The sequence below is a fragment of the Zalophus californianus genome, chromosome 4, assembly GCF_009762305.2.
Source record: "Zalophus californianus isolate mZalCal1 chromosome 4, mZalCal1.pri.v2, whole genome shotgun sequence".
Classification (NCBI taxonomy): Eukaryota; Metazoa; Chordata; class Mammalia; order Carnivora; family Otariidae; genus Zalophus; species Zalophus californianus.
In genome coordinates this window covers 12354936-12474517 of record NC_045598.1, presented here as the reverse complement: position 1 = coordinate 12474517, position 119582 = coordinate 12354936, and the positions used below count along the sequence as shown (strand labels likewise).

The 119582-nt window shown below is 53.1% G+C and overlaps 4 protein-coding genes and 1 pseudogene across 6 annotated transcripts; 1 reads left to right on the top strand and 4 right to left on the bottom strand.

Annotated features, from left to right (window-relative positions):
* Positions 1 to 17025: 17025 nt before the first annotated feature.
* Positions 17026 to 17862, bottom strand: LOC118356914 (coiled-coil-helix-coiled-coil-helix domain-containing protein 2-like). Its single transcript, XM_035727243.1, has one exon. It carries the CDS (start codon positions 17803 to 17805, stop codon positions 17338 to 17340), a length of 468 nt encoding a protein of 155 aa, XP_035583136.1. The 5' UTR covers positions 17806 to 17862; the 3' UTR covers positions 17026 to 17337.
* Positions 17863 to 25817: 7955 nt separating this feature from the next.
* On the top strand, positions 25818 to 51216 carry RCC2 (regulator of chromosome condensation 2). Of its 3 annotated transcripts, none has more exons than XM_027613886.1 (13): positions 25818 to 25919; positions 27078 to 27366; positions 32661 to 32754; positions 36068 to 36211; positions 38960 to 39091; positions 39497 to 39585; positions 40820 to 40934; positions 42896 to 43062; positions 44928 to 45108; positions 45362 to 45467; positions 46351 to 46423; positions 48019 to 48096; positions 48819 to 51216. In XM_027613886.1, the coding sequence occupies exons 2-13, from the start codon at positions 27085 to 27087 to the stop codon at positions 48921 to 48923; spliced, it is 1566 nt and encodes a 521-aa protein (XP_027469687.1). In that variant the 5' UTR covers positions 25818 to 25919; positions 27078 to 27084; the 3' UTR covers positions 48924 to 51216. The 3 variants fall into 3 exon arrangements, with proteins under 3 accessions (XP_027469687.1, XP_027469693.1, XP_027469701.1); XM_027613892.1 differs by lacking the exon at positions 25818 to 25919 and adding an exon at positions 25925 to 26035; XM_027613900.2 differs by lacking the exon at positions 25818 to 25919 and adding an exon at positions 26193 to 26517.
* Positions 51217 to 52423: 1207 nt separating this feature from the next.
* Positions 52424 to 71344, bottom strand: PADI6 (peptidyl arginine deiminase 6). Its single transcript, XM_027624229.1, has 16 exons — positions 71183 to 71344; positions 70230 to 70413; positions 68409 to 68481; positions 65946 to 66013; positions 65377 to 65491; positions 64475 to 64600; positions 61251 to 61429; positions 60886 to 60989; positions 58563 to 58674; positions 57183 to 57290; positions 56817 to 56971; positions 56122 to 56278; positions 55891 to 56014; positions 54741 to 54811; positions 53692 to 53853; positions 52424 to 52879 (listed from the first exon to the last, which is right to left on the bottom strand). Exons 1-16 carry the CDS (start codon positions 71272 to 71274, stop codon positions 52634 to 52636), a joined length of 2076 nt encoding a protein of 691 aa, XP_027480030.1. The 5' UTR covers positions 71275 to 71344; the 3' UTR covers positions 52424 to 52633.
* A 5662-nt stretch (positions 71345 to 77006) lies between these two features.
* PADI4 (peptidyl arginine deiminase 4) lies at positions 77007 to 114530 on the bottom strand. Its single transcript, XM_027583505.2, is given in 18 exon segments — positions 77007 to 77359; positions 79303 to 79446; positions 80062 to 80129; positions 82045 to 82147; positions 82376 to 82517; positions 83575 to 83729; positions 89030 to 89137; positions 90195 to 90306; positions 91239 to 91342; positions 91488 to 91535; positions 91537 to 91596; positions 91598 to 91668; positions 93130 to 93252; positions 94672 to 94789; positions 96194 to 96261; positions 97813 to 97879; positions 99986 to 100166; positions 114432 to 114530. Coding segments are annotated over 18 exon segments (1998 nt in total). The 5' UTR covers positions 114524 to 114530; the 3' UTR covers positions 77007 to 77125.
* LOC113916717 lies at positions 85721 to 86598 on the bottom strand (annotated as a pseudogene).
* Positions 114531 to 119582: the final 5052 nt, after the last annotated feature.

The window sequence follows — 119582 nt, the reverse complement described above, 5'->3', positions numbered from 1 at the left end:
CCACAAGAAGAGGCTCAAATCCCGACCCTCACACCCACACCTTGGCCTTGGGGTTGGGGAAAACCAGCGCACATTGCCCCCTTTACCTTCAGCTACAGCTGTGGCATGGCCAACACAAGAATGTGTGGCATGAGATCTGACAGGTCGGGGCCATCCACCTGTCACCTTCCAAATCCTCCTGGGTCACTTGCACGTCCCTGGTGTTGGGCTCCGCCTGGCACCATCGACAGAAATGGCAAAGCTCATTCGTCCAGCCCCCGAGGGGGTTTCTCCCGTAAAAGAAAAAAATTATTCGCAACATTTGTCAAAGAGCAGCAAGGCAGACTTTATTCGGGGCACTACTGCTGGGAATGGAACGGGGGGCTCTGCCGTGGGGGACAGAGATGGGCTCAACTCTGACACAGCAAGGGAAGGTAGACAGGCATCGACAGGGCGCAGGGTGGGTGTGGACGGATGGAGAATTTCCAAGTGGAAACATGGAGGGGGGGCGGATTCTGGCTAAAGCCGCTGTGAAGAAAGAGCACACAATTGTTTTCCCTTACACACAATACCCTGAACACTTCTGTGCTCTGGGCACCAAATGTGTGGGGTTTTCCCCACACCAAGCCAGTCTGTGACGCTGGCTCTATGTCCTGCCACGTAACTGGGTTCTGACGCTGTCGACCTGGCTGGCAAGGCCTCCACCTCAGAAGCCAACAGCGGGGGAGGTTGTCACCTGTGCTCTGACCGGACTGGCTGCAGATCGGAGGTGCCCACCGCCCCCTCCTTGGGTTGGGTTCGTCGGCTGGAGGGCTCACAGGACTCACAGAACGTGACCTACTTGACCACGGAGTTCTTGTAACAGGATGCATCTCAGAAGAGCCAGATGGGCGGGAGGCACAGGTGTGTGGGAAGGGGTCCCTCTCCCCGCGGGTCTCCCTCCCAGCACCAAGCCCACTGACCCAGAAGTTCTCCAAACACCCTGAGCCCTGAACCCTGTCCTTTGGGGGTTCATTACATGAGCAGGAATGCCAGTGACGACTGAACTCCCGCTCCTGTCCTTCTCCCTGCCCTGAGGCTGTGGGGGCGGGGCTGAAAGTGCCAACTTTCCGATCTTGGTTGGCTCCCCGGGCAACCAGCCCCCTCTCAGGGGCTTTCCAAAAGTCACCTCATTAACAAAAGTTCAGGTGTGGCTGGAAGAGCCCATTTCACCTGTATGGCTCTGAAGCCACCTCAGGAACCAAGGACAAAAGTCAATTATCACAACAACAAAAAAGATGCCCCTATGGCTCTTATATAAGAAAATGCAAGGGTTTCGGGGTCTCTGAGCCTGAACCAGAGGAAAACCAAATACATTTCTTTTTTTTTTTTAATATTTATTTATTTAAGTAATCTCTACACCCAACGTGGGGCTCGAACTCACAACCCCGAGATCAAGAGCCACATGCTCTTTGAACCGAGCCAGCCAGGCGCCCCAACACTTCTTATTCTATGTCGCACTATCACACTCACCAAGAAGGAGTCCCAATGAAGGCAGGCCAGGGTGACCAGACATCACCTGGGTGGTGGTGGGGGATGAGGAGCCCCCACCAGGGGACATCGGGGGTTGGGGGGGCAATCAGATATGGGGTATGGGGGCTCCTGGCTGAGCCAGCTCAGCGGGGTTCTTGCAGAGAATGTGGGACAGTATAGAGAGCAACATGGGCGAGCCCAGAGGTCAGGGCCTGGTGGAGAAAAGAGTTCAGAGGAACCTGAGTAGAGTCTGGGCAAGGCGAGATTCTTTGTCACCGCCAGGGGCTGACCTCTGGGCGGTGGGACACAAAGTAGCAAAGACCCAGAGCCCAGAGTCTGGTGAGAGGGGCAGAAGACAAATGAAGGGCCGGGTGGGCCAGGCGTGAGAGACTGGCTTCCCGGAGGAGGCGGCACAGACAGGACTGGGGAACAAAGAGCAGAAGTCCTGATGCCTTCACTGGTCATGTGGCTGGGGGCAGACCATCCCAGCTCTCCGGTGACCCCGTGCGCTTGCCAAGGGGGTCAGATGACAAAGTGTTAGAGACCCGAGAGCCTTGTTCGTCATAAGAAGACACTAAGAAGCTGGATGCAGGAAAGGATGCTGATCTTGGCAACCAGGGAATCGAGGTCTTAGTCCTAATTTTGCCACCAGCTGGCTGTGCGACCTTGGAGCAAAAACCTCCCCTCTCTGGACCTCACTTTTTCTCCTGTGAGATGCGAGCCCTGAATGGGCGGAGCAGCAAGCGGCTGTCCAGTGCCACTGTCCGAGATGCTCTTCCCTGGGACAGCCTATGTGGTTTTGAGGCTCTAATAACACGTCTGCCCTGAAGCGGCTGACTCCCATAATTCTATCTCCAAGCCAGCCCTCTTCCCAACTCCAGACTCAAAGCCAGCTGCCTGCTCCCCATCTCCACGTGGATGTCCAGTGGCATCTCATGTCCACGTGTCCCAGACTGAGCTCCCAAGTGCTCCAGCCCCTCTTCTCATCTATTCCCTGCCCCCACCACGCCAACCTGCTTCAACCCAGCAGGCCTCCCCTGTCCTCTGATGACAGTGACTCCAAGCTACCAGTCGCTTAGGCTGAAAATTAGAGTCAGCTTTTTGTTTTTCCTCCACACCCCTCGATCGATGAATCCAGGGGCCCTGCCTTCAAAATTTACCTGAATGCAATCATTTCTCACCACCTGCCCTATGCTCATGTCTCATTTGGATTGTCACATTGGAATCCTAACTGATCTCCCTGCTGCCTCCCTTGGCCCTTTCTCAACAGAGTTGAGCAAAGTGATCCATTTTTATTTTTATTTATTTATTTTTTTAAAGAATTTATGTATTTATTTGACAGAGACAGACACAGCGAGAGCAGGAACACAAGCAGGGGGAGTGGGAGAGGGAGAAGCAGGCTTCCCGCGGAGCAGGGAGCCGGATGTGGGACTCGATGCCAGGATCCTGGGATCGTGACCTGAGCGGAAGTCAGACGCTTAATGACTGAGCCCCCCAGGCGCCCCAAAGTGATCCATTTTTAAAAAGTAAGAAGAATCATGTCCCTCCTCTACTCAGTGCCCTCAGGGTTCCAGCTGAAGCCCTATATGACCTCCCCTATACCCCTTACCCGTCCCACCTCATTTCCTCACCTCTCTCCCTCTGCGCCGGCCACACCAGCCTCTCTGCCTGTGGATCCTTAATACAGTAGGCATTTACCTACCGCAGGGCCTTTGCACCTGCTTTTCTTACTGCCCAGGGTTCCCTCCCCCGCTCCTCACCCAGGTATCCTCCTGTCGTCTCCCAGCTAGCTCCCTGGCCAGATTGCCTCCTTCCCAGCTAAACCTTTCTTGACCACCCCCCCCCCCCGTTAGCAACCGCAAACCTTCCAGCTGGTACACTGTCTCCTCTCCCCTGCTATGGCACCCCTTCCCTAACAGATGTCACAATTCACCTCCATGTCTGGTTTAATGTGTGTCTCCCTTCAATAGAATGGAAGCCCCAGAAGGGCAGGATCTGAGTCTGAATTGGTCCCTGCTGTATCCCTAGTGCCAGGAACAAACAGTCCCTGGTTCAGTCAATGCTCAGTAAATACCTGTAGAAGGGAAACTTCCAAAAGGTGGCTCTTTGGAAGAATGTAACGCCAGGGCAGGTGTCTGAAGGAAAGCAAGATCCACTTAATTCTGAGATAGACAACCTCACCCTGAAGGAGAACCTCTGGGTTTTGCCCTCTCCTTTCCCCTCCCCCTATCGTTGCCTCCCAGCCTCCCCTCAAAAAAACAATTTACAGGGCGCCTGGGTGGCTCAGATGGTTAAGCGTCTGCCTTCGGCTCAGGTCATGATCCCAGGGTCCTGGGATCGAGTCCCGCATCGGGCTCCCTGCTCCTTGGGAGCCTGCTTCTCCCTCTGCCATTCTCTCTCTCTCTCTCTCTCTCTCTCTCTCTGTCTCTCATGAATAAATAAATAAAATTTAAAAAAAAAAACAATTTACAAATGGGGTCACCCCCACCCCCATTTGTAAAAAAAATGCTAGATCGGTCTCCCCCATCTGGCCTTGGGCAAATAAACGGGCAAATAAACGTCAGGAATAAATCAGGTGAGCCACTGCCTCCTAACCAAGCAATGCCAATCATCCCCCTCACGCCCCAGGCTCTGCTTCTCCGCTGTAAATCCCCACCTGCCCGCGGTGTGTTGGGAGCTCAGCTGCTTCTCTCCCTTCTAGTGCAACAATCTCTCCCCGATGGCAGTCGTCTTGAATAACCTACCTTGCAACTTTTAACAAGTGTCCCGCGCCATCCTTTTATCGTTCTTTAACAGCTCATGTCGTCATGGTTGGGATTTACAAAGACAGACACACACACCCTGGAGTAGCTGGACTCGGGTGCCGCTCGACCACATCTCCCCCGTAGCAGGGAAGGTCCTGCGCTGGCTACTTCCATCTCTCAGAGCGGCCTGTCTCATGACCCAGGTCCCCACCCGGCTCTGCCCTCAGCTGACTGACTCCATGAAGGCCAAGACGGGGTGTCCCTCCCCCCACGATGGGGAGGTGGGCCGGAGAAACGGTGCCCACCCCAGGACCAGGCACCGAGCTGTAGGGCTGAGCTGAAGGGCTGATTTAGGGCCAGGCATTCTGTGAGTTTCATTGTATGCAAATTACACCTCAATGAAAAGAGACTTAAAAATATTTGGGGGTGGGGAGGGGACAAAAGATTTCATTTTAAGAGGGATGCGTAGAGGGGCGCCTGGGTGGCTCAGTTGGTTAAGCAGCTGCCTTTGGCTCAAGTCGTCATCCCAGGGTCCTGAGATCGAGTGCCGCATCGAGCTTCTTGCTCAATAGGGAGCCTGCTTCTCCCTCTGTCTCTGCCCCTTCCCACTGCTTGTGCGTGCTCTCTCTTAAAAAAAAAAAAAAGAGAGAGAGAGAGAGGGAGAGAGAGGGATGGGTAGAACAAAGGGTTAACTTCACAGCCAGCCTGAAGGAACGGGAAGGTAGAAAAAGCTCTTTCCCAAAAGAGCTAAAACTTCTCTTAATGAGAAAAAATGAGAAAATTCACATATGGGGGCCTGTATTTTCACCAGTCCTGAACAGAGATTGTGGCCAAACTTGCAAATGCCTGTGAACTAAGCACACACAATCCCTCAGACTCTGCCAAAAGATAACGAGTCCCCCAGAGGAGGGGAGGGGAGGGGCGGGGGCCAGTGCTATTCTCAGGAGAGGTGGCGTGGTCCGCAGGGATCGAAGATGGATCCTAAAGGCCTCCTGTCCCAGCCCCTGCCTGAGATCAGATGGGATCATTTCAAACCCCAGCCCCCAAGTCTGTGTGCAATGAAATTGCTCATGTCATCCATGTACAGAGCAGCTGTGAATCAGCAAGCTGGTCGGAGGTCAGGAGTCAGGGGTCAGGGTGAGCTAAAGGTTAAAGACAGGTGGCATGGAAGACCTGGGTTCAAGTCCTGACTCCCCCACGGACTGGCTAGGCTGCCAGTGAGAGAGAATGTTCCTCAGTTTCATCATCTGTAGAATGGGGATGATCATGAAAGTCGCCCTGAACTCATAGCGCTATAATGAGAATTATATAAAATTGTATATACCTAGAGTTCATAAATCTTCGCCAGCACCTACGAAGTGCTCAGTACATGCTAGCTATGATAATAGTTAATAATAATAATAGTAATAAACTAGCATTATCTGGGCTTTACCACATACCAACTGCAGGAGCTAAAGCTAATCCATTCACCTCTCTGAGCTTCTCACCAGGGAGGTAACAATGCCCATTCCCGAGAAGGAATAAAATAATGTGTGTTAAGTACCCAATTGTCCCTAGAAAAATCACAAGAAATGGTAGCTCTCATTATGATGATTTCTCCAAGCTGGTCTTTGTATGCCAGCTTTCTCTCTGGCCAAAAACACCCATGTTTAGCTTCTAGATTCCTCGGGGCAGGGACTAAATTGTTTGCCAAGGGCCCAGCCCCAGGCCTAAGGTAATGCCCAGTTTAGCAGCTGCTCCATGATCTGCTCCTAAAGTTCCCCAACTAAGCGGAAACTGCCAGAACCGTAACTGGTTCTGTTAAAAATAAATAAATAAAGGCTACCCAAGAAAAAACATTGCCTGGCTGAGTGACTAGCTGGGGAGGTCAGGGAAGGCAGGGCCACGGAGAAACACACCTGGGGGGGGGGGGTTTCCCCGATCACGACAGAGTCGGGGGGGTTCGGTGCCGGAAAGGGATTCTGGAAAACCAGCACCCTGGAGAGGCACGCGGGAGGCTCTAGGTCTGAGCTCTGACCTTCAGACAAACCCCGCTGTCGACTGGTCAGGAACATGGCTTTGGTTAAGTCTCATCAGCACCTGGGTCCTGGCTGTCCGAGTGCCGGATGATCGTTTATCAGCCTCAGCTAGCTAGAGCCCCTGGCAGAGAAACAAACCCAGCAGTTGGCTTTGGAGACTCTCAGAAAGTTCTGCTATAAATGGGAAAAAAATTTTTTTACAAAGTGATGCGTCATTGGACGTTCTTTCCCCTCCTTTCCTGAATTTCTCTGCTTTTCCTTCAGTGACCCTCTGTGTTGTTTCCATATCTTCACAAGACGTTCAGGAAACAAGCCCATGCCCGCTTCTAGAAGGTGCTTAGAGCAGGCCAACTCACAGAAAGGAGCCGGGTGGCCGCCAGAGGTGGGGGAGCGGGAGGCCGTGTTCACGGGTTCTGAGTTTCCCTGCGGGCATCTGACAAAGTTCTAGAGGAGGACGGTGGCCGTGGCTGCCACTGAACTGTACAGCTAAAAACAGTTTGAGTGATGGGCTCGTGGGTGGCTCCGTGGGATAAGCGTCCAGCTCTCGATTTGGGCTCAGGTCATAATTTCAGGGCCGTGGGATCGAGCCCCACCTTGGGCTCCACACTCAGCGGGGTGTCTGCTTGGGATTCTCTCTTTCCCTCTGCCTTCTGCCTCTCCCGAGGCTCGCACTCTCTGTCTCTAAATAAGTAAATTAATTTAATTTAATTTAAATGGTTTAAGTGGTATATTTTTTAAATTTTGTATTGTTATGTTAATCACCATACATTACATCATTAGTTTTAAGTGGTATATTTTGTGTTATGTATATTTCACTGCAATTTAAAACTTTTGATGAAAAAAAAAAAAACCATCAGCCAGCAAAGCAGAGTAATTGGTACCATGGTTCAAGCCCCCAACATAAACAACCATAAAATTGGACAAAATACCCAAAAGCCATGGTTTTCAGGCATTGAACGACAGGCAGCACAAGCCTGTGGTCCCCGAGACCCCGGGGAGGGATGTGCACAGGGTGAACCCTGCCCTTTGCCACCCCCCCCACACCTTCTCCCTGGGGACAGCTCCCCAAACACCAAAGGGCAGGAATGGTTTTGAGGCTGTGGACACAAACTGTACGTCAGAAGAACAGAGGTGCTGTGGACCCTGCCGGAAGCATGCATGCCACGACTCTACTCACTTCCTGGCTTTGGCAGATGCGTTTCAGATTCCTAACCCCAAACACCCCTCGTCCGACCACACTCGGCACATCTTTATGGATCACGTGGCTGGAAGCCGGTCAAAGTCCAGAAGTCCTGCCCCTTTGGGGGCAGCAGAAATGGTTGGATGTGGTGGGGCATCATGCCACAGAGGCACTCTCCTTGACCAAGCTTCTCAGCGCCTGTGCCTCAGTTTCCTGATCTGTAAATGGGGACAACAACAGTACCCACCTCCTGTAAGTTAAAATATGCAAAGCGTCAAAACCTGTATACGGCACATGCCGAGGGTCACAGAGCTCCCCTCCACGTGATCCATAAAGATGTGCTGAGTGTAGTCAGACGAGGGGTGTTTGGGGTTAGGAATCTGAAACGCATCTGCCAAAGCCAGGAAGTGAGTAGAGTCGTGGCGTGCATGCTTCCGGCAGGGTCCACAGCACCTTTGTTCTTCTGATGTACAGTTTGTGTCCACAGCCTCAAAACTATTCCTGCCCTTTGCCCCGGTCATTCTACCAAGGGGAAATAGCCTGAGATTCTAAATAGTGAATAAAATATTCCTAAAGAGAAAAGGTTCCATGATTTGTTTAGTCCTTGCTTCAGAAAACGTTTTTAATACGTGCATGAAATGGTTTGGACTGGAGCCGTTCTCTGACGCAAGGTGAAGTAAGGATTCTTGGCCAGGTTGAAGGACGTCCACATTTCAGGTTGAGGTTCGTGTTTCAAGACGAACACGATGACAGAGAGATCTTCCAGGCTTCTCTGAGCAGAGCTGGTGCCTGAAGAAGAGCCCTCAGCTGTCCACTCCTCTGGGGCACACCTTTCACAAGCTCAGCTCCCTCTTGCAGGGGTTTTGCCTGAAGCATCCTCCTTGGCCCCTGGCATGGCCAGGCTGGCCGCTGGGAAGCCCGGGCCACCCATGGAGGGTCATGCCAGGCAAAGCAGGTTTGAACTTGGTGCTTCTCCAAAGGCCCCTCCCTTTCACTCTCAAAGCCGCGGCCCACGCAACTCTCAGGGGCCAGGACCCAAAGTGTGCTGGGCTGAGCTGGGCAGGAGGAAGGCGCGGCTCCAGGGAAACTGAATGGCTGCAGAGGATGTGGTAACCCCGGGAGCCGTCTTGTGGATGGTGGAGGGCTCTGTGGGGCACATTACACTGGAGAACTCTCCCCGGGAGGTTTCACGGGGTCCCCAGAAGCAGCTGTGACATCTGGGATCTGGGGTTGATCCAGCTCTGCTGCCTACCAGAGTGATTTCTGAGCATCTTGCTCACCTCTCCGCACGCCAATAAAATTGCAAGGGTAATAGTAATAAGACCTGCCCCTTGTATGAAGATTACATGACAGGTAATTCGTGAAGCATCTGGTGTGGATTTGGAACTTTTGAACCCAGAGGCGGGAAAAGGATTCAATCTTACTCTGGAAGCAGTAGAGATTATTGACTCTGGAATCACCGGGAACTATGCTTGAATCCTGCATTACTAGCTGTTCAACCTTGGACTACTTACTTAACCTCTCTGGGCTTCAGTTTCCTCATCTGTAAACTGAGGTTGGTAACAACAGTGCCTGGTCAAAAGGGCCGTTGTGGGCGTTAAATGCACAAATACACGGAAAACACAAGGCCTGCTTCATCACCACTACCACCATTGGCATCATCACTGGTACACCAGAGAATGCTTTTGGAAAGATGTGACCTTGGAAAAGGCTTTGAAGGGTGAATAAGAGTTTGAAGGACTCAAAATAATCCTGAGCACAGGGTGGGCACCTAAGAAGTATTTGTGGTTGCAAAACAGAAAAGAGCAGGTTCTGCAGGACTTGGGGTGTTGGGGAAGGGGGGACAGCCCCACCTTCTAGAGACAGCCTGGTGTCCAGGAGAGAGATGATCTTGGTTGTTGGTCAGCCTTGGGTTACAATCTGTATGAGGTTCTCCAGAGAAACAGAACCAATAGGCTATATATAGATAAACAGAAAGATTTATTTTGAAGGGTTGGTTCACTTGATCATGGAGGCTGAGAAGCATGGTGATCTGCTGTCTGCAGGCTGGAAAAACCGGTATACTGTCCAAACCCAAAGGCCAAAAACAAGGGGACCAACTGTGTAAGTCCCGGTTCAAAGGCCTGAGAACCAGGAGCGCTGATCACTGAAGGTGGGAGAAGGCGGGTGTCCCAGCTCAAATAGAGAGAGAATTCGCCCCTCTTCTGCCTTTCATTGGATCCGTGCCCTGTAGGGTTTGGATGATGCCCAACCGCACTGGTAAGGGTCCCCTTCTTTACTCAGTTTATCTACTCAAATGTTAATCTTCCCCAGAACTGTGCTCACAGAAACAGCTAGAAATAATGTTTAACCAGCTATCTGGACATGCCTCAGGCCAGTCAAGTTGACACATAAAATGGACCATCACAGAGTCCTAATGGCCGAGAGAACGTTCTCGGCCTCGGTTTCTTGATAGGAAAGCAGGGTATGGACGACACTTTCATCGCCAGGCAGGTGTCTGTAGAAAGCCCCTGGCATGTGGTGGGCGCTTTGTAAATGTCAGTCACCACGTAGGGTCTTTGGGGACGTGGCAGTGTCTTCCCTCGCTGCGGTCGCTGCTCGCCTCCTCCTGGCCACACCATCCTCCCCTGCCCGGGGACACAAGACCTGCCCCCAGAGTCCTTATTGCTTTGTCGGGCTGCCCCTCCATCACCCGCAACACCTGCACTGAGCTCCGATTTCCCTCCTTCTAGAGCTGGGGACCGCAAACCTTCTCTGTAAAGGCCCAGACAGTAAATATTTCAGGCTCGGCGAGCCAAGAGGCACACTTGCAGGTACCATGCGGCTACTTACCTAACAAGGGATAAAATGAATTTTCATAAATTCTTCCATTTGTAGTCAAACCCTACATTTATAATCGAGGAGAATTTTTTTGTACCACAGGTCTACCAGAGAGCAGAATGAAGTTCCTCCAGGGAGGGCATAGCGTTTTTGCTTAACTGAGGTTCAAATGTAAAAACCATTCCTTTTTTTATTTATTTGAGAGAGAGAGAGAGAGAGAGAGAGAGAGAGAGCGCAGGGGGGAGGGGCAGAAGGAGAGGGAGAAGCAGACTCCCTCCCCACTGAGAAGAGAGCCCGATGTAGAACTCCAGGATCCAGGACTCCAGGGTCATGACCTGAGCCAAAGGCAGACGCGTAACCGACTGAGCCACCCAGGCGGCCTTATTTTTTTTTTTTTTAAGATTTTATTTATTTGTTTGACAGAGAAAGACACAGCAAGAGAGGGAACACAAGCAGGGGGAGTGGGAGAGGGAGAAGCACGCTTCCCGCCGAGCAGGGAGCCCCGCAGGGAGCCCAATGCGGGGCTCAATCCCAGGACCCTGGGATCATGACCTGAGCTGAAGGCAGATGCTTAACGACTAAGCCACCCAGGCGCCCCCCCCCCCAGGCGCCCTTATAAAGATCATTATTAACTCACAGGCTGGATCTGGCCTCTGGGTGCCTCTTTCTTTTTCAGAAAGTCTTGGACCATTCATTGAACACACACTCCTTCTGTCGTTGGTTGTGATCTGCTAGATCTTGTTGCAAAAAAGAATTGCGGGGACCCTTTGCCTAAGCTCTGCTGCCCGTTTGTGTGCTAACCTACAGAGCATTTACTGAGCAACTACTAGGTCTGGAAGCTGTGCAGAGAGCTGGGGAGGCAGCTGTAAGCAAGCCAAACCTAAGGCATCCCTCTAAGCTCTTGGCCCTGGTGGAGGGAGACAGAAAAGTGAACAGGCAAGTCATGACCCTTCTGAGCCTCAGGCTCCCCCTGCTATACTAGGGGCATAATTGTCTGTGACCCATGGCCTCCCCAGGGGGTTGGGAGGCCCAAGACAGAAGACAAACATGCTTTGCTCACTTAAAGCCCCAGACTGATGAGAGAAGGAACCTTCCGCATACTACTATTTTTAGCTGCTTTTTCTTGTTTAAAACAAAAGATTTTGGGCGCCTGGGTGGCTCAGTCGGTTAAGTGACTGCCTTTAGCTCAGGTCATGATCCTGGAGTCCCAGGATCGAGTCCCGCATTGGGGTCCCTGCTGGGCAGGGAGTCTGCTTCTCCCTCTGACCCTCCCTCCTCTCATGTGCTCTCTATCTTGCATTCTCTCTCTCTCTCAAATAAATAAATAAAACCTTAAAAAAAAAAGATTTTGACAAGCGACCTTCAGGTCTCATTGCAGTGGGTAGGGATGGCAGGGGGTGGAGAGAGACATCAGTTCATCAAGGAGTCTGGGCGGTTACTGAGAGGCACTTAATCCTGGTGCAGAGACGTGCTGGGGGTGGGGGTGCAGGGGGCACGTTCCCCACGCCCCTGTAGCCTCTGCAGCTTCTCCTGCAACATCTGGGGGAATTCTGTCCCAGCATCAGAGCCCCGGGTGGGGAGAGGCAAGTATTTAAATTTACATTGTGAAGCCACCCCTCCAAGTCCTCAAGGTAGGTCTGCCCTTGTGCATTCTTCCCCCTTGATGTTCACCCCCTCATCCCCATCCCCATTGCCAACTCATAATTGCTCCTCACACGGGGGCTGCCTGCCTCCCTGCAGGCCCATGCCCCCTGGCCAGGGATGCCATTTGTCCCACTAACGAGCCTCCAGGCAGAGGACCTCTCTCTGTGGTAAGAGGCCCCATCTGGGGAGGAGAGCCCAGATGGTGAAAGAGGGCCCTGGGGGGTGGGTGCTGGCCGCTGAGGCCGGAACCCGGGAGTCCCTTCTCTGGGGGGCTCTCAAGCCAGCTGCTGAGCTCCATGCATCGCCCCCAGGGCTTAGAACTAATAAGATATTAGAGCCAGGAGAACGTCTGCATCTTCTCGTTCCACAGTTTTCAAACTATTTTAGCAGCGACATTTTTTTCTTCAAACAAAATCCTGCAGGGAACACGGATACATGAAACCTTGTGGTAGCCAAGTGGCCTGGTTACAAGTCCGTGTCTGAAAGAGGAAGGATGGCCTTTTGAACAAATGGCGCTGGAGTGATTGGTTAGCCACAGGCCAAAGCATGAACTTGACTTAAACCTCCTATCTCACATAAAAATTAACTCCAAGTGGATCGCAGACTTAAAAGTAAAACATAAAGCTATCAAACATTTAGAAGAAAATGGAGATGAATGTCTTTGGACCCTAGGGCTAGGGTTGTTTTCTTTCCTCCCCCCCTTCCCCTCCTGCTTCCCTTCCTCCTTCCTATTCTTATTCTTCCTCTTCTTCTTCCCCCCTTCCCCCCTCCCCTCCTCCCCCCTCCCCCCTCCCCTCCCCCCCCTCCCCCCTCCCCCCTCCCCCCTCCCCCCTCCCCTCCTCCCCCTCCCCCCTTCCCCCTCCCCCCTTCCCCCTCCCCCTCCCCCTCCCCTCCCCCCTCCCCCCTCCCCCTTCCCCCTCCCCCCTCCCCCCTCCCCTCCCCCTCTTCCCCTCCTCCCCCCTCCGCTCCCCAACCCCTCCCCCTCCTCCTCCTCCTTTTTCTTCATCTTCTTCCTCCTCTTCCCAGATCACTGGTTGATTACAAAAGGATGTAACTCAGGGGAAAAAAAAAAAAAGGATATAACTCAGAAACAGCCGGATGGAAGAGATGCGCAGGGCAAGGGATGTGGGAAGAACACAGGGCTCTCCCGGCCTCTCTCAGACCTCCCGTTCTCCCCATATCTCCACCTTTTCACCCCCTGGAAGCTCCAGGCTGGGACATAATGCCAAAGCACAATCCACGAAAGAAGAAAATCGATAAACTGGACTTCATCAAAATTGGGAAATTTTGCCCTGTGAAAAAATCCTGTTAGGAGGACGGAAAGATGAGCTACAGACCGGGAGACAAGATTTTTAACCCACACACCTGACAAAGGACTCACATCTAAAATATATAAAGAACTCTCAAACCTCAGCAGTATAAAAGAAAGAAAGAAAACGCAATCAGAAAATGAGCCAAAGACACGAGCCGTTTCGGTGAAGAGGGCCTACAGATGCCAAACAGGTCCACGGAAGATGTTCAACATCACCAGTCATAAGGGAAATGCAAATCAAGACCCCAGTGAGACACCACGACATACCTGTTAGAACAGTTAATATGAAAAGGACAGTGGCCGTGCCAGATGCTGGCGAGCCTGTGGAGAAAATGGATGGCTCGTACACGGCTGGCAGAAACATAAAATGCTACAGCCACTCTCAAAAATAGTTTGGCAGTTTCTTTAACAAAACTAAACACATACTTACCCTTTGACCCAGCGATTACACACTTGGGCATTTATCCCAGAGAAACAAAAACTTACATCCACACAAAAACCAATCTACGAATATTCATAGCAACTTTACTTGTAATAGCCCAAACCTGGAAACAACCAAAATGTCCTCTAATTGGATGAAGGGTTAAGGGAAGCTGTGACAGGTCACACCACGGAACACAATGCAAGAAGAAGGAACAAACCACTGATAACCACAACAGTGTGCACAAATCACAAGGGATTAGGCTGAGTGAAAAAGTCAACCTTAGAAGTGTACGATTCCATTTACAAAACGATTCTTGAAATGACACAATTCTAGAGATGGAGAACAGACTGGTGGTTGCCAAGAGTTAGGGATGGCAGGTAGGAGGGATGGGGGGTGGGGGGGTGACTATGAAGGACAGCCCCGGGGAGATCTTTACGATGAGGGAGCAGCTGGGGGTCTTCATTGTGGCCGCGGTCACACAGCTCTGCACAAACGACATAAAATGGCAGAGGACGATACGATACATTGTACCCATGTCAATTTCCTGATTTTGATATTGTACCGTAGTTGTGTAAATGTAACTATTGTGGGAAACCGGGTGAAAGGTAGGGTACGTGGAAGAAGGGCTCTGTACTATATATGCACTCACCTAGGAATCTATAATGATTTCAAAATTAAAGGCTAAATAAATAAATAAATGTCCAGGCTCAGAAGTTACTCAGCATGGGCTTCAAATCCCAGCTCCACAGTTAGCTTGCTGTGTGTCCTTATGCAAATTGCATCACCTCTCTGTGCTTCCTGTCCCCTTCTGTAACATGCACCGCCCCCCCTCAGGAGTTTGTAAGGGTTGACTGAGATAATGCACACATGCATAGAAAGTACCTTGGTAGGTGATTAAGGGCCCAACAGAGGTGTGTTATTATTATTTTAAAAATCTGATTGAAGTGGGTTGGGGGAGCTTAGGCGCGGGCACCTCCAAGGAAGCCTCACTGGAAGACGACTTATGAGATTCCGCTCCTCTCTCTACGTTTGCTGCAGCTGAGGCTCCGGAAGCTGGAGGGACCGGGAGACTCAGACCCAGTGCTCCTGGCTCCTCACCCTGGGGCTTTCCCACTCTGCTCTTCTGCTGCCCCCTCCCCGCCCACTCGGTCATGGGCATTCACTCCCGTGGGTCTATCCTGAGCACTCTTCGCATGAGGTCCACAGGATCCCCATGATAGGTGGACAGGCATCTTAGCTAACGCAAGTTCCTCTTTCTCGAGGGCCCCTTCTGGGCCAGGCTGTGGGTTCATGTCCTAGACGGCTCTTAAGTCCCGCCAAGTAACTGCCATATCGCCCTGATTTCACACCCGAGGTAACTAAGGGCCAGAGGAACAGGAAGTGGCCCAAGGTCCCGGCCTGAATACAATAGCAGCTGTGGTCTGACCGGAGGGTCTGTGGATCCAGAAGCTGCCCTCCCAAGATCCAGGATATTAGCAACCCTACTTACTACATGCTGGGCACCATTCTAAGACCAGCCCACTTGGGCCGCAGAATGAGGCTCTACGGTAGATTGTATTCTTCAAATTCCCACTTTCAGTGGAGGGAAGTGAAGCCCGGAGAGGCTCTTTAACTTGTCCAAGATCACATGGCAAGCAACAGAGCTGGGATGCAAACCTGGGCAGGCCAGTTCCAGAGTCGGTGCTCCCCACCTCCCTCCCTCGCTGTCTCTCACTGGGGTCCACTCTTTTCTGCCTCCCCAGAAGGGCCCTGCCTGCATTCCTGGGGTCACCCGTGCTCACTGCTCTCCCATGAGTCATCTGGAATCCCCCTCCCTGTCTGACTGGGTGCCCAGAGATCCTTAGCACCCTGTTTTGGACACAGAGCCTTAGGTAATGGTGTGGGAGGAGAATGCTTCTGGGTCCAGCCAAATTCCTTCCCTCCCTCCAAGGCAGGGAGGGGAAACTAGCCCAAGACCCAGGCAATTTAATGAGGTTTGGTCATAAACACACTCTTTTGAAAAAACGTGTGCATAATAATAGTTATTCAAACCATCCAGAAGATAAAAAATAATGAGCGGTTTCGTTGTCAAGGTGGCTCCTGGCCATGTGGTGGGGGAGGGCCCTGCTTCTTTCGGCTCAGACTGGGAGACAGCTCACCTTCTCTGGCTTTCCGTTTTCTCATCCCTCAAAGGAGGGGACTGGATTCCAGCTAGAAAATGGTGCTTTCCAATGTCCACAATAGCCAAACTGTGGAAAGAGCCAAGATGTCCATCGACAGATGAATGGATAAAGAAGATGTGGTATATATACACAACGGAATATTATGCAGCCATCAAAAGGAACGAGATCTTGCCATTTGCAACGACATGGATGGAACCGGAGGGTGTTATGCTCAGTGAAATAAGTCAATCAGAGAAAGACATGTATCCTATGACCTCACTGATATGAGGAATTCTTAATCTCAGGAAACAAACTGAGGGTTGCTGGAGTGGTGGGGGGTGGGAGGGAGGGGGTGGCTGGGTGATAGACATTGGGGAGGGTATGTGCTACGGTGAGCGCTGTGAATTGTGCAAGACTGATGAATCACAGATCTGTACCTCTGAAACAAATAATGCAACATATGTTAAGAAAAAAGAAAAAGAAGATAGCAGGAGGGGAAGAATGAAGGGGAGTAAGTCGGAGGGGGAGACGAACCATGAGAGATGATGGACTCTGAAAAACAAGCTGAGGGTTCTAGAGGGGAGGGGGGTGCGGGGATGGGTTAGCCTGGTGATGGGTATTAAAGAGGGCACGTTCTGCGTGGGGCACTGGGTGTTATGCACAAACAATGAATCCTGGAACACTACATCAAAAACTAATGATGTAATGTATGCTGATTAACATAACAATAAAAATTTAAAAAATAGAAAATGGTGCCTTCCAGAGCAACCTAATAGACATAGAAATGACTATATTTCACACATACACACTAGACACGACACGCCAAGATCAGGTTTCCACCCACAAGGCTCATCCTCCTTGGGTGCCAGCTTCCTGCTTCCTAAGCCCCAGAATCAGGCCAGTGTTTGATGATGGGTTGCACACCTGGTCACACATGCAAAGCCAAGAAGTATTCCATGGATCAGGTCCAGACCTGTGTGATTCAGTGTGTACATTTAAATAGGTTTGCTTTCTCTGCCACTACCCAATCTTTCCAGATTGTCGGAGTCCGTGGTTCATCACAAACTGAAGAACACCAGAGGTGGGAGGGGAGTGGGAGAGCAGAGAATCCTGAACTCTCAAGACAAAGGTGTTTGTGAACCACTTGCCTCAAGATCTACGTAGCACCTGCTTGAGTATCTTGCTTGAAATCAACACCTATTTTAAACTGAAATGAATCTTTTTTAAAAGGAAACTCCATAGCATTCATTATTTTTTTTTTTTTTTTCTGGGAGAAAATCACTTTATTCTAATTCACAAATGAGAACATCACAAAAGGTGATTTAAGGAGGCACACAAATATCTGCCCAATCCCAAATTCAAACCATCTCAATGAACTTCTATACAGTAAGAACAACCTTTTTTATTCCAATTCTGAAGAAAGCTGTATTTAATGATGAAGGAGAAGCTTAACTGGTGGTTTTACACTTTATATATTCACCATTCACCATCAATTATATTTTTATGCTAAATTAACTTGGTTATGAGAGATGATTTTCCTTATCTTCAATTTGAACTTCTTGATTAGGCTAATCCATTTGCAAATCTGCACTGTTTCAGCACCTCGCTGAAACCTTCACAAAGCTTCAGGTCACCCTGGTTCTGGGCACACTCCAGAAACTGTTTCATCTCATAGTGGCATGGGCCAAACTGCTGCTGCTCCTGGTATGCTGGCTGGGTTTCCTGAGGCTCCTGGTAAGTGATGTCAGGCCTTGAAGGCTCAGCATTGCCTCCTCCACTGAAGCCCCCAGTGATGGCATGACCTATCGTGTGCCCGACAGCAGAGCCCACAGCCACGCCAGCTGCAGTGGTTGCCATCTGGGCCATGAGCCCTGGCTGCCGGGGCACAGCAGCAGGTGAGCCAACAGCAGCTGGTGGAGCCGCTGCTGGAGGCTGAGCTGCTGGCGCTGGTCTAGGTGCCACTCTCATCTGAGGTGCCCGGCTGGCCGGAGGGGCCACGCGGGAGGTGCGGCTCCGACTTCCACGCGGCATGGTGACTTGCAGAGCAGCTCAGGGTCTAGAAATCCGAGATTCGGCCGAGACCCCAGCGCCTTCATAGCATTCATTATTGAAAGCATGGATTTGATTGCTCATTATACACACATACACGTATTTCTAACTTGTACGGAAATAAATTTGTAGCAATTGGAATTTAAAAAAAAAAAATGTTCATCTGTGTACCAGCCACAACCACCTCCAGGTGCATCGCCACGGTGCCTGCCCACAAGGCACATCAATAGTGTATATCCCCAGAGCACATCCATGAAGTATGCCAATGGTGCATGTCCGCAGTGCACATCCGTGGTACCCATCTATGGCGTGCATCCACAGAGCACATCCATGAGGCATGCCGATGGCGTGTGTCTATGTTGCACACCTGCAGGGCCTGTCGGTGTTGCGCATCCACAGAGCACGTTCAAGGACATGTCCGAGGGGCACATCCGTGGAGCACAGACCCATCCCCTTCATACTGCAGTGAGGATGCCCGGGGTCAGGCTTCCAGCCTAAGCCTAATGTCATTGAGGCATATTCTAAGAAGGGGCCCAGGTCTCAGGGTGGAGGAGCAGTGACGTGTGGCAAAAAGAGTGTGGGTTTCCAAACCACAGAGTCTCAATAATCACCTTGGAACATACCGGTTGAGCAACCTTGACCCTCAGAACCTCTCCAAGCCACTGTTTTTCCCTGTTCATGACGAAGTTAACTGACACAGAACACCGCTCACCGGGCTGGCACCTTCCTAGCACTTGGGTCTATAGTCATTCTCTTCCTCTTTCTCCACTTCGCCCAGGGGAACAGAATGCATTCTCACCTTGGGGTCTTTGCATATGCTGTTGCTACTGCCTGATCTGCTGAACGAAGAGAGGAAGCTGAGACTTGCAGATGCCTCGCCTCCGTGTTGTTTGGGTCAAGGGGCCTAATCTAAGGCCATGATAAGGTGGCTGACAGGCCTGGCCTTGAGAGGGTTCTGCGCACAGCAGGGCCTCAGCCCATACCGCACACTTGCCAGCCCACACGGTCCACACCCCAAACAGCACGGACCTGGAGTAGACGTGGGGCCCCGGCACTATTGGGCTCCATGCCCGGCACCACCGTTGCCCACAGCGGAGATTGTATTTTCAGTTGGCCCCTCTTCTTGAGACTCAAAGCCTGAAGAACCCCGTGAACTATTGCTGCCATCCACCTGCCTTTCCCAGGGACAGCGAGATAAGGCATAAAAAAAGAAGGGGCCCTAGGAAGAGAGGGGATTTAAGAAAATGAAGGCGCACACAGGGTGGGGTCAGAGCAAAGAAAGGGCTAGGGGGTGATGGTGAAGGGAGTACAGGAATGGCTTGGGTGGAGCCCCTGAAGTCAGCAACAATTCATTTTCGTTTCTGAAAATAGGCAAAAGTTCTGTAAATGCTGTATCGTTATTCCTTACAGGATTATATCTTATCGTCACACTGTTAAGTCTCATGTGGAGCGCTAGGGAGCAATAAGACATCATGTCACTGTCCAGGCACTCACAGGTACTGAGTTAAGGTGTGCCAATGATTGCACAACAGGGAAACTGAGGCACGAACAGGTACACTCGGCCAGCCTCCGTGGACACGGTGGAGGGGATGTCTTTCTTGCCGAGTCTCCCCAGAGAGGGTCGAGGAGGAGACGCAGAGGTGCAGCATTGACCTAAAGCCACACACCCCACCCCCACCCTCTCCTCTCTCTCTCTCTCTCTCTCTCTCTCTCTCTCTCTCTCTCTGGAACAGCGCTTCACAGTTGAGGGAACATTTCAATGTGTCAGCCATGGGATCAGGCAGGCAGGAAGCGCTAGCTCCTAAGAGCGGAGGACCCCATGCCCTACAGAGGGCAGTCGGGGTGGGGGGCTGAAGTGAACCGCACTGCACCCTTTCTGTGCGCCAGGGAGTATGCTGCCTACTGAGCCACAGCCCTGTGTGGGGCTCCATCTCCTTCTGCCAGGTGGCCGTGCCTGCCTCTGTTGTACATTGGTGGGGTCTGGGGTTCACAGAAGTTGCCCCGCCTGAGACCCCATGCTGAGTCTGTCCCACACACAAGAGGGAACGGGTTGGGAGTCAGCTGCTTAGGGTAAATCTCGGCTTCACCACGTCCCCCTGTGAGACCTTGCCCAATTCACAGAACCTCTTTTTGCTTGAGTTTCTCCATCTGTAAAATGGGACCGTTGCCGGATGAATGGTGTCTCCCCTCCCTTCCCAATCAAATGCTGCAATCCTAACCCCAAGCACCTCAGAATGGATCCTTAGGGTCTTTCAGGAAGGAAGGAAGTCAGAATGGGATCACTAGGTTGGTCCACAATCCGACGTGACTGGTGTCCTTGTGAGAGGAGATCAGGATGCTGACTTATACAGAGGGAAGCCCAGGTGACACCAAAGTGAGTGGACAGCCGTCCACAAGCCAAGCAAAGACATGACATAGCTAACCTAATGAAGAAACCAACCCTGCTGACATCTTGACGTTGGACCTCCAGCCTCTGGAATTGGAAGAAAATAAATGTCTGCTGTTTAGCAACCCCCGCCCCCAGTCTGTGGTACTTTGTCGTGCAGCCCCGAGCAGACTAACGCAGGGACCGACAACAGTATCCACGTTGTATGGATGTTCTAAAGATTAAATAGGTGTTTCTGTGAGAGCATATGGCCCAGTGGCTGGCGCACAGTATTTACTGTGTGCTCAATAAATGCCAAAGCGTCTTGGTTCAGTTTAAGAGCTCCTCTGCTTCATGTGGCTGACTCTGTTCCTTCAGTGAAGATGAATATCAGGGAGTCCAGGGATTTGGTGCTATGGGGGCTCACGCTGGTTTGGTTTATTCGTGTTCCCAAGAGTTGTTACAGTTTTGCATGACATGAAGTGGCCTGAAATGCAGTGGTCCCCAGCCACCAGTGCCACCTGACACACAAAACAGACTCCTCTCCCTGCCTTCTCACTAGCCCCCCAGGGAAATGACCCATTCTGTCCCTGAGCCCAAAGCTGGGGTTGTTCTTGTCCATTCAGACTCTGTCTTGACCTCACCAGAAAGCTCCCTGGCTTCTTGGCTCCATTACACAGTTGATGCTGGACGAACATCTCCAAGACCTGCGATTCATTCGTCCTTCTAGCTTTTTCTCTGCCTCGAATCCATGCATCCAGACTGCCCACTGCTGCGGGGAATGGTATCTCTGCAGAATGTGGCCTTCATTGGCAAGCATGGATGAGGGATACTCTTCAAAAAATGACTGGAGAGATATTGATTAGAGACCGATTCTATAAAGTGTGGTTCTATCACAGTTCTAAACAACATGAAAGCAAGCACCCGGCTCGGAATGGAGGGACTGGTGATCACAAACTCATGTGCAGACATTCACAAAACCGATTTCGATCCTGTTTGTCCTGGGTCTGAAAAGCCAAACTCCCAAGGCATTTCACATTTCTGCTGGATTCCTATATAAAAGTAGGAACACTGGGACCAGTGGGGGGAAATTCGTGAAGGGGGTAGTCCTTGGTGTTCATCTTGGTCCTTGGTCTTCATCAGCTAGCATGTGAGGCTTTGTGTCCAGCATCCTGTGTCTTCTACCCCTAAAACGAGGCTGGGAATGACTCCCACGGGGCACAGACAGTGAGGCTTCCCTTGAGAAAAGGGGTATGAGTTTTCATACTTTAAGACACATAAGGGGCGCCTGGGTGGCTCAGTTGGTTAAGCATCTGCCTTCGGCTCAGGTCATGATCTTGGGGTCCTAGGATTGAGTCCCACGTCAGGGTTCCTGCTCAGGGGAGAGAGTCTGCTTCTCCCTCTCCTTCTGCTTCTCCCCAACCCCCTGCTCGTGCGCGCTCTCGCTCTCTCTAATAAATAAATAAATAAATAAATATCTGTATAAAAATAACACACATAAAAATCACCTGTGGGATCTTGATAAAAATGCAGATTCAGACTCAATAGATCTGGGGCCCAGCCTGAGATTCTGTGTTTTTAACAAACACCCAAATGATGCAGCTGCTGCTGGTCCAAGGACCACACCAAGGTGGTGAACGAGCTAACCTAACAGCCACTGTGTGGCCTTAGGTAGTCTCAGAGCCTCTCTGGGCTTCAATTCTTCATCTGGGTATTACATAGGTCAACAAACGTAAATTGACAACATAGTCCTGTCAGGCAGCCCTGGTGCTTGCTGGAAAAACAAAGGTGAATAAACCACAAGCCAGAGAGGGCCCTGCAGCCTGGGTGGCTTAAAAGTCCAACAATCATATTTAAAGATCCTTTGGATTCTAAAACTTCATGGCTCACTGGCAGAAATAGAATTAGAGGAATTTCCTCTCCCAGAAAACACCTTTCCAGACACCATGGCAAGGATCCCTCCCCCAGCAATTACTGTTCTCAGAATCAGGGAATATTCTTCCAGAAGTAACCCCAAAAGAAATTTAGTACAAACTCTATCTTGCCATTTAACAGGTGGGAAAACTCAAGAACAGAGGCAGAAAGTGTTGGGTCCAGAGCAAATTACCCGTTTTCTAGATATGCTTTCAAAGGCAGTGCTGTCCAATAGAAATAACATGTGAACTGCAAAATTTTAAGGAAGTAATTTAAAATTTTGTGGTAGCCACATTGGAAAGAGTAGAAAGAAACAGGTGATGTTAATTTTAATATTCCATTGACCTAATGCCAAAAATATGATCATTTCAACATGTGATCAGGATGATAAAATTATTAATGAGATATTTCAAATTCTTTTTTATGGTACTAAGATTTTGAAATTCGGTGTCAGTATGCCTGCAGCATACCATAATTTGCATGATGCCACATTTCTAGTGCTCAGTATAGTCCATAGCTACCATGTTGGACGGTGAAGGTAGAGATACAAGTTAGAGCATCCTACCCTAACCCAACTGTACAAACACAGACCATCGGGACCAATTTTCCATTGGTCATTAGCATTCTTCTCATGCTCCGTGATCATTTTTTTTTTTAATAGACCCTGGAGTTGCAGCTTTATGTGGCCAAGGTGAATGGCATTCTGCTTCTGAGAGGGACCTTCAATGCCACCTAATCTCACTTGACATACGACTTCATCGAACACCAGAAGAGGCCAAACAGCCCGTCGTGGGGCTCGGTGATGGCAGGCTGGCGGCTGGAACCCATATTTCCACAGTTCCTCGTGTGAAGTGCTTGTAACACAGGGCTAGCCACCTAGAAGTGCCTGAGAAATCTCGGCCACCTTCTTTGTTTCTCCTCTTCCAGTTTTGCACCGAACCGGTCTGTCCCCAGAGACGTGGTGCTCAATGAAAGTGAGATACAACTCAGAGCGAGTTTCGGAGAAGGAAGTGTCATTTCCAGTCGGCCTGGTGGGTGCGCCTCCCTAGGTAACGTTCATTACCTAAGCGGCAGCGGGACACGCCTACTTGATCAGTGTCTTCGGGACGCCCCTTTCAGCCAGGAAAGCCACACCGCCTCTCCCTAGGAGGATAGTGGTGTGGAACCCAGGCATGTACATGCAAAAATTACTTCTGCCATCTGACGAGTAGGGCCAGTTCTTGGGTGTTATCCCCAAAGTGCTTTTCTCCTGCAGCACCACCTCAAGAAAAACCAGTTTCAGGAGCACCACACCTAGGATCACATGATGCAATCTGATATTAGCGTCTCATTGCATCAGTGTTCCTGACGCATGTGCTTTCTGCACTGGCAAAAAGACTTATAATGGGGAAGGAGGGGGAAAAAAGGAAAGCGATTCACGGGCTGAAATCTAAAAGTACTATCAGTACTTCTCCTAATTGGCCACACAGAGTGTTTGGAGGATAAACACCCAACCAACCACGGAGACCTGGCAGGCGTCAGCATGCCGTTTCCTGAAGGGGACTTGATGGCATATTTAGGCAAAATTCTTTTCTGGTTGGTTCTACTTAGGTTTTATATGAAAGCATCAAGGTTTAATCTCCTAAATCTTTTTTAATGCAGGTCTGTTAAGAAGAAGCTTTCAAAGGATTTTTTTATTCTCTGTCTTGACGTATCTGAAAATCTCTGGAAAGTACCAGTTGATTTCTCATTTCTAAAGTTCTCTTACATAAGCGCTCTTGGCTCCCTGGACACACAGACTTGGGACTGATCAAATACCTTAGATTTGGTACCCCTGGTGTCTCTGTCTTCCTTTAGATTTTTGTTGCCTCCTGAATCATGCTTCTTGCTATAACGATTAAGGAATGAATTAATTGTGAAAAGCCTGGAACCCTACCCCTACCCATCTTCCAGAAGTTGTCTAAAGAAGGAACTTCTGTGTGGCAGTCTAAGACAAAAGGGAGCAGGTAAAAATTTTTAGTAGGAGATCATATGCTATTCAGATCATAACGCTGGAGGGGAGACCAGTAAGTCATCCACCTCCCAGGATGAGTAAACAGACTTTCTAAGAAAAATCAATCCTTTAATGTGGTTCACTAGGCACTACATGATCCAGCTCTTGCCTACTTACCCAGTTCTGGGCACATTGCTCTTCTCGCCCAGCCCCATGGGACACTTATCCTCAACACGGCATGTCTCTCAAGGTCCTGGGACTTTTGTATGTACTGTTCCTCCACATGCCCTGGAATAGTCTTCTTTATCGCTCTCCATCTGGTGGGTCTCACCCATCCTGAAAGTCACTCAGTTTAACTTTCTTAAAGGAGGCCTTCCCTGAACCCGGAACAGGATGAGTGCCATTGTTGTAAAGGTCCCACACAGGTATTACTTTGCAATGCTTCCGTAGGACAGGAGAAAACTTTCCTCCTCAACCCTCTTTAGGGTCGCTGGCTGAGTCTGAAAATCATGCCAACGAAGACAGTTTAACAGGAGAAAAGCGTATGACTTTATTTTAATGTAAGTTTTATGTGACATGGGAGCCCTCATAAGGAAATGAAGACCAAAAGGCACAGACCCATGCATTTTTCTGTTGTGTCTGATGGAGCGTGGAGGGTGCTGGAGGACTAGTGTAGGTCAGAGGTAGGTGTAGGACACTGGGGACATACAGCAAGGGTCGTTTATTAGGATTCTTCTTGGTGTTCCTTTGTCTTCAGAGAGAAGGATGTTCCTTTCCTCCTGGGATGAGGCGAGCACCTCTCATCTGAGGGTTTTATGACCTGTTTTGGGGAAGAAGGGTTGGGAGGGAAGGAGCGTAAGGTGGTGTTGGGGGAGGTTGGGAGATGGGAGGCAGTGGGTATGAGTGATCTTAAACCGGCTTCTGCAGGTTTTCTGGAAACTCCTTCAGCTTACAATATTCAATTCACCAAGGTGCCATGTTTTGGAGTAGCGTGTTCTGAACCCCATCACTTATCACGCTTGTGATTACTTACTTGCTTAATGATCTATGTCTCCCGTTAGACAGTGTGTTTCATTAGGACAGGAATCTCGTGCTCTAGCTTTGGATACCCAGCACCTAACACTGTGTGTCTCGCAGGTACTGGGGGCTCAGTAAATATTTATGAAAAATTTCCATCAAAACTAGCTTCTAGTGCATCCTAGGCCAGCATATTAATTAGTAGCCAGTTCACTAATCGAGCAAATCTTTATGTAACTCTACCATGTAACAGCACCTTGCTACATTCTGGGGACACAGAGTCAAATAAAACTCAGCTTCCCTTAGCACAAGAGAAAATTTTATTCAAACTGTATTCATCTTTCATTCCAATCACTCAATTAGGGCACGTCCCTTGTTGGCGGATGCGTGAGCAAAGTAACTATTTCCCGGCGAGTGTCCTCAGGTGACCTGTCTAGACCTGCCCGGGGGGGAAAAACAATCTAACATTCTCCTAAACCCCAAAGAAATCCCTGGCGCGGGACGCGCTGCGCAGAGGGCCCGGGGCGCGGGGCGCAGCCTGCGGAACGCGCAGGACCGGAGCGCGTGGAGTCTGGCCGCGTGGCGCCCGGTGCAGGCTCCGGTGGGCCGGCCGTCCGGCTGGCTCCCGGCGCGGGCGGGGGCGCGGGCGCGGGCGGGGGCGGGGCCGGGCCGCCGCGGGGTCCGCCTGCCGGCAGGGGGCGCGCGCTCCCCGGGCCCCCAGCCGCCCGCTCCGTCGCGCGCTCGCTTGCCGCCCGGCAGCACATGTGTTTCTGTTTTGTGTTGTAGCATTTGTTCTGGAAGCTCGTATTTACATTTTAAGTGTATCTGGTGAGTGGGCTGGAGCCCTGGTCTGGGCCGGGGGGGAGGGGGGGAAAAAGCCCTCCGGTTCATCTTTTAGTTGCTCCTCTTCCGTTTTCTGTCCGGTTTCTCATCACTCCAACCAGGTAGGGACTGAAAATGAAAATCGACAATGTTCAGTTTGCGGGATCTGGGAAAGTTTTTTTTTCCCCCCCTCCTTTTTTTTTTTTTTAAAGGAGAAAAGGTAAAAAAAAAAAAACAAACCCTAAGGAAGGGGGGTTGGGGGATTGAATGAATAAAAAGGGGAAGGAAGGCGGATCCACGTGGTTTAATCGGAGACAGACAGAGATCCCATTGTTCAAAATCAATAAAAAAAAAAAAAGGCAGACAGGGCGAAAGCGCAGGGACGCTGGGGGAAAGTAGCGGCGGAGCGGGGCACTTCGCAGCCAGGATCGGAGGGACCGGCTGGGCCGCACGTTCGGGGAGGGGCCGGGAGAGTTGGGCACCATTAAAGTTTTTATTTTTCGTGTCTGTGCGAGCAGGTGTTTGGGGCTGGGGGCCGGCTTCATTCGCCCCCCTCTCGCCGGGGGCAGCCCACCCCAAGGGATTAGGCTAATTAGAGCCAGAGGTCGGAACCCCCAGGCTGGCGCGGAATTGGGGGCTCGGGCGGGGGAGGGGGGCGACGGAGAGAAATGCATTTAATTGAGGGGGCTCCGGGAGGGGGGCGCGGAGACAAAAGCAGCAGGTGGGGCGGCCAGGGAGGAGGGAAGCTCTTTCAAAGGGGGATCTTTGAAGTATCCCGGAGCCTTCTCTAATTAGAAGCTAGGGGATCGCAGGCTCCTTTTTCTTTCCCTTTACTTTCTTGGGGACCAGGCGGCGATGGTGATGCCATGTAGGCAAACCTAACTTGAGGATGGCCCGGGGGGGGGGTGTCTCCATTTTTTTTCTTTCCTTAAGCGGATTGCAGTCGGAGACCTGGGCTCCCGTGCGGGATTCCCCGGAGGAGGCGCGCCGGGGCCCGGGAGGGGCGCGATTTCCTCCCGGCTCGCCCCCTCTCCGCCCACCCCGCGGCCGCCACTTTGGGGAGGGCAGGGGAGGAAGTGGAGGCCGGTGGCTCGGCTGCACTCCCCTCCCCCCGCGCAGTTTATAACCCGTCCATTGTGCGCCGCTGCCCCGTGTCTCCTCCAGCGCGACCATGCCCAGGAAGAAGGCGGCGGCGGCGGCCTGGGAGGAGCCGAGCTCGGGCAACGGCACGGCCCGCGCCGGGCCCAGGAAGCGCGGCGGCCCGGCCGGCAGGAAGCGCGAGCGGCCCGAGCGCTGCAGCAGCAGCAGCGGCGGCGGCAGCAGCGGCGATGAGGACGGCCTGGAGCTCGACGGGGCCCCCGGCGGGGGCAAGCGCGCGGCGCGGCCGGCGGCGGCCAAGGCGGGCGGCGCGGCCGTGATCATCACCGAGCCCGAGCACACCAAGGAGCGCGTCGTGAGTGCGGGGCCGGGGGGATCGGGGGGGGGCGAGGGCCGCGGCGCGTCACTGCGCTTCCTGGCCGGGGGCGGCGGGGCCGGCGCAGGCCGCGGGCTGAATCATCGCCGCCGCCGCCGCCGCACAACAAAAGGGCGCGGGCCGGGGGCGGGCGTGGGCCGCGGCCTAGCCGACCCCGTCGCCCCCGCCCGCGCGGCCGTTGGCCGTTGGGGCGCGCGCCCCGGGCCCCGCCGGGGGAGGGGCGGCCGGAGCCCGCGCCCGCCCGCGCGAGGGGTCATGGCCCCGCCCCCGGCGCCGCGCGAGCCGACTCCCTCCGCCTCCCCTCCCCCTCCCGCCCCGGGAAGGGAGACTTTTGCAAGTTGTCTCGGGCCGGAGGAGGGGACGCGCGCGCGCCGGGTGCGGGCCGCAGCGCCCGGTGCCCTCGCCGCTCCCGGCTCCCCTCCCCCTCCCCACGGCCGCTGTTCCGCCGGGGCGCCGCCGGGGGAGGGGGCCGCCGGGGCGCTGCGGGGAGCGGCGGTTTGCGCCGGGGCTTTGAGGTTCCCGCCGCCTCGGCTCCGGCTCTCCGGGGGGGCGGGGCCTGGCGGCCGCCGCGCATGCCTCATGCAGCCCTGCGCTGTCTCGCGCCGCCGGGGAGGCGGGGGCGGCCGGCGCCGGGGCGGGGTGCGAGGGCGCATGCTCCGGAGAGCCCTCCCCCTGAGGTCGGGAAGCCCCCGGGGCTGAAAGGTGTTGGGGCTTTGTTCAACGTTTGCGGTCGGAGGGCGCGGGTGGTCGGTGCGGGCTCCGTGTACACCCCCCCTCCCTCCCCGGGGGAAGAAGCATCTCCCGTCCCTTGAGTGGGCTTCAGTTCTCTCGTTGGAGTTGGGCCTGCAGATCTTAATTGAGGTCGTGACCAGCTCCTGGTGCCTGCAAAACCCTGCACGTAGCCAGAGATCTTAGTCTGGGGTCTGCGATCCTCGAAACCCACGGGCTTCTTGTGGGTCTTGTGTTCAGGAGAGGATCAGAGCATTGGCCAGATTTCAGATAGCCCCAGAAGAGTAAGAACTTCCATTTGGGGTGTAGGCACTCTGGAGAGACCGTTTTCTGCCCCCAAAGGGTGTGTGAGGCTTACCAGTATCAGAGTGCTTCCCTCAGAGGTGCTCAGTGTTTAAATGGTTAACAAGAATGCGTTTCTTCATCCGCCTTACAGATGAGGAAACTGAGGCACAGAGTTTAAGGGCCTTGTCCCAGCATCCCATGGCAGTAAATTTCCACATGGGCTCAGGTGTATACTGATGGCATCCTTAAACCCTATGCAAAGTGTTATGTGAAAATGCTTCGTAGCTGCCCTCCCGTTGAAAGGGTCAGCACCTCAGATGGTGGAGGAGAGCCCGTGTCACTGAACTGTCTTAACCTCGGGTCTGGGACCAGGGCTGTGCCAGGAACTGGCCGGAATGGAGAAACTGGAGCACAGGAACGGTTTTCCTTTGACAGATGTAATTCTCTGTGCGGGACTCTAGCCGGTTGCCCTTCCAGTCCCCGTGTGTTGGGAGGGAAAGGGAGCAGAAGGGCCGGCGGGGCTCTGTCTGTGCTGTGTTCTGTGTTGCTGGAGCGCCTGTCAGCTGCAGGGTTCCAATCAGCCTATCGGAGCAGCGTGTTTTCTTGTCCCGAAGTGAAGGAAGCGATCCTTACCCCAATGCTGAGGTTCACCCAAGCATGTAGTCCCAGAGAGAGTGTGCAAAGGGGCACACGCCGGCTTGTCTGATGGGAACGGCACTTTCTTAGTCTTACTGAGAGATTCCTCTGCCCCCCAGGAGTAGACAGACCCAGCAGTGCCTTGCAGTTTGCGTTTGCTCTGTATTTACGACTCGCAAACCTGGTACATTCTGGATACACGTACACAAATCTGTACGTACCTTCCCCCACCCCCTTAAAAAACAAGCAGTAGTGCAGTTTCCTTTGGACTAGTGAGACTGAGCATCCAAATGCCTCGTGGAAGATGCACACCCTAAGTTTCCAGTTTTTGTTAGCATCTTTTGAGTTTGTCCAGAGTCAAGGCCAGGCCCGTGCTGCCCCGCTGCTTTCCCACCGGCGTGGGTCCCCCTGCCTGGCCCCCCCTGCCTGGCCCCAGGTTCCTGGCTTCCAAGGGAAGCATCAGCTCGCTCCTGCCAAGCAGGCCTGCCCCGGGCCACCAGCAGTCCCTCGCTTGTTTCCAGAGAGGCTTTTTGCAGGAGAATTTTGCAAGCCTCACTGTGGAGGGCTGCCTGAGGGAGGTGTGTGTGTGAAAGCAGTTGCTGGGAGCAGTCTGGAACTCCAAGCCGAAGTCGGGGCTTGTGAACCCCAGATACTCGTGTGGTTGAGGGGAAGGTTGCCTTGAGTAAAGGAGTGTATTTTTGTAAAACAGTCTTAGGATTTCAGTCTCAGGAAATGCTCTGCCGGGCTTACGTGTAGTGTCAGATGAGCATTTTACAGTGGTCTAGGGTGCATGAAGTGTGAGCCCTGTGACCCTGGAGGTAATGCAGGCCACCTTGGCAGAGTTCTGGAAAACGGGAGTGTCGCCAGCTCTGCGGGTCTTTGTGGTTTCTTCAGTGTTGGGGTGCTAAGGTCTTGTGGACCCCGAGACGAGTCTGTGCCATCTGCAAGGGCCAAACAAATATGACCAAAAAGTGAGCTTTTGAAGTCTGTTCTAGTTGATAGCCCGTTAGGGAATTTGTCGTTGCTGGCATTTCTCTGAGCAGCCTTCCCTCTGCGGGGGGTAGCGGTTTCCTAAAAGGATATATGTTAAAAGGTGGACTCTCAGGTTTATTTATTTATTTATTTATTTATTTTAAAGATTTTATTTATTTATTTGACAGAGAGATAGCGAGAGCAGGAACACAAGCAGGGGGAGTGGGAGAGGGAGAAGCAGGCTTCCCGCCGAGCAGGAAGCCCGATGTGGGACTCGATCCCAGGACCCCGGGATCATGACCTGAGCCGAAGGCAGACGCTTAACGACTGAGCCACCCAGGCGCCCGACTCTCAGGTTTATAAACATGCTTTTTGCTCTTGGGCAATAATTCAAAAATCGCTTTGAACCAGAAATCCCATCTTGTTGATTGAAGAAGCTCAGTGCATTTTTCTGCGGTGGCCATTCATCTTGGACCAGCGTACATGACCGGGGTGCCGGGAGGCAGCAGGTGGAGTGAAATTCACGCATCCTCTTGGGGAGACTGTTGGACCGGCTTCACCGCCACATAGCCTTTAGTCACAAAAAGCACTCTCTCGGCCCATCAGGGAAAGCTGGATTAGACCTCGAGGGGTCCCAGAGCCTCCGTCCCTCAGCCCCGACAGCCATCCCTGGGGTTCCTCCGGGTGGAGCCCGCAGACATCGGGGTCTCTCCCACCTGTCAGGCCAGCTCAGGTCTGTGACCAGGAGGGACATGGGCTGTGATTTAAAGGGTGTTAGGAGTTCTGTTCCTTATTTGAAATTTTTCTTTCCTAGAAGGTAGAGGGAAGAATTACATCAGGGAGAAATAAAGTGGGTGGCCTATGGCAAACGGCTGTGCAGATCGTAGCATGAAGTTTAGTCCGTTAGCTTCATCTGATGGGTGAGGACATAAGACCCAGGACAGGAAAACCTGAGAAAGAGAACAGTCTCTTTGGAGGACTCTGACCACGGTGACTAGAGTAGGCTCGCCACAAGCCTTGGATCAGAAAGGTCGGAGTTTTGGAGAAGCCCAGTACCCACAGGCCCTTGCTCCCTCGCGCAGAGGAAGCCTGCTCCTGCCCGGGGCCATCGCAGAAGCTCTTGCAGTCTGAGGGAGCGGCCACGCTGGCAGATGCCCCTCCATGTCGTGGTTTCATGGTCACGTCGCCCCCGGGGGTCGCCTGCTGCCCTCTCCACGCACACCCGAGGAGCCGTGGGGGGCCGGGCCAGGTATCTGGCAGAAACCCAGAGCCGCTCCTTCCTTGGGAAACTTGACAGGACCCACTGGCTGCTGTTCATCCTCTGTGGTAGACCTGTAGAGTGTTCCAGCCAGACCTGCCTGCTAAGCAAAGGGGAGATAACTGAGGGAAACTCGGCTCCCGTTCAAGTAACCCGAGCCCGTGGGTGCTGTGGGCTGGGACTGTCCTCCGATGGAGGTCGTTCTCTCAATAATTTACGTGTGATGAGGTCCTCCTCATTCCCCAGCTGCTGGGCTCCCCTTCGTGTGCTGCCTGCAGGACGGGGCCTCAGGTCTGGGTCACACAGCGTCCCCCTGAAGATGTGTTCCTCTTAAAAACGCACGGACCGTGTCGCCAAGCATCCCGCCAGGGCAGGCACCACCTGGAGCTTAGAATGACCAGGGCGGGGGGGGCTTTTTTTCATCAAGCTTTCCAAGAACAGTTCTGTAAACAGAAGGAAACCATTCTTTTTCGGTGACCTGGGGTGGTGAGATAAAGGATGACAGCAGAGAGGGAAGTCCCCCTTCCCTGGCCCCCGCAGGGACCTGGGTGCGTGGTTCAGAAGCAAATCTCCGCCTGACAGGCAACTTTTAAAAGCGTGTTTGGACATTTCATTAATGCAGCACACTGCTGAGTATTCTAAAGAGTGCCATCCCAGATTGGGCAGTGGCCTTTTTGAGTGGCGCGTCCTCCCCTCGACCACCCAGCAGTGTGTGGGCCTAGCGCCATTCTGTGTGGGGAGGCTGAGCGTCTGGACTCTGGAGTCCTGGGGCAGGGAACACAGCCTCTCCCTCCGAGGGCCCGGCCCCGGAGCCGCCCCGTCCCCGCTCGCCGCTGCTTCCCTGGCTCACGGGTCGGCAGCCAGGATAGGCCCAGCCGGGATCTCCCGTGTCACACGGTGCTCTGATGCTGTTCCCCCCCGCGCCCCCCCCCCGTCCCAGAAAGGCGCCAGGCACAGCAGGCAGCATGCATAGGGCCGGTCCGAAGTCACTGGTGATGCAGGGCTCTGCTGGCCCCAAGGTCAGCCGCTTTAGGACTCCCTGCACGCCACGCCTGGCTTCTTGGGGTTACCTCTAAGGCAGTTTGCAGGGTGGAAGGAAACGCCATGTATGTAGCTGATTTTTTTAGTGTCTTGCACAAGGTATTTTCAAGAGAAATCAATGGATAAAAATGAGCCTGGGCCACTCAAACGAGCTGCCGTGGCAGGTTTGGGATTATGCACACTGATGAGGTGGTGACCACCTTGGGCCTCTGTTCACGGTACGAGCCGCGGGGGGAGGCACGAATAATGAATGATGATTTTTCTTTTGTTTCTGGCTGTCGTGGGACAGACTGCCAAAGCTGGAAGCTGCATTGCAAGCTAATCCTTTTTTCCCCTCTCTCTCTCTCTGTAGAAACTTGAAGGGTCTAAGTGCAAAGGGCAGCTTTTGATTTTTGGGGCAACCAACTGGGACTTGATTGGTCGAAAAGAAGTGCCTAAACAGCAAGGTATGAGACCCGGTTTCTAAAACTACGAAGCTACAGTTTGTCGAGTGTTTCCTGTGTGCTAGGTGTCCCGTGTGGTTCCTGTGAGGAGCCACCAGGTAGGTACTCTGCGTTGACAGAACTGTTCAGAGGCCAAGCAACTTGCCTGAGGCCACACAGTCCCTCTAGTGACAGGGCAGGACTTGAACCCTGGTCTTGTGCCAGTCTCTCATTTCACAGTTCTGTGTTGTTGTTTTTTTAAGATTTTATTTATTTATTAGAGAGGGAGAGAGAATCCGAAGCGGACTCCATGCTGAGCGCAGAGCTGGACGCGGGGCTCAATCCCACAACCGTGAGATCACCACCTGAGCCAAAACCAAGAGTCAAACACTTAACCGACTGAGCCACCCAGGCGCCCCTCACAGTTATGTATTTTAAAAACCTAGTTCCGTTTAGGATTAAATGGGAAGAGTACAAATAGTCACAGATAGCATGGACACCTTTTTCCCATCCTCCTCACATGAGTTACTTTCATGAACACGAAGAGGCTGGTCCTGTGGGATGTCAGAATGTCCAAGACGTTTGTCACATGTCACACGTCCAGCTCGTTAGACATTACAGAAGAGTCCGTGAGTTTGCACGCTGCCAAATTGTTGCGGGAACTGGCCAGACGGAGCGAACAGCAGTGTGGAGTGGAGGGAGCAGAGAAACCCCAAGAAGTAGCTTTTGGTTCCCAGTGGCTTTTAGAAAATCGGTATCTTTCCTCAGGAGGATACTGGCCCATCCAAGAGAAGTGAAGCTGGCCTGTCGCCACACTTTATGGCTTCTTGATTTCATTTGGAAAGATTCCCAAAGTACTTTCCAACATCGCCCAGCGAACAAATATTTGCACACGGACACTCCCTGGTGCCTCAAGCTGGGCGGAGGAGATCATCGTATTCCGTGAATGCAGCAGGACTTCCAGCCGTGCCTGGGGTCTGGCTGAGCCGGAGGGGGCCCGAGCCCTTTGCCTCCTGTCGTGGAAAGGACCACCAGCCCCCGGGCTGGTGTCCAGGAAGCCCCTCCCGGGGTGTGATGGCCACTGTCTCCCTGCCGGCCCCGTGTGGGCGCCGAATCACATCTCCGAGCTGCTCTTCCAGTGAGTGCCCGGCTCACAATCACACACGCTCAGGCTGGAGCTGGGAAGTAAATGCCAGAGGAAAGCAAGCGGCAGAGTATGGGCCGTCTCCTGCGGACATAGGGTGGGGTGCCGGGCTCCCCACACCCCGGTGAGGCCCAGAGGGAAGGAAAACTGCCTGTGGTTTAAAATCCACTTTCACGCCCTGGTTGAAGGCCTTCTGGGTGTATTTTAAGACTGCCTTTTTGTCTTCTCCCATTCCGGCCTTTGCTCTCCTAATGGATCTCCCTGCAAGTGAAGTTTTATGTAATTAACAAACGTTCTTCCTAAGTATTTTAAAGTATCCTTTGGCCCTCCGTGACCGAGACTATAGGAAAAGGGGGAGGACTTGTCCCGCTGGTGCGAGCCAAAGGGGAGGAGGATTTCTCCTCCCGCCCTGGCCCTTCCCAGTCTCCTCGCACCCTGGGAGGGGGGGCCGGGCAGCCCCCCGGGGTGCCCACTGCCACGAAGCCCCTGGAATCGGCGTGATGCCCACTTTGTTGACAGCATGACATGGTGGCTTGTGCTCCATCCCCTGACCGCCAGCCTGGCTGAGGAGCCGCCACTGCTGCCAGGCACTGAATTTGACTTGGATCACATGGACAGGGTTCCTCAGGGGCCGGGACAAATCCTGCACCTTGGGCTCTCGGCGTCTTGGGCATTGATCCTGCTGGAGCTGCCGTAGGGAAGAGGCTTCGGCACACCAGGGCGTCTGGCCCCCTGTGAGACAGGTCCACTTCAGGCTGGGTCTCCTGTGGTACCGGGTCCCTCCACGGTGTCCCCGGGCGCTGTGCGTTTTTCCCAGAGATGATACGGGTCAGTCCTGCCACTGTCCTTTTCGCCTTCGTGATAAACAGACTTCAGCAGAACCCCTGAAGGCGGTCATATTTGGTGTGCTCTTTCCAGGGAATTGTTGGGTCGTCTTCCACCTTCCGGGAGAGCAGAGTGTCTCAGGGTGGAGCAGCTCGGGGTTGTTGCTGTGGGGGGCGGTTTGCTGACTGCGGTGGCCCCGTAAGTGAATGAGGGTGCGCCTGGCGCCCTCTGCTGGTGGGGTGCGGCAGGGCAGGACTGGCCTCGAAGAGTTGCCGATGCTTTTCCACTGGAGCCTGGTAACTGAGCAGCCTCGTAATCGGCTCTGACATCCAGATTAACATGACACGGTTGATGTGGCAGCTGCTAGCATTTCATAGTGGTCCCCACGGACCGAGAAACGTGGCTCGTGGCTCGTGTCTCTGTCGAGGGCCCCAAATTGAAAGTATTAAGCAAAACGTTGGCCACGCCCTGTCCACGAATGGGAAGGAGAGGGAGTTTTGAAGGAAGCAGCTGTGTTCTTCCCACCCACACGCCTTTCAGTGTTCCTGGGTGCTCCCTGGGTGCCAGGCATTGGCGAGGCCCTCGGGTTGCTAGGGCCTGGAAGGCACATGAGTTCAGTAGGCTTGAGTGCTGTGATCGGCCTCCCGGTGTGTGGGAGCCATGAGCTAAAAGGGGGATGTGGGCATGGAGGGATTCCCAGAGGAGGGGGTGCTTGACATGAGGTTTGAAGAACAAGCAGGGGACATGGAAGGGCATTCTGTGGGAGGGAATACATGGCAAAGCATGGGGCCATGACCTGGCCGCTACAGTGGGACCCTGGAGAAAGGAGGACACCGTGTGGCAGGGGAGGGGTGTCAACTGGGGACCCCCCTGCACGGGGCCTGGTAGATGTGCAAGGGGGGGGCAGGTGGTTCTGGCGAGGATGGGGACACTCAGACCCCACTCCAAAAGGAGCCTCTGGCTGTAGGGGCGAGGCCGAGGTGGGTGGAGGGCAGGCAGGGGAAGGTGAGAAGGGGTATGGGGAAGGAGATGCTGGGTCCGCCACCAGCTTTCCTGGGTTGGGCTCCCAGCAGGAAGGAGAGCACCGTCCCTTTTTGGCCACTTGCACGTGGACATGCTCAGCAGCCGATGCACGAGGGTCTGAGGTCCCTGTGGGTTGGGGCCAGAGACAGAGGTGGGGCGACAGTGGTCCGTTTGTTTCAGTTGCACACTTTCTCCTCGGGCAGCCTCCCAATGCGAGGCTGACGCAGCACCCCGGGGGTTCTATATCGTAGGAGAGTGGATCATTTGTGGCTAGTGACATTTCTTGGGGTGCTTTTTGCCCCCCCCCAGTCACTGGGTGTTTGATTTGCATTCTTCCCTTTGCAGCTGCCTACCGCAATCTCGGTCAGAATTTGTGGGGGCCCCATAGATATGGCTGCCTGTCGGGGGTCCGGGTGCGGACAGTCGTCTCGGGTTCATGTGCTGCCCACAGCCTCCTCATCACCACGGAAGGGAAGCTGTGGAGCTGGGGTAAGTTTGGGGTCGGATGGGACAGGGTGACTTGTGGGGGTGAGCCCCCCCGTGGGGCGGACTTTCTCCTCTGCCTGGAAGGGTGGCCTTTTTGCAGCCGTATTTCTTCTCCCCAATTTCCAGTTGGTCTCGCCTGTTCCTTGCAAGTGCATCCCCTTCCTCCACCCTTCTGCCATTTGCTCGTACACCGAACTCTTTGAATCTTCTTTTTTGGGGGAAAGATTTTTTTTATTAGCGCATGAGTGGGGGAGGGGCAGAGGGAGCGGGAGAAGCCGGGAGCCCGACATGGGGTTGATCCCAGGACCCTGGGGCCATAACCCACGCTAAAGGCAGACACTTAACTAGCTGAGCTGCCCAGGCTCGCCCGAATCCTCTTTTTCAAGCAGTCTTTTCCTGAACGTTCTGATTGAACCTGGATTTTTCTGATCTCGAGACACCTAGAATTGAATTCCTCTTTTAGACACACTGTCCCCTGGGCAGACAGTCCCCCCCCTTCTTGCTTCGTGGCACAGTGTTGACGTAAGACCTCTGTTCTTGCCACTTTAAGTGCCACCGGCCACGTCGTGGCGTTGGCCGCCGTGCCTCTGCGATCTTGTCCCTCTGATTCAAGGGATCACACCCGACTGCAGGTTCAGTCGCTCGGTGCCTGTTTCTTCTTAGATTTCCTGACAGTTGCGTTTACTTTTTTCTGAGTGCAGTTTCTCTCCTGCTGGAGCCCTTCGCCTGGGTCCCTGGGACGTGGCACCCTTGTCCTTGGTCCCCTCCGTGGGGCTCCCACATACCGCTGCCTGTTTCCTCTTCCCAGATTTTTAATCCAGGTACTGACTAAGGCTCAGTTTAGCCCCACGCCCTCTGGTAGCTCCTGGACTCTTCCTCCAGCTGGGTGTGTTGGCAGTTGTCCCCGCCCTTTGTTTCTGGTCTTTGGCTAGCTTTTAGTCCATATGACTGCTTTTTTATTTCAGTCTGTTTGAACCGTTTTTTGCAACTTCATGAGCTGCTGTACCAAAGTCCAAATATATTAACATCTGTTGTCTTGCTGCACTCTGCTAATTTTGTAATGCTGTTGGAAAAAAAAAAAAGCTAACAAGTGTGTCTGGCCCAAATTTAAACTTTATAGTCTCTTGATGACATGCTGACATTGCCACGGTTTTCCTTTTCCCCGATTGGCGCAGAGGTGTATCCTTCCTCCAGAGCACACCCCTTCTGCCTAGTGTTCCAACGCCGAACACAGCAGTCTCTCAGAGCTCCGAACTTGAAATATCTTCTTTCTGATCTCTTTACTGAATCGCACTTACATGGTGCTTCTAAAAATGTGCTCTGTGCTGGCCCTGTGGGCAGGGAGTGGTGCAGAAGGCCCTGCACCCAGCCTGGCCCCTGAGCAAAGACCTGTGTCCCCACAGACGGACTTGGTGGCGGCGTGGGGGGGCTACGTCCCAGTGCCACGGTTAGCTGCTTGAAACGGGCCTGGGATGTTGTCTGGCATCTGGAAGCTTCAGTGCCACAGCATGTCACTCTTGAGGGGTCCGCACCTGTCGGCCACTCGGGCCTCTTGAGGGGCTGAGCAGCCACGCCTTTCCTGGTGACTTTGGACGACTCCCGGTAAAAGCTGGTGCTTGGCACTCGGGCCGGAGGGCTGGAATCCGGGCAAGAGCTCAAGGACGGTTTTTCTTGTAGCTGGCCAGTCCCTCCGTCTCCAGCCCTCGGGATGCTTGGTCCCTGTCCTTGTGGCTTTGCCCTCCATGTTTCTCATGATGGAAGGTCCGAAGGTCATTGTCGGGGAAGGGTGTGAACTGCTGCCCTCCCATGCCCCCAGGTGCCGTGACATCTTGGCCCTGTGAAATCTCCCAAATGTGGGTAGCCGCGGGTGGTGGTTCTCTTGGCCAGGGGGACCTGTGAGGGGCCCGCTGAGCTCTTCGGTTTGAGAACTGTGGTAAGTCCGTGTTGAAAAGCAGGGGAGATGCAGGGGCTCCTCCCGGACCATCCTGCTTGTCGTGTCTGCTGTGGAGCCCAAGGGCCTTGCTGGAAGGCCTGTGCCCCTCGGCTCACAGCCCATGTGGCTCCAGAGGCTGTGGCGGCCCCGCCGGGAAGGGCTCGTGGCCGGGCGGTCCTGTCCTCTGCCCCTGCCTGGGGGCCCTGTGCAGGGCGGTCCTCAGGCGACGCGCTTGGCACTGCTCTGGGGGCATCGTTTCCGAGGCAGGTAAAAAGAAACGATGATCAGAAATGAACCAAATGGTCCATGAAGATACCCAGGGCAAGTGTGTGGGGCGGGGGTCAAATGGTTCCCCTCTTAAAATCCACCTCGGAGGGAAGGGAGCGAGGGAATTGTGGGCTGGCTGGCAGGTGGAGTGAGAACTGGGAGTTTCCATGAGCTCCAGTGCCTGTGCGGGACACCCAGGGCAAACTGAGCACTTCTGTCTGTCTCTCGGTAGCAGAGCCACGGAAAGGGCTCCTGGCCGGGTCCCAGCCGCTGTCCCAGAAAAGCGGGTCAGAGAAGGTGAGGGAGGTGGCAGCAGCCTGCGGAGCCGTCTCTGGGGATGGCAGCGTGTATCCTACCCTGGTCTCCCGGCCCCACTTGCAGGCCCCGAGTGGGTTGGCCATTGGCAGAAGAGCCGGGGCTTGCTTCTGCCTCGTTCTCGGCTGTCGCGTGTGGAGGGCGCCTTCGGAGGGACCCAGATGTGTCTGCCTTTCCCGGGATGCTGCTCCGGCCACCCTCTCTCCTTCCCACTGTATCTTGCTCTTGATCTGCAGGTCGCAACGAGAAGGGGCAGCTGGGACACGGTGACACCAAGAGGGTAGAAGCCCCCAAACTCATTGAGGGTCTGAGCCATGAAGTGATCGTGTCTGCAGCATGTGGGCGGAACCACACCCTGGCGTTGACGGGTAAGGAGCAGCTGGTTTCTTCTGAATCGGGCAGGAGGCCACACGGTCCACCCTGGGCTTTGGGTGGAGTTGCCTCTGTGGCTCTTGGTCAGGATCAGAAAGGTGCCCAGAGAGCCCCAGTGGGAGCTTCTCGGGGCCGCTGATGACCTCACCCACCTCCTGTTGGCATCGGTAGGCGAGCCAGGAGGCAGAGGCCGGAGGCCGTGCCTAATGCCTCCCCGCACACTCGGCCTTGGCCGTGAAGGGCTTCTGCCCTGAGCTGCCCGCCCCACCTCTGCCATACGGTCTCACTTGTGCTCTTCCTGACGAAGGAGCTGTGTTATTATTTTGGAGCCTTTGATCCCAAATTGAGTTCAGAATCCTCAGTGTTCTTCTCCCTTCTGTGATACTGTTCTTTCCTTCCAGAAACAGGCTCCGTGCTTGCATTTGGAGAGAACAAGATGGGGCAGCTCGGCCTTGGCAACCAGACAGACGCTGTCCCGAGCCCCGCGCAGGTGCCGCACGCTCCCCTCTCCTGGCTCCAGGGCCTCTGTCTCTCTTTGCTTTTGTGCTCGATACTCCAGGCTGACACCAAGCACTGCTCCCTGTAGTTTAGTCGATGCCTTGTGGAAACGGTCTAGAGTCTTGAAGTGGAATTCACGTGCTATAGTCTTGAAAGCACGCTTCCTAGGTGCCCACGGTTGAAAAACCTCCAGAGAACAGTTCTCTCTGCTTGAATTTGCTACAGAGACCTTGTTTTAAGCCTGTTCTGTTCCAAAGAAAGTGAGAAATGTTGGATGGATGGGATTTGTCTTTCACTGCAAATACTTTTTGAGTTCTGACCTTGTGTGGCGTCACCTGCCGGGGGCTTAGCACCCAGACAGGAGTTAGGCGGTCTTTTATTCCTGAGGAACGTGTGCTTCCAACAGAGAGGTGGCGATCACACCTAAGAGGGACTACTAACGGAAGGCAGCCACGTGCTAGTGAGCCTCTGATTAGTGGTTGAAGGATGAAGGCGGGGGATCACATCTCCTGGTCTGTAAAAGAGACTGTGCAAGCTTACCTGGGGTTTGAAGGATTTTTGAAACGTCCCCGTTGCGTCTGCCATTTGCACGAAGGAGGAAGTGACAGTTTCTAGAGGAAGCCGGGAGTGACGCGCAGGGCCCAGGGCTCACACTTGTTGGGTGTGATAATAGCACGGTTTCCAAGTCCCGTCTGACGTGTGTTTCCAGAGCCCATGCTGAGTTCCTCAGGGGCCTTGGCTGTCTTATTTCCTAACTTTGAACGGTTTTATCTCTTGTCCACACCTTCCGTGGGGACTAGTTAGGCTAGCGTCTCTGCAGAGGGTAAGGAGTGGGAGAAAGCGTCTGTCTTCCAAGTTGAGGCTGCACTGTTTGCTAGTGGCAGGGTGAGGTTTGGGGGTTATATGTGGGCTAGTCTGTTTCTTTACCCCTCCCACCCGGGCTGCTCGGCTGAGGCCTGTGCTGACCGGGCGCAGTGTTGGGCATTTTGGGGAATTCGGGGCTAGGTGCAGCATGTGCCATGTCTTGGGATTCGACTCTGCTGGGAAGGTGAGGGTCACGAGGGTATTTCTTCATGTACACTCTAGGCTTTGGCCCTCACAATTCCTGGGTCCGTTCAGTTTCCTTTGCAATCTAATAAGTGTTTCACACTGACCTGCAGAAAGGGGGGAGGCTTTTTATCAGTCTTTTAAAAAATGTCTTAGAGTCTGCTGTCTTGTCTTTTCAGATAATGTACAACGGCCAGCCAATTACCAAAATGGCCTGTGGGGCTGAATTCAGTATGATAATGGACTGCAAAGGGAACCTCTATTCCTTTGGGTGCCCTGAATATGGTCAGCTGGGTATGGAAACATTTTTTAAAAGCTCTGTAAGCTAACTGCGTATCTGGAACTAGAAGTCAGTGTGGGCCTGCACACACGTGTTGGAAATGTGGGTAATTGATGGCAGATAATAGCCTTGATCCATTAAGTGGATCTCCCCTTTACTGGGACAGCACGTCCTAAATCACAGGGTTGTGGAGCATTACAATGGCTTGGCCTTAATGAGTAAGTCAGGGCTGGAATCTGACAAAGGATTCTTTTTTTCTGGGAGGGGAATTCATTTATATGTAAAAGGATTTCAAAGTTGTAAGAAAAAAAAAACCACTTTCATTTGGCTTCATATTTAAGAATTTGTCTTTATTAGAAGTGAGAACATCACACAAGGTAAAGGTTGTTGTGCAAACCCTAGGCTGGGCGGCTACCCCTGGTGTCCACCTGAGCCCCCTTCCCTGCGACTGGGACCCCTCTCGTTTCCGTCCCTGAACAGAACGCACTCATTCCTCCAGAAACACATTCACGTCTGTCTCATTGAGTAGAAAGGGAAAGCTCAGAAAGCGGTTCCCTTAAGTGGAAAATGTCTCTCGATCCTGATTTTACAAGGTCTCCATTTTCTTTTCCCATCTGACACCAAAGTGTTTTTTTTGTTTTGTTTTGTGTTTTTTTTTTTTGTTTTTTTTTTTTCCTTCTGGCGCCTTCCCACAGCCCAGCCCCTGGCGAGTAGGAGGTGAGGAGTGGGCGCCCTCTGCTGGCGTCTCAGCTGCATGCCACTCCGGATCCCGGCGGCCCCCGTATCTGGGTTGCCGGGTCCCCACGTCATTAAGAGCAGGCAGATGGAAGAAGGTATAAATAGAACAAGGAGCATCGCGCTGGCCTTAGACTCCAGGGAACAGTGACTTTGTGAAACTAAATATACCTCAAGTCAGAAGTGAATAAGAACGAACAGCCCCTTACGCACATGCAGTGTTGGTTGCCAGGGAGTTGCCAGAGACTGTTGGAGAAACCGTTTCCATGGCCACAGGCCCTGGTGCCATCCCCAACCCCGGGCAAAACACCGGAAGTGTGTTTCTAGTGTCCTTCTGGAAGTGTGTGTGGTTCCCCTGCTGCGTCTCTGGCTGCCCTGGATTTGCGGACGAGCAGGTGGATTTTCCTGGAGTGAAAACTCCATGACCTTGGTAGTGATGACAGTGGCTGGTCCTTGAGCAGGGGCCGTGTGCCACACAGTCGGAGCACTTCATACAGACTCTCAGGTGCCCGGTCGTTTGAGATACTGGCTTTACGCGTATCTGTGGAAATCGGTCCTCCTTCTCGGCTTTCTTTGAAACCCACTTTGAATCTCTTTGTCCAAATCCAGAGAGATCCCTTTTAGAATTAGAACATATAAATGTAACCTTAGAGAAGTGTATCCCCAGCACACGCACTCGCCCCCACCCTCTCTCGCTCGCTCTCATGACACATTTTACTGCGTCAGGCAAGGCAGACACGAGCATGTGTCATTAACTGTATTTTAATACCCGTAATGACATGTTTAGGTTACCGGTAAGTCCTAAGAACTCAAGTTCCGGGATTGTGAGTTGAGCTTCTTCTTCCCGTTCTTGGCCCATCCAGGGGCCAAGTGGGGCACAGACCATACTCGGTAGGCCATTCCTTTGAACCCGGGGTCTCTGGCTTCTGTGACCATGGCTCATAGTCAGAAATGTCTGCGTTACAGTCTGATCCAAAAGTTAGAGGCACATACAAAGAATTTTTACAGAACAACATCCTCGTTATGGACAGTATTCTCGGGTGTTGCCTATTCTGTCCCTTTCATTTCTTAAAAATAATTGGTTTCATCCCCCAAAGTCGATTTCATGGTACTGATCAGGTTGCACCCCCAAATGGGAAAGCATTACGTTGGTTGACAGAAGTGTCCCATGAGGCTCCGATGGGTCAGGCTGGGGCGCGTGCTCTCGGCCGCCCCTGACGCCTGGCTCTGGTCACCCCAGGGCACAACTCGGACGGGAAGTTCATCGCCAGGGCGCAGCGGATAGAGTATGACTGCGAGCTGGTCCCCCGGCGTGTGGCCATCTTCATCGAGAAGACGAAAGACGGGCAGATTTTGCCAGTTCCAAATGTGGTCGTACGAGATGTGGCCTGTGGAGCTAATCACACGGTAAGGCTTGAGGGTTTCTGGCTTTTCCTCTGCTTCCCGAGCATCACCTCCTCAGAGAAGGGTGTGTGTATGCTCTGGTGTCCCAACATTTGGCTCTGGCCGGGAACCGATCCCGGAGATCCGAGACATCCTGCCCTCCTCCCACGGCTTTGCAACCATTCAGTTGTCGCGGGTTGTAGTGCTTTAGTAGTTTCTCTGACTTCTGGAGATGCAGCTAGGGACAGACGTTTGGGGGTCAGAATCCTACTGTAAGTGCTTTTCTAGCCTTGGCTTTTGTCTAACAGAGCACCACAGACCTCTTTCTAGGTCCATAGATGATCCCCCCCATATCGAGGGTGTTGAATGGTTTTCAGCTGTGAAGGCTGTTCCCTTAAAGATCACTTGGAATAAGGGCGCCTGGGTGGCTCAGTCATTCAGTGTCTGCCTTCAGCTCAGGTCATGATCCCAGGGCCCTGGGATCGAGCCGCGCATCGGGCTCTCTGCTCAGCGGGGACTCTGCTTCTCCCCCTCCCCCTGCTTGTGCTATCTCTCTGTCAAATGAATAAAAAAAATATTTTAAAAAAAGATCTCTTTGGATAGATGGCAGTGCGGTTTTTGTGTACATGCTGTTTTGTTTTGTTTTTATAAGATTTTATTGGTAAGTAATCTCCACACCCAACGTGGGGCTTGAACTCAACGCCCCGAGATCAAGAGTCGCTTGCTCCACCAACTGAGCCAGCCAGGCGCCCCGGTATTTGTTTATCTTTGTTGCCTTTTTGCAGTTATTTTGCCCAAGAATGTCTGTGAGTCAAAATTGGCTTTCTTCTCTGTTGAAAGAGCACTGGGCTGGGAGTCCAGAGACCAAGGTCGTCTCCTGGTGTGTGGCTGGCTGACTGGCGAGTGACCTCAGGCATGGCTTCTTCCCTGCAATGCTCCCTGTCTAGTGCTCAGTGACGTGGACTAGGAGATTTTGGTCCCCTGGAGTCTAAAATCTGTGGTTCTATTCTGTCCAGTGCAGTCTGGGAAAGCAAAGGTGGATCTTGTGCAGGCCTCTTACGTCAAGTGATAAGAGGGTGTGCGTTCACACCATTCAGATGCTGAACATTGAAGACACCATGAAGGAAAAGTTTTTTGGGTTTTTTTGTTTTGTCTTTTTAATTTTTTTAAAATTTTATTTATTTGAGAGAGAGAGAGAGTACAAGAGGGGGTAGGGTCAGAGGGAGAAGCAGACTCCCCTGCTGAGCAGGGAGCCTGATGCGGGACTCGATCCCGGGACTCCAGGATCATGACCTAAGCCGAAGGCAGTCGCTTAACCAACTGAGCCACCCAGGCGCCTGTTTTGTTTTGTTTTTAAGTAGGCTTCACACCCAACGTGGGGCTTGAACTGATAACCCTGAGATCCAGACCAGAGCTGAGATCGAGAGTCTGGTGCATACCTGAGCTACGGGGGTTCCCTGAAGATCAATTTTAAATTGTTTTCAGTCCCCGTGACCAGATGGAGGTCCCCTGTGAACGGGGTGGGGTGGGGGTGTCTAAGGAAGAGTCCCAGGCAGGCCGGCCTTGCCTTGGTTCCTTCTGCAGTGCCGTCTACACTGTGATGGGGGAACCCGGTGCATTGACCTGCCCTCTGGAGACTCACGCTCATGCATCTGAGGAGGAACCAGGGGGACTTGTGACTTCACGGAATAATTCAGGACAGAAAGTAGCGTCCGCAGCCGAGGAAAAGAGGAAATGCCCTGTGCCCTCCCCCGCCTTGGGGGCAGGTTCGGCTTATCTGCAGCATTTCTGCCTCTTACCGTGTTCTCTGCAACAGAGCAATGCTCCTCTCGTCCCTTCCCGTTAGGTGGGGGGGCTGTCCCAATGCTGTGTGTTCTCTCCGCCCACAGCTGGTTCTGGACTCTCAGAAGCGTGTCTTCTCCTGGGGCTTCGGAGGCTACGGCCGCCTGGGCCATGCCGAGCAGAAGGATGAGATGGTCCCTCGCCTGGTGAAGCTGTTCGACTTCCCTGGGCGCGGGGCGTCCCAGATCTACGCCGGCTACACCTGCTCGTTTGCTGTCAGTGAAGTGGGTTAGTGACTTCCCCCATTTGGGCCTCGGGGTGGGTGTGCAGAACCTCCCTGGCAGATGAGCACTCTGGTGGGTGGGGAGCTGCAGAGTCCTTCTGCGTTCCTAGACCGAAACCCTGGTGTTCTGTCAGACAGAATGTTCCTCTCTTGTCCCTAGTGTGTGGTGTCTTTCCTTTCTTCTTGTTGTTACTGAAGAGGAGAATTTAGTTCTTGGCATGTGTGGTCACAGTGGGAATGTATCTTGTCTTTCCCCAGGTGGCCTGTTCTTCTGGGGGGCCACCAACACGTCCCGCGAATCTACCATGTACCCGAAGGCCGTGCAGGACCTCTGTGGCTGGAGAATCCGGAGCCTGGCTTGTGGGTATGTGGACGTGTCACCTGGTGAGCAGGACGTCTGTCCCCTTCCTGGGCCTGGTGGACACCCAGGGGAGGGGGCCTCTTCCCTTGAGAGGCTTCGTTGCACAACCCCCTGACTCCCCCATCAGGGCATCAGATACACCAGAGTTCAGGAGGGGAGGGACTGTTTGGGGCAAGAGGGCTTGGTGGGTCCTAGGACAGATGACGGCTTGTCTTCCTGCCGTCACAGAGGGAATGCCCTCTTGACGGTTTCTGTTCTTCAAAGGCTTGGTGGGCTCTGCTCATCTTGCAGGTTAAAATAATTTTAGTTGAACATCATGGTAGGATTTTAGTTATACTCTTGACAAGCTGGGAAGAAGCTGTGTTTGAGCCAGTACTTCTCAGTTTATTTTGAGGACACCTGTTGAGTTCTCTGGCACTTCTTTGTGAGGAGTTTGATTATGTTAATCAAGTGCCAGGTGGCTGGGGGGGGGGGGGGGGACAGTGTCTTTCAGTAGGGGGGCTCCAGCTTTCATCTCTGCCAGAATGTCTAGCCCCGTCTATGTTAGTTTTTGCTGCCCATGTTCCATTCCCTTTGGAACAAGCGCTCCATCCTGATTCGATGACCTCCTTTCCTGGTGGGACGGTCTGGGGGTGGGGGGCTGGTTCCTGGCGCTGTCTGGGGGCTCTGCTTTGGGGCCTGCATGGGACACCATTGAAGGTTTCGGAGAAGCCCATTGGCCTGGTGCGTGTAGTGGTAAATGCATGCCTCGCAGAGTTTTTAATGGGATGGACTTGATCTTAATGCTAGTAGGTCACACCCTGCTCTTGAGCGGGCAGCCTGCAGGAAGCACCCGTGGAGGCCGGGGCTGCTGGCCACGCTGGTGACAGCCCCTACCTTTTTGCAGGAAGAGCAGCATCATCGTGGCTGCCGACGAGAGCACCATCAGCTGGGGCCCGTCGCCGACCTTCGGGGAGCTGGTAAGCGGGGGGGGGGCCCGTGTGGCAGGGCGCGGGACCCAAGCCGGGCTCTCCTGAAGACGGGCTGTGCCTCCTGAAGACAGGCGTCTCCTGAAAGGCTGCGATGCTCTGCCGTCTTTGGGTCACCTCAGCTCTCGGAGAGGATTCTGTGCCCATCACATCACGGCAACAGTCTTTCACAGCTACATTGTAAACATGGGAACAGGGCAGTTTTAGATCCCATTTCCCTGTGGTCTTGTAGTGCGGTTGAGGTGTGTCGGTGACACGGAAGGGGGTGCTTTCTCTGCTCCCCTCTGGGAGGTTTCCCGTCAGCCAGAGCAGCGGAGCATCGGGCACGGTGTGGCCCCTGGGTTTTCACCTGCTCCTCCTCCACAGAGCGGTGTGCCACGGGGCCAGCCTCTCGGGTCCCTTGGGGACATTATTCCCTCATTTTTCCTGAATAAGTCGGAGTCTGTGTTGCCTGCTTTTAATCTCCGTTCCCTGACTGATGAGAACCGATGGCCCTCGATTTCTCACCCATACTTGGCCTTCCCCAACCAAATGTCTGATTCTTCAGTTCTGGTGCCTGATGAGTCTTTAACTTTTAATTTCTTCATCGAGAACAGCTTGGCTGCTGAGCTCGGCTGGCGGTCTGCCCGTTCTAGATGCGATTTGATCCTCAGCCTCTTTGTTATTTCCTGTGGGGAAGACGGTCTATTTCCCTTCCCGCCTTGCTCGTGGGTGGGAGCTGAGGGGCGATGGAGAGGAGGGAAGGGGGGGCGCTTCTTGGTCCCTTGAGCCATCTCTGGGACTTGGTGGCCTTGTCTTCGGTGTTCTGTGCAGACTTTGGGACTCCACGGGGGCCCTCGGGCAGCAGACAGTCCGGCCTCTCAGAGGCAGCCCCGAAATCAGGAGACTGAGCCTGGCCCAGTTTTTGTGGATTCTTCTCAGAGAGGGCCAGGTGTTTCTAGGGCCTATCAGAGAGAGACTCCAAATACCAAATTTAGAAACCAGAGGGGAACGAGGGGGACTTCGGGGTGGTGTCTCGGGGTGAGGAGGAGACGGCAGGGCATCTGGGAGGAAGCACTCACTGAACGGGAAGGTGCGAGGAGGCATCTGGCGGCAGATGGAGCTGGGAACGGAGGGTTCTGCTGGCCCTGGAAGCCCCCATCCCCATCCGGTCTGCGTGCCTCCCTCGGAGCAGTCTTCGAGCAGAGCCCGTTGGCTCTGGCGTCCTAGAGTCTGGGGGGGGACGGGGGCTGTTCAGTCTCCAGCCTGCAGGGGGAGTGTGGGACGGCCAGTGTTCTTCGTGATGTTGGTGTCTCCCCAGTGACCACCCCAAAAGGTGCCCGTTACCACACAGACCTGCACAGGTGACAGTTCAGCGTCAGGTTCTTCCTCGGGTTGAGAATCAGTCCCCTGTTGGCAGCACTTCTGCGGGTAGGTGTTGCTCACGAGGCCAGCCGTGGTGTCAGGCATGGCGGGGCTCTGTCACCATGCCAGCCGTCGTTGGCTCTGGCTCCCGGTCACCGGGGTCCCCACAGATGTCACCATGGTTCCCGTATCTGGACTATACCGCAGCGACCCCAGCTCTGTGTCTCTGTTCGCTTTGCCAGGGCTATGGGGACCACAAGCCCAAGTCCTCCACCGCGGCTCAAGAGGTGAAGACGCTGGATGGCATTTTCACAGAGCAGGTGAGCGGGGGCCTCCGGACCAGCGAGAAGAAGCTAGAGGGGCTGGTAGCAGAGCGAAGAAAGGCTGTGCCAAACCACACCTGACGTGCCCTGCTGCTGGGCACGTGAGCCTGTTTGAGGCTGGTCTCGTCTCCCTGAGCGGCTTTTCTGCCGCATCATGCGCTAGAGGTTTGGTGGGGAATGCGCATCAGTAGGAAGACGCACGGGGGCAAGCCGGGCGGGCTCCGTAGCTGTTCTTAGCCTGAATGACACTGGTCACAGTCCAGCCACGGCAGGTTTGTTCTGGGGACAAGGGTACCACTCACATCTGCTTTGTACCTTCAGCTGAGACTGTGCACTATTAGGCTGGGGGGTCAGATGGGGGGGGGTGGGTGAGGCTCCTGCTTTTCTGTCCAGCCAGCCATCCTGCCCGCCCCTGTCTGCCAACACACAGATGGGGCATGTGCCCCCACACAAGGCAGGATTGTGGTCCAGAGAGGCAGAGGGAACAGGGAGCCGGATCCCCACGTCCCTTCTGGTCTCTGCTGACAGCGTTGAATCCCTGCTTGGTGGCAGCCTGGAAGGCTTTGGCTGGCAGGGCGTCAGTAACGGGTCACGTGGACACTAGTGCCATGGGGCAAAGGGCGTGGAGGCGGTCCCGGCCCAGGGTGCCCGGTAGCCCGCTGTCAGCTCCACTGTCCAGGACGGGCCCTGGCCCATCCAGCGCTGATTTGTTCCCCCAGGTGGCCATGGGCTACGCACACTCCCTGGTAATAGCTCGAGATGAAAGCGAGACCGAGAAAGAGAAGATCAAGAAACTGCCAGAGTACAACCCCCGGACCCTCTGATTCTCCCGGAGCCCCCGCGGCTCCACCCCTCCCGCGGCAGCTGTCAGTTCCACGTGCACTGGGACGGGACGTCAAACGAGGAATTTAAGAAAGCAGAAGTTGACCGAAGGTGCATTTTTGTTAGACTCCCTGAGTTTCCGTTTTATAAGTGATTCAACGTCGACTACCTTTTCTGTATGCTTTCCAAAGTGGTTTTTTTTTTTCCTCTTAATGTTTAATTAAAATATTTGCTCATAGTTGACTTACCATTCCTACAAAAGAGGCAGAAACTTTGAGCAACCTTTTTTTTTCCCCCTTCAAGTTGTTTTTGTTTTTCTTCCTGCTCCTAAATACACTTCTCAGAACACCCCTTTCCAGCTGTAACTAGCATTGTGATCCGAGCGGGGGCTCCCTGGGAGAGGAGTCCCCGTTGACGCAGAAAGAAATGTCCCTTCCGGGAACCAGCAGCGGCTGGACAGAGACCGTCCTGGTGGTGGATCTCCATCCAAAATCACGCCCGCCTGCTTCGGAAGCATCTGGGTCACTTTCTTTCCCGCTTGTTCCTGTAGACCAGCCGAGGCTGGCCTGCTCTTTCTCTCCTTGGCTGCTTGTAAGCCCCACTGCCTTTTGGCTGCAACATTAATAGAATCTGCCATTTCCCCCCTGGTGGGGGCTCTGGGGTCTGTGTTTAGCCATTTTTATCTACTTTAGCTGTAAAAGAAGTCCAAATGAAAATCAGGTGATTGTGGACCCAGTGGGGACCTGGGGGGTGGGCAGACGTGGGGACAATGTGTCTGGTTCACAGGCGGCTCTAAGGTTCCTCTGACGAGCCAGGCCTGCCTGGCCAGCCCTCGCCATTAGAGATTGATCAGCCAGCAGTTAAAAAAAAGTGCATTCTGGAGTCCTTGCAAGGATCAGCCCTTTACGTACCAGCCTTTATCACCTCTGTGCTTCTGTCCCTGTCCCCTGCCGGATCCTGCTGGAACAGACCCTGGCTCTGAGACACGGGGTCCTGTTCTGCTATAACCCAGCTCTCTGGTCGCCTTGCTTGGCTGTGGTACCAAATAGTTGGGATTCCTGAAGAAGTCCCCCTTCCCCGCGTGTCAGCGCAGACCTGTGACTGCCACCCCGCGTCCCGCCACGTGCCCTCTGCCCGAGCTCGTCACCGGCGTTGCGCTGCTCTGCGTGAGTTACGAGGTGCCTTTCCCGGACCCCTCCGCTCACTTGGACCCAGGAGAGGCGACAGCTGTGGCTGGGGCTCTTGGTTTCGAGAGGGTCTGGACTGGTTTGGGTGCTTTAAAATAGATTTTTTAGTTCCGTGGTGCTTCTGGGGGAGATGGGGATGGAACTTCAGTGTGACACTTGGGTGGATGGGAAAGTTGAATATGGGTCTTTTTTTTTTATTCTTTGCTTTGCTGTTGTTACCACCTGTCATTGTCTCGATGTTAAAATGCCAAAAATGATCTAGTCGTTGTTGCATTTTTCCCTGCCCGTCCCCCGTCACGCCTTACGGCAGCTTCGGCCTTTCCAGGGCATTTGACAGGATCTGTCCTGGCCGGTCCCAAGGCCTTGCACGAGGAGAGCGGCCCGCGTTTAGTCTCACTTCACGCTCATGTTTGCTGTCCTGTCAGTCTGTAGTCCAGGGGAGAAGCTTCTGCTAAACTAACCTGATTTGTCCAAATCACCCCCAAAGCCACCATCTCGGGCTCTCACTTCCGTGCGGGGTACCCACCCGTTTTCCCAGACACAAGTCTTTCTCCTGGACTGGGGCTTCGGCGCATGTGCCCCTTGGACCCGCACGGCTGCCCCGGGGTCCCCTCTGCGGGAGCTGCTCCGGGGCAGGCAGGGCTCCGATCTTCCAGGGGCCTAGTCTGAAACCCGCCACCAGCCTACTTTAGGGCCCCTTGCCAGGGACTAGAGCAGCCTAGGCACAGAACTTCCGGGTGAAGATGGCCCTCTTCTCTGCCACAATCAATCAGTCCTTTTGGCTTAGAATTTTAAAATGAACTTCCTAATGGGGAAAAAAATCCTTCATGACAAGGATTTAGGGGGTGGTCCTGCACTCCAAGAGAAAGCAGAGCCCTGGCCCAGGCTGGGCTAAGAGAGGACTTTGCGCCGACCCCCAGGGCATCTGACCCGCCTTCTGGCTCTTGCAGGAGTCCCTGGAAGAGAGGGTTCAGGGCAAAGGGGAGAGAACTCAAGAAGAGGTTGTGATTTGGTTGAAGGTGCCTGGTTTAGTGCTGTAATTGTCTTATTTTTTTTTATATATATATTTCTTGGAGTAAACATTTTAAATAAACGACATCGCTGTTTACTCTGTTTTGGCTTTTGTGCTTCTTTTTCAGTAGAACCAGTATCAGCTGTTAAGAACGCGGAGCAACTCCGTTTTTCTCTGCTCCGAGCAGGCACCCTGCACGCCAAGGCTCCCCTGAGAAAGATGGGCTTCAGGGGAGCTCGGTTCAGTTTCTAGGCTTAAACCTGGGGTTGAAGGTGAGTGGAGCTCCCACCTCTCCCCGGAAACCTGCGACCCTCAGGGAGGTGTCCCCCTTCACTGGCCCAACTCAAAAAGGGGTTTGGGTTTGCCCCACTGGGGCTCTGAGGGCAAACGCTCAGGCACGGAAAAGCACTGGAACAGGGGTAGGTCCATGTGCCCAGAAACGTCTGTCCTCATTCCCCCCCCCACCCCACTTCCAAGGGGGAGCCCAAGCCCTCCTGTCACCTGCCACGTAAGCCCTGGTCACAGAGGTGCTCCAGGCCAGGGCCAGCCACCTGCCGCTGTACAGCCAACTGCCCACCAGGGGGCACCGAGGAGCCAGTCGGGCGCTCCGAAGCCCAGACACTTTGCTGTGTCCGGGTTGACCCCCTTTGTTCCCAGGCTGCTGGTCCCAGCTGACTCGGCTGAGCTCTTCCCTTGGGCCCCGGCCACCTGCACTCAGAGCATCCAACGGCCGCCACTATTTGTGGAGCCTCTCAGCTGCTGGCTGCTCTCGGTCCTCAGACCAGCCCCCCCTCCCCTCCCCGTCTGCCCCCCACTGCCATCCCAGTGGCACTGCCCATCAGCAGGAGGAGGGGTGGAGCCTCCGGGTGGTTAGACCTCGAAGCACTTACCTTGAGAGCATCTTCATGCCATCCACCCAGCGGTCGGCAGACGGGTGGAAAGGGGCAGCTTTGCGTTCCAGGATGGGCATTTCTTCCCGCCTCGACACTTGGGGTTAACAAAGGTAACCCCCAGGCCTGCCCCCACTGTGTCTTGTCCCTCTGACCCCAGAGGTGCCAGCTGCCCACAAGGGGCGATGCCTCTCCCTTCCCTGAGCCTGGAGGCAGTCGCTGTGCTCAAGTGTGTAGACCCAGCCTGCCAGAGGGCCTCGAACCAGAGAAAAATTGAGGTCATTTGAGTCCAGCCTTGTCCCTGCCCCCTTCCCTGCCCAGGTGGGGCAGCCCGACCACAGGAGGCCCAGGGGGTCAACTTTCCATCCTTAGCTGTCATCCCCATCCTCAAAACAAGGCAGCTGCTACCAAGATGCATTCAGAACACCTAGAACTTTAATGGATACTCAGTAACCACTTCTCAGCCAAAGACCATTTTCCGAGGGGGTTTGAACTGGCAGTTGTCAGCCACCCCCTCCGGACACTGACGGACGAGGGTGGCCGGGTATAATTGCTCTCCGGACAGGCAGGGCGTCGGGATGCTGTGGAATGGTGAATACGGGGCTGTTCACGCTCGGGCGGGGCTAGGCCTGGGGCTCAGGCACCATCCTCCACCATTTGAAGGCAAAGGGTACCCGGCGGATGTTGGCACAGGCACAGAAGTCCCCGATTTCAGTCAGGTAGCAGTCGAAGTCATCGATGAAGGTGCACTTGAAGCCCAGGGGCTCTAGCAACTGGCAGATCCTTTCTTCCAGGCAGCAGATGCCCTTGATCTGGGGCCCAAAAGGCTTGGGGATGCCCAGATTCTTGTCCATCACGATCATCTGCAGCTGTCAGAGACAGGGTGGGCAAGGCCGAGGTAGGGGTCAGAGCCATGGAAGAAAGCCCCCTCGGTGGTCAGGCTCGACCACACGCAGCAAGCACAAGACAGCTTTCTTGAGGCTGTGCCCCTGCAGACACCACCAGTCAACCTCCACAAAATCCAACTCACTTTTGCTGAACCTTCCCGTGGCCCTGACAGGTTCCAGCAAAACTGAAATCCCGGTCGGGCCACAGTCTGGCTCTGCAGACCTCCCTCGTTCCTTTCTCTACGGCGCCTCTCTCGTTCTGGACAGGAAGTTTCCTAATCGGGGCGCCTCTCCTGGGATGCCCTTCCCCCAAGCTCTGTCAGTTGACTTCTGTCCATTTCTCATTTCTCAAACTCTAGCCTCTCTTCCTCAAACACACTTCCCCCACTGCTACCCACCCCTCCTCCCAGGGCCACGTCGTGCCTGGTCTAGAATTAAAAGCTACCCACGTGTGACTGATGAATGCAGGGCCTGTGTCCCTGGGACTCAGAAGAGGGTAAGCAGTGCCCCCATCTGTGAGGTGGGCATGTAGCATTGCTCCCTCAGGGTTGGGGATGAGCCCAGGGCCTGGCCCATGGTCACTGCTTGGCCAGTCACCCAGCCTGGGACCTGCTGGTCTGCTCCCTGAAGCAGTGTTCCCTAACCAAGGTGGGAGACAAGAGCTTCTATACCTCCCTTCCTCAGGCACCACTGTCCGCTGGGCCTGAGCCTCTAGTCCCTCAGCAGGGAGGTCAGGAGACCAGCTGGAGTTACCAGAACATCCCCCCACCCAGCCCAGCCCCTGCATGCCTCACCAGGTTCGGGAAGTAGGGCCTCGCGAACAATTTTGCCATCTGCTCGTTGGAGGGGACGTTGGTCAGCTGCTCCAAGCAGAAGAGCTGAGGGATGTCAATGATGTCCCTCTCCGCCAGGCCCAGCTCCTCCTTCAGGATGTCACGGTTCAGGTTAATGCACTTCTGTGGGGCAGGAAGGGGGCAGGAAGGGGCCAGGAGACCCAGGGTCATGGCCTGAACAGCCACTGTCTTCAACCCACACCGTGTGCGGGCAGCCTTTCATGGCAGGCCCGCCATCCGATGGAGGGCACACAGTTCCCTTTGGGGGCTGCAGGGGGTGGTGGGCGTAGGGCTCAGAGGAAAGGCCAGGATCCCACAGCTGGTCGGTGCAGGGCAGCTGCCAGTCGTGAGTCTACTGCAACATGGGGGGGGGGGTGGGGGTCATTTGGCCCTTAGTCCTGGCCGGAGTGGGGGAGCTGGGCCGGGCCGGGCCAGGGCAAGAGGAAGTCCTCTGTGGGCACACTGCTTCCTTCCTTAGGCTAGGAGCCATAAGGTCCCAGCGGGGGGCAAAGCGGTTGGTGATGTGACCTTGGACAAGTCCTTGCTCTTTTCCAGACTCTGTTCCCCGCTGGAAGTTGGATAAGCTCTTCTGGGAACTCCTAGCCAATGATTCACAACGAGGCTGGAGGTGCTAGGTGGCCCAGAACACGGGTCATGGGCCACTTTAGGAAGCATGGAGACGACCCTGGTCCAAGTCTCCAGAACGTGGAGCTTCTTAGGGGAGTTGCGGGGGGTGGGGGGTCCTCTATTTCCTGGTCAGACACTAGGCAACTTGAGTGGCCCAGAGCATGTCTTTGTGGGTCAGACTTGGGAATCAAACCCAGTTCCCCCTACTCCCCGGCTTAGGTTCACACCTGGGTGCGAACTATCCTAGGCTTCAGGGGGTGATCAAGGATCATAGCATCCTTCGTGATGCTTGGGCCAAGTAGTTGCTCAATAAGGACCTTGTCTAAATTGTCCATGCCTCCCTCCACTTTTTGGAGAAGGTCCCTCACCCCCTTGGCCCCTACCTCTACATAGTTGTTCTGCTTCCTCATGTTTTCATCAGCCAGAAGTTGATTGATGGTGTTGGCCTCCCTCCCTGTAGGCGGAAGGAGAGGGCGGGCAGGATGTAAGGCCAGGGAGCAGTTCCTCCCAGGGCCGGGCCGACTGGGTGCACGGTTGCCCCGGTGACTGACAGGTGATCTGGCCGTCTCCAGAGACCTACCTAGGCCACCTGTCACCTCTGGGGACATCAAGGTCATTAAAGCTCAGGGAGGACTATTGATGCCCCCAGCCTCTCTGGCCCTGGTAGGAGGGGAGACAGCCTGGAACAGGTTAGCAGGTGACTCCAGCCCCCACTCTCCTCTCCCCTGGGCAGCTCTGTGCATCATGGGACCCAAACCACCCGGTCGCCTCCTACCTGTGACCTTGACTAGGCGTTTTAACTGCATTCCTCAGTTGCTTTGTCTTTAGGACAGGGATGGCCTGCTCAGGCCCTGGCTGAGGTAACAGTCTTCGGCGTGTGGGGTGTGATACTGAGCGCCAGCTGCTCAGTAAATGTCACCTTCTAGAAGTGCTTCTAGAACCCATGTGATTCCTGGGCCCCACCCCAAAGGTGGATTCACCAGGTCCAGTGTGGGGCTGAAATTGTGTGTTTCTGACAAGCCTCTGGGTGACCCTGAAGCCACACTTGGAGGAGCATGGGGTCTAGAGAGCTTCCCAGCACCCCTCCCTGGGTTCCCACGGACTTTCAAACAGAATGACTGTGCCCCAGCCACATGATCTCTGCCTGCCCATGTAGGTTTCCCACAAGGTGCCCAGGGGAGCCCTGAAGTCTAAAAGCCCAGACACTCGACTCCACGTTCCCCGAGTAGGTAGACAGGAGTGTGGGTAGCACCGGGTTTTGCCTCCTCGTCCCCCCACGGAGTCCCCTTCCCATATACTTGGCTGCCCCTCCACCACCCCCAGGACTTCTGGCTGACTGGCTCGGGTGGCCCTAGCATCACCAGAATAGCCCCGAAACAGAAGAGGTTCTCGTGTGCTGTGCGTTAGGCTTTCCTGCTTGCCTGGGACTCTGCGCAGCGGGAAGCACAAAGGGAGACCGGCCCTCTAGAAAGGGCATCTGGGAAAGGAGGAACTGGCTTCTGTTTCTGTGCCAGTGCCAGGGGCTTTGCTCACCATTGGAAAGGAGCTGGTCCTCCCGGACCTCCGCAAACAGAGTCAGGTCGCCATAGCCCTCTTTCTGTTTCTCCTTGAACAGTCTGTAGCAGGAGCTGGGGCTGGCCAGGAGCAGCCGGAAGCCCTGGGAAACTAGGGTCAGATGCTAGCTTCCCCTCCAGAAGCTTACAAGGGGCTTTACAAGGGGGGAGACCCCTCCCTCTCCAGCCTGCCCCCCCGACCCCCACCGACCTTGTCACCCTCACTCTTGTCCTGCGTGGGGATGAAGCACATGAACTCATCCACGTGGCCGACCATCAGCCAGTCCGAGAAGAGCTCCACCGGGGCCTGGACTCGCTGGGCGTAGAGGAAGTCCCGGAGGGCCTTACCCATGTCTCGGCCCTCCTTGCTAAGGGTAAGACGGAATGAACAGCCCGTGAGCCAACATGGTGCGGGTGGGCCACCACCTGTTCAGTGTCAGGCTCCCTTCAGCTAACTGGCTACTCTTAACCACTGGGCTCAAGGGACTGGTCCATAAAGGATGGGGTGGCTAAGAATCCCTTCCTCTGGCCCAACTCCGGACTGAGCCAAGGGATTCTAGCTCGATCAGCTCTGAACCCTGGGACACAAGTAGCTCTTGGATTTAGATTAACGGCCACCAAGAAGTCCACACACCTTGTAGAGATAAGCTCCTGCTGGTCCCTAGGCCAGCCAAATTTAGCATCCTTCCAATCTGAATCACCACTTCGAAGGATGAACAGGTTCGTCTGCTTTTTCTACCTGTAGTCTCCTACGACAATCAAAGACTCAAAAATCCTTTCTTGGCAATTTAAAGAAAGGTCCAGGGCAGAAAACCTGCCGAGTCGTGTGGGAGTCAGGTAGGACCCAGTGATCCACCAGGTCCCTTCAGTTTTAAGAGCTGGCCACCACCTGGCCTCTTGCCTCACCTGGGGTAAAAGCAGCTGCCAATGAGGATCCTGCCTAGGGGGTATTCTTTCCCTTCCACCTTGACAGGTGGGGACACCATCAGGTTCCCAATAGAGTCCATGCTGGCCACCCTGTGGTCCTTGGTGCCTTGGATCATGTAGCCAACGCCTGGGCTCTGGAAGGAGACCCAGTGGGGCAGGGCTGTTAGGAAGGATGGGCTTTAAGCCCCAGTCTTACCCCTGGATCCAGACTCTCAGGTAGATTCCCACACCCCCTGCCCCCACAGCCACTCGGGCCCCCTCCCCCTTGGCACCCCGTCCCTTCTGGGCAGGCGCCAGGCCTGACAGGTTGGATGGGGTTTAGGTCAGCCAAACCGAGCCCCACACCAGGGAGTATTTCATGGGGAAGTCGTCCAGCGTGAGGACCCGAGGGGTGTCAAGGACCAAGGAAAGCGTCTTGTGGGGAGCCTGGGTGTAACAGAAGGCCATCTCATCCTGGAGGGGACAGGAAAAGGAGTTGAGTCACCTTGCGCCGTCGGCTGCTTTCCTGCCCATGTCCAGCTTGCCAGTCACAACGCTCCCTGCACACGGGCCACCTCCAAGGGCGGGGGCGGGGGCTGGGCAACAGGACCCCCTTCTGCCCACTCCTGCTCAGCCCCTGAAACTCAGCTCAGGCATCTCCTTCTCTGGGGCTTTTCCAGACCTGTTCTCCTATGCGTCACGTTTAAAACCTGGGTCACCTAGCTTCTCTTCCTTCTCTTCCCTTCAGCGCCCCGTCCACAAACAAGCCTTGGTGGTTTAGGTTGCAGGGGGACTCCTCTCTGGCACCATTCGGGGGAAGCCACCGTGCTCTTCCCCAAATTACCGCACCCCCCTGCAGCCAGTGCACCTTGATTCTTGCCCCTTCCTAAGACTAGTTCTCTAGTTCTCAGCCAGAGGGGGCTTTTTAAAACCTAAATCAGAACATTTAACTCTCACTGAACCTTTCAATGTCATCCCACCTCGTTGTGAACTTGTTTCTATTCCTTACCTTGGCTTAAAAGAGCCCTAATATTCAATCTGGCTCTTTTCCTCCCTCTGGCTTTTCTGCTCTGATCTGGCCACGCCAGCCCTTCTCTTCTTCAGATCCTCCAAGTAAACCCCCACATTAGGATCTCCACGTCAGCTGTGCCTCTACCCAAAGAGCTCTGATGTCTAAGGTAGCACCTGCCCCCCAATCTTTGTACGGCCAGCTCAGTTTCCTGAATTTGAAGCTTTTCCTGACCACCCAAAACGGCCTCGTTTGGGCTTAGAGACTCACTATGGCATCTTGCTTTCACAGCACGGAGAGCCCCGTGTCCTTGCTAGAGCAGGAGCACGATCCGTCCCATTGTCCTGTAGCTCTAGTACTTAGATGGTGGCCAGGGTATGGTCCTCACTCAGCTACTTGTGGAGAGCAGAGCACCAGACTTCAGGGCTCTGCCAGGTCCGGCTGGTAGAGCCAGGAGGCAAAGGTGCCAGACCTGTTAGCACCTGGGTGTTCTGTGATCTCGAACACACACAGTCCAGAATGGGAAGAAGCTGGACTCTAAGCTATCCCTTAGTGGCTAGAATTTGGGCAAGCCATTCCATCTGAGCCTCTACTGAAGGTCTAGAAACAGACACCTCTAGTTAGTCGGAGCTTTGCTGGGCAGGTTGAGCGGACACATGGAGCTGGTCAGATGTACCACCTGCAAAGTCTCCCGGCCCCTCCCCCAGCAGGTGGGTTTTCCCCAGGTGGGAAGTTACCTGGAGCCACCTGCCCAGGCGGTTGGGGTCCTCGTAGACAGATGCCACCTGGCTGTTACTCTTTTCGCTCAGCTCCATCACTGTGTTCACAAAACCCTGGACCTGCAGCTCTCTGCCATGGGAGAGAAGCCAACTCTGGGGGGAGGCCTTTCTAGGCTCCCTCCACCCTGGTCATGGCCTTACTCTTCCAGAGGCAGGGGGCACCTCCTTCTGGTGAGGCGAGATCATGTCCCCGGCCCCAAGGTAAGCAGAGCTGCTGTCCCCTTCTTGCACTACCTCCAAGATCTCCATCTGGCAGCCGGTTCCAACACCTCCAGCCCTGGCTCTGGCCCCCCCCCCCGTCGCTGGGACCTCTGGTCCTCAGCTGCTCTCATCCCCGTCTTTCCTGTTCTTGGCCCGTCTCCTCACTCGGCTTCAGTTCTCCCCTCGCCCCTATGCTTGGGCTGACTCGCTTGGCAGAACCCCAACCCTGGTTAGCCCGGTCCCACATTTCTTCTTCCCTAGAACTCAAGTTACTGGAAATAGTTGGAGAAAAGCCCCTGGGGACAACCGGAACTGGTCCTGAGCACCGACAGCCGTCCGCCTCTCAGATCCCTCGTCCCCATGCTCTGCTCTCCCTCCTGGAGCCGCAGATGAGCAGTCCTCGTACCTGACGGGACCTATGGACACGTCCTACCAGCTTGGTTCCTGGAGCTGCCTTTCCCCTCCTCTCAGATTCTTCCTGCTCTGCTGGATCATTCCATCAGCATCATTCTCAGCTTCCTACCTTAAAAAACAGCCTTCCCTTGGCCCCATACCCCTTTCTTGCTTCCTATTTCTTTGGAGTTTTGCAACGTACTGCCTTCCCGTTCATCTTTCCATGCTTCCAAAGCCACCATGCAGGATTTCTTGCTGCACAGCGGGTGGCCTCCATCTTGCCAAACCCAATGGGCATCTCGTTCTCCTCTTGGGGTTTCACACAGCTGGCCCCTCACCTGGCCCCCCTCTCCCTTAACCTATGGGTCTCCACTCTCCTGGTTTTTAATCGAACCTCCTCTCCCTTCTTGGTTGTGTTAAATCACCCCACAGCTCACTGCTCAGCTACCTTCCCTGTGTGCCCTAGTCCTCAGATGAGCATGGCTAGGCCTGTGGCTTTGAACATCCTCCACCTGCCAGGGGCACCCAGACTCATCTCGAGCTTCCCAACTGTCCATTGAGCCCCAGAAGTTTAGAGACCCAGTGGATGCCCAGCTTTAAGTCACCAGGGCCAAAGCAATGACTACCAAGTCAGCAACGGCACCGCCATTCACCTTCCTGTGGACCCCAAACCCAGGGGACAGTCTTGTCTCCTTATAGCCCATGCATCAGCTCCCCTGGGTCGGGGGGGGCGGCGCGGAGGTCTGCCTTCAGCACACCCCTGAATCTAACATCTGTGCTCCCACCCCCTGGCCTGTGCCACTGCTATGTCCAGCTCGCACCATTGCAGTAGCTAAACTGGGTCCTGCCTTCTGCATGTGCCCCTGGTTTTCCAGGTGGCCAGAGTGCTTATACAGATGGGACCCTCAATGGCTTCCCACAGGTTTTACCAGCCAGGGTCCTTTGTGCCCTTCTCCATAGGTGTGTAGCCACCTGGCTTCCCTGCAGCTGAGAGTGGCTGTCTGCCGGCCATGAGCACATGAGAACTGGTTCAGGAGACTTCTAGACCTCAGCAGGGACGCATGACAGCTCTGCCCGACTTCGACTCCTCCTCTTTCCTGGGGCGTGGACATACCTGGGCCGAGCCTCCGTCACAAAGACGGAGCTGCCACCCCAGGGAAAGGCGTTAGCACAAGACAGAGGAGTCAGGGCCCCTCTGTGACCGAACAATGCAACCTCCTACCTGTGGGCATCTAGGGGGGAGGACGGGGACCTCAAACCACTGCATCTGGGGTCTGTTACAGCCCCGAGGCCCCGGGGCCTTGGTCCTGCCTTTGTCTTCTTGCTCCTGCCTGCTCGTTCCCGGCTCTCTGGGCCTCCCTGCTGTCCCTGGCGCACGTGCCTGTCCTTACCTTTCCATCCTGCACCCTGCTTTCCAGCACTGGCCACTACCTGGAGCCATGCTGTCGTCCACCTCCCCATGAGAGCAGGAGGGGGACGGTCACATTCGCTGCTCCGTCCCCAGCACTGTACACGTTTAGACAGGACTCCAAGCAAGAACTATCTTGGGGATAGGACTAGACAGTTCAGGCAACAGAAGCTCATGCTGCTTGGGAAGAAGTCTCGTGATCTCAACCACCGCCTCCTGCCCTGCAGACGGACAGAATACCAGGAAGGACCCGGCGCAGGCAGCCCGAGGGTCTTTTACCTGCACAGGTAGACCTCCAGAGGCATCTGGGTGCTGGGAGTAAAGATGCAAGGGGCCACCCGGAACACTACCGTGTCCTTGAACACCAGGGTCTCTGGAATTGACTGCAGTGTCACACAGGGTCCCGTCAGCAAGCTGCTTCCACGTCCCCTCCCCCTCCCCAGCCCTCCAGCTGTTCAGCTCTGCCCGCCTCTGGGCCCTCCCCATCCTCTGCCAGGTGCTCTCCCACAGGGTGGCACAGGACCCCAGCTCTACCCGCAGCAAGCCTGGTCTTCCCCCCCGCCCCGTCCCTGTGCCGCGTGAGAGAGGCTTCCTCCCCACATGGCCCCTGGCCCCAGGGCAGCTGGTCTACCTGGGGGACATACCGGGTCTTGCGATTCTTCCACCAGGGAGACAGAGTAGGAGATGAGGCCCGAGAAGTCGGCAGATGGGAACTCCATGGCTTCAACGTAGAAGGTTTCCTTCAGGTGGTTCTCAAGGGGGGCGAACGCATAGGTGTGCTGGCCAGGCCCCAGCAGCACCTCAAAGGTGCTTGAGCTGTTTCCTGAGGACAGAAGGGATGGGCCAGCTGCTGACGTGGCCTGGTGCCCGTCTCCACATCGGATGGTGGGGGTGCCAGCTCGTTCCTCCCAACAGAAGCCAGGCTCAGAGCTCCAGCAGAGCAGGACCCAAGCTGGCTTTTCTGTCCCCGTATTTCTGGATACTTAGGGCTTAGGGGACAATTAAGCATTTGTTCCCGAACAAGGGCCAGAGCTCACGAACGCTGTTCAAAGACCTATCCCACATCAAGGGCCGGGGCTCGGATGAAGATGCCGGCCTTCAAGGCTCTCAGTCCAGGGTGAAGGCCTGAGGCAGGTGGTTCTACCCTTGGACCAGCTTTGGGGAAGAAATCCTCAAAAGCCTCAAAGGTGAGAGAGCTGCAGAGTTGGGCTTGGCAGCCTCATCTGTAAAACCAGACCCTGCTCGAGTAAGTGCTAGGGAGGAGTCCGTGGGAATGGCCTGTTGGCCAAGGTAGGCCTCGGAGCATTTCCTGGGAAGCTCAGGAAAGTTCCTATCGCTGTTCGGAGCCTAGCACCTTCGGGTTTCATGGGTTGTGAAATAGAAAACCATGCACAGGAAAGAAGTTGGCCACACCCCGCGGTTGTCTCTAGTTAATTCAATCCCAGATCTGTTCGCCCTCCATTTGCAGAGATCGTCCTGACCCGAGGCCACCAAGCTTCCCACCTGACCTTCCGGCCACTCTGCTTGTCCTTCCAACCCATTCCTGGTGTGGCCGCCCTGCCCTGATGGCAGCTACTCCTCCTTAGAGCCTCTAGAAGGACGCCAAGTCTAGGAGACCCCAGTCTAGGTTTCCCTGGGCCACCAAGGCCCTGAACCATCTGGGCACCGCATCCTCTGCAGAGCGCTCTGGTACCCAAGCAGCCAGAGGAACCACCATGCTGAAAGACCCCACTTTAGGAGTGGACCAAACCTCAGCTGCCGTCACCACCACTCAGGAACACTGTTGTCACACTGCCATCCCTTAGCGCCTCCACTTCTCGGGTCCTCCCAGGGGCATGTTCTCCTCCCTAGTTTCCTCCTCTGAGAGGCGCTTCCTCACCTCCACCTGATCACGCCCCCTGCATAGATGTGCCGTGTCTGTCCATCTCCAGTCACTCCCCCTCCCTTCCAGCCCCCCGGTCACCACCTCCACACAGTTCCCTTTATGGCAGAATCCTCCCACATGCACGTCCACGGTCTGCCCACTTCGCTTCCAGCCCCGCGTCCTTACCAAATTCATGAATGACCAGCATTTTGAAAGCCGAGACGTTATCACAGATTTGATCAGCCTAGCAACAGCATCTGCCATGGCCGATCATGGCCCTCACTTTCCTTTGTTTCTAGAACTTCCTCTGGCTTTCTATTTCTCTGGAAATCTCCCCTCAGACTCCTTTGCTATGTCTTACAGAACAGTGTTCTCAAACTTTAGCCTGCTTCAGAATCACCTGGAGGGCTTGTGAAAACACAGTGTACTGTGTGTCCCTGCCCTTTAAAATTTTTAACTTATAAAAAGTAAAGTAAACTCTACCCTCAATGTGTGACTTGAACTCAACCCCAGTCAAGAATGCCATGCTCTACAAGTTAAACCAGCCAGGCACCTGGTTGCCCTGTATTCTTGACTTTAGTTTTTATTTTTAAGGGACATCTGGGTGGCTCAGTCTGTTAAGCATCCAACTCTTGATCTCAGCTCATGATCTCTGGGTCATGTGCTCGGGCCTCACATTGGGCTCCACACTGGGCATGGAGCCTACTTAAATTTTATTTTTATGTAATCTCTACATCCAACATGGGGCTCTAATTCAAGATCCCGAGATCAAGAGTCCAATGCTCTTCTGACGGAGCCGGCCAGGCACCCCTAAGTTTTTCGTTTCGTTTTTGAGTACAAAACCTGACAGTTTGATATGAGTGACAAGCTACAACATCTTTAGCAAGCTACACAAGTCACTGCCTCCACTATTGGTACCCAACAGGCCACACTGGGCTAGAGCCCATCCTCGTGGCTGAACCAGGCTTAGACCCATGGGTCTAAGGCTCAGTCCCAGCCTACATGTGGAAGGACCACATACAGCCAACCTGGGCTGCCTCTCGCGGCTGGTCCCACCTCACTTCCAAGTTCAGCTGTGGTCTGCAGAAGAGATGGAGAAGACTGAGCGAGGGCCCCTGAGCACCAGGTGAGGGAAGCAGCCGAGGCATGTTCTCCAGTGCTGGAGACTGGGAGATGGTCAATCTATAGCAGAGCCTTCCCTAGTCGCCCAACTAAAGCTGAACTTGGGTTTTAAGAGAAGGGAGCATGGCACATTTCTCCAGAAACAACGTTCAACCTCGATTTGAAGAATTTAGAGGCACGGAATACTAAGCCAGGTTACATGAAAAACTTGTTCATTCAAGGACATTTTGCTGGACACTTCTACCTCCACTTTCCAAACCAGCAGCCCTTGCGCCTTTATCTATAGAACAGGAACGTGCACCTGCCTTCCAGGTTGGTAGGGCTACAGATGGGCGGGTGCGGTGTGGTGCCTCGCACAGCTGCCACGCCACCCCCTTGGCTTCCGAGTTCTGGAAACTCAATCTAGTGGGGCCTTGTAGAGGAGTGAAGATGGCCCCTTCTGGCAGGGGTAATTGGGAGAAGAGCTTAGCTTGTCTGTGTAAGGCCATGGCTTCAGCCAGTATGCGTTTCTTCTCTCCCAGCCGTGAAAATCCTGCAGGACAGGCACTGTCGTCATCCCTACTGGGGAAGTGGTTGGAAGTACAGAGACTCACCCACATGTGCAGGCTCAGTCTGTGGAGGTGGCAGCCAGAGTGTCCCAGGGACACAAGCGTGGCCCCACCAGGCCCCCACCTGCAGCCCCAGGTCCCAGCAGGCCTCTGACAGGGTCCCTGCTGGGAACGACACGTGGCCACAGCGCCCCCCCCCCCCCCCCCCCCCCCCCCCCCCCCCCCCCCCCCCCCCCCCCCCCCCCCCCCCCCCCCCCCCCCCCCCCCCCCCCCCCCCCCCCCGCCCAACGCTTTGGAAGAGTAAGCGAAGCTGGAGTTGGTGCAAGAAACTCACTTTGGGGCCGGTAGATTCTGGCCTTCTCTGCCTCTTCCTCCGAGGTGTGGAGAATCAGTCGATACTTCTTTAAAGCACAGCCGGGCCCTTGAACATTCAGGGTCATCTGAGACAGATTCTTTATTTCTGGGCAAAAGATAAGGTAAAGGTTCGGGGGCCTCCGAAGGCCAGCACTGAGGAGTGGTAGGGCCAGGGGATGGGGCTCCTATATCGGGGCCCTGGAGTGCCCTCTGCCTCCTGCTCTGGCCCAGCTCTGCAACAGGTCTCTGCTACCTGCTTCCCCAAGTGGCCACAGGCAACTTGCCATCTCTGGGGTCTGCTAGGAGTTAGGACGGCACTCACCCCATACAGCTGGGGGCAGTGCACAGCCCTACAAACACTGAGAACAGGGCCTGGCACGGTCTGCCCAGAGAGGGTCCCCCTCCAGCCTTGGTGTGAACCAGGGCATCCCTTTATACTGCTAAGGCCCAGAACCTTGGTCCCAACCACAAGGGAGGACCAGATCCAAGACTGCTCTTGCCTAAGACAGTCAGGGTTCCTGGCCCAGGTCACAAGAGGGTTTTTAGGAAGTTGTTTGCAACTCCCTCATGTTTAGCCTTCTCAACTACTTTGTGAAGCCAGCTAGATCATCCCCATTTTACAGATGGCAAAACAAGACCAGGGGAGTTAACACACTCAAGTCCATAGCTAGGATAGAAGTTCATTACCGGACACCAGGACCCACAGTGTGCCCTCTTCCTAGTTATAAGCTTCAAGCCTCTGACAAGAGACTTTAGGCTCAGAGCGGGGACACCTCAGCCTGGAATCCATGTTCGCTGAGGGGTGTGGCAGCAAAGCCCCAGGGAGAGGTAGACCCCAGGGAAAAAAGCAGCAATAGTCCCAGGACAGTGGCCAGTCCTTACCTTCTGGAAAGAACACCTTCGTGGTCTTCTTGTCTACAATCTGGCCCTTGTCAGCAGGGCTGCAGTTCACAAGCAGGATGGCACCCCAACCACTGGGACCCCAGACCCAGTTTTTCTGCAAAGACAACAGGAATGTTGACTCAGGAAGAAGCCAGGGAAATCCTGCTTTCCAGATGCTACCCCGCATCAGGAGCAGAGCCGAAGTCTTCTCCAGGGTGACAGGGACCTCTTGGGGGAACTCAAGCACTTAGAAGAAGCAGGCAATGTCAGGGCAGTGGGTGGAGAGGCAGGGAAAAAGCTTGGTGCTGGTCCTAGCTCCCTGCCTGGTTTCAGTGCTGGGGCAGCAGGGACGGAGGCAAGCGGGAGGAGACCCGTCCCACGCAGGGAGCCTGTTCTGGTTGACCGCACAACCAGCCTGGGATGGGGACCTAGTGTCACCAGACATTTTAGTTTCTTCTGAAAGAGCTAGACACGGACTTTATCAGTTCTGATTGTATTGGAGCTGTTGGACTTCAAAGACACTATGTAAGCCAGTTTGTGGGCCCACGCCCTTCCCTGGGCAGCCTCACCTTAGCCTGCTTGTCACCTGTCATCTCGACCCGCCCGCTGCGGTAGATGTCCACGTCCAGGGAGACCACTGAAACAAGAGGGAAAGTTTCCACCACCCAGACCTGCTGGACGGAGCCTCGAAGCGCCAGGTAATCCCAACGGTGCCCAAAGCTGGGATCAGGGATGCCCAGCCTCTCAGGCATGCTGTCAGCTTAGAAGAAAGTTCCTCCGAGGCAGACTGCTTCTCTGAGCAAGCTTGGAGAGGACCAAGTATCCGCGCGTCTCCCCCAACCCCCTCGGAGTTCACAAACCAAGTCCACTGGGGTCCTGATGCCATCTCTAAGCTCTAAGACTCAGGAAGGGCTCAGTCCACGGCAATCCCAAGCCTCTTAGAGCTGAAGGATCCGGGCTCTGCCCAAGTATCCTCAGAGGCTCCTCTTTCAGTCTCTACGCTCCACCTTCCACTCCTCCCCACCACACACTGACCACCACGCGGCTCTGCCCTGGTTTCATTTTTGTTCATAGAGCTTGTCACCTGATGTGCTCCATCCCAACTGGAATGCCAGGCCCAGAGGAACAGACCACAGTCACTGCGTGTACTTTGCCCCTGGCACGGATGCTCAGGGACCAGATCCCTGCTATGAACCAGGTATAGTTCTAGGTCCTAGGGATACGGCAGTGTGCTAGACAGTCCCAGTCTTCTTCAATCTTAGGGAGGACAGTGTCAGAGCACACACACCACATGCAACAGTGGCGAGGGGTCAAGAAATAAGCAAAATGCATATTGTTTCCGATGGTAAAAGTGCCGTGGAAAACCAGGAAGGAGATGGGGCGGGTTGTTTCAGTTCTAGATGATCGGAGGAGTCTTCGGAAGAGTTGAAATATGAACAGAGGCCGGAAGGAGGCAGAAAAGGGATCAGTGTTAATATTTGGGGTAAAAGCAATTAGAACAGGAAGTGCAAGGTGGCAAGGTCAAGGGTCCAGAGGCCAGCGTGCCCAGAGTAGAATGAGCACGGAGAAGAGAAACAGGCCACGGGGCAGAGATAGACCAGCTCATTTAGGTTTTGTGGGTAAAAGGGACACCAGCTTTAATCCAAGTATGCAGAAGCATTGGAAGGCTCTAATCCAAGGAGACGTTATCAGATATCCTTCTAAAGACATACTGCTCTGGGATCCAGGTCAGGAGTGGACGGTGGAACAGTAAGGACACAGCAGGGACCCCCACCCCCCACCCCCACCGAGGGAACCTGTGCAGTGACCCAGGTAAGAGGATGATGGCTCGGACCAGCTGAGAGCATCAGTGTGGCTTGTGGCTGGATTCCAGCCAACTTTGAGGAAACAGCAACAAGACCTATGGATTGATGTGGGTGGGGGGAGAGGGAAGAGGGACACCCGGCGTTTAGGCCTGACCAGCTAGAAGGGTGGACCACGGTCCACGACAATGGGCAGACCATCAGGAAGGAAGGCGCTGGAGGAAAAGAAAACCAATTCGGGTCCTCCTACTCTGCCACCATCTTCCCCAGAAGGAGAACCCGTTCCCTTTGGGTTATATTAAAGACTGAAATGTTGGTTAGACACCCAAGAACTCACACTGGGTTAGCAGATACCCAAGGTTGTGGAAGATGCCTGGCTGGAAGAGTTTGGGCGAGTCCTCTGGCTGCAGAGCCACAGGCCCACTGCCTGAGCTTGAAGCACTTCTACCAGGCTGGGTGGTGGGTGGGGGATGAAGGATCCAGCAAAGGCACCCAAGAAGGAACAGCCGGCTAGGTAGAAGGAAAACTGGGTGCAGGGTCCCTGAAAGGTTTCAGGTAAAATGGGTCCAGAAAGGGTGAGCAGCTGTATTAAACACTGCTGCCAGGTCAAGGCAGGGGAAGCCGAGGACCAGTGGGCTTAGGGACCTCCATAAGGGCAGTGCTCCTGGTGGGGTCTGACTTGAGATGGTACCAGAGAAAGGGAAGAGAAACGGAGGGTGCAGAGTTAGGGGAGGAGGGCTCGAAGGCAATCCAGAATCAGGTTTAAGAGAGCAGAGGTTGTTTGTTCCCTAAGAGACTAGGCAACATAACGTGCTCCTCTTAAAGGAAGAGAGGTTCCGGCTTGTTCTGGAATGATCCAGAAAAGGAGTGGGGGGGGGTAGTGGCTCCCTACATCAGTAAGTTGCCGAAGGAAGTCTCTGAATGAGTGAGAGGGGACAGGATCTAATGTGAGAAGGTTAACTCTGCACCAGACACACCACCAGTGGAGAGGTGGCCGAACGCAGGTGGGGCTGAGCGTAGGTGGGCAGGACAACAGGCGCTCAGGGAAGTTCCCACGCCCGCTCTCAGGGAACGGGGCCAGCAGCGAGTGAGGACGGCAGAGAAGGCACCGGGAACGGGCATGTTGCGGGGAGTCCATCCAGGACCCGGGAGGTAGATTCCAGGGAGAGCCCCTCAGCTGCTCTGGCTGCTACAGCGCCCGCGCCCTCCTCCCGGGGTGTGAGCACTCACCAATACCAGTGAGGCAGAGCACAGCCGTGACCATGGGGACGTCCTCGTCGGGCAGATGGTACGAGACCAAAACCTGTAGAGATAGCAGCCAGCACCCATGGGAGTGGAGGGCAGGGGGGCAGGCACAGGACCTTGGGTTAAGTACCCACCTCCGGCCATTGGACTTTGGCCTCACGTTACAGCTTCTGAGCTTCCGATGTCTGACTGAGCTGGGGCAGGGTCCTCCACGTGGAGGCCTGACTACAACCCTCCCAGGTGGGCTCTACCCTAAGGGCAGAGAGAGATCAAGGCACTTGCCCTGTGTCATTCAACCAGAAAGGGGTGGCACGAGCTTTAAGATCCAGGCTGTCTGGCTCTAGAGGTCAAGATTTAGACTGGGCTACACATCCTCCCTACTCTTCCCCCGCATTCCTCGGATCCCGCCCGTTGCCCCAGAGATGGGCAGTGGGGAAGCAGGGGCTCCCAATGGTTCAACTGCTCACTCAAAAGCAAGTAGGACAGCTGGGGTGGGGCCTGGAATCAGAACGCAGTCTTTCCTGGGTCATGCACCAAATCTGCTTCCAGACGGCCTCTATACATTAGACAAAGACCTGCCCTTCAGCCACTTGGCCTGGACCACAAAGCCTTCATCACAAACCAGAGAACTAGCCAGCAGCTGGGGCCATGCTCTCATGCATGTGATCCACCACCTCTTCCTAAATGGAAACTTCTGTCCTCCAAGGCCCAGCGCAGCCCTCAGTGGGCCACTCCTGACCGTGCTGGAGGCTGAGCCCCAGGCAAAGCACACCTCTCAGGTCTCTGGGCTCAGCCAGGATGCATCACAGCTGCAAATCTTCCCTGTGAGCTATGCAGCGCTTAAGTGTTCTACCTGCCTCCAGGGGAGGTGCCTGCCCTGGGCAGGGTGCAGCATGGGGTGTGTTCTACCCATCTGTCACCTGCCAATCACCAGCAGACTATTCCAGCAAGTTCTGCTGACCGAGTGCCCTAGTCCTGAACGGGCCTCCGTGTTCTCACCCCCACTTCACGTTGGAGTCGGCGGGAGAGCTGAGCCACAGAAGCCAGGGGCCCACCCCGGAGGCTGACTTAATTGGCAGGAGGCGTGGTCCGGGTGCTGAGTGCTACAGAGTCCCTGGTGGTTCCAATCACCCCGTATGAGCCATCAGCTGCGACCACAGAACCACCACCGCCGCCGCCAAACTCAGGAGCCGGCTTTCCAAGGAGGTCACCCTCCCCGCCACCACCGGTGCCCCACTAGGGAGACAGCTTGCCCAGGGGAAGAACACGGCCTTGGGCTCAAATCCTAGATCTGACCCACTCTAGTCATGCCATCCAGGTTGAGAGAGGTCATTCTGTGCCTCAGTTTCCACATATGTAAGATGGGGGTAAGGCTGACCTCTTGAACCAGAACTCCAGATACCCAGTACACAGCATAATGCACTTACTACACGTTCGCTCTTCAGTTTCCTTAAGATCTTCACACCCCCCCTGAAGACCAGCCTTGGTCAAAAAGCCCATCCGAGTTTTGCTGCTAAGACCCTTGAGCCAGACTTGAAAAGCAGCTTGTTGTGAAGCTAGGCCGGAGGCGTGGTCAGGAGCACAGGGAGGACACAGACGTGCTGGAGCTTGAGTCCTGGCTCTGCTGATCAATCCCTCCCTCCCTGCCTGCTTCTTTGTGTCCTGGGGTCATGGAGCAACCCCCTCACAGTTTCGGTGCGAGCACTGAACGTCAGGCAAAACACCTGCATGTTTCACAGACTCGGGGCCCAGGAAACACCATCTTTCGGGAGGAGATTCCCCCTCACCCCCCACGCCCAGGCTTACCTTGTCACTATCGATGGCGGAGCTGGGGGAGGTCATCTTCACCAGCACGTCTATGGGATGCGACAGAGGCCACCGGGGCGGGGCGGCCTCCTCCCCGCTCACTGCTGGGACCGTGTTGGGGATATCCACCAAGACCCCAGGAGAGCCACTGACCGTGAACGATGTGCACTTCTCCGGGGCACACCTAGTTGGCCCGGCGAGGAGACAGACTTTAGGGCACAAGAGTCTCCCGTTCTCGGCGCACAGGGCAGCCGGCTTGGTGGGGGACGGGCCCTGACCGTGGCTCTCCTTAGGGTGTTGAGGCAGAGGCCGGCTGTTCAGGGCAGGTTTGCGGCCCTCACACAACTTCAGCCTCACTCCTACCTTCCTCCACTCCAAGGACCCCGTGTCCTTCCCCCCGCCCCCCAGCTCTAGTCCCGAGCCTTCCCTCCCCCCAAGGCTCCAGAAGTTACCAAATCTACATCTTATTTGTAAGCCCATGGAGGAAGGATCCCTGTAGGGGAAGAAATGGGACCCGGGCCTCGGGAGGTCCGTGCAGTGACCCTGGGGAAGACCCGGCCTCAGGAGCAAGTCAGCCCCCCTCCCCCCCATTAAGGCTCCATTTTACAGGAGCCCCTCTCCCTTAATCCTCATGGCCTCCTAGAGAGCCAGCCTCGCCCCCATCTCACCGGTAGGAGGGCAGGATCAGCAAGGCACTTGTTTCTCTAAGGTCCCTTAGCCCACACAGGGCAGAGGCAGGACTTAGGTCAGAATCCTGCAGGGTCAGGACTGGGAGGCCCTTAGAGACCCAAACAATTCTCCTGGAGATGAGGCAGGAGCCAAAGATGCAGAGAAGGGAGGTGACCCCTGGCCCCCACGTAACCTAGGGGCAACCCCAGTATGGGAACCAGGTGCCAGCCTCCCTGCTCAGCCCCGCCCCCCAGCCAGCCCCGGCAGAGCCCCCAGCCCCTCACCCATTGAGATCCAAGCAGATTTCCGTGCCCAGCACACACAGGGCATGGACGGGGCTGTCCAGGGACAGGTGGATGACACTCTGGAAAGACATAGCTCGGCCCTCCGAGCTGACTACCTTCAGACCCGCGCAATGACCCTGACTCAGCACAGCAACCTCAAATAACGCCAGGGCTCACCTGCGCCCTCCCCTCTTACGGGCTCAGGGCCTCCCCAGCCCCACCCCCTTGTTAAGGAGGCTTCAGCAGCTGTCCAGGTGTGGCTGATTTTCTCCACTGAGACTTGCTGGGGTGGGGGTAAGGGGGTGGTGCGGAGGAGCAGGTGGGGCCCGAGCCCCGTGGTCACTAATCTATCAGGCAGCTAGTTCCCGCAGATCCAGGGCATCTGAGGCTGGCTGCTTAGGTCTCTGGCCTTCAGCTGGGAGCAAGAGAGACTCTGGGGAGCTGGTGCCGGGGGCGCTGGGCAACCTGGTCATGACACTGTAGGATGGACTCGGCTGGAAGGTGCTGTCAGGAGCACATATCCGCAGGGCGTATGTGGGTGGTGGTCAGGAGGGCAGCGTGTGGCAGCATTGCCGGGCACTGGGGCCTCAGTGCTTCTAGAAAATTGCTGAGCTGAGCCGGGCAAAGTGCTGGACCAGTGGTCCTCAATGGGTGGTGGTTGCAAAAAGGATCAGGAGGCTTGTTACCATTATAGACTCCTGGGCCTGGCAGGTCTGGGGTGTGGTCCAGGAACCTGAGTCCCATCCTCAGGTGATTGGGGGACACTCCTTGTCCACAGTGGTGGCATCAGCTCCCAGAGGGGGCATGGCAAGTGTTGGTGGAATGAATGAACCGAGGAGCCCCTGCTGAGCCCAGTTCGCCAGCTGCTTCCCATCGTCCCTGAGCTCACTGGGCAAAGAAATGAGAACAGCTCCAGCCCAGGGGACTCGCCAGCTAATTTTAAAGCAGTGTTCATGTTATGGTTTAAAGTGAGGGTTTATGGTTATTCTTGAACAGGTACCACGTTCACATGGTTCCAAGTTCAAAAGGGGCTTGCGACAGTGTCCCTCCTGCTGTTTCTCACCCACCCAGTTCCTTCTGGAGGCGGTCAGTGGTATCCGTTTCTCCTGTGTCTTTCCATATAAACGCAATGCACGACCAAGCAAGCATGTATGCATATCCTCCCCTCCTTCTTATCTTTATGTAAGTGGCGGCATATGCTACATAGTATCGTATCTTGCTGTTTGCATTTCCTAGTGCAACTTGGAGACAAGTGCGTCCTGGCAGCTTGTGAAAAGCATCCTTATCCTTTTTGATGGCCGCACGGTCCTCCCAGCAGAGCGGCACCGTGATAGGTAGACACATTTGTTTTCAGTCTTTGGCCCTGACACACAACAGCGGCGATGTGTAACCAGTGTGTAACAGCACAGGGTACGTAAGTTGGGTCCTGAGTGAACTCCGCTCGGTCAGCCAGGCTTGTTAAATTCAGGACTAAAAGTAGAAATATCCCTCCTTGGAAGAGTTAAGCATGCAACATAACTGTCAGGGGTGGCTTTACTTAGGGGGCTCTTGGACACAGCGGGTTGGCCAGGAAGACCCGAAAGCCCCTTCTGTTTGGGCTGAAAGTGGCAAATATTAAGCAGGCAGGAGGCGCTCAGCCCGTGTGTACTCCCACCCACACCGCCAGTGGTGGGCTGGAGGGAGGGGATGGTCGGACTGGGGAGGGGCTGCTGAGGGTTGGGCTCTGGCTTCTGGAGCCAAACCGTCTGGGACCTCTGTCCCCCCTGACCTCAGACAGCCCTGCCTTGTGCAGGGTTCTGAGCGCTGTGGGGGAGGAGCACTCTCAACCTGGAGGATGGAGAGCCCTCTGGGCATGGAAGGGACTTGGAGGGATCTAGAGTGGGTCTTGCTCCCTCTCCAGGGGGCTTCCTGTTCACCACTGAATCCCCAGCACCCACAAAAGAGTCCTGGACATAGTAGGTGCTCAATAAATTCTTGGGGTGCAAATGACTACATGAACCCCATACCCCTCAAAAAGATACCCCAGTGGGCTTCCATCGGGCTCTCCAACCAAACCAAGGGCTCTGTGACCGTGAGGCAAGTTTTCCTCGACTCCCACAGCTCTCTGCATGCTTGCTCAGTGTAGACTGTCCCCCTCAGCTCCTCAGGAAATTTCCCTCATCATTCAGGTAACCAGGTCCCATGGTCAATTTAGGTCACGGTGAGGGATGCTATGGTACGCCACCTGACTCCCTTCAGGACACAGGCACTTATCCCCCAGCTGCTGCCGGCCCCTCTCCTGGAACTGTCCACACTGCCAGTTCCCACGGCTGTGTCCCTTCCTTGGGGGCAGTTTCCTCCAGTGTTGGGGGGGCGGACAAAGGGCAGGTCGCTTGTCTTAATACAGGACAACTCCAAGGGCCTATCCCAGCACCAGGGCATCCCGTGGGTTACCCAAAACCTTTGTAGCTCCCACATCCCTGCACATTGTCTTCCGCTGCCTCCACCACCACACTCCCTCCCCAATGTGGTTCCCTGTCCACCGCCTCCGGGTCCCCACCCCCCACCTGCGGGCACCTCTCCCCCTCCAAATCTGTTTCTGGAAAGCAGACATGAAACAGTTACCAGACAATTTCAACTCAGAGGTTCAAAAGTCAAACTCCACACAAAAGAAAACCTCCAACTTGGTTTTATAAAACTGTATCTGCCCGCCCACACAAAAGAAATATTAATAAGGTGGCATGCTATCACATTGCCGTATTCAAGTGTATCAACTCAACACTGCGCACCTTAACCTTATACAGTGTTATGTGTCCATTATATCTCAGTCTTTACTGATGGATTGATTTAAAGATTTATTTAAAGATTATTTATTTTATGGGACGCCTGGGTGGCTCAGTCGGTTAAGCGACTGCCTTTGGCTCAGGTCTGATCCCAGGGTCCTGGGATCGAGCCCCACGTTGGGCTCCCTGCTCAGTGGGGAGTCTGCTTCTCCCCCTGCTTGTGCTCTGTCTCTCAGACAAATAAATAAATAAAATCTTTAAAAAATTTTTTTTTAAAGATTATTTATTTTAAAAAGAGAGCAGGGGGAGGGGTAGAGGGAGAGAGAATCCCAAGCAGACTCCGCACTGAGCCTGACGCAGGGCCGGACCTCACGACCCCGAGACCACAACCTGAGCCAAAACTTTAGAGTTGGCACTCGACCGACTGCGCCACCCAGGTGCCCCTATATCTCAGTTTTTAAAAAGTTAACTCTTGTCCCTTTCCCACTAAGGTTTAATGCATGTGCAATGCTTCAAGCTGTGGAAAAGAGGTGCAGGGATTCTCTCTGCCTCTTCTGTGTGCCACAGCTGGACAGAGTGGTTCTTAACCGTGGGAGGTGTACTAACGGCCCCCCAAAGATGTCAGATCCCAATCCTGGAACCTGTGTCATCTCACACAGGAATTCTTTACACAGGTGACCATGACTCTTTGAGATGGGGAGATTATCCCGGCTTTTCTGAGTGGACCCTAAAAGCAGTGATGAGTGTCTTTATAAGAGAAGCAGAGAGAGATTCGCCACACACAGAAAAGAAGGCAAGGTGACCACAGCGGGTCCTGGAGGCATGCCGGTGGCCACCAGGAGCTGGAAGAGATGAGGAACGGACTCCTCTCAGAGCCGCCGGAGGGGACACAGCCCCGCCCACCCCTTGATTGCAGCCCCCCTGAAACTGATTTTGGACTTCTGGCCTCCAGAACGGAGAGAATACATTTCGGTTGTTTTAAGACACCCTGTTTGTGGGGCACCTGGGTGGCTCAGTCTTTAGGTGTCTGCCTTCGGCTCGGGTCATGGTCCCAGGGTCCGGGGATCGAGCCCCGCATCGGGCTCCCTGCTCCGCGGGAAGCCTGCTTCTCCCTCTCCCACTCCCCCTGCTTGTGTTCCCTCCCTCGCTCTCTCTCTCTGTCAAATAAATAAATAAAATATTAAAAAAAAAAGACACCCAGTTTGTGGTAACATGTTACATATGGCAGCCTCAGGCAAGTAACCTGTGACCGCAGGGGAGGGGAGGGGAGGGGAGGCAGCAGGAAAGTTCTCGATCCCCAGGCACTGTCCTAGGATGGCTCTGTGCTGTGCAGAGCTGGCCGGACTTACGGTGGGTGCTTTCTCTCACTTGGGCTTCCCTGGTCCTTCGCAGAGGCTCCCGCCCCCCATGAGTGACTGGGGGAGGCTCCCCTGGGTCTGTCTTGATGCCAAGGCTGCTCCAGTCACCAGCTTGTCCCTCGGTCCTTCTGCAGCTCCCGCAATCTGGCAAAACCTTTGGCTTTTGTCTGCTGAGGCGGGTAGCTGCTCCAGGCTGCCCTGTGGTCAGGTTTGGGGACAACCTCACACCAATGCCCCGCTGTGCACTGTCCCCTTTCTGGTCCACAAAACCCACTCGTGCATCCTTTGCCCCAGCAGTTTTGGAGGGGAAGCAGCTGACTCTCTTCGGAGAAGCACGGTTTGACTTAGGTTTTTTGGATCCTTTTTTCTGTGGTGTGAGGGTAGGGGCTTTGGTTGTCCACCTTTTCCACCATCGTCTATTCTCCGTAACCACCTGAAAACAGCATCTCTGGGTGTTTAGTGAGCATCGCAGGCCCTATGGAGCCAAGATCTGGCCTTCGTTTTCAAAATCTGGAGGCATCAGGTTTTATTTTCTACAGAGGAACCTAAATCCCTATGTCAGGGCCATGAAAGGAAACGTACACGAAGGACACAGAGGGAGACTAGTGACTTCATTCCACAACAGCCACGCCCCCCCCCCGCCCCGGCTCCTGCTGTGTGCCACACCTGGCACCTGGGGACAGCAACAAACAAGCCCCTTCACGGTCTTAGAACGGGAACGACAAATGCGAGGGACACAGAGAATTCTCTGGCGTCTGGGTCTCACACAACAGTCAAACCCTCATGCTCATGCCCCCTCGGGTTCTAGCACTGGCCATCTACTACCTTTTTCTCTCTCTTTTTTTTTAAGATTTTATTTATTCACTCATTAAAGACAGAGAGGGGGCGGGCAGAGGGAGAAGCAGGCTCCCAAGGAGCAGGGAGTCCAACGCGGGACTCGATCCCAGGACCCTGGGACCATGACCTGAGCCGAAGGCAGATGCTTAACCATCTGAGCCACCCAGGCGCCCTACTACCTTTTTCTCAAAGGATAGCACAAACAGGAATGCAATTCCTGGCCCCAACTTTGCCCTCGGAACATCGTACACATCCCTTTGGGGTCTCCCGAGAAGTCTGAGGCTGACATGACTGTCCCTGGCGCTCTTCCTGCCGATGTGCTCGGCATCCAGTGTGCTTCCTATAATTTTCTTTATCAGGAAACACACAGCGGAGGTGTGTCTGTCACACATACACATGACAGCGAGTCATCAGACGGGCATCCGTATGCCTTGGGATGTTCACCTGGCTGGCTGCTGGGGAACTGACTTCAATGCAGCTTAGAGGAGGGATGTGCCGCAACCGCGGGGCTCAGCCTTCCCCCCACCCCCTGCCGCCCCACCAAAGCCTCCATGGGAGCTTAGAATCAGCTGGGCTCAGATCACAGAAGACTTCACAAAGTATAGACCTGGGAGAAAAAGCCACACAGAGTAGCACTGACCTTCAACTTCGAGTTTGCGGCATTCAGCCTGACCATGACAATGAGTGAATGCACAAATAGCAATGAGAGCTTGACCTCCCTTACAAAGAGATTATCAAACTTTATTGCAGCATCTCACAGCAGAAACAAGTTTGCAAGGCCAGGACTACCTTGGGATCTTCAGAGGGGGTGCCCAGGGCTCCAGGGCACGGCGGAGGGGAGCAAGACACTGCCGGGAAGGTGGCCACGCCCAGGGAGAGGACCTGTTCCCCAGAGCTCTTGCTGTGCCACACTGCAGGGGACCAGAGCCTCTGGCCAGGAGCTTCCAAAGGGAAAGGACATGGGGTGGGGGGGGGGGGGGACGGGCTCAGGGCACCATGTGCCACCACTTGAAGGAGAAGGGCTGCCGGCGCACGTTGGTGCCACAGTGCACCTCCCCATGCAGCATGTGGTACGGGGTGAAGTCGTCGATGAAGGTGCAGTGGAGGCCCAGCGGCTCCAGCAGGGACCGCACCTTCTCCTCCAGGCAGCATTGTCCATTGATGATGGGTCCGAAGGGCTTGGGGATGCCCAGGTGCTTCCCCAGCACCAGCATGTTCACCTGCAAAGAAGCGGGGTCCCAGCTCAGAGCCAACGGCGTGCAGCCTGCCTCACTGCCCATGGGTCCACTTTTCCTTCTGACCTTCCAAAATAGCAGCCCCCCTTCACAGATGGGGAAACAGAGGCCCAGAAAGGTAAAGCGGGCTACTTCCGGCCACCATGCTGGTCTGGGCCTCAGACCCAAGTCTGTCAGACTCCAGGGCCCATGTTCTCTCCTTCCCATCTGCCACCTTCTGGCAAACTCTCTATTACTCAAGGCTCAGTTCAGGTGGCACCCCCTCTGCAAAGCCGCCCATGAGTCCCCGGACTCTGATAGTTAGTGCTCCTCCTGTCTGCTCCCCCCACAGCTGCGAGCCCGGGGCCTGGCCCATAGCAGGCGCTTAGTAAATATCCAATGACTGGATGAATAAATGATTACCTTCTTGGTAGCACTCTCCGTGTATTATTTATGGAAATGACTGTTCTCTCTCTTATACTGGGAGGTGAAAGGAGGATGATTCTGGCTCTAGGCCAACATGGGTTTGAATCCCAGCGCTGCTACACAATAGCTGTTTGACCTTAGGCAAGTCACTCCACCTCTCTGAGCCTCATCAGCAAAATGAGCCCAAACGGGTTTCCGTTGCTGTGACGATTAGACGTCATGCTCACGGAACAGGTGCAGGGCTCAGGAGTCAGGGAAGGGCCTCTCATTCTCTGTTATGGTCCAGACACAGCCCCTGCTGAGTGTCTTGCACCCTGAATTTCTCTGCCCGTTCCACGCCCACGCCCCCGCCTCCCACTGCGGGCTCCTGGGGTGAGTCATAGCTCATGCTCAGACTCCTTCCAGAGCCTCCAGCAGCCAAGGCACAGAGTGGAGCTGATGACTTCGCTCGTGATGCCTCATCCCCTGGCCGCCGGCATCAGCCTTCTTTCCTGCCTAGGAAACCCGGCTGGGCTGACGTGGAGAAACAAAACGCTTGGGGCCAAGGAATTTTAGTCAAGGTGCCCCTCCTGCCTTGTTTTAACCACAGAACCTCTTCTTCTAAATAAAATCTTCTGCGGCACCTTGATGCCCAAAACAGAACAAACCCAAACCACTGGCTTTGAGGCACCATCTTGGAACCCCAGTGACCTGGGGAAACCAGTCTGGCGTCCTCTGTGCCAGGGGCTCCGGGCTCCTCCCTGAATGTGACCTCCAACCCCAGCAGGAGAGGGCGGCTGAGGGGCCCCAGCAGAACTGGCTGAGTTTTCTGCCTGGCCCTTCACCTCTCTGAGCCTCATCGGCAAAATGAGCCCAGATGGGTTTCCGTTGCTGTGACGATTAGACGTCATGCTCACGGAACAGATGCAGGCTCAGTCAGGGCACAGGGATGGTAAAAATACCATAGGTGGCTCTGAGATGGTGCTTGGCGGGGAGGGGGGCGGTCACGGTTAAAAGTTCTCGACAAAGGCAGGATCCCCCTCAAGTCCACCCTTCAGAGGAGAGAAGCCACCCAGCCTGGGCAGTGCTAGCCTCACGCCCTCAGAGAAGTCTTCCCGGACCACCCCCGTCTGAAATGGTGCCCCACCTCGATCCCTTCCAAACGCGACCTGAGAGCCGGTGTTAGCTGCTTGTTCCGTCCACCGCACACCCGCAGCGCCCCACACAGGGAAGCCCTCGGGGGGCAGTGCCACGTGGTGAGGGCATGGGCTCTGCAGCCAGACCCCCGGCTGCGAGCCCCAGCTCGAAATCCCATTTTACCAGCTGTGTGCTCTTGCGCCAGAGACCTGACCTCTCTGTGCCTCATCTGTGAAGTGGGAGCGGGTGAGAGTCTCGGGTTCCCAGGGCGGTTGTGAGATGCCCAGAGCCGCCCTGTGAGCCACGCGGACCCCAAGCAGACAGCCAAGGCCCCCGGATCTGCGCCCAGGGTCCCGGACTTAAGGCCATTTGCAAAGGCGGGCCGATCCCAAAGACCACCTCCTCACCATGTTTGGAAAATAGGCTTCGGCCTTGAGGACCCTGCTGACTTCCTCCTCCCGGAGCTTGAAGAGCTGGGGGATGTCGATGATGTCCCGCTCGGTCAGGCCCAGCTCCCGCTTCAGCACCTCCCGGTTCCAGTTGATGCATTTCTGGCGGGGGGAGGTGGGGGGCGGTGGGCATGGCTGGGCCAACTCAGGCAGGGGTGGGGGGGACAATAAGGGGGTGGAGGGCCGGGGCGGGGGTGACGGGGCACGGCAGGGCCGCCGCGAGGAGGGAGTGGGGACCACAGTGGGGGAGGGCGGTCTGGGGCGGAGGCCTGGCCAAGGGAAGGACCAGGGACAGGGTCAGGAAGGCAGTGAAGGGCACCTCTTTTTCTTCCCTCCTTCCCTCGCTGGGCTCAGCTCAGTCCCTCTGCCTCTGGCTTCGGCCTGTGTGTCCCTGTCTTTCTGGCCACTCTCTAGCACTTGGCCTCTCTCCTGCCGGTCCCTCTGTCTCTGAGAGTTTCACCTGTCTTGCTGTGGCTCCAGCTTTCTCGACTTCCTTCCTCTCTTTTCCACGCATCACTCGCGTGTGTTCCCGCAGTGGTGACTGAAGTCTGTCTGTCTGTCCCACACACATTTACCCAAATCCCAAAGCCATTCGCCACCAAGCCGACACGCAGCCGGTGGGAGGCTCTGCCTTGAGCCTCCAAGGGAAGGGAAGGCGGTGGGGTGGGTGGTTCCGTCTGCCCGGGCTGTGGCACCTGCCGGGCACCCGGCTAGTACCTCCACGTATGAATTATGTTCTCTCAGTTTCTTGTCTGACAGAATATCCTCTATTTTCTGTTTTTTTTCTGTCATGGAGAGAAAAGAAAAAAGAACGCAGATGAATTCAGAGGTCGATTTCCCTCTTCCCAGTAGGCACAGTGAGGACTCAGTTTTCCCATCTAGAAAATGGGCGCAGTTATAATTTCTAGCTCATAGGTTCGTTGTGAGCATCTAGGAGGCAGGTGCCTTTAATAAAATATTTCATCAGTGTAAGTTCTCGTTAAAAGTGTTTCTCTCACTCCCTTAAATTATCTCCAAAGGCAAACAGAGGTCTAACTGTTGCCTGATGATATTAGATAAAAATTCTCAGCCATGGAGATTTACCAACCTCTGACCCAGCCCATGTCTGCAGACTTTAGGATTTCCTTCTGTGCTCCAGCCAGACGGAACTTTCTTTCTTTCTTTTTTTTCTTTCTTTCTTTCTTTCTTTCTTTCTTTCTTTCTTTCTTTCTTTCTTTCTTTCTTTCTTTTTTCTTTCTTTCTTTCTTTCTTTCTTTTCTTTCTTTCTTTCTTTCTTTCTTTCTTTCTTTCTTTCTTTCTTTCTTTCTTTCTTTCTTTCTTTCTTTCTTCCTTCCTTCCTTCCTTCCTTCCTTCCTTCTTCCTTCTTTCCCTCCTTCCTTCCTTTCTTTCTTTCTTCTTTCTTTCTTTCTTTTCTTTCTTTCTTTCTTTCTTTCTTTCTTTCTCTTCCTTCCTTCCTTTCTCTTCCTTCCTTCCTTCCTTCCTTTCTTTCTTCTTTCTTTCTTTCTTTTCTTTCTTTCTTTTCTTTCTTTCTTCCTTTCTTTCTTTCTTTCTTTCTCTTCCTTCCTTCCTTCCTTTCTTTCTTTCTTTCTTTCTTTCTTCCTTCCTTCCTTCCTTCCTTCTTCCTTCTTTCCCTCCTTCCTTCCTTCCTTTCTTTCTTTTTCTTTCTTTCTTTCTTTCTTTCTTTCTTTCTTTCTTTCTTTCTTTCTTTCTTTCTTTCTTCCTTCCTTCCTTCCTTCCTTCCTTTCTTTCTTCTTTCTTTCTTTCTCTCTCTCTCTCTCTCTTTCCTTCCTTCCTTCCTTCTTCCTTCCTTCCTTCCTTCCTTTCTTCTTCCTTCCTTCCTTCCTTCCTTTCTTTCTTTCTTTTCTTTCTTTCTTTCTTTCTTTCTTTCTTTCTTTCTTTCTTTCTTTCTCTTCCTTCCTTCCTTTCTCTTCCTTCCTTCCTTCCTTCCTTCCTTTCTTTCTTTCTCTCTCTCTCTTTCTCTCTTTCTCTCTTTCTCTCTCTCTTTCTCTCTTTCTTCCTTCCTTCCTTCCTTTCTTCCTTCCTTCCTTCCTTCCTTCCTTTCTTCCTTCCTTCCTTCCTTCCTTCCTTCCTTCCTTCCTTCCTTCCTTCCTTCCTTTCCTTTCTTTCTTTCCTTCCTTCCTTCCTTCCTTCCTTCCTTCCTTCATTCTTTCTTTCTTTCTTTCTTTCTTTCTTTCTTTCTTTCTTTCTTTCTTTCTTTATTTCTCTTTCTTTCTCTCTCTCTTTCAGCATTTGAGCCAGACTGAACTTTCTTCAGGTCCTCAAACACATTTCGCTTTCTCCTATCTCTGCGCCTTTGCACTCACTGTTCCCTCTGTCTGAGATATCACTCTTCCTCTCAACCCACTGCCCCATTGGGCAAACTCCTGCTCATTCCTCATGCTCCTGCTTGGTCTTTGCCTCCTCCAGGAAGCCTCCCTTGGACTCCTCCCAAATATCCCCAAAGCCCCTGTGCCGTTGTTGTGTACTTGACTCACTTCCCTAGGACCGTGAGCCCTGACACTGACAGCAGGGAGCTACTCTGCCCCGTTCACACAGCATCCCTGGTGCTCAGCACAATGCCTGGTGCACACTAGCTACTCAGAAGGTAGCTGTTGCCCGAATACCCCCATCCAGTCATAGGAGACTACGTGAAGGCAGAGAAAGGACCCTGGATGGAAGAACAAGACAGGACCAACTTACTCTTAATGCCTTCAAATAGCACAGCCTCCCCATGGCCCTCCTTTAGCTGCTCTTCGAACAATCTGTAGCAGGACCTGGGGCTGGCCAGGAGCAGCCTGAAGCCCTAGAGGCAGAAACACTGGGGTCAGAGGTCAGCTTTGCCCCTGGGGCTCCCAGAAATGTGGGCGTGGACCCAGGTTGGCCAATCTCCTTTGTGCCCTCTCCTGGGGTTGAAGGAAAGCTGGTCAGGCATATAAGGCCGGGCCTCCCAAGCAGAGTGCTGAGCAATGCTTGGGAGCCCAGGGAGCAGGCGTGTGGCCTCCTTTGGGTAGCCCCCCCCCCCAGAGTGCACCTTCTTGTGTGCTGGGACGAAGCTCAGGAACTCATCCACGTGACCCACTAACAGCCAGTCAGAGTAGAGCTTCACTGGGGCCTGCACCTGTTGGGCACTGAGGAAGTCCTGCACGGCCTGGTGCATCTCCTGGCTCTCAGCACTGCCAACACAAGATAAAGGGAGTGTTACAGGGAGCAAGGGGCAACAGGAGGGCCTCTAAGGGAATGGAGGCTTGGCAAAGGGGTCGAGGTTCTCCTTCAGCTACGGAAGGGATTCAGAAGCCTGGATACCTTTATTCTATCCTTAAACATTGGAGGAATTTATGATTTGCCATTCCAGTTTTTTGGGGGGGGAAATTGAGGCACCAAGTCAGTACAGTGAATAAGACCAGAGCTTAGCCTCAGAAAGCACTGCCCATTGACTCAGCCCAGATGCTGGTGTTGTGGGTAAATATGGGGTTTGCCCATATTATCCACAGCGATATGGAGAGCTGGTCCCACCTGAGTGGGTAATCCCTTGTTAGTGTAGTCTTGGGATATTCCTTCACCTCTATGGGCTTCAGTTTTCTCCTTGCCCCTTGGTCTCTAAGGGTCTTTATGATCTAGCCCTTTGCTCTCTCTCATTCAGTCTATTCCAGCCACTCTGGCCTTCTTGAACACACCCAGTTCAGTTCTGCCACAGGGCCTTTGCACATGCTCTTTCATCGGCCAGGAACCCTCTATCCCAGATCTCCCCACAGCCATGTCCTTATTGTCATCGGGCCTTAGCTCAAGAGCTATCTTCTCAGTGAGGCCCTCCTTAGTCACCCTAACATTCCCATTCCTCCTCTGCCCCTCTCTTTTTTGTTTTCTTTGCTATTTGAAAGTATCTTATTTGTTTACCTTTGTGTCTCCCCCACTAGGATAGTGGCAAGGCCTTGTCTGTCACACTCATGGCTGCCTTTCTTCCCAGCACCTGCACAGTGGCTGGCACACAGTAGGTACTCGGTAAATATTCACTGATGGAAAAGGATGTAAGTGGCTGAGCTGGAATTTGAGCTTGGGTCTACCGGGCTCCTAAGCTATATTCGTCACTCTGCACTTGATTCCTGTCCAAGCCCCTAAAGTTTATTGAGGCCCTTGGGTTGGGAGCAAGTAGGGAAGGCTTCCATTGCGGCCTCTGCTTTTCCTTGGCATCCCTGGGTCTCTCCTTCCCCCTCCCGTCCCTGCCCTCCTCACCTGGGGTAGCTGCTGCTCCCAATGAGGATCCTGCCCAGAGGGTATTTCTTCCTCCTGACCGTGACTGGGGGGCTCACTTCCAGGTTTCCAAAGGAGTCGAAGGTAGTAACCTCTCCTGTTTCAGGTCCTCGAGTCACATAGCCAAAATCTGGACCCTGACATGGGAGGGGCACGGGCCAAGTATTAGAGAGCACGGCCCCTGCGTGAGGACAGGGTGGGGGCCAAGCCACAGGCAGGATTCGGTAGCAGTCCGAGCTGGTACAGAGCGGGCACTGCTATGATCTGGGGGATACGGAAGGGGGACTGCCTCAGGTGGTAAGAAAACGGTCGAGGGCTTGTCGAGTCCGTCATGGGTGCCCACTGCTTTGTAAACCTTAACTCGGGTATAACAATGAATCTATAAAGTATCATTTTTGTCCTCATTCTGCAGAGAAGAATGAAGGTCAGAGTGGTGGGTGGCTTCTTCAGCCCCACAGCCTGCTGGTGGAGGGATCTGAGCTGTCTCTCCAGCAAGCCCTCTAGGACCACACCGTGTTGCTTCCTGACTGGGCTGGAACTGGCTTCACCCAGTGGCTGTGATGTCCCCGCGTGGATCTTCTTGGGAAGAATGGGTGGGCGACACGTCTCATCCCCTCTATGCATTTCCTATGGCTGCTGGAACACATCCAGTAGGGGCTTAAAACAACACACATGTATTCTCCTTTGGCTCTGGAGGTCAGAAGTCTGAAAGCTGTCTCACGGGGCTAACATCAGGGTGTGGGCGGGCTGGTTCCTTCAGGAGGCTCTGAGTCCATTTCCTTGGTCTTTCAGCTTCTAGTGGCTGCCATGGCTGGTGGCCTCTTCACTCGTCTTCAAGGTGCATTGCTATGTCCTGTGTTTCCACCATCACATGCCTTCTCCCACTCTGTCTTCCCTCTTCCAAGGAGCACCATGTTGGTAGAGAGCCCGCCAGATAACTCAGGGGCACCTCCCCATCTCAGGGTCCCTGACTTAATCACATCTGCCAACTCCTTTTGCCACAAGAAAGCATCAGGTCCCAGGGATTAGCACAAGGCTGTGTTTGAGGGCCACCATTTTGTCTACTGCACTAGCCCTAGCTTTCTACGAAAGGGAGGTCGTTCCCAATCCCTCTTCTCCCTTCCTCTCTAACACCCATGCCAGCCTGACTCCTATGCCCACTGTGCCCTGGAAACTTCATGACCACACAGCGGAGCCCAAGGGGCAGTGCCCTTCGGCACTGGGCGAGTCTGCTGGTCACACCCATGTCCTCTGCACACTCTCTGCGCTTGGCCTTCCTGACACTGCAGGCTCTTGGGTCCCGCCCCTCCGTCTCCTGTGCATGGGATGGAGTGCCCCTCGGTCTTGTCCCTAGTCTTTCATTCTCTACAATTCTCTTCCTCCTGGTGCTGTCACCTAGTCTCACCGAACACCGACCACGTGCCGACAACCCCACATATCTATCTCCTGTCTGCACTTCCCCACCAGCCCCAGACGGGCAGCCACTGCTCGCTTGACTTCCCGCTCGGATGTCCACCAAATAGCTCACACTTGCCCCAAGTGGAGCTGCTGAGCCCTCTCCCCTCATCCCCTGTCCCTCCCACAGTCCTCCCAGCTCAGGGGGTGGTGGCCACCGCTCACAAATGTCAAAGCCTGCTGTCACCTTTGGCTTCCCTCCCTCTCATAGGGGTCAGGGAATCCTGTTGGCTCGGCCCTCAAAGCATGTCCAGAATGTGGCCACTTCCCGCACCCAACCCTGCTCCCCACGTCTGCACCCCCGTCGCCTCTCACGGATGACTGTGCCTGCCCCCACCTCCACACCGCCCGCCCCCGCGCCCTGTCGTCCACTCTCAACAAGGGGTCAGAGCCTTCCTGTTACAACACCCATCAGGTCATAATCCTCCTCTGCTTAAGACCCTGCAACAATCCCCAGTTTCCCAGAGTTTAAACAAATGGCCTTGCAGGGGCCCACAGGACCTGCCCCCCACTCAGTCCCCATCACCTCTCTGACAGTCTCTCCTGCCACCCTTCCTTCATTTCCCCCTCCCCCAAATCAATAACAGCTTTTATTGCATCTTTCAAATATCACAAATAAGTCTGAAAAATCATCCGGCATCTTGCTGTTTCTGTAGCTGGACAACATATAATCTTACTCATCAGCCTGCTGAACCGTTCCTTTTTCAGAAACATAGACACCTCCCCAAATTTTCCGATCACCTTATTTTTAACTCTTGTGGCTTGCTGAATCAAAGCAGCTGAGTTTGATACAAGTTCAATGTCATTTCCTTCAAGAATTAACTCATCTTTCTGCGCTTGAGATACTGAACCAGCAACACCTGGCTTCCTCCGAACCCTGCAGACACATTTTTCACCCAAGGAATTTCGGATTTCAACAAGAGAACCATTCTCCTGAATAATGACATTGATGGGCAAGTGAGCGTACGCAGACCTCATCTTGTAACGGAAGCCCGGGGCCACGCCCTTGACCATGTTCTGTACGCAGCTACAGACAGTACACACAGGGCGAAGGGTAGCCAGCTCTGTTCTAGTGCCCACCATTTGTCCACTTAGAGCCTCTTCTTCTTTCCAAGGAGACTGACTTCTACACTGATGTGATTGAAGTCCCTCCGCAGGGCTCCCTAGGGTCCTTCGCAATAACAGCACATCCCTTCAGAGTGATGACATTTTCTGGAACGTTGACAGTCTGATCGCTGAGAATGGTGTTCATTCTCAGTAGATGGGCACAGAGATCCCACCCTCCCTCTTGCTCGATCTGCTCCACCCCTTCTGGGCTCCTCACTCTTCACTGAACATGCCAGTCTTGCTGCTGCCTCAGGGCCTTTGCACTGACTGTTTCTTCTGCCTAGAATACTCTTCACCCAGACAACCGTACAGCCAACTCTTTCACCTCTTTGTGGAGTTTTTGCTCTAGTGTCCGCTTCTCCAAGAGGCCCTACCCTGACCATCCTATTTAAATTTGTAATGTAATCTCCCACCACTCTGGCACCTGGGAGCTCCTTGATGCTGTTTTTTTCTTCCTATAGCCCTGGATTCCACTCTCCAACATACAATGTAATTTATTTATCCACTGTACTTATTGTTTATCGTCTATCTTTCTGGGCTAGAATGTTACCTCTGTGGGGGTGGGATCCTTGGCATTGCTCACTGATGCATTCCCAAGTGCCTGGAGCAAGGCTGGGCACAGAGAACGGGCTCAAGGAATAGTGGATGAATGAATGAAAAATCCATATAAGTCACTGCCTTGGCCGTTGCCATGAAAGCAGCTGAGTTCCCACAGGCTGCAGGCTTGGATTTCTGAAGGCAAATGAGGTGCCCCCTTTGCAGAAGCGGCCCCCCAGGAGTGGGAGGCGCAGGGGATGCTCCCACGTGCTACCTGATGCAGCTTCCGGCACAGACTTAGACATGCGTCACCCTGTTCGCTCTCCTCTAGTCTCTGTTCGCCGAAAGCCCAGAGTGTGCAAATCCATTCTTGAAACCTGCTGATCTCTCATTTTACCAGCCAGAGAGCAACCTTGGCTCAGCTCTTGCACTCATTCGTATCGAGCTGGCTTTAATAGCATTATTTTGTTTTAATTCTGTTTACCTTCACGGTTGCCTTTCTATTTATGGTAAGCACCGCTGGTTTTCCACTTAAAGGTGGTATAACACTTACTGACATTGTCTTACGGGGAGAATACCCAGTGAGCGTCAAGCTGGGTGCTAAGCGACCTGTGAACAGTGATGGGCACCACGGCCTCAGACCCTGCCCTCCTGGTGCTGACGGTCTAGCAGGGAAACAAACAAAAGGGAAATTAGAAATCAGTGATTTATAACAGAACACACCCAAAGAAAACAAATGAGGTGCTGTAACCGAGAATGCCAGGGGCTGAGGTGGGGTGTCCTTCAGCATCAGGGATGGTCTCACTGAGGAGAGAACTGCAGCGGAGACCTGAAGGCTGGGACACCGTCAGCCATGGGAAGCGGGAAGAGCATTGGAGGCAGAGGGACCAGCATGTGCAAAGGCTGAGAGGTGAGGAGCAGTTGGGTACATTTAAAGAACAGGAAGGAGGCCCGCGGGGTTGGAGCTGGGTGAGGGACAGGGAAAGTGGCCCATGATGATGAGTTTGGAAAAGCCGATGGGGACGTTGTCTGGTGACAAGTTTGACTTTTAGCCCAATTCTCTTCCTGAGTGATGTGAGTCAGAAAACCACAGCCCGAGCTTGCCTACGAACACATCGCAGCCCCTAGTCCCAGGCTGGGTGTGGGAGAGGGGAGGACCCCTGTGCTGAGGCATCTGTCGGCCTGGCAGGACTCTGGAGATGTGGCTGGTGACGTCAGAGAATCTGGCCTCCTGTCACGCGTGGAATGTGGAAAGAGGAGACAGGCCACTGCGCAGAGCAGGGCTGCAAACAGTGGGAGGGACCACCGTCCCAGCAGGCCAGCGGCGGTCCTGAAACAGGATTGCCCCGATCCGGGCAGAGAGACACCGTGGACCCTACAAAATCTCTGCGTTGGCACCACTCAGCGCAGGAGAGTGAGCGAGACTCAGACGAGTTGCTGAGTTGAACTCAGATTTCCTTTCAAAGCCTCCTGTGTGGGCAGGGCTGCCTCCCCTTCCCTGGGGGCTCAGGGGTGCTCCCCGGAAAGCCTTTCATCAGAGCAACCTTGCACCCCGCACCCCACACTCTTTCCTCTGCACTTCCCCAGCGCCTGGAGTCAGGGGCTCCCAGCGCCCGGGGTGCATGCCTGGTGGCATGCTGGGCACAGAGCTCGCCGGGCCAGACCCGCCTGGTTTCAGTGTCAGCTTCTCCTCTCTTTTCGTGTGACCTTGGAAAAGTGGCTGTCCTTCTCTGAGCCTCAGTTTCTTAATCTATAAAATGGGCCTGGTGATAGCATCCAGATTAAAGGTTGCTGGACAACTTAAATGAGTCAGTGCATGTAAAGAATTTGGCATCGTGTCTGACACAGATTGCACTCTCGATAAATATAACTATTCCTAGTATTATAATTCTGTGCTGAGTTTACATGAACCTGCCAGGCTAGTCCAGCATGACTCACCAACATGTCACCCCACCCCCGCCCCCAAAACACATGCAGAGTCACATCTAGGCAATGACCACTCTGATCCCCCAAACCCACCCCATATCCCAGATGGACCCACCCACACCTTGCAGCAAGAGCATCTTCATTGGGACAAGGATGCTGCAGCCTGATCTGATGTCCTTGGTAGGGTTATTCTGAGGACAGGCTGAGCTCATTGCTGGAAAGAGCTCTGGGAAAGGGAGAAGAGGCCAGATCTCAACTCAGTAGTGACGGAAATACTGCAGCCCACCTGCGTGATCGCTGCCCCAACAGGAAGTGCACCTACTACGGAGCCGGGGTGCTCAGCCACGGGTGGTGAGGAAGGAGGCCTCAGGCGGGGGGTATCTCAGCAGCCGCAGGCCCCACCTGCACCTACCAGCATGCATTTGATGGGGAAATCCTTCAGGCCCCTGTTCCTCGGAGAGTCAAAGACCACAGGCAGGGTCTTGTGCGGGGCTTGGATGTAGCCGATCTCTATCTCGTCCTGTGCAGAGCAAGGGGAAGGAGGGTTGATAGGCATGCCGTCCGGGTCGTGACACCCAGTGCAGGGAGGGGGGCGTGGACCATTCACTCTCCTCCTGTTGGTCAAGGGCAAATTCCTGTGCAGTGTTCGACTCCAGAGGAGGTGCTCTGAGGAAGCAGAGCTTATTATTCTGTGTGTGCACAAACGGGCTCACCCCCACTCCTGGTGAGTGCTGGGGCTAGGTGCTGCAGGTGCTGGGGACTCGGTGAGTGAGCCTCAGGACCTGTCCTCAGGGAGCTGGTCACCTAACACCCAGTGTGAGGAGGTGATGGGCCGGGAAGGAGAGGCTCCTGATGGTGTTGGGACTGGTAGAGAAGGGGGGGCAGGTCAGACCAGCCTCGCCAAAGGGGCAGAAGTCGGGAGGGCTCAGAAATGCACCTGGGACAAATCCTGTCTCTACCCTGATAGACAGATGTGATGTCGGATGTGACCCCTCTTAGTCTGAGCCCCCTGAAATGGCCACACTTGTAGGTCAGAAATGGGGCTTCCAGCAATTTTAGACTGTTCAGTCCAACTTAATACAGACAGGACTTCAAGAAAGGAAGAGAGGGTGTTCTCTGTGGATTTAGGGGAGGGATGGGAGATTTTTGGAGGGGAAGCTTTCGAGCTGGGATTGTACAAGCAGAACCTGGGCATGGGGGATGGGACCAGAGAGGACAGCAGAGAGAGGGGACAGCATGAGCAGAGGCACAGAGGTGCTGGGAGCAGGGCGAATGGCAGGGAAGGGCAAAGACCCCGAGAAAGCAAGCGAGCGGCTGAAGGCTCGCGAGGTCCAGTCAGCAGCCACTGCCCCATGCCGGGTGCTGCGCGCTGAGCTGAGTGAGACTCAGTTTCTGCTCCCGGGGAGCTCATGGCATGATGAGGGAGCCTGGCACAGAAACAACAGCGATACAGGGTGGACAGCTGGCTGGCAAAAGGCCTCTAGGCCCAGCCCCAGGAGCCTGGGGCCTCCGGTGTCCCCTGACCCTCAGGAAGATCCGCCCGGTGTGGCTCACCCCTGCCCCACAGGGCCACATACCTGCATCCACCGGTCATCCTTGCTCTGTTCCTTGGAGGGGATGGTCAGCTTGCACTTGGCTTCCCTGGCCAGAGCTGTCACTGACTTCAGGAAGTCTTTGTTTTCAAGCACCCTAGAAAGAGCAGAAAAGAAGCCCCTTAGTGCTCTGGATTCAGTGGACAGTGGCCTTGGCCAGGGACCCCTGCAGGGTCCCTAGGGGTGGAGCAAGAGCTCAGGCCTGGACGGAGTGGGGGAAGGGCAAGTGGCTGCTCAGGAGATGCTCGTGGCCTGGATGGAGATGCCCGTCTCATCCTGTCTCTCTGCTCTTAGCAAACATCTCACTGAACTCTTGCAACAACCCATGAGGGGACTAGCTGGTTGCCCTTCCGTCCAGGAGAAGCCACAATGAGGAGGTCAACGCTCAAGGTCATGCCATCTGGGGAGACAGCACCGGGATTTGAACCCAGGTCTCGCTGGCTTTCAGCCTCCGTCCTGACCTCCAGGCAACCACCAGGACACCGCTCACCCCTTCTGCCTGGAGGCAACCACAAGAGAAGAGGGGAGGGTGTCCCTGAGACCCCAGCATACTCAACAGGTGCTCTCAGATGGCAAGGTGGATGCCAAGGCTCCCCAGAGCAGCTTGTTAAAAGGCAGATGGGCCCCTTCCCCAGACCCAGACCCCCAGTTCTGACGTTGGCCGGAAAACATGCATTTGAAGTGGTTTCTGGTGCGGAAGGTCCACAGGCCACCCACTGAGCCCTGGCAGTCTGGCTCGTGGACTGAGGGTTTTCATCTGCCACGTCTAGCAAACGCTATGGGCCTTCAGGAGAGAAAGCCGCCCTCCCCCCTGCATTAGGGCAGGAGAGTGAGGACAAAACAACAGCAACAGGAATTTCCCTGCCTTTTTATTCCAAACTGGCCAGAAGCCCGCGGCATGTCGCAGTGAGGGTCATTTTTCCCCATTTACACAGCAGATATTTCAGGGGGAGGCCCTGTGGCCAGAACCCAGGGGCCCCTTCCTGGTGCATCTATGCCCCACCCCCCCTGGCACCCCAGGGCCCTCACCTGCACACGTACACCTCCTCCGGGGGCTGAGTGTTGGGGGTCATGATCCAGGGGGCCACACGGAAGACCACGCTGTCTTGGAAAAGCAGGGTGGCGGGGAGCTCCTGTGAGGCATGGGTGAGGCCAGGGCTGTCACCGCAGCCGGGGCCTGACACCTACCACTTCCCAGCTGGGCTCTGCACCCCGACCCTTGAGCTGGGCCAAGGCCCAGTAGCTAGGGTCTCCCCTTGGGCTGCCATCTTGGCCTACCGGGCTGGACATGTCCAGCAGGGAGACGGTGAGGGAAATGAGCCCCGGGGAAGTTGACGTCTGGGAAAGCGAGGCCCTCCACGTAGAAGTCCACGCTGTGCTGGCCGCCCCGGGAGCTCCAGGCGGTGACTGGGCTGCTGTGGCCCCAGGACCGGCCTGTACCTGGAGACCTGTTTGCCCCCTAGTGGAAAGAAGGAGGCTCAGGTCTTCGTCCACCCAGTGCTGTGATATCTTCCCAGGGCCACCACTCTCAGGACGAAATGTCACAGCTAAATGGAGCCCCCCCATAGGAGAAAGAAACTAAAATGTCAGGTGGGACATCGCCCCCTGGCTGGGGGTCCAGGGATGGAGTGATGGGGGCGTGCCTGAGCCAGTCCCAATCACATACATACACACATTATGGTTCATTCATTCGTTCATTCATTCATTCATTCATTCTGAGCACCTGTTCTCAACTGACACCTGGGGAGACCAGGGAGGTAGTCACTGTCCTGGTCCCCACGGAGTACACAGCCTCCCGGGTGAGGAAGGAGGAGCAGAGACAGTCAAAATCACAATAGTAATGAGTGCTGTGATGGAGAGAACCCAGGAGGGCCAGGGAAGGCTTCCTGGAGGAGGTGATGCCTCAGCAAGGACAAAGAGTTGGTTTGTCACTAAATCACTGTCAGTCCAATCACTTTGATCTATAACGGAAGTAAGTCAGATCAAGTCTTGCCTCTGCACAAAGCCCTCAGATGGCTTCCCCCACGTCGCTCGGACTAGAAGCCAAAGGCATTCCATGCCAACCTCCCCTTTCTTCTCCATCCTCATCCGCCACCTTAAGGCTGGTATCCTGCACTCCAGCCACACTGGCCTCCCCGCCTGCCTTCCTCAAGCCCACAGGCACGATTGCACCTCAGGGCCTTTGCACGTGAGGTTCCCTCTGCCCGGAATGCCCTTCCCCTGGGGGGTCTGCGTGGCTGTTCCCTACCGCCCTTCTGCTCAAATGACACCTTATGAGGGCAGCTTTCCCCAGCCCCCTCCCCTCACACCCCCAGACTCTACCCTTCATCCACACCCCCTTCCCTGTTACATTCTTCTGCACAGCATTTAGCACCATCAGACACACTAGAGGTTTTACTTAATTATTTTATACATGGTCTCTCTCAACCCCCCAAGAGGAAAGTGACATGAGGGGCTTTGTTCTGTTCTTTGCTTGTGAGCTGCTGAGAAGTTAATGCTGTCTTTGATGAGCAGGATGCTGGAGAACACACTATTACATAACGCACACAGTCAGCTTGGATTCAACAATCCCTGTGAACAAGAGTCGTGTGTGTGTGTGTGTGTGTGTGTGTGTGTGTGTGTGTGTGTGTGTATGGCAGAAAGGAAGAGACAAACACAGTTACAGCAGTCCTTGGGAGGGAGGCTATTTCCTCCTTGGTGCTCACCACCACCAGACATCAGCTTCTTGTTTGTTGGCATTTTGTCTGTGTGCTCTTTCTAGAAGGGAGCAGCAGGGTGTCCATCTTGCTCACTGCTCTATCCCTGGTTCTTAGAACGTGCTACAGAACAGGTGCTCAGGAATTATTTGCCAAAGGGGGACGCGAAGGGGCTGTGCTGGGGCAGGAAGGGGACCCCGAGGTGAGGGCCGAGGGCGACTCACGGCTGGCTTGAAACACCCTGACTTTGTCCATCTCCGATTTGGCCACATGGAGGAGCAGCTGGTGCTTGGTGAAGTCCCTGGGGGTGTTGGTGTACAGGGTCACCAGGGACATGTCCTGCAGGTCTGGAACGAGAAGACTCTCTCCTCTCTCACCACTCCCCTCAGAACCGCCCCCCCCCCCCCGACCCTGTCGCCTGGTTTTATTTTTGTCATGTTCTTGCCAGGATTTAAATAATGGTTTTCATTTTGGAATTAAAGCTAATTACGTTTTTGGTCCTCTCCTGTGAGAAGGAGCTTAGGAGGCAAGCTCAGTGAAGCAGGGGCCACGACTGTCTTGTTTATTGCTCTGTCCCCAGCCCTTGGCAACTATCTGTGGAATGACGGGTGGATGGGTTTCTCCCTGGGCCTGAGTGGGAAGTGAACCAACCCAATAATGGCCAACAAAGGCGTGGGGAGAGTGAAGTTGGACGGTGGGTCCCACTGGGCATTAGTCCCCGGGTGAAGGGAATTGGAGGCAGTGGGTTCGAGCCCTGGATCCGTGGGAGCCTGGGAGTTTTTTCAGCTCTCCGTGCCTCTTCTTCCTTGTGAGTAAACAGAGCTAAGAGTAGTGCCCACGCAGAGGGACGAGTGAGGTCATATGTATGAAGTGCGTACTGCTGCAGATGGCGTCCTGGGCACGCCCACGAAGGGTACTGGCTATTTTGATTATTACTCTGTGCCGCGCACCACACAGAGGCTGCCCCTTGGCATCAGGCAGAGGCAACTGCATGCAACTTCAAAATGCAGCCACTGTTGCTGTCCTAGCAACTCCCCAGGAAGGCGAGAGCTGCTGCCGTGGCTGGCCAACCTCACGCCCCCAGCGCCCTCTTCCATCCCAGCCACACCTCAGAGGGGTGCCGGCAGAGACCCTGCGCCCACCACCATCCTTGTGCCCCCAAACCCGCTGCGGTGTCGGGATGCCTGGGTCCAAATCCTGAGCCCATGACTTACTGGCTGTGTGACCTTAAGCAAATTGCTTAGCTTCCCCCTGCCTCAGTTTCCCCATCTGTAAAATGGGGTTGAGGACAGTACGTACTTCCAAGCCTCGTACTGAAGGACCAAATGAGTTAATAATTCTGAAGTGGTCAGAACAGTGTCCAGCATGTGGCAGGGGCTCGGGGCTGCTCTGACAGGACTTTGGGGCAGTAGTCCGGCTTTCATTTTAAATTATTTCAGGTCCCAGGTTTAACCCAAGAGCAGAAATTTAGGTTGGGCCATGGACCAGAGCATGGGGCCCGGAGGAGGCATTGGGGGGATTCAGCCCTGGTCCCAGCTCTTCTCTGGCTGCTGTGTGACCTTGGCCGAGTCACTAACCCTCTCAGGACCTTGACCATTCTTCTTATACAACAGATAAGCTAACAAGAACATGCTTCCAATAACCCCAGTCTCTGAGGGCTGTTACTAAGCTCAGGCTGCGTAGACAAAAGGGCTTTACAAAAAGACAAAGGTCTATTTTCATTAGCTCTCTGGGCAGCAGGGAGGCTGGGGGGTGGGTGTCCTTACCTTTGCTGTCGAGCACCTCATCATCCCTGCAGTCTATGGTGGAAGATTTGGGATTATCTTTGTCACAGTTCACCAGCAGGATGGCGCCTTGCCCGTGGGGGCCCCAGGTCCAGGTCCTCTGTGGACACCCAGCAGAGATGGGGCGCGTTCAGAAACCTGCGTATGTCCCTCCAGCTCTTGGGGAAGCATACCCGCCTTCCCCCAGCACCTCGATAGCCTTGTGTGGTTTACACATCTCGCTCCCACATCAGTGAATTCTTTAGTACCAGGAGGGGGTTGTTTGCCTGCTCCAAAAATCCTAAACAGCGGCGCCTGAGCGGTTCAGTCGTTAAGCGTCTGCCTTCGGCTCAGGTCATGATCCCAGGGTCCTGGGATCGAGCCCCGCATCGGGCTCCCTGCTCCGCAGGAAGCCTGCTTCTCCCTCTCCCACTCCCCCCTGCTTGTGTTCCCTCTCTCGCTGTGTCTCTCTCTGTCAAATAAATAAATAAAATCTTAAAAAAAAACAAAAACAAAAATCCTAAACACATTCACCAAAAATGCAACTCATCCACTTCAAAAAAGGACGCCACGACAGTAAAATTGATTTTAACAGCTTTAAAAAAAACTGTCAGATTGGCAAACCGGACTGAGCTAAATATTTATGTCAAGATTCTAATCTAAATCATTACTCTTATGTGAACTCTTAATTACTTATTTGCCAAAGTGTGGGTACTATTCTTAGCAGCCAGTTGCTGTCCGTCCAAAGATTAAAGCAAACTAAGCAGCCCCTCCTGGTAGGGATCTAACAGCAATGACATCTTCTGTTTGCAGGACAGCGTTGGCCCCCAGGAATGACAGCGTTCTGGGTGGGACAGAAAGACGGATTCCACTCCCAGAGTTGTAATTCCTCCCTCCACTTTTGGCTGACCCCACAGAAGGATCTCCATCTTTTGACAGGGCATATCCTCCTAAAGTGCACACCAGCATTAAACTGTGCAGGTGGCTTTGGGATTTCAGGAACACCCTGGGGTTTATCCGCAGACCCAGTTAAGACTACCTGCATGCCCCACCTCTGCACACACCACTGTCTCTGAGCAACGGAATTTCCCAGCCCCCGCGTGGCTCCTTCCCTCTCCTGCCCCCTGCCAGTTTGCCCTTTCTCTGTTCTTCGCTCCCTGTGGGCAGCACCGTGGGAATCTCTCCCATCAGCCTGGAAACCCTGGGGTGGGGGGATTTTTTTTTTTTTTCCCGCCAGAGTTAAGAACAGCCTGCAAATTTTTTCTCTGCTGTACATTAACCAGATGACTCTGTGGTTTATAATTTGCACAAAACATTCTCTAAACTCACAACCAGTGAAAATCTAGTTTTGCAAAAGAGATGGGAAATATACAAATCAAAATGGTAAGGGTGATTTTAGTTTTCTCCTTTGCCTTGTTCGTCCTGGAGGGACAGGCGGCCATTCGTGCCATGACCACCAGGGGGCGCCAGATGAGAACCCAGCAGAGGTAGAGAGCACCTGGCGTGTCAGGAGGCTTGAACGCACCTGGCCCTTCTTGGCTCCGGCGGGCTTCACTTTGCCAGTGCGGGCGATGTCCGTGCTCAAGGAGATTTCTGCAACCCCACCGAGTAAGAGGAGAGGGTTGGTGAAGGTACAAGGTCAAGGCACTCAGCGTGGTTCCGCAGGAGACTGTCTGCCCCATGGCTTCTCTCCCTCCCCTTCCGAGGAGACACAAATTCAAAGACACCCCCGTGTCCCCGAAGAAGATGTTGGACTGCAACTCAGTCAGAGCTGGAACCTCTGACTACACCCATTCTCCTTTGCAGGGGGTTGGGGGGCTTTGACACAGCTGTGATGCCGACCAGTCTCTATACGTCTGGTCACCTTCAGGGGTTCAGAAAGATTTCTGGCCACCCCAGTGGGATGGTTGGAGCAAAACTCCTGCAAGGACACCTAGCCAGGCTCTCAAAGGCCTCTGGCCCCAACTCCAGTAACCCTGGGGTGGGGGACACCGTGGTTACTCCTACCCCACCTGGCTCTTCCTAATGTGCATTATGGCTGCAGTGGGGACAAATCATGGCAGTGATTTGTCTACTCTACCCAGATGTCAAGGCTGAGAAAGCATATGTTTGTTTCTAAATCCTTCCCACCCTCATCAGAACACGTGATCACAGTCTTTCCAGTGACATAGATCCGTGTGCCCACATTCATGGGTAGTGACCTTGTGAGCTCACAGTGGGAGACCGACCTGGATGACCTTTTAAACACATGTCGTGCCAGAGCAGCATAGAGTTTAGTGCTCTGGATTCCCGGATCCTTCACTAACCAGCTTCATGAACTTAGGCAAATCTGCCTACCTCTTGTGCCTCGGTTTCCTTATCTGTAAAATGGGATATAACAGTACCAATTTCATGGGATTTGTTGTAGGGTTTAAATGTAAAGTCTTAGTGCAGTGCCTGGTATAAAATTAGTGCTATATTATTCCTATTATGTAAATGTGCATTAATGAAATAAATGTGTATTAATGAATGAAATTCGTTAATGAAACGAAACCTGAAGTTTTCACACGCTGTTCTGATATTTAATGCATTTAAATGGTAATGATAATCATATAATATTACTGTTCAATATGAGGTCAAGTTAGAAAATTATTTTATTTAAAGAATGTTAAATAAATATGAGTCTAGGCAGATCATTGATATGGCAAAACAGTGAAGATGGGATGTAAGTCATGGCATTTCGGGAACATCAGTCTATATATTATTGTATAAGACAGTGTCATCATCTACTTTTCTTATAAATATAAATATTTGAAGTGTCAAAAAGGTATAGAGACTCATATGTGGAAAATCCACGTACCACTTCCTATGTCGAGAAAATATTAAGATGTAATTGAACTCCCTGTAAATGCCCTCTGTCTCTCTCCAGTTGAATTACTTTATGGTTCACTGACTGGGGAAGGAATATTTATGAACCACCAGATGTATGACCAGGTAGAAATTGTCCCTTTTCTCTGCTCAGTCTAAAGTAAGCTCCAAAGTGTAGTTTCTCCTGGGGAGAGACAGCTTGCAAGGGTGTGTGTGTGTGTGTGTGTGTGTGTGTGTGTGTGTGTGTGTGTGTGTGGAGAGGGGCGGTGGCATCCCAAGGTCCTGGTCATCACTTACCAACACTGGTGACATAGAGCAGGGCTTGGACGGGGTTGGTCTTGGGTCCATAATATGAAATCTGAACCTAAAGGACAGAGGAAACCACGAAGGTCTTCTCTTAGTCATTCAACTAATACTATTTGGACTCCTGCTCTGTGCCAGTTCAGGGTGAGATGCTGAGGAGACAAGGATGAGCAAGAAGTGGGGCCAGCCTATAAAAGCACCCCAACTGGTGGGCGTGGGGGGGGAGCAAAGTACTCAAATGCCTATGATACTTAGACAAGAGTTCTGTGGGAGCCCAGAAATGGAAGGGCTGGGCCAGCCTGGGTGGTATCAGGGAGATATACTTTGAGGGAGGAGTAGGAGCTCAGCAGCTGGAGATGTGGTGGAGGGGGCATCAGAGGGATGGCACTGGCTGTAAGCCACAGAAATTGGCTCTGGCAAGCAGAAGGGGTGGAGAGGACCTGAAGAACCAGACCTTGGAAAGACTGGAGCCCGAGCCCTCTGAGGATCTGGGGAACGGGAGCTTTGGATGGGAGCTGGTCTCTTCAGGGCAGGTCGAGGTCAAGAAACACCAACCCCCCACTGCCTAGGGTTCAAAATCCAGGAAGAGTGGATCTGACCGGCCTACCCTGGCCAGAGGAGGGCAGAGCATCAGGATGGACACTTTTAAGCAAAATGGCAGAGGGGAGTTCCCCAATGCAAAACCAAAGAGCTGCCACCAGAAGAAGAGACACTCCTGAGGGGATGGACTGAGGCGTCTGGGTCTGTCCTGTAGATAGTGGGGACCCGGGGAAATAGCACAGCCACCATCACCTCATATCTAGAACATGGCGTCAGCCTCTAGTCGACTGCCTGGATCCAATCTACTCAGGACCCTGCAGCCAGTGGGGTCTTTCTAAGACAAATGTGGACTTGTAACTCCCTGGATGACAGGTTTTCACTGGCTTCCCGTTGCCTTCAGAAAATGAGGTCCCTGATGCCAAACTCTAATACTGGTTCCCTCTCTCCTCCACTTCCCTCTTCACCTTCTCTCCTTGCCATACATATCTTCCTCAGTTTCCCCAACACATGCCTGACCATCTCCTCATCTGGACTGTGCACATAGGCCACATACCCCGTGTAGAGTTCTCACTCCACTTTCCCTCTCTTAGGTGGGTCATTCCTACCATGCTTCAGCTTGCCACTTCTTCCAGGAAGTTTTCCCTGATTGCACCCTCACCAACCTACTTTGATGGCCAAGCTCTGTGCTCCTATAGTAAGCAAGAAGTCTCTGTCCCAAGGGGAAGACCGAATGGCCTGTCCTACTGGAAACAAGTGCTCATTGGCTCAGATCTCTGTGGGAACCCCAGAGGCTCCTGTTGAGCTTATCTACAGTTGGAGGGGGCGCAATGGGTTGAGTGGTGGTCCCCAAAAATATATGTTCACATCTGAATGCCTGAAACCTGTGAATGTGACCTTATTTGGAAAAAAGGTCTTTGCAGATGTAGTTATGGGTCTTGAGATGAGATCATTATGGATTATCCAGGGAGGCCTTAAATCCAGTGACTTGTGTCCTTATAAGAGTAAGGCAGAGGGAGATTTGACAGCCTGAGGAGGGGCAACGAGACCACGGAGGCAGAGATTGGAGTGACACAGCCACTAGTCTGGGGAGCTGAAGGAGGCAAAGAACTGGTTCTCCCCAGAGCCTCCAGAGGGAGTACTGCTGATTTTGGACTTCTGTCCTCCTGAGAGAATACATTTCTGTTGATTTAAACCAGTAGTTTCTGGTCATTTGTCCAGCAGCCACAGGAAAAGGGCATGGACCAGAGCTTCCCAGGGCTGCCTGGCTGTGGCCTCATAGCACTCACCACCACTCATAATGGCTTACCTGTATTTTACCCATGCAGGCTGCAACCTCACCTGTCTTGTTCCCTTCTGTGTCTCCAATGCCTGGCACTGCCTGGCATGTAGGAGGTGAATACTAAACATTTTCTGAATGGATGAGTTTAGTAAAAACCCGGCTTCCCTAAACCCCTGGCATCCCTGTATTGTCTGTGAGGATGCCTATGGCTGGAACAGTCTCTATAGTATCCAGAGAGAAGGAAGCTCTGCTAGGGCTGGGGGTCAGTGCAGGACGGACTGAGCAGCTGACCTACTGCCGTCTGCTGACCTCCTCCCACACGTCCCACCCCACAGCTGCCACACTCACCTTCTGGTCACCTGTGCTACCACTCGCAGCTTTCATCCTCAGGCTCACCTCCAGGCTAGGGTCCAGGGACCACTTGGAGGAACCTGTGGGATTTTTCTTGGCTGTAGGGCTATGGGCAACATCCACAACCACTCCTGGGGAAGCACTGATGCTGAAGGATGTGTAGCCTGTGGGGGCAGAGCTGTGGAAGAGACAGTGGGGAGGACGGAGGGGCACCGTGAGGGAGGCCTGGCCCGCCACTGCTCTCCCAGCATTCTTCCCTTTCCCCCAACAAGTGTAAACCCCACATGGCAGCCAGTCAACCCTGACCATGGCAGTAAGTACTGTGAGGTTGTCGGGAGATAGTGAGAAACAAAAATGAAAATCTCCTGACCTGAAGGGTTTACACTCTGACTAGGAGAATTGCAGGGGGATGTGCACACGGAGGATTGTGCATATATAAACAATCACACAGACTTCTGCTTCTGGAATATAACATACCACTACTCCGAAGGACCTTCCTCTTACAAAACAACTAGATTGTGATTAAAATATACTTTTTAGAGCATTGCTAAGATCATGAGACATAAGGGAGATCTCCAAGGACTCCCTTCTCTGTGTGTGCATGCACACACACATATACACCATGGAGGTTAAATTGAGGAACACCAAAAACAAAAGGGAGGTATTAAAGGTATCCAGGAAGAAGAGTCAGATCACCTATGAAGGAATTACTATTAGATTGAAAGCAGGTTTCCCAATAGCAACAATGAAATCCAGAAGACAGTTGAATAACATCTTCAAAGTATTTTGAAAAAAATAACTGTTAACTTAGAATTGTGTACCCCACAAAATTATATATTTTTAAAAAGATTTTATTTACTTATTTGAGAGAGTGAGAAAGAGAGCACGAGTGATGGGGGTGTGTAGAGGGAGAAGGAGAAGCAGACTCCCTGCTGAGCAGGGAGCCCAACGTGGTGCTTGATCCCAAGACCCCAAGATCATGACCTGAGCCGAAGACAGACGCTTAACTGACTGAGCCACCTAGGTGCCCCAAGAAAAAAAATTGTACAAATAAAAATACCAAAAAGGTAAAAACAAGTCCAAATATATGTATAATCAAAATAAATGTCAATGTATCGATGTTACTAGTTAAAAGAGAATTTTGGCTTAGATAAAGAAACAAAACTCAGCTATATGATATTTATAAGAGGCACACCTAAAATATAAAGATCCAGAAAAGATGAAATTTAAAGGAAAGGAAAAACATACATTAAACCAATACTGACCAAAAGAGGGCTGGGGTGGGTATATTAATATCAGACAAAATTAATTTTTAGATGAAAAACACACTATTAGCAATAGAGAAGATCACAAACTAATAATTTAAGGTTCAATTCACCCAGAAGAAATTCTAAACTTGTAGGCACCTAATAACATAGCCCCAATACACATATAAGGCAAAACTGATAGAAATACAGGGAGAATTTGACAAACCCATCATCATAGTTGAAGACTTTAAGTCTTCTTTCTCAATCAACAATAGATTAAGCAGACAAAAAATTAGTAACACAATTAACAAGCTTGCTTTGGTACACATATGTAGAATTCCTTGCTCCACAACTAGTGAATACACATTTTCCCAAGCAAAGTGCACATGGATCAGTAAAAAACATTGATCACATAGTTAGCCCTCAAAGCAAATTGTAACAAATATTAAAGGATAGGTTACATACAGTGTAGGTAGCACAGTCTTTGATCAGAATGTAACTAAGTTAGGAGTCACTAACATAAAGTCCATTTTTAAGCCCCATACATTTGGAAATTTTAAAACCAGACTTCTAGATAACTTACAAGTCAATGAACAATTAATGGAAATTAAATAATAATACTTAAGACTGAGCAATAATTAAAATACTACATTTCAAAACTTTTGGGGGAGCTAAAGATGTTGCTTTGTGCCTTAAATGCCTCGATCTTTAAAAAGAAGAGAAAAGCTAAAAAATAAGTATATAAGAAAAAACAGAAAAACCAAATAGAACATAACCTCCCAAAATAAAGAAAATAAAGATGGTAGAAATCTGTGAAATATAAAACAAGTAAATCAACAAAGCCAAAACAGACTAATACAACTGGTAAACCTCTGGCAAGATTGATCAAGGGGGAAAAAATAGAAAAATGAAAAAAAATCACTGCAGGAAAAGCAGATTATTTTGTAGATAGTTGATAAACTATCTACAGCATGATAAAACCCCCACAGCATGATTATCGGCAAACTCCCCCCAACATTTTAAACCTTAATTTAAAAGAAATACTAAGAATTCAGTAGGGTAGGCAGTAAGGTGGAAAGGCAAAAACCAGTTGCATTTCTGTACACCAGCAGTAAATAGTTAGAAAAATAATTTTTACAAGCAGATATAATTTACATTAGGAAAAAACACTGTAAAGTACCTAGGATAAATCTAACAAAAGATATGTAAGGATTTTATGGAGAAAACCAAACCTATTGAAAGCATTAGAGAAGACCCAAACTAATAGAAAGAAATACCACAAACATGGTGAGGAAGGCTTACTATCATTAACGTATGAATTCCCTCCAAATGAATTGATATATTCAATGGAATTCCAGGGCATTTCATGGAATTTGACAAGTTGATTCCAAGATTGGCATGGAAAACCAAGGGACTAAGACAGTCAAAGTACTCCTTAAGGAAAAGAAGCAAAATGTAAGGGACTTGCTCTACCAGGTATGAGTTACCAGGAAGCCATGGATGGTGCCATAATGGCTCAGGCAGGGACAAATGACAGATGTAACTTAAGAGAGATTCTCCTTGACCTGTGACAGAAGTGGTCTTGTAGATAACTGGGCAAAGGGAAGCTTATGTAACAAATGGTGCTGGGACAATTGCTTGCTCATATGGAAAATAGTTAAATTGGATAAATAATTAAATTGATCCCATCCTCATACCATATACAAAAACAAGCTCCAGGTGGATTTACGACTTAAAAATGAAAGGCAAAAATTTGAATATTTTTAAAATAGATTTTACTTTTTAGAGAAATTTTAGGTTCACAGCAAAATTGAGAGGAAGGTACAAAGATTTCCCATATATTTCCTGCCCCCCCCTGCCATGCACAGCCTCCCCCATTATCAGCATCAGCCACTAGAGTGGTACATTCATTAAAATTGATAGGCTTACATCGATACATCATAATCACCCAAACTCCACAGTTTATGTTTCACTCTTGGTGTTTTACATTCTATGAATTTAAACAAATGTATGCATAACGACATGTATCCACCATTATGGTATTATACAGAGTAGTGTCATTGCCCTTAAAATTCTCTGTGTTGAGTTCCACTTTCAAAGCATTATGGTCTGAGAATATGCAGGGAATAATCTCAATCTTTTGGTATCGGTTGAGACCTGATTTGTGACCCAGTATGGGGTCTATTCTGGAGAAAGTTCCATGTGCGTTTGAGAAGAATGAGTATTCTGTTGTTTTAGGGTGGAACATTCTGTATATATCTATGAGGTCCATCTGGTCCAGTGTGTCATTCAAAGTTCTTGTTTCTTTGTTGATTTTCTGCTTAGATGATCTGTCTATTGCTGAGAGCGGAGTGTTGAGGTCTCCTACTATTAGTGTATTATTATCAATATCTCTTTATTTTGTTTAACAGTTGGCATATGTAGTTGGCTGCTCCCATGTTGGGGGCATAGATATTTACAATTGTTAGATCCTCTTGTTGGATAGACCCTTTTAGCATGATATAGTGTCCTTCTGTATCTCTACCTACAGTCTTTAGCTTAAAATCTAATTTATCTGATATGAGAATTGCTACCCCAGCTCTCTTTTGAGATCTGTTGGCATGAAAAATAGTTCTCCATCCTTTCACTTTCAGTCTGGATGTATCTGTAGGTTCAAAATGAGTCTCTTGTAGACAGCATATGGATGGGTCATGTCTTTTTATCCAATCTGCAACCTGTGCTGTTTCATGGGAGCATTTAGGCCATTCACATTGAGAGTGATTATTGAAAGAGAGGATTTTATTGTCATCATGTTACCTGTGAAGTCCTTGTTTCTATAGATTGTCTCTGTAAATTTCTGATCTATATCACTCTTGGGGTCTTTCTCCTTTTATAGAACCCCCCTTAATATTTCTTGCAGGGCCGGCTTGGTGGTCACACATTCTTTCAGTTTCTGCCAGTCTTGGAAGCTCCTTGTCTCTCCATCCATTCTGAATGACAGCCTTGCTGGATAAAGTATCCTTCAAAATCCTAGAGGAGAACATAGGCAGTAACCTTTTCGACATCGGCCACAGCAACTTCTTTCAAAACACATCTCCAAAGCCAAGGGAAACAAAAGTGAAAATGAACTTTTGGGACTTCATCAAGATAAAAAGCTTGACACAGCAAAGGAAACAGTCAATAAAACAAAGAGACAACCCACAGAATGGGAGAAAAAATTTGCAAATGACACTACAGATAAAGGGCTGGTATCCAAGATCTATAAAGAACTTCTCAAACTCAACACCCAAAAAACAAATAATCATGTCAAAAAAAAAATGGGCAGAAGACATGAACAGACACTTCTCCAAAGAAGACATACAAATGACTAACAGACACATTTAAAGATGTTCAACATCATTAGCCATCAGGGAAATTCAAATCAAAACCACACTGAGATACAACCTCACACCAGTTAGAACAGCAAAAATTGACAAGGCAAGAAACCACAAATGTTGGAGAGGTTGTGGAGAAAGGGGAACCCTCTTAACACTCTTGGTGGGAATGCAAGTTCATACAGCCATTTTAGAAAACAGTGTAGAGATTCCTCAAAAAGTTAAAAATAGAGCTACCCTATGACCCAGCAATTGCACTACTGGGTATTTACCCCAAAGACACAGATGTAGTGAAAAGAAGAGCCATATGCACCCCAATGTTCATAGCAGCAATGTCCGCAATAGCCAAACTGTGGAAGGAGCTGAGATGCCCTTCAACAGATGAATGGATAAAGAAGATGTGGTCCATATATACAATGGAATATTACTCAGCCATCAGAAAGGATGAATACCCAACATTTGAATCAACACGGATGGAACTGGAGGAGATTATGCTAAGTGAAGTAAGTCAAACAGAGAAAGACAATTATCATATGGTTTCATTATTTGTGGAACAGAAGGAGTAGCCTGGAGGACATTAGGAGAAGGAAGGGAAAAATGAAGAGGGGGGGAATCAGAGGGGGAGATGAACCATGAGAGACTATGGACTCTGGGAATCAAACTGAGGGTTCTAGAGGGGAGGGGGGTGGGGGGATGGGTGAACCCATTGGTGGGTATTAAGGAGGGCACATACTGCATGGAGCACTGGGTGTTATACACAAACAATGAGTCATGGAACATTACATCAAAAACTAATGATGTACTGTATGGTGACTAACATAACATAATAAAAAAATTCTAAAAAAAAATCCTCTGTGCTCTGCCTATTTACCCCTCCTTCCTCCAACCCCCTGGCAACCACTGATCTTTTACTGTTGCCATTGTTTTGTCTTTTCCAGAATGTCATACAGTCAGGATCATATAGTATGTAGCCTTTTCAAATTGGCTTCTTTCTTTTTTTTTAATTTTTTATTGTTATGTTAATCACCATACATTACATCATTAGGTTTTTTTTTAAGAGCTAGGTTTTTTTTTTAAAAAGATTTTATTTATTTATTTGAGAGAGAGAATGAGATAGAGAGAGAGAGCATGAGACGGGGGAGGGTCAGAGGGAGAAGCAGGCTCCCCGCTGAGCAGGGAGCCCAATGCAGGACTCGATCCTGGGACTTCAAGATCATGACCTGAGCCGAAGGCAGTCACTTAACCAACTGAGCCACCCAGGCGCCCAACATCATTAGTTTTTGATGCAGTGTTCCATGATTCATTGTTTGTGCATAACACCCAGTGCTCCACGCAGAACGTGCCCTCTTTAATACCCATCACCAGGCTAACCCATCCCCCCACACCCCTCCCCTCTAGAACCCTCAGTTTGTTTCTCAGAGTCCATCGTCTCTCATGGTTCGTCTCCCCCTCCGACTTACTCCCCTTCATTCTTCCCCTCCTGCTATCTTCTTCTTTTTTTTTCTTAACATATATTGCATTATTTGTTTCAGAGGTACAGATCTGTGATTCAACAGTCTTGCACAATTCACAGCGCTCACCATAGCACATACCCTCCCCAATGTCTATCACCCAGCCACCCCATCCCTCCCACACCCCCACCACTCCAGCAACCCTCAGTTTGTTTCCTGAGATTAAGAATTCCTCATATCGGTGAGGTCATATGATACATGTCTTTCTCTGATTGACTTATTTCACTCAGCATGACACCCTCCAGTTCCATCCACATCGTTGCAAATGCAAATTGGCTTCTTTCTTAGTAATATGCATTTTGAGTTTCTTCCATGTATTTTCATGGCTTGATAGCTCATTTCTTTCTAGCACTGAATAATATTCCATTGTCTGGATGGACCACAGTTTCTTTATCCATTCATGTACTGAAAGACTTCTTGGTTGCTTCCAAGTTTTGGCAATTATGAACAAAGCTACTATAAACATCGGTGTGCAAATTTTGTGCGGACATAAGTTTTCAACCTCTTTGGGTAAATACCAAGGAGTGCAATTACTGGACCGTATGGTAAGAGTATGTTTAGTTTTGTAGGAAACCACCAAACTGTCTTCCAAAGTGGCTGTACCGTTTTTGCATTATCTCCAGCGATGAAATGAGAGTTACTGTTCTTCCACATCCTCTCCAGCATTTGGTGCTCTCAGTGTTCTGGATTTTGGCCATTCTAATAGGTGTGAAGTGGCATCTCATGGTTGTTTTAATTTGCATTGCCCAGATGACATATCATGTGGAGGTCTACCTGCCATCTGTGATCTTCTTTGGTGAGGTGTCTCTTAAGATCTTTAGCCCATTTTTCAACTAGGTTGTTTGCTAGTGTTGTTCTTTGTATGTTTTGGATAACAATCTTTTATCAGATATATCTTTTGTAAATATTTTCTCCCAGTCTATGGTTTGTCTTTTTTTATTCACTTCACAGTCCTTTTTAGAGCAGAACTTTTAAATTTTAATAAAGTCCAACTTATCAATTCTTTCTTTTCTTTTCTGGATTATGCCTTTTTTTGTTAATATTTTATTTATTTGACTGAGAGAGACACAGTGAGAGAAGGAACACAAGCAGGGGGAGAGGGAGAGGGAGAAGCAGGCCTCCCGCGGAGCAGGGAGCCTGATGCAGGGCTCAATCCCAGGACCCCAGGATCATGACCTGAGCCGAGGGCAGATGCTTAAAGATTGAGCCACCCAGGCGCCCCTGGATTATGCCTTTTGTATTTTATCTAAAAAGTCATTGCCAAGGTCATCTAGGGTTTCTCCTATATTACCTTCTGAGAATTTTATAGTTTTCTATTTTACATTTAGGTCTATGGCTTACTCTGAGTTAATTTTTGTGAAGGATGCAGGGTCTGTGTCTAGATTCCTTTTTTGGATGTAGATGTCCAGTTGTTCCAGCACCATTTGTTGAAAAAACTACTTTTTTTCCATTGTATTGCCTTTGCTTTTTGTCAAAGTTCAGTAGATTATATTTATGTGGATCCATTTCTGGGTTCTCTATTCTGTTCCATTTATTTATTTCTCTGTTCCTTTGCCAATACCACACTGTCTTGATTATAGCTTTATAATAAGTCTTTATGATATAGTTTCAGCCTTCCAACTTTATTCTTCTCCTTCAATACTGTGTTAGCTATTCTGAGTTTTTTACCTCTCCTTATAAACTTTGACTCAGTTTGTCGATATCCACAAAATGGGATTGCATTGAATCTACAGATCAAGCTGAGAAGAATTGACATCTTGACAATGTTGAATCTTCCTATCCATGAACATGGAATATCTCTCCAATTATTTACTTCTTTGATTTCTTTCATCAGAGTCTTGTGGTTTCCTCATGTAGATATTATACATATTTTATTAGATTTATACCTAAGTATAAATTTAATTCGGGGGAGTGCAAATGTAAATGGTACTGTGTTTTTATATTTCAAACTCCACTTGTTTGTTGCTGGTATGTGGGAAAATGATGGACTTTTCTACATTAACACTGTATTCTATAGCCTTGACATATTGCTTGTTAGTTTTAGAAGGGTTTTTGTTGTTGTTGTTGTTAATTCATTTGGACTTTCTACATAGATGATCTTGTCACCTGCAAATGAAGACAGGTTTCTTTCTTTCTTTCCAATTGATATCTCTCTTATTTCCCTTTCTAGTCTCATTGCATTTGCTAGGAATTTTAGTATGATGTTGAAAAGCAGTGGTGAGTGGGGACATCTTTGCCTTTCTCCTGATTTTAGTGGGAAAGCTGTAAGTTTCTCACCATTAGGTCGATGTTAGCTGTAGGTTTTTTGATGATAGACTTTATCAGGTTGAGGAAATTCCCCTCTAAGTTTACTGAGAGTTTTATCATAAATAGGTGTTTGCATCTTTTAAAAGAAGATGACATTTTTATGCCCTTATTTAAACAAGACATAAAACGAATAAACATTAAAGAAAAGATTATAAGTTCAACTAGATGAGAATAAATAACTTCTGTTCTTCAAACAACACTATAAAGTGAAAAGACTTAGCATAATCTACAGAGAAGATATTCACAACATAAGACCAAAAAGGCTTAGCACCTAGAATATATAAAGAACTTGGGTTAATCAATATGAAAAAGATAACTCAATAGAAAAAAAAATAGCCGAAGATATGAACAGACATTCAGAGAGCTTGCAACAGAAAAGGATAATAAACATGTGAAGAGGCACTCCCTCTTACTCATAAGTAAGGAAACGAAAATATCCAGGCCATAGTGTGACAGGGGCATACACCGGCTGGATTGGTGAAAAATAACACTGTGGACAATACAGTTCAAAGGCAACTCTAACACTGCTCACAGGAGTGTGACGTTTACCACTCTGTAAAACAACTTGGTGTTCTCTTATGAAGTTAGACATCGGCCCGCCCCAACCCCAGCAATCCACCGCAAGGTAGACACCCCAGAGCATCCCTGGCACGTGTCCGCCAGGAGACATGTCCAGGAACGTTCAGAGCAGTCCTTTCTGCGACAGTGAGTGACCCACAGATGGTGGAGGGACTAGTGCTATGCAGCAGATTCAAACCACAAAGGAGGCTCCCTGGAGAGGCAGAGCTTGCTCCCCAAGGTCACAAAGACAAGAGTATTATGATTGTGCTTTCTATTTTTATTTTTGCCATGAAGTTCTTAATCTCTGTATCAAAAGCTACATGTATTCCTTACAGAGAATTAGGAAAACACTGGAAAAGTCTGTGATAGGTAGGCTTCAGAGATGGCCCCCAATAATCCCCACCTCTGGTGCTCACACCCTCGTGTAAATCCCTCCTCGGGAAGGTAGGAAGGGCCTCGTGACAGCTTTCTAGCCAATGGGAAATAGCTAAGGGAATGAGCTGTCCATTCTGTGATAAGGTTACAAAAGACATCCTCTCTCTCTCTCTTTCTCTCCCTCTCTCTCTCTCCCTCTCTCTCTCTCTCCCTCCCCCCCCCCCCCCCTTGGCTTCCTCACCTTGATGGAGTAAGCTGCCAACAATGACATGGGTAAGCTTGGAAGCAGAGCCTGCCTCAGCCAGGCCTCAACATGACTAGAGCTGCGCTGGCATCTTGACCACGGCCACTGAGACCCAAGGCAGAGGACCCAGCTAAGCCACACCCGAGTCCTGCCCCACAGACACAGGAAGATAATAACCACTACTGTTTCAAGCCACCGGGTTCGGGGGCAATTTGTCCCATAGTGATGGATAGCTAATATAGGACTAACAAGGAAGACAGGAGGAAAGAGGCAGATGGGGAGGAAGGAAGGAGGGAGGGAGGGAGGGAGGGAGGGAGGAAGGAAGGAAGGAAGGAAGGAAGGAAGGAAGGAAGGAAGGAAGGAAGGAAGGAAGGAAGGAAGGAAGGAAAAATTGCCTAGAAAAAGAATGGAATCTTACCACTTAAGGACAATCACTGATGGACATTTTGATTTTTTTTTTCCAGGAGACAAATTTTTGAAGTCATTTTTGAAGAACCAAGAAGTAGATGAAACCAACACTCTCCTAGACTCTGTCCCCGGTTTCCTTTCATGTGTTGCCCCCGCCCCAGCTCAAGCCCCCATGCCATCCATACAAAGTCAAGCTCAGGTTCTTAGCCTTCAGGAACAGCGAGCATTTGTAGAGCATTCACTCTGCTCCAGGCCCTGTACGCATTCTTTCCATACATCAGCTCATTCAGTTTTCACCACCAACGTGCCAGGTGGGTGCTGAGCTTCCCTCCATTTCACAGGTGAGGGAACTGAGGCAGAGGGCTGAAGACACCTCCCCAAGCTCAGCTTTAGGCATTGCACTTCTCTGCTCTGTCACAGGGTCAGGGTGCTGCCAGCGCGCTTCCTACACCCGCCCCGCCCCTACATTCTCCCCACACTGCAGTCACACTGAGCCCCTCACAGCACCCCTGCACCCTCCCCAGGTGTGCGTGGCCACGCTGTGTGCCAGACCTTGAGCTGGGGGAACGGGTGGTGGGGGTGGGGGCAAGCTCTGCGGTCCCAGGGGCTCCTGGCTAGGTGGAGGGTGATTTCCTCAGCCGGAGGATCTGGGGTCCCATTGCGGGTTCCCCCAAGTCTTCCTTGACAAGGACACCAATCTACATCTACTGAACTCCACTAATGGGTGTCCCTGCCTGTCCCCACCCCTCGGTGTAGGCACTGGCTTTACCACGTGCTCCCAGCCTGGTCCGCCCCCAACGGGGGCCAGGAGCAGGATGGCTGGGTTGTCGTTCCCTGTGGGGACACCGAACCTGGGCCTTGGCGCACTGACTCTCTGGATTGGGGAGATAGCCAGGGTCAGTGTGGACAGAGTCCTCGAACTACCCCTCCCACCGCACCGCACAGCCCAGCGCAGGGGCCCTGTCTGTCTATACCAGCCAGCCAGGTATACCAACCACGGCTCGGGCCTCTGACTCCAGCCCCCGGAGCAGCCTGTGCTCAGACACTCGCCTGCAGGCCAGCAGGGGTGCCCCACGGGAAGTCCCAGGCCAGCCTGGGGGACAGGGGGGAGAGGTGTGCAGCAGCCCGTCTCCAAGGGCTGGAGAGTGGTGACCAGCTTGGGCTGCTCCGGACAGGCTACGTGACTTGGGTCATGAGGGAAGCCTGGTCTCATGGAAATGAGGTTTCCTTGCTTTCTAGGTTGTTGTGAGGTTTGGGGGCCTCTCAGTAGTGACGGGGCGCTCAGCCTGTGCCCGACAAGAGTTCCTGGCTGAGGGGCACTGCGCTGGAACCAGGGGCCTTTCTGTGGGTTACACACCGACCTGGACAGACCGAAATGTAGGAAACGCCCTTGTTTCTCTGCCAAAGTCTGTGCACAGCCGTTCAAGTTCATGCCCACAAAGCCGAGGTGAGAAGCCAGGCCTCCCCAGCTGCCCAGGTGCCATGGCAGGAGGAGGGGACAGGAGAGGGACACGCTGTGTGTTTGGTACAGCAGGAAAATGAACAAGGAGCCCAAAGAGCAATGAGAAGAGTGAGACCGGGGGCCAAGGTAGGGGCAGCTGCAGTGCCTGGCCTTTGGCCTGTTCACTCGGCTCACTCGGCCCCACATGGCTTCCTCACCAGGGGCGGGGAGAAGGGTGCAGACCGGCGGGTCTGCCACCTGCCAGGGCTTGATAACCACCCTCTCTGCCAGAGGGGGAAACTGAGGCTCAGAGCAGGGAGGCCCAGCTGGGAAGTGGCGCCACTGGGATTGGACCTGGAATGTATGTTCTTTCCTTTGGCTGTTTTCCAGACCTTCTCAGGTCCCTAAACAAGGGACTTTCATAAACAGAAGGGGGTTTTCACCGTGAATGGGGGGAGCAACCATGCATGCCGTTATAAGACAATCCGGAGCTGATCTTCCTGTAATTTCTGCAGAGGAAGCACTGAGAGCTTGAGCCCCGGACAAGTGACCGCATCCCTCCAACTCCTGAATCCAGCATTTCCTTCCCAACGGTCCCGGGCTGGATAGAACCTAGCATCTGCAACTCTTGCATTCAGTGGCTCACACAGTCCTTACGGGAAGGGGGACTGCTCTGCGGACACTCGCCTGGCCTTGTGTGGTTGAAGCCTCACCACACCCCAGCAGCGTGCATGCTAATGTTCCCATTTTACAGATGGGTAAACTGAGGCTCAGAGACTTGCCCATGTTCCCGGCTGTCACACTGAGTGGCCATCTGCTGAGAAGGAGACACTGGGAGGAAGAGAACAAACCACCTGACTGCAGCATCCCAACACCCGCCATCTTCCGTGGTTGGCAACGTCCAGACCCCCACGCACATTCCAGGCCTTCCAAGCCCTCTGGAAGCTGTGTGAGCTCCACCAACCGGGCAGCAGTGCCCAGCGAGGCCAGCGCCACAGCACTCAAGAGGCCATGGGTGCTAGGGAAGCAAGTGAGTTTGGGGTCAGACGTCCTGGGTTTGAATTTCCTGGCTTTGTCACCTTCAATTTGCATGACCCTGAAACCTCAGTTTACTCATCTCTAAAATGGGCATGATGTTCATTAGAAATCACAGAAGGACCTGGCACATAGTAGCCGGGGTCATGGTACTTCCCTGACTCCAGCCACAAGCATCACAGAAAGCCCTCGACAGGTTTCAATAGTCATCTCAAGTCGGTGGGATTCTGTCTGAATATAATCAACGTGCTTCCCATTACAGGAAAAGAACTTTCCAAATGCAGGATGAAAATCACAAGCAGCATTTGTAAGGGCAGCTCTGGACGTGGTGCCCACCCCCCCGGGTCTGCTCCTGCCTCTACGGCCCTTTCTACCCCTGGGGGCTCTGAGCCCAGTGGCAGAGGGCATGGCTGGAACAGGGGTGTGGAACACGTGCGTGCTGGGAGGAGGTCAGGGGAGCAGTGCTGGGGAGGAGGTGGTGCCAACCCCATCTGTGTTTCCGCAAGAGAATTCAGGCCACAGTCAGGTTGGTGGCTGCACAGGAGGTGGGATAACCGTGCGGGCCGGGGGGCTGTTGTTAAGAGCAGGTAGGAAGCACGGGGGCGGGGCCCCAGAGCCAGGCTGCCTGCGTTTGAATCCTGGCTCCCTCACCTACGAGCCGTGCGGCTTCGGGGGCTTACTGGACCTCGCAGAGCCTCAGCTTCCCCTTCTGTAAAATGGAAATAAGAGCCCTGCCTGCCTCATAAGGCTGATGAATGAGTTACGTGTAGGCAGTGGGGTGGAAACGTCAGCCATTGTCGTGGGAAGTGGACGGGGCGTGGAAAGTCTCACTGAAGGAGGAGCTCACTCCCAGAAGAGTCAGGTGGCCTCAGATGACATCGGCCTGTCTTTTCCCTTCATCCCTCAACCTCTCCGTCTCCTGCCTCCCTTCCACAGCTCCAGACAGCCCCCCACCCCAGACCTTTACCGCTACTCTACCATGGCCCAGGGTCCGACAGCCAGTGACACTTTGAAGGAAATGTCCCAGACACTCGCGTGGGCACCATACTAGGACCACAGATGTCCAGCCTGGGAGGGAGGAAGCTGGGGGCCACTTTGAAGGAAATGTCCCAGACACTCGCGTGGGCACCATACTAGGACCACAGATGTCCAGCCTGGGAGGGAGGAAGCCGGGGACCATTACTATTACTGATAACAGTGACACTAACCATGTGCACTTGCTGAGCGTCGCTAGACCATTTTGTGTAACCAGAGCCTGGCGCAAGCTTGGCACATAGTAGGCGTTCAGTTGGTATTTCTTGGGTAGATGGATGGATGGATGAATAACCACCAGCGATATGTCCAGCTCTGTGCTAAGTACTTACACACTTCCATGGTCTTTCACATTTAATCCCTCTAACCACCCTATGGAGTGGGTATTACCCCATTTCACAGACGAGGGACCTGAGGCTCAGCTGGCCAAGGCCAACTGCAGACCCAGATGGCCAACAGCAGGGACAGGTTTCCCGCCTCACCCTCTCTCATGCCAGAACCTATCCCATCACACGTGGGTTATTACGCACCCAGGGAGGGAGGCTTGGCTGAGAGGTGGGGAAGTAACAAACTGCACCAGGAACCAGGTGTGGGTCATGAAGTCCAGGGCCTAGCCTTCCTTCCAGGGCACACCTGCTGTGTGACCTCGGCAAGTAACACACCCTCTCTGAGCTCCATTGTCTCAGTGCTGAAAGGGGAGGGTCCTGTGCCCTGTGATAATTCATCTGTGGTGAGGCCCTGGGGAACCCTCGCCTTGAGTCCAGGCTCATCCCAGGACCACTCAGGTCTAACCCCTCCAGCATCTCCCCGGACAACGGCTACAGAGGCTGCAGCCCGAAGCCTGAGCCAACCACACGTCCTGTGTCTGCAGAACCTGCTCCTCCAGCGTCAGGGGGCCTGTCCCCCACCCCCAGAATGTCCCTGCTCACCCGTAGACATCCAGCTGAGTCTCGGTGCCCAGCACACACACGGCATAGGTGGACTGCTCCGGGGTCACATGGATCACTGCACCCTGGGCCATAGTCCCACCAGCCCGTCCCTCCAGTTGCAGGAAGCCCCTTGGCCAGTTCCTTTATAGGGCCCAGCAGAACCATGAGTCAGCACCTGTGGTTTACAGGCCACTTAGCCCCTCCCCACTCAGCTCCCAGGGCGTGTACTCTCTCCACTCTTCCAGCCCAGGAGCTGCCCCTCCGACCCGCATGAGTGTCAATGCCAGAGTCACGGCAGACTGGCTCTGTCAGTCTCCTGGGAAGGGCCAGGGGCCCAGGAAACATGGGGGCACAGGTCTGGGTCCTCATGTCACAGCCCCCTGCATGCCTGGGGCCGTGAACACCTGGGTCCATCCAACATGGATATCAGAGGGGAAGAGGTGAGAAATGCAGGGAGCTCGGGAGACCCCTGGACTACACACTCGAGGACGAAGCTGGCTTGGGACGGGTCTCTCCAGGCTGAGGCACCCATGTGACAGCTCACCTTCTTGGGTCTCTTCTGTGCACCGGGGAGCTCCCTCTGCCCCTCACATGGACTGACCCAGTGAGGCAGGCTTGTGGGGTAAACACTATCGTTATTTCCCCACCTGGTCCTCGTGGCAGCCGTCTGAGGTCACAGTCGCTATGATTCCCATGTTACAGAAGAAACTGAGGCACAGAAAAGCCAAGTAATACTCCCAAGGCTCCACAACGGGTAGAGTTGGCATCCGGGCCCCAAACCACCTTCTTGAGGCTCAAAGCCCATCTTCTGTGCCAGCAGATGATGTGGCCACCTGACGCTCCAGCACATCCACACGGCAGGTCTTAACAAACCCACTTCCTCCAGCTGGTCACAGGATTAGGACTAGTTTGAGCTTCGGATGGAAGCTGGAGAGGGGGCTGTCCACTGCCAGACTTGAGAAGGCCCTCACCACCAGATCCGGTCATCCTGGGCAGAGGAGACTGAGGCACAGAGAGGGCTGTGGCATGCCCACTGTCACACAGCAAGTCAGCCACAGGGGCCGGGCTCTACCCCAAGCGTAAGGTCTCCTGGGGTGATTTTCTATCTTTCCCTTTTCCCCCATTTTTCTTCAGCATTTGGGGGTTTACATTGGCTATGAATAAGCCACAGAGAGAACAAGCCTAAAGCAGTTTTATTAAATCCACAAATATTTCTTGATTGCCTACTGTTTGCTAGGCCCTTTTCCGGGCGCTGAGGATGCAAAGAGAACAAAGACAAATATCCTGCCTTCATGGAGCTTTTGTTACTAGAAGGAGAGAGCCAATAGGCAATAAATATAATAAGTGAATTACATAGTGTGTTAGCATTGTGGAAAAGTGAAACAACGGGGCATGGAAAGGGTTGGATTGCCATTTCAAATAGGGTGGTCCGAGGAGGGGACATGTGAGCAGACTAGAGGGAGGTGACAATGTGGATATTGGGGGGGAGAAGGTGCAAAGGCCCTGAGGCAGGGACATGCCTCGAGGGGGCTGGAAGGCAGTGGAGGAGGAGGGGGGGAGGGAGGGCAGTACCAGGAGGTGGGGGCATGGATCACAAAAGGCCTTGCAGGAGTTGTGAGGACTTTGGCATCTCCCCCAAGTGACATGGGGAGACATGGGGACATTTTGAGTAGAGGAGGCCCACAATCTGATCTGTCTGGTTGCTGCGGGAGAATCAACCACGGGGAGACCAGTGAGGAGGTTGCTGCCCTCCGGCAGGTGGTAGATGATAGGGCACAGGGCACAGTGCTGGCCATGGAGGAGGGGAGAAGCAGTTAGGTTCTGGACATACCCTGACAGTACAGCCAATAGGATTTGCAGGTGGGCCGGATGGGGGGCATCGCAAAAGCGAGGAATCAAGGAGTTCTCCAAGGTCCAGGGAGGCCTGAGCCCCTGGAGGGACGGAACTGGCACGAACTGAGGAGGACTGGGGGGCAGGGGATGGCTGCAGACGGTGTGTCTATCAGGAGTTTGGTCCTGGTCATGCCAAGTGTGAGCTGTCTATTCGGGTCTGTGTGGGGATGCCCTGCAGGCTGTTGGTTGGACACATGATTCTGGAGCTTGAGAGGATCAGGCTGGGAATGATAAATCTGGGATGTCAACACCTAGAGCTTCCCTGGGGAATGAGCGTGGACGGACAAAGGAGAAGCCCCAGGACCCTCCACCCGAGACCGAGAGGAGCCACCTGCAGGAAGGGACGCAAGAGAGGTGCATTACTGCTGTTTGCTGTTTCACAGGGTGGCGCCTCGTCAAACACCCACGCCCGCATGCCCACACACAGGGAAAGCAGCCATCCTTCGGAAGCAAAGCCTTTTTGCGGACTCACGGGCTCTGGCGTGGCAGGGCAGGGACGAAAGACTCTGCAGTTGGCAGGGGGGCCAAGGGCAGACAGAGCCACGGGGAGCACGGGCACCGCCCGCCCCAACATCTCCAGGTGCATCACTGCCCCGCTGCTCCCTGTCAGAGCTCGGCTGCATCACAAAACAGCCTAGGCTGGGGGCTTAAACAACAGAAATGTATTTTCTCACAGTTCTGGAGGCTGGGAGTCCTAGATCATGGTGCCAGCATGGTGGCGTTCTAGGGGGGACCCTCCTCCCGGCTTGCAGACGGCTGTCTTCTTGCTGTGCCCTGGCATGGCGGGGGGAGAGAGGAGAGAGAGAGATGGACAGAGCTAATTCTCTGGTGTCTCTTTAGGGAAACCCACCCTCACAATGGATTACCTACTGTGACCCCCTCTCCAAAAACCGCGTTGGGGGGTTAGGGCTTCAGTCTGGGCACCTGGGTGAATTAGTCGGTTAGGTGTCCGACTCTTGGTTTCAGCTCAGGTCATGATCTCAGGGTCGTGGGATCGAGCCCCGTGTCGGGCTCCATGCTCAGCGCAGGGTCTGCTTGGGATTCTTCCTCCCTCTCCCTCTGCCCGTCCCCCTGCTCTCTCTCTCTCAAATAAATAAATAAAATATTTAAAAAAAACAACAAATTGTGTCCATGTCTGTGGCTATTTTGCAGGAACTTCATGGGTTGATCTTTGCTCCTCTTTATTCCCTTACAGGGCATTTTGTTTTTTTCCTGAAATTTGTTACAGCTTATCATTATGTGTGTGTGTTTAAATGTCTGTCCCCCAATCAGCCATGAAAACAGGGCTTCTCTAGGTTTCAATTGCACCTCCGGTGCCCAGAACAGCTCCTGACTCCTAGTAGATGCTCACTAAACACCGGAGTGTTGTTCTCTGGCACCCAGCCCAGCACTGGACCCCAGGGCAGGGCCCCTGAGACAGCTTCCTGCAAGGATCCCTCAGAACCCAGCCTGGTTGTTACCTCATGGAAGGCATTGACCTTGGGAAGTTTGGGAAGCAAACTGTCTGGTACATGAGGGCAGCTGGTTCAAAGCCCAGGCCAGAAACGCTGCAGGAAGGGGCCCCTCTCCCTGCAGAAAAGCAGAATCACTGGTGGGGCTGCTCAGTGGATGAAGCAAGGCTGTGTTGGGGTTGCCCAATGCCCTCTGGCACCTGGGCCTCAGCGACTGGCCTGGATATATGCCCTTCCTCCAGGAGATTGTGATGACATCATTTTGGGAAGAGGCACTGGCATCAGGGACTCTCCCTGAGCCCCTGAGACTGGGTGTAGCGTTGCACTGTGTTTGGAGTGGATGGCTGAGCCATTCCTTCAGCGCTGTTCATTTACAGATAGAGTTCAAATCCATTTATGTAGCTCTTCACTCAACAAATACTTATCAAATGTCTCCTAAGAGTCTGGCACTCTCTTAGAGGCTAGGTTAGGCTTTATTTAAAATGGATTTACAAGGACCCAGAGTGATAACAGAGACCACAGTCTATTATGCATCCGCTATGTGCCAAACTTGTCACCAGGTCCTTAGCTATATTATTTCCAGTGATCAAGATAATCCAGTGGGCAGGACTTATGATCTCATTTCTAAAGAGGAGTGGAGCCCCATGTTCAATGTCACCTGGCTCCTGAACAGGTTTCAAACCCAGCTTGTCCTAATGTGCTCTGCTCTCTGGTGCAGTCCTCGCCCACGCCGGGCCACTGACACTGATCCTTGCATCGACTTTAATGTCTGACTTACGCTTTCCCCACTTTCCAGATGAGGAAATCGAGTCTTGGAAGGCTTATGTAACTTGCCCAAGGTTACGCAGACCAGAAGTGGTGACACTTGGGTCTAACTTTGTCCCTTGTCCCACTCTGCCTGCCACGCAGCTGCCTCCTGTTCAGGTCACTTGGCTGATGGGTTCTGAAACCCCTTCCAGCACAAAGAACCCCCAACTTCTCCATAACTTCAAGCAGAAAATTGGGAGTATGTCTAGATCATCCAGATTGGGAGAAACTGGCAAATCTTTACTCCCACTAAGGTGTTTTTCTGAGTACACCATGCAGGTAGTGGTGGGGGTAGGGGGGGGGTCCTTGCACCCTCTCTCTGCTCCCCGATCTCTGTCTGGCCCAGCATCTCTCTGCTTTTCTTCACAGAACCCTTGTAGGCTCTGGAAAGATTCATGGGCACACAGGGTAACATCATGACTGACAGGTGCCAGGCCCCACCCTGCACCATTTTTACTGTACCCATTCAGGCGGACCCCACAGCAGCCTGATGAAGGGAGGACACCTACTAGTCATCGATGGGTAAGCAGTATGCCAGGGGGCAGAGACGAGAGGTGGGATGCAGCTCTGTCCACATGGATAGCCTCCTAATTTCCACAATGCCATCTTTGAGGAAAGGAAGGGGACCCAGCCAGCTGAAGATCAGGGCATCTGCATTCCTTTTCTGGAGCTGGCTTCTACCCTGTCTTTCATCCCAGGTGCCCACATTCCTTCTCCAGCACCCAGAATTTCTCTTGGGGACCATGACAATGTCAGCACCCCCAAAACAGGGACTTTTCTTCGTATTCATGGCTATGCCCCTAGTACTTGAAGTAGTGTCCGGTGCAGAGAAGGTGCACAAGAAATACTATATATTTTTGAATCAAAAACTGTTTAAGATACATCCTTTGCTCCATCAACCATTTATTGAAAAGACTTTCCTTCCTCTATTGAATTGCCTTTGCAACTTCGTCAAAAAATCAGTTGGCCATGGGGCACCTGGGTGGCTCAGTCAGTTAAG

What these genes read in the sequence shown, in the direction of transcription:
- LOC118356914 (XM_035727243.1), bottom strand. Translation starts at nt 17,805, where the DNA reads ATGCCGCGTGGAAGTCGGAGCCGCACCTCCCGCGTGGCCCCTCCGGCC.
- PADI6 (XM_027624229.1), bottom strand. Translation starts at nt 71,274, where the DNA reads ATGTCTTTCCAGAGTGTCATCCACCTGTCCCTGGACAGCCCCGTCCAT. An exon ending in ATCTGCTTGGATCTCAATGG is followed by an intron (nt 70,414 to 71,182) that starts GTGAGGGGCTGG and finishes CGGGCCAACTAG; the next exon opens with GTGTGCCCCGGAGAAGTGCA. An exon ending in GGCCCTACTTCCCGAACCTG is followed by an intron (nt 52,880 to 53,691) that starts GTGAGGCATGCA and finishes TGTCTCTGACAG; the next exon opens with CTGCAGATGATCGTGATGGA.
- RCC2 (XM_027613886.1), top strand. Translation starts at nt 27,085, where the DNA reads ATGCCCAGGAAGAAGGCGGCGGCGGCGGCCTGGGAGGAGCCGAGCTCG. An exon ending in CCACACCCTGGCGTTGACGG is followed by an intron (nt 39,092 to 39,496) that starts GTAAGGAGCAGC and finishes CTTTCCTTCCAG; the next exon opens with AAACAGGCTCCGTGCTTGCA. An exon ending in GTTTGCTGTCAGTGAAGTGG is followed by an intron (nt 45,109 to 45,361) that starts GTTAGTGACTTC and finishes GTCTTTCCCCAG; the next exon opens with GTGGCCTGTTCTTCTGGGGG.